This window comes from Patella vulgata, chromosome 6 (genome assembly GCF_932274485.2).
Source record: "Patella vulgata chromosome 6, xgPatVulg1.2, whole genome shotgun sequence".
NCBI lineage: Eukaryota > Metazoa > Mollusca > Gastropoda > Patellidae > Patella > Patella vulgata.
The window spans coordinates 17,121,760-17,265,938 of NC_065884.2; the positions used below are offsets into that span (position 1 = coordinate 17,121,760).

The 144,179-nt window shown below is 37.1% G+C and overlaps 3 protein-coding genes and 1 long non-coding RNA gene across 6 annotated transcripts; all 4 read left to right on the forward strand.

Moving 5' to 3' along the window:
- Positions 1 to 6,691: 6,691 nt before the first annotated feature.
- LOC126823261 (uncharacterized) lies at positions 6,692 to 30,002 on the forward strand. Its single transcript, XR_007681111.1, has 6 exons — positions 6,692 to 6,786; positions 7,165 to 7,724; positions 23,674 to 23,830; positions 26,854 to 26,975; positions 27,827 to 27,968; positions 29,431 to 30,002. It is a non-coding gene; the product is annotated as an uncharacterized LOC126823261 (long non-coding RNA).
- Positions 30,003 to 35,225: 5,223 nt separating this feature from the next.
- LOC130010290 (zonadhesin-like) lies at positions 35,226 to 48,441 on the forward strand. Of its 2 annotated transcripts, none has more exons than XM_050551970.2 (8): positions 35,226 to 35,441; positions 40,546 to 40,704; positions 40,914 to 41,078; positions 42,106 to 42,267; positions 43,088 to 43,228; positions 43,614 to 43,756; positions 45,761 to 45,842; positions 46,635 to 48,441. In XM_050551970.2, the coding sequence occupies exons 1-8, from the start codon at positions 35,366 to 35,368 to the stop codon at positions 47,441 to 47,443; spliced, it is 1,737 nt and encodes a 578-aa protein (XP_050407927.1). In that variant the 5' UTR covers positions 35,226 to 35,365; the 3' UTR covers positions 47,444 to 48,441. The 2 variants fall into 2 exon arrangements, with proteins under 2 accessions (XP_050407927.1, XP_050407928.1); XM_050551971.2 differs by having other exon boundaries at positions 35,227 to 35,441; positions 46,656 to 48,441.
- A 10,744-nt stretch (positions 48,442 to 59,185) lies between these two features.
- Positions 59,186 to 72,786, forward strand: LOC126823260 (hepatitis A virus cellular receptor 1). 2 transcript variants are annotated; one of them, XM_050551969.2, is made up of 8 exons: positions 59,186 to 59,396; positions 63,082 to 63,240; positions 63,492 to 63,656; positions 65,166 to 65,321; positions 66,436 to 66,576; positions 67,000 to 67,142; positions 67,697 to 67,778; positions 69,092 to 72,786. In XM_050551969.2, exons 1-8 carry the CDS (start codon positions 59,321 to 59,323, stop codon positions 70,069 to 70,071), a joined length of 1,902 nt encoding a protein of 633 aa, XP_050407926.1. In that variant the 5' UTR covers positions 59,186 to 59,320; the 3' UTR covers positions 70,072 to 72,786. The 2 variants fall into 2 exon arrangements, with proteins under 2 accessions (XP_050407926.1, XP_050407929.1); XM_050551972.2 differs by lacking the exons at positions 59,186 to 59,396; positions 63,082 to 63,240; positions 63,492 to 63,656; ... (1 more) ...; positions 66,436 to 66,576; positions 67,000 to 67,142 and adding an exon at positions 67,373 to 67,427.
- A 14,052-nt stretch (positions 72,787 to 86,838) lies between these two features.
- LOC126824223 (mucin-6) lies at positions 86,839 to 104,555 on the forward strand. Its single transcript, XM_050553405.1, has 10 exons — positions 86,839 to 86,979; positions 92,941 to 93,111; positions 93,449 to 93,616; positions 95,279 to 95,434; positions 96,231 to 96,362; positions 97,722 to 97,864; positions 99,881 to 99,962; positions 101,236 to 101,760; positions 101,940 to 102,464; positions 102,644 to 104,555. Exons 1-10 carry the CDS (start codon positions 86,898 to 86,900, stop codon positions 104,071 to 104,073), a joined length of 3,414 nt encoding a protein of 1,137 aa, XP_050409362.1. The 5' UTR covers positions 86,839 to 86,897; the 3' UTR covers positions 104,074 to 104,555.
- Positions 104,556 to 144,179: the final 39,624 nt, after the last annotated feature.

Here is a 144,179-nt window from a genome sequence, read left to right on the forward strand (position 1 = left end):
CATTCATCATTGCGGGACTTGAAATTAAGTCGCCTTTTCTCCTGTTGTTGTCTAATGCCTCGAAAGGCATCGGAGGAGAAATTGGATGATGAATTAAATGAAAAAGTACTGGCCAGAGAATTAGCAATATCAGGAAATGTTGTTAAGGTGGTATTATCAACATTTAAATGATTAACTGATAATGCACTACTTTTACCTTTAATCCTACGAATCCTATCCCATACCGACTTTGATGTGGTACGGGAATTAATCCTTGAGACGTAACCTTGCCATGAAGATTTCTTTGCTTGACGTATGGTTCTACGAGCCTTCGCCCGGACCATCTGGTATGCCGCAATATTCTCCATGGAAGGATGGTTCTTTAATCGCCTCAGGATGCGATCACGCTCTTTAAGAGCGGATTTGCAGTCATCGTTGTACCATGGTTTATTGAAACGTTTTGGTGTAGTCGTGGTTTTTGGAATCGCCTGCTCAGCCATGGGCTCATCTGCATCTTCTAACTCCTTTGTATCAAAAGAGAAGAGACACAAAGATTCGAAAAGAGCCCAATCGGCCTTATGCAACTTCCACCTCTGAGGTCTTTCGACCGGAGAGGGACCATTATTATCAATCAAGATAGGAAAGTGGTCACTACCACATAGATCTTCATTTACCCTCCATGAAAAATCCTGAAACAGGACCGGAGAGCAAATGGTGAGATCTAGGGAAGAAAAAGAAGCTGTGGCAGGATGTAGATAAGTAGGCGAGTCATCATTTAATAAACACAAATTATTAATGTTAATGAAGTCCGCTATTTGTTTACCTCTGTTGTTATCATCTGGACTACCCCAGAGCGAATGATGACCATTGAAATCCCCCGTAATAATAAACGGGAGAGGAAGCTGTGCAACAAGGTCATCAAGAACTCTGGGATTAAGATGTAAACTGGGTGGAAGATATACAGAGCAGAGTGTTAGAGGAATATGCAAAGTCACCCTAACTGCAACTGCCTGTAAAGGCGAGTTGAGGGTGACTTGACTCTGAGGAATATCTCCATTAAGAATAATAGAAACACCCCCATGAGCCCTACCATCACCAACTGAGTGATGATGGTAACCAACAAAATGTCTAAAAGACAAAGTGTCAGAATTCTTTAAGAAGGTTTCCTGTAAACAAATAGCTAAAGGATTGTATTTTTGGATTAATAATTGAACTTCATTAAAATTTGGTTTTAAACCACGACAATTCCATTGAATAATGGAATTTACCATTGTCAGGGAAATTTAAGTTTTGGCGGCTTACTGAGTGGGTCCACATGGACATCCACTACAGTAATGTCGTCCATCAGATCATCCCCATATTTATTGAAGAGAGTGATAGGGTTTTTTGAACCCTTTGAATCTTTCTCTCGAAATTTTGATAAATTTTTATGTCTTTTAGAATGCACTATATTCTCCTTTGCGGATGGTATACTCTTAAACTGCACCCCTGACCCAGTGGAACTGGAATCAGCAGTGTCAGCTTTAGAGTAGTGCAAGGGAGAAGCCCCCTTGCCATTTTGTGTGGGAGTATTGGGAATAATCTCAATATCTCTAGATGGAGGCAAGGAGGATACAACCTCATCAGGTAGAGGGGTAGTGCTTTGAGTCGAGCTCTCAGTGGCGCTCGAAACCCCTTTTATATGATCTGATGTAATAGTCAAAGTCTTAGGTTTTTTCTGCTTATAAGGCCAGGTTATATCTGTTTGAACAGATATGGTTTTAGAAGAGACTTTAACTGCACTTGCAAAAGACTTCCCTTCAGATGGAATGGGAAAAAGTGCAGTCAAATCTACCTGTTTTCGAGCATCAAAGTATGGTATTTTCCGCTCTGACATAACCTGTTGGATTCTCTTCTCTTTCTGCCATATTGGACATTCACGGGAATAAGCAAAGTGCTTTCCCTTACAATTTACACAACAAAACTCAGCCTGGCAGGTAGCGCTATCATGGCCTTCATGGCCACAACGAGCGCAGGTGTCTTTACCTCTGCAGACAGTTTTGCTGTGTCCAAACTTTTGGCACTTGTAGCAACGAAGAGGGTTGGATATGTAGGAATCCACAGGTATGTTTAAATAACCTGCCTTGAGAGTCTTTGGTATGTCGGGACGATTGAATGTGAGGATGTAGGTGCTTGTTGGAATCACCTTATCTCCTCGACGAACACTAATTCTTTTGACGTGTTGTACACCTTGAGAAGAAAGGTATTCTACCATTTCTTCCTCACTGCTGCCTTCAAGGTCCCGGCAACGTATTACACCTCTACTAGAATTTAAAGACCTATGGGGAGACACCTTAATAGGAATGTCTGCCAAAGACGATGATTTAAGGAGCATGGTAGCATGCTGTTCTTTGGCACATTCTATTAAGAGTGTCCCGTTCTTTAGTTTTTTAATAGCCTTGGGCTCACCGGCCAAGCCAGCTTTTGTCTTTCAATTGTTGGGGTTGGGGGGATTGGGGAATCCATGAAGTAATTTTTTTATGATTCACCCCTCGTCGTCCCCCAGGTTACTTCCCTGCCTACCAGGGGGAGGACTAGCGCGGATAACCTGCGCATGGCCTCAGGGCTCGACGAGGGGTATACTCAAGCCAGAAAGTAAAAAACTTTTCTAACCTGATTGACCCAAGCCGCCGCTCTGTACAATGTACTAGGACACAAAGGTAGTCATTGCTGAGTGAATAAACAACAGAGCATTAAACTGGGAAAGGGTACATCCTACAGAGCTAAAACGACCAAAGCCGATTGATCAGAGTGGGCCACTCTGACCTCCCGTCTAGGTGAACCATGGGCCAAAGTAATGTGTTGCAGAGAAAGGGCTCGCAAGCCAAATCCCCACTCAATTACCAGGATTCCACTCTCCACCGACACGGGTCGCAACGCACGGCAAACACGTTGCCCCATTACAGGGATCCTTTTAGTCGCCTTTTACGACACGCAGGACATACGAAGGGTATATTCTTATCACCCCCTACACCCCAGGGGGGAGCAGTGGGAGGAAACCGGGCTTAAGATAAACAGGTCATTGACACCACCTATAAGCAATGGATCAAATATTTTACTTAAGCTTCTATTTAACCCCATTGAATATAAACCGGGGAATTATCTACCGTGGATATCTGTGTTTTGTTTTCTTACTTATATGTTAAATGATCAATTTGATTAAATTTTAACGTGGAATGAATCATGAAACATTAGCCCGTAACAAGAAAATGATGACCAGCGTCTATAAAGGACAGCTGGGGGGACTAGTATAACAAATTTCATGCATTTTGTTATACTAGTCCCCAAGCTGTGTTTTAATAACTTTATTTAAATTCCGCAGTAGACGTCGATTAAAGGAATAACCTCCAAAATATGAATTTTAAAGAAATTAACTGGCCATTCTGCACACAGAGAACTATCTACTTTGAGAATAGATCTCTGCCCTGAATGACTGCCATAGTCACAGAATATTATTCTATTTTATAACGAGGTTTTAATCCGTTTTACATCTTTCATACATACAAAATCGTTGATTTAGGAATTAAAATGTCGGTCAACAATACTTCGTGTCTGTTGTCAAACGAAGCTAATTGTAGACAGACAGTATGATTAACTAGTTGTTGACTTTACAAGACTTTGTATTCCCCTTTTTTCCAGTTTTAACTGTGATTCCAGAAACCGGTACGTCGTTAAATCGAAAGACAAGCTTTGAACTTTGTGTAGCCTTTTAATACGTTTTCTCCTTGCAAATAATACAATAAACTATTTGTCCTTTTATTGAATTGTATTATACCCAAAGTAAGTTAACTCTCATCGTCATTGAAAATATTTCCAGAAAGCAAACATGGACTGTCAGCACACGTCTGCGTTCTGAATACACAACTGATAAATTTCTTTCTGTAATATTTCACTTTTTCGGATTGCCTAACTCATAAATACGTTATAAAAGACGTTTGCGACAGAATTTTCACTTTTTGTCATTTTTCATGACATTATTCTTTGAAAGCATTTCTGGAAGCTAACCGCGAAGCCGGCTCGTGTTGATTGATTGAGAAATCTTGAATAATACACAAATTGAGTTACATTAGTCGAAATGGTTCTTTCTGCCCATTACTGGATGAAAATCAATTAGCGAGATGAAAGTGTCAGAAAAATTTCACATGTTTATATATGTTTATTGATTGATTTATCAATGAAGCCAGCCTACCGTGTCTATATATAATTATCTACTTTGACATACTGTCATTCAAAACCATCTTTATCAGATTGGACAAGAAATGGGTGCCTAATGACATCTTCTTCATATTAAAGTCAATAGTTTGACCAGATAATTTCGATTTAGCATAGCTTGTTTAAGTCACTTGTCATGTTAACTGTAAATCTCCCATCACTGGTTGTTAAAATCAAATCATTATTCGTGTATTTTTACAATATATCCTGTTGTCAGCTTTGGTAAATAATATTGTATACACGTGTATTAGTGAAACATTCCTCGATATGATTCGATTATTTTATAAGAGCCAAGCTTTTAATTGCGGATTATGACATGCGATCTATACTTAACACATACTTAATTATATCGATTTTCTCTTCACGTAGAACGTATACACTTGTAATCTAATAAAAATCAAAGAGCGATCAATCTGATAATATTCAAATTCTATATTAATCTGAAAATGAATAATGCTCATAGATCCGTTATCAAAGAGAATTTTAATTAAAATGTATCCTGTATTGGCTAGATATAAAAAGTGGGGACGGATTAAATGGGGACTGACTGGGGTTGCAAATAAGTTTTAAAAAATTGGGCACCATCAAAGAAATATGTCATTTATTATGTTGTGCCAAATAAATCTGTCAATCATGTGACTGTGACGGGTAGAAACCAGAATATGCCCTCTTTCACTGTTGATGCAATGGTATCAGTAACATATTCAGCCATAGGCCCCACGCAAGCTTAATCTGGCTACAGGATAACTCTCTCTCTCTCTCTCTCTCCCTCTCTCTCTCTCTAGAACACCCGATACCGAGTCTTGGTAGCTGTTAGTAGTGATTGCCCTACAGTTACCTTCTACGTTACAAATGTTAAACAAAAACCTATATAAGTTGTATCCAGTCTTTTAGAAAGAGTAAGCATACCATGTGATTTTACAAAACACCTGTCACTATTTGAAGTAACCGCAGCGTTAAGCAGATTAACAGATTTAGTGAAACCATACTTGAGAAGTAGTATAAGGTGTTCTAGAAATAGTGAGCATACCCTGCTTCGTGTACAATACCCCCCCCCCACACACACACACACTATTCAGAACCTACCGAAATTCAATTCTGCATATCTATATTTTCGTTATACGTAATGACAGGTGTTGTGTATGAGACAAGGTAGGCTTACCATTTCCACAACACATGGTACCCATTCTCCAGCATTTAGAACGTTCGCATAGCTAGTATCGCATGCCACAGAGTATGCTTACATCATGCCAATTTTCGTATGTCTTAGATGTTCGCATCTATATAGCTAGTAATATCTGTTGAAATGTTTTTGTATTGCTCATTTATCCCATATGTTCGCATAGGTAGCAATATCAGTTGAAATGTTTTTGTATTGCTCATTTATCCCACTCATATGTTAGCATAGCTAGTAATGTTTGTTGAAACGTGTTTGTATTGTTCATTAATCCCATATGTTAGCATAGCTAGTAATGTCTGTTGAAACGTTTTGTATTGCTCATTTATCCCATATGTTCGCATAGCTAGTAATGTTTTTTGAAACGTGTTTGTATTGTTCATTAATCCCATATGTTAGCATAGCTAGTAATGTCTGTTGAAACGTTTTGTATTGCTCATTTATCCCATATGTTCGCATAGCTAGTAATGTCTATTGAAACGTTTTTGTGTTGCTCTTGTATCCCATATGTTCGCATAGCTAGTAATATTTGTTGAAACGTTTTTGTTCGGCTCATATATTTCATGTTATGTTCTCATAGCTAGTAATGTATGACATAGAGTATGCTTTCATCATATTAGTTCTCGTATATCCAAGATGTTCGTATAGCTAGTAAATGTTTGTTGAGATGTTTTTGCATTGCTCTCAGACGACTAGAGTTTCGAAAGATGAAAATATCGAAATTAATACGTTTGACCAGAAACACCCCGCCAATTTATACAGTCTATCACGGCGTTTGTTATGGGAAATGGTATCGCGGGCTGCAAAACCTCAATCACCAAATCCAGTCCCTGTGCAGAAATGCGCATTGTAGCCTGTTGTCTATATAGAAGCTGGTTGTAATTGTTAAGATCTCTGGTCGTGTTATGAGAGAAGTTATTGGCCCTTTGGGTATACTATCAATAACAACCGTTATAATATGACCAAATTTATCTATAGCATCACGGTGCAGTTTAAATGTTACTCCCAATATTTATAGACACACAGATGCTGTAAATTCAATCATATCATAAAACCTCGAGGCTTTCAAGTACAACAACTTATTTATATGGTTATCGATATATATGATATAAATATATATAGTCTATGCTATATGTGCGTGCTAATTAAGAACAAATGTATAAAGCTGGGATTATATCAGAAATATTTTATAGATTTGCGAATCATATCCACCTCAAATAATCTTCTTACATTAATGACAAATTATTGACAATTTACAGACGTTTTCAGCTATGGCGTGAACTTCTAAAATACATGCTGATTGGCATTCGGTGTTCTAGAAAGATCGAGCTCTCTGCCTCGTGTACCACTAAATGATAATGTAGTCGGGTTTACTCAAAGTATGAATTTTGGTTTGTGAAGTTTCACCTGGAATTGTCATGGTTATGTATATGTAGATTTAAAAGTATAGTGATGTAGACTTTATATGGCGTTTTTATTTCGATATGGGAAATATTGCCCTTACTCTTTGTTTCAATCAATCTCATTTGATTCTACGGAAGTTTATCTAGAGTTTCTGTGGTTTATAAGAGCATGCAAGTGTAAGCATACATAAGCCAGTCGAACAAGTACCTCGCTGTAGAAGGTACCAATTAGTACCACAAGTCGGATGTCCAGATTCCAATAAGTATAATTAATATTGGCTGCCAGACAAATAAAATTATTTGGATTCCTTTAAAGATAAAATAAATCTATATCTTATTTTATTCTTTTTGCAGGAAGCCCATGGAAGATGTAAGATCGAATTGAACACCGATAAGGAACGACTATTTGTTAGTGAAGTGGTGTTACAGTATTTAAACAACGCCGAGTTCTTCACTTGTTATCGTCTGCTTTCTGTGTACAGACGAACCTTTATGGCAGCGGAACACCACACAGATTGGTGACGTCAGGAGTATCCAATTGCTCAATTTGATGATGTAACCAGAAACTGTGACAATTGATGATCCGGTGTCTATCATTCTAGAAAAAGTCAAATAACACAGCGATATAAATGTAGTCGCGCCGTCACGCTAACGATTTCTAAAACAAATTGAAAAACCAAATAAGGGAAAAAAGAGACCAATCTGGAATTTTGTGAGTAGTTAAGAGATTCCAGAAGATCGAAGGAAAAGCGTCATTGATTTTTAGATAATGTTTTAATGGACAGGTGTAGTTAATAACTTTGATAGAACCAGACAAAAACAACAAGAAACACATTAAACATCATGTTTTAACTCAGATGATCACAATAGGAGAACAATGCTGATAATGGAATGGTTAGTTATTCTTTTTGGAGGTACGTACCATATTATAGAATGAATTGCAGTTGCCAATTCCTTTGCAGATTTTTTAATATTATAATAATTATTATCATTATTATTATTGTTATTATTATTATTTATAACGTATTTATTTATTATTTATTTATTATTTTAAGAGACAGATACATTCATAATAATGGGGGAAAATTATAAACAAAAAATACAAAATGATTGAATTTTATGTCATGAACGATCTGCTTCGATTCTTAATGATAATCATTGTGGTCCTTTTGTGGCAGATCAGGTCATGTCATAACTGAGGACAGGTTCTCTGTAAAAATTATATTGATATGAAAATACATATTTTATATGATATTTTATATCAAATTTCAGGAGTAACACAGGTAGAAACACCTGTTCGCTATTTCGTCTTTCGGGGTGATCAAGTCACGAATCTTAGTTAGGCCCTTATAAATTAGGAATTTTATTAAACATTCATGTCTTGTTAAAATAAAGGCCTGTTTGTATAGAAATATAAAATGCTAAAGTCAGCACATAAAACCCTTTTAAATGTTTGGCCCTTTCATAGCTTCATATGGTCGACAGTTGGTGTGTGGGGCGACACGGCCACGCATTTTAGGCCGGTTTGTCTTTTAAACAGAAAAGGAAATGATTCACTGTCAATTCGAATTAAATGTTCTTTTTTGAAAAAAAAGGCCTTTAATGTCCTACTGTTCTGCTCCGGCTGGGTTAACGAAGATGGGTCATTTTTTAAAGTCAGAACGAAATTCTAATTAAATTTGGGGTACATGGGTCGTTAATAAAACGATTGTCAAATCACGGATAATTAGAAGCTTTTGTCAAAATCAGTTTCTTTAACATTATGGCGTCTGAGTGATCTATTTGTGTCCAATTCCGAAAAAAAAATTGCATGGTTGGAAAAGTTGATAATTGAAAGACATAAAAATGGATGAAATGGTAGATTAATTTCAGTATTGCTTCAATACAATCATCGATTCGAGTAGTGTAGAAAAGTAATGAAAGAAAAATATCGATATGTAAAGAAGTAAATGGAGGAGTAGACTTACTGTGAAGCATAAAAGGATTATACCTCTAACAGATTTCCTTAAATAAAAGGCCCGGAAGACCGAGTCATTCAGTTCAAACAAGTAACAAGCGCGAAACATCTTTAGTAGTCGTTGAGTTAACGTCAGGAACAAGAGTGGATTGTTTTGATATAAAAGAGATAGATTTGTGTATGTGGCGACTACAAGGATCCAATCTAACGGTACTATATTATCTTGACCTTCAGTATCAATATTTACACGTCATTATTCTTTATTCGTATAGACCGTGAAAGTAGTGCAACATTAGTTCCATGAAAAATTAACACCCGTGTACGTTCGAGTTAAAACTTTTATAAATGGCTATAATTACCAACTTTATTTTTATGGATTTTTGTCAGTGTTCATCTTATGCTATCGAGCACAAAATAACAGTTTTGCCAAAGTAAACCAACGGAATAATTTCAACAGTTTAGCTTATGTGAACATTAAATGCAATGAAGCAGTTTTATAAATGTCTGGGTTTGGGACCTTTATTGAGATTCCGCAATCTTTGTACATTAGCAGGAGCCACCAACTTGTCCGTCCTTCCATGTTTAGGTGGTACGCAGACCGAAGGCTTCCCACAAAAGTATAAAAAGTTTCAGATCTAGCTAGAAGAACCCAGAAGAAACGAAATAAAATGGGCTAATGAAGACGGGCATACACCGTACTTTCAAAGGTTCTTTCACGTGCACGCCAATATGTACACAGGACCCCGGAAACCCAGAAGAAGAACATCGGAAATATCGATAGAACGTAATAGCCTAGGTCATCCTTGTGTCAATGCCCACGTTAGACGATCTTCCATTTTTAAATAATGGCGAGCTAATCTGACTTATTCACATTTACACCGTGTCTGTTCCCATGGGGACACCGATTTAAGAGATAGTTCAAATAGAAAAAATACTATAGACCAAAGTTCAACTAATTACCTTCCAAAATGCATGTGTTTAAATTTACATTATTTTGTAACCGTAAACCACGTTCTACTGCAGATGAACAAGATAATGGCCATTTCTATTCATGTGTTGTCTTTAAGACTATTGATTTGTAAAATGGCAGGGAAACCTAATTATTATACACAAATAACTTACACAGTCTTTAATTTTTGAAATCAAGATCAAACACGTAATCTAAGACCAGAAAGTATACTTAAAGAAGGATACATCATGGTAATAAATGGGTACTGGCGATCAGAATGGCTGGAAAACACGAACCAATGCCATATATTTTCGCAGCACTGGCCAAGTACTGAAGATATACTAGCGGCAAGAGTATTGGTTTCCAATTGAATTCATTCGCCAATATGATATGATCAACACTGACAGACTTCATTTGAGAAAATAAGGTTATTTTTGTATTTATAAATCGAGCGAAGAAAATAACTAATATTATTGATGAATAACACAGACCGGTGCAATTGCAATTAAAGTGAAAGAAGGAGAGGGTGATATTGGTTGAGATATTGTATCGGAATATCGACACACATTGATATCATAAGGCGAAAACAGCTTGCTATTATAATATCAATGCTAAATCTAATTAAGCACTAGTAATTCAGGAAATAATCAGCGAAATAAGTTATTATTCATAATTGCATTTAAGGTGCATGCATAAAGAAAGTTATTAATAATTGTTCTCTGAAATATGAATGGTACATTGTTAATTCCATAGGGCATAATTCAATACTGAATTGTGTTATGCAATTACTCGCTCCAGTTGTGTATTACGAATTGTTTCATGTTGCTTTTGAAATGTCAGTTGCGATTATATCTTCAAATTCATGATTTTATGAAATTTAGAAATGAATTATTGATATATCAAGAAATCGGTAATAGTTTGTTTCGACGTCGATATAAATATATTTATTGATAGAAAGGTCATTTTGTATGGGAAACGGAACTCGTCGTAAAATGATTTCTAGAATTTATTATTTCTTTTCCCGACAGGGTTGTGCGGTTTCCTTGATTTACTAACCTCATAACAAGAAAAAGTGTTTTTGAATCATACCAGAATTGCTAGAAGGACGTGAGAAGAATTTTCTCAATCGCTCTAAACCATGTTTTACAGGCTGAAGAAAGGTTGACACGAACTGACTTTAATCACGATACTTTCCGATATCCTTCTTTACAATTTCATTTAGAAGACCAAGTGCTTCTTTAAAGAGAGGAAAAAAACGCGAATGATTCCCAATCAGTCATTTTGGTTGTTTTTAAGCGAACATGACAAGAAACTAATACCAGGTCTTGTTCGGGGGCTTTGTGTCTATTTGTGGCTATAGTTCTCACTGATTTCCAATTTTATTTATGATTCAATAGCGGATATAAGAAGAACTGTAAAAGGGTATCGAATCAGTCATAATGATTTCACAGGGTCGTAATCAATTTTGTCATTTTTGTTTCATAACATGTTTAAAGTCGGGCTTTACACTCGGCTTTGATCGTAATACAGTTAGTCTTAATCATATTCGCTTATTCAATCAACTTGGCACATTGCAGTCCAATATGTTGTATTAATCGAATGGTTGCTTTGAGGCAATCGCACAGATAGTGCGTCTTATTGAATGTGCACACATCCTTCAACTGGAGGCGACAGCGTCTTATACAAGAAATGATAGCATTTGAAGAAAAAGGAAATGCGGCGCCGATAAATACCGTGTAGCTTCCTAGTTAAGTTCTTCGTGGACTCTGATATTATCTTAGTTAATCTTTTAAAAGGCATTCTTCATTTTGGCATTCTGAATTTTATCTTGCATTTGTTTAATTGTACGTACAGAACGTATTTAACCGAATAGGCTTAGATCTCAGATATGTTGTCTAAATTTAAACCTTTTATACCCGCAACTGTAGTCATTGCCGATTTATCAAAGAATGATAAATATTTATTTTACGGTGTACAAAACATGCTGTCACTGAAGTAATCATATCAGATCTATAACCGTGGTATTTTGATTCCCAGGATGAGTGTCGAATCGGTGTGCCCTTGAATATCACCCCTTTCCAATCAACGCAACTGTAATACCCCTCTATTCCTCTGGCGCATGGGGGTTGGATGGCCGAATGGTTAGCACGTGCGCGATGTATCATAAGGCATGTCATTGAGTCAACTGTCGGGGTTTTGAATCCTCGGTTGTACGTGACAAGGAGTAGGGTTGCCTGTCCAACCTCGTGGGTTTTCTCCGGTTCCTCCGGTTTCTTACCACTGCTAAAGACCCCTACGCGCAAGCGAATTATTGAAATAAAATTAAACCATATGTTAGTCACGAAATGACCTACTCTGTGTCGAGTGGACGTTAAACCCCATTTCTCTCTCTCTCTCTCTCCCCTGGCGCATGTTTGGCTTCATTGGCCTGGTTGGTGCAGAAAAGTGAAACGTCTTGAGACTGGGCGCAAGTTCCTCTATTATTTTATGGTTATCAATACACGGTTAGGTCTAAATATTAGGGCCACCGGTAGATTTCTTAAAGGTCACAAGATGTAAACAGGGCTAGCACTAAGCCTAAGGTTCAACCAACACACCCCATGCCTAGGTTGGCAAACGTCCAGTTCTCTTACCCGCAGCCGCCTTCTTTCTATGAAATGCAAACTATTGTAATCTTTTGAGAACGAAAACACCGCTTCCAAATTAACGCGCTGTTTTGATAACAGAAGGCAGAGATAATTTCCATATTGATGGATTTAAAACAGTTTATATTATCATGAAACAAGTCTAGTCGTCTACACCAAATATATACCACTAATCTTTCAAATAGACATCTATCTATCTACGTCCAAGTCAGTTCAAATCAATGACGGATTGCAAATAGACTATATCGGAAATCACGGCCTCTCTAGTATCACCCAAATCTTAACTTCTAATCTTTCCTTCTGGCTAAAAGACCATTGCGTTGTAATTGCTAAAAGTCTCATTTTGAAATTGAGTGCATTAATGACGTTAAATATATGACTAACGACAGTGTTTATGAAGTGAATCACCCTGTATCTGTATTATGTATAATGATATTCTCCCTGCTTTAGTCAGTATTATTTATTTTATTCGGCCATTTGTAATAAGGAAGCCACGGGGGTTCAGTGAGTAAGACGTTGGCCCGCTAACCTGGAAGTCCCGTGTTCGATCCCTGTGTTGACCGAGAAAGTGCATCGGGATTTCTCACCGCGGTTCCCCCATGTCAGTGTTGCAGCAGGTCGGACCTAGCTAGGGAAAACGTATATCCGTTCGGATGATACGAAAAACCGAGGTCCCGTGTACACATTGGCATGCCCGTAAAAGAAACCTTGGCAGTTGGCATTCGATATAAGAGTAGGCCGTTGTGTCGCTGTCCGGGCAAAATGTCCCTCGTAGCATTTCATATATAGTTATGTTTAGTTAATATTCTTATGATGAACTCTCGATAATAAAGACCCCCCCCCCCCCACACACACACACACACACCCAACCCGCATCATCACCAGCCTTAAAAAGATCAACATTAAAATAAACCCACTGGCATTGTTTCTGTTGGTATTTGGTGTTCTAGAAAGCGTGAGTTTGACAGTTAAACGCAAATGAAAAGCGTGTACTTGACTTCAAAATAAACCCACTGACACTGTTTCTGTTGGTATTTGGTGTTCTAGAAAGCGTGAGTTTGGCAGTTAAACGCAAATGAAAGCTTGGACTTGACTTCAGAAGCTACAGCTGGCCGCCAACCGCCAAACACCTATGTAAAGTATTGTCAGAATCAAATTATCGATGATATATGAAGAATCGACTTAGATGCAGTGTTATTTTGTAGAATTGTGTCATATAAAATAAATCCATGCGCCCAAGTGACCAAGATTGTATATTATTGGGTTACTATATTGTCCTCTTGGCATTCTATTACCAGATCTGTCAAGTTTTATTTAGCGCTGTTATCGCAATCTAATCATTTTTCCAGTTGTTTCCCGAAATGTACAGATTACTTGAAATCTTTAATACTTCCACAATCACAAAAATAGGTCTGGTTTTAGGGGAAATTACTATTCGAAACTTTAGAATATTAAATGACTTTCCAATTGACATTCGACAGATGTCAAATTATTGAAATGTTGAAGTCAAAGCATGATCAATTCGTTGCTGGTTAATCTGGTCAATATTATGATAGAACCATTCATCAAGTCGTATAATATATTGCCTAATCATGTTAGTAGATTTATGACTGCCCTTTTAGAAAACAAGACAAATACACATTACTTCTATCATAATACTGTCAAACTTCTCGATATTTCTTAACTTTGAATTTGACAAATAACATACATGGGCAACTTGGAGAAAATTGAAACTTCCTTCGGTGGTTTTTATAACATAGCTAATTCAATTATTTTAACTTTTCTCCTGTATCCATCTTCTCACCTCGTGCAGGGGTAAATAAAAGGTCAAACAATATCTCATAATTCACGGGAAGAGAAATATGAAATTTAGATACATGTATGTTTCTGTTATTGATTCCTTACATGATAAAAATAATTCCTCCAGACAATTACACACATACACATAATACTACTTTCCTTTCTAGATAGGTTAAGGTGCTTGTAATATTACTGTCATTTCTACGCAAAGGTTAAGGAGTTTCCAGAAATAGGAACTTGCCCCTTTCCTGTGTTCAAATCTTGGAGACGTATATAGAGAGGGGAAGCGGTCGTAATGCTGTAACCTAATGAATATACGTTATGTAATAATGATATGTGTCTACAGTTTAACGACTAAAGCGGTGGTGTCCTACCATTTTACATTCACGCACCCCATGGGACATTTTATAACTTTCCGAGGACCTCAACATCTGCATGTACTCTGTTCAGTCAGATGTCTCATAGGACTTAGTGTGCTTGTCGCTACTTATCTCTTAATTATTTTATAAAACGGATAATCTTAATAGCCATTCAGATACATAAAAACGCGGAACATTTTTAAAATGATCGCCATTTCTATTAATAGGGCTATGATATCAGTTGGGGTCTATCACTGAGTCAAGTAGGTCTCTCTCTCTCTCTCTCTCTCTCCATTTAGGTCTAAATATTAAGGCCATCTGCAGATTCGTCATGGTTACGAGATGTAAACAGGGATAGCCCTAACCCTAGCCCTAACCCACAATCTCGTCAACATTTCCGTGCCCTAACCCTATTTTCATCTCACAACCTTGACGAATTCTGCAGGTGGCCTTAACATTTACACCTGACCTGGAATACCCCCCCCCCTCACTCCTCAGCATTGTACATGTGACCATAGTCAAAATAACCATATATTATTAGTCTCAAAATTGTATTGTGTTAATGAGACGCTAAATTCCTTCCCTTTCTGTAATTGTATTAACATTTCTGTATTTTGTATAATGTATGAAACATACACTCTATTTTTTAAAGTATAGATCGATTTTACCAACAGAATTTCAAACGCGTCAATACTCCAAAACAATGACAGGGTTTAATTATATTACTCTTGGTGCGAGAATAGCTAATTTTATACATTTATAATGCATGTTTGGACTGTTATTGATTTACATGCTAGAAATAATACCCAACAATTACTGTTATACAGTCATAGATATCTACTCCATCCTAGGTTTCGAGGGATCACGTCGCTAAGTGGGTAACACGCTGGCTCGCTAGCCTGGAGGTCGGGTGTTCGATCCCTGCATTGACCGAGAAATTCATCCAGATTTTCCGGTGTGGTTTCCCCTTGCCAGTGATGTAGGACGGAGGGCCTGACAAGGACAGCTTTCTAGTCGTTCGGCGAAAAACCGAGGTCCCGTGTACATATTGGCGTGTACGTAAAAGATCCCTTGGCAGTTGGAATTCGATATAAGAGTAGGCCGTAATGCCACTGCCCGGGCAAAATTTCCCTCACAGCACACTGTATGGCGTATGCCCGTCTTCATTAGCCCAGTTTAGGAGCAGAACAGTAGAACGTTAAACCTGATTTCATTTCATTTCATTTCCTAGGTTTCCAGATATACCTTAACGAAAGGAGACCAACACATTTTTTTTTCTGTTGAAGACAATATGAAATTGAGATATGCACATGTGACACTATCCTGTGTCTTGGCAACAAATAAGGATATTAGAGGTGACATCATCGTCTATGACTTTCTTCGACTTTACGTTGTGGGATCAATTATTTCAATCACCCATTAACTGACTCTGGAACACCGTTTATGTTTTACTAAGTTTATATAATTAAACAAATACAACAAACTACAAAGTTAAATCCAGGAAAACTACAACATCTATTTTAAAAACTTCAGGCGTTATTAACATATCTACGGTCTGAGTTTAGCATCCTTTACAACGGGTTAAATACTACATTGTCTCTATCCCAGCCTCTCAGCCGAGAATGCCATGGTGTTCCCCTCTCGGGCCGCTCTATGATATCTGAGTAAATCAAACCAGCTCTCCCCTATATCTAAAATACAATGCGTCATCTATTAGGGCGGGACAATTACCATTTTTGGGTAAGTGTTTCGTATGGGCACCGTTTTACGTCAACACTATTCTAGTTAATTGTACTAATCCGTGCACGAGATGACTGGACTATAGTACCCTACTTCCAGCAATGGATACTGACATAACTGTCGGTGAGTTAGTCTAAGATAGTAGTAGAATAATGCTAGCTACTTCAATAAGGTCACTGTTTCTAACGCTACATAATTTCAGATCCTGTTAAGAATTGTTCTGTTTCTTGCGCTGTAAATTTTGGTGATCCGTTAAGTTCACACTCCTTTTATTTCCTCTTTAGAACCATATCTGCTTATATGTGCGTTAAGATAAAATACATTATTACTTCCCGTAACCGACCAGTGTACTGACTCAATTAGACCAATATTAATTACATTACCTTTAATTTATAACATTTATTTTAATATTAATTGGATACGGTTATAATTTAATCCTATTCATACCCTTATGCTTATGTAAAATTAAAAAATTTTCCTCGTTGTGAATACACCTGTATTAATCCTCAATTCTAGTTACTTTTAACTGAATAAACAATTAACAGTGGGACTTAATCTACCCCTTTAATAGAAATTAGCAGTATTAATTAGTACTTATCACCTACAGTAATGAATAAATTAAAAACTCATTACTTTTCTAACGTTCTTGATCCCTGCATTGGCCGAGAAAGTTCATCCAGATTTTCCGGCGTGGTTCTCCCTTGTCAGTGATGCAGGACGGTGGGGCTGACAAGGAAAGCTGTCTAGTCGTTCGGATGGGACGAAAAACCGAGGTCCCGTGTACACATTGGCGTGCACGTAAAAGATCCCTTGGCAGTTGGAATTCGATATAAAAGTAGGCCGTTGTGCCGCTGTCAGGGCAAAATTTCCCTCATAGCACACTGTATGGCGTATGCCCGTCTTCATTAGCCCAGGTTAGGAGCAGAAAAGTAGGACGTTAAACTCCATTTCATTTCATTTCATTTCATTTCTAACGTTCTTTACCCGTTAAAATTACCTGTTAACAGAACAGTTTCATCTCATTAACAAATCATCTGCAAGTAATTGCCCTACCCGTATCTGGTTATTGTTTAAGACATTCCACCTGCACTATAAACACCGCCATTTACCATTGTGTATATACACTAAAATTGGTATATATTTTTCAACGTGTAGAAATTATAGAGCACTATCGTCTCTTTTAGGCCTGCTGCATAAATCAACTTTTTGACAGGTACACGTCCCTTTATATAGATAACCAAGTAAACATCTTAAATGTTTTTGATTTCTGAATTTATTTATTCTCTAAAATCAACCAAAATGGCATCTTGAAATAAATGTGATCAATATTTATCTCAAGACCAAATTGATCGCTACTCATGGCTCTAATAGCCAATATAACACAACCATAAGTTATTATATTCCCTACTTTCAACACACATATGACAATTTATTAATAAGTTCCTGACGTTTTCGTTGTCATTAAGTATGGTTTTACATATACACTACGCATGGCATTTCCGCGAATTCAAAATTTATTCAACAGCTAACGGCACATTTTACCATGGTATGTTTTCCCACTTTTAACTCATACTTTGAACTTATTCTCCGTTATACATTTTGTTTTTACAAAGCAACACGAAAATCTGGAAACCGGCACATTGCTTATATTGCAGGACCCCGTGTTTCCTTTAAAATAAAACAACACGAAAATCTGAAAACCGGTACTTTGCTTATATTGCAGGACCCCGTGTTTCCTTTAAAACAAAATAACACGAAAATCTGGAAACCGGTACTTTGCTTATATTGCAGGACCCCATGTTTCCCTTAAAACAAAATAACACGAAAACCTGGAAACCGGTACTTTGCTTATATTGCAGGACCCCGTCTTTCCTATAAAACCTTCATTATAACCTTATTCCGACCCACCCGCTATCCCGCGAATTTAAAAAGGTAAATCATTTCTATATTAAACAGAAAACCTATCTTATAACTAAAATAAGCCTTATAGTATTACACATACTGGTGCTGGCAAAATCTAAAAGACTAATTTGAGACTAACATAAGGGTAATTTTATTTGTCGTTACGTGTGCAATGTTCAAGGGACTATCCCGGATTGAACAGAGTCTCAAAAATAAAAGTCTGAGTACGTATGATATTTAAGTGCCAAAATATAGAGGAATGGTGTATTTACCTTGTCTCAAAGTTTCAGCTCAAAATTTTAAGTCGTTTGGGCGTGAACGTCAAAACTGCTTATCCGGACACGTAACCCTTTTAAGATTTCGGGTCAATTTTTTTGTTTGGTGACCTGATAATTGATTCCCGTTCCTTTAGAGGTCTATACAATGAATGGCCCATGTGCTGCATTTGATAACGAAAGGTAAATTTCACCTACACATAATTTTTATAAAATTAAAGCCTGGGCTTATCCAGACACCGCATAATACAGCTTGGGACACCGGTCTCCATTTCCAGATGAAGACTGACAGGTTTAAATTGTTTGAAAATATATCAGATTTATTGAGCTAGTTGCTCGGCCCTACGGTAGAGGGTTTTAAGGGGTTTTAACACAAAATTAAGCAGTTTTATTCTCCAAAATATTATTGGGATTGGCCCTTTAAGAACAACGATGCTAGAGGCTGCTCTGTACACACGGGTGGATCCCATATTTCACTCTGTAAACGGCAAAGACACTGTCCTTTACTGGCTCACCAGTCATGTTGATACTAAAGGGAACGATCAAGCAGACTTAGCTGCCAAGTCTGCTTTAGATCTTCTCATTTTACAATTTCTTTTATCTTATACAGATTTTAAATCCTCCATTATTCATTTTATATACGAGCGCTGACTATGGTCTTGGGATCTTGCAGACACAAATAAACTTCATCACATCAAGTCTCTCTTGGGCGACTAACCAACTTCCTCTTGGTCCTGCAGAAGGGGTGGCGTTGTTTTGTGTGTGTCTCTCGCATTGGTCATACTTTCCTAACTCGTATTTTAATTTTTAAGCGATTTCCTCAAGGGGAATGTAAGCGCGTCCATGTTTCCTTAACAGTTAAGCACATTTTGAATGAGTGCAAGTATCTTATAAGATTAATTTATTACTGTTGTCCGTCATTACATCACATGTTTGCCCAACCGGGTTTATATAGCAAAGTGTTAAACTTTTTAAAAGAGACAGGTTTTTATTTTAAATTTTTTATTTGTAAATATATAACATTTTCAATCGTTTCTTTTGGATATTTGCATGATTTCTTTTTACACTTCAAAACTGTGATATTTGTATTAAATTTAGAAGTATAATGAGTATGTTTTGTGATGCCATTTAGCCTGTGTCATATATTTCACTATATGTTTGGCGCAATACAGCCCAGTTGGTGCTGACGTGCCATCAAACGACATTTCTTTCATTCATTCATACACTAAAGACTAAACACTATTCCTATGATTTGATTACAACGGTGTCATATTCGCCATTTGGGTTTAATTGTGTAGCGTCTCCCCAACCTCGTGGGTTTTGTTCGGGTCCTCCGGTTTCCTCCCACTGCTAAAGACCACTGCACGCAAGAGCGTTATTGAAATAAAATTGAACCATATGTTAGTCCCGAAATGACCTAGTTTGTGTCGAGTGGACGTTAAACTCTCTCTCTCTCTCTCTCTCTCTAGCTCTCTCTCTCTCTCTCGCTTCAGATTGTTCGGTACAATTTCGTTAATTTATATACTGATGATGTCAAAACTTAGTAACCGGCAATTTAGCCAAGAAAGGGTTTTTCGTAACGATTCTATACGTCGTAGAACATAATACTAACCCCAGACAATTACATACACATCTAGTGCTATCCTTTATAGAAAGGCTAAGCCCATTCCATTCTAATGGTTTCAAATATACACAAAAAGGATGGCACCGCTTAAATTTGGGTTTAGCAATTTGGTAGGGAAATTGGACTAACTTTTAATCAAGTCGCCATTTAGCTTCTCTAATCATTCCGTTTAATTGATTTTGCACATATGGTCCATTAAGTCTCAGAAATTGTCAATGGTTTTCCAGCTTAGAAACGACTGTTCTTTTCCAAGCAATTATAAGCTTTAATGTAATCGAATTCAATAGTCTCTCCGCTGAAGGGAAAATGAACTAGAGGATAATTACGCGAGTCCGTCTCCTATACAGCCAAACAAGTGGTGAACCGTCTTATATAGGCAGGCTAATATAAATCTCTGTCAAATTACTGTCATCGTGTATACATTGTCTTTCTGAATAACAGTGTGAATCCAAACACATAGTCGCTAAGATGGCAAACTAATTTATTGGCAAGAAATACGTCTATAACGGTAAATGGCGAAGATTAATTTCATTATTGCTTTGTAGGGTTGGCCTTTATGATATGATTATATGAGTTATAATAGTATTGGCCTTGTCGGTGTGTTGTACTAATAAATCGTAAGCCGTAGTCAGTATGGAGAAATATTAGGGGGATTAGAATGTCCTTGTCAATGTTAATAGCGAATAATTCTCCACACATGTTCGTAGTCATGCTCTTAAGTAGAATGTATGCTCTATAAGTCATCATAGTCACCATAAATTACATATTAATTAATAAAGACTCAATAAGCTAAGCTAGATGATTGACAAAGGACCGTGACACATCACATCCACGACCACGTTGGCAGTCTAATTCACCCCCCCCTCCTCTCTCTGAAAATCCATATTGCGATTTATCCGAAATACATGTTTATTTGCGAAGTATAGTCTTATATTTATTTGATGTATCATACTATACAAACATCGTGTCTATAAATATATTATGCCAATAATCTTAAAACTTACCGGGGAAAATATTGTAGCTACTTATAAGAGGAACTAAATACAAGAAATTGTTCGTCCAAGTAAACAAATGTCATAATTATTATGAAACGGAAAAAAGTCTACTTGACAAACTAGAAATTCCGTTTTGGCAATAGGTTTCAAAGATTTAGTTCCTCCTCTAAACTAGAGGAACTAAATGCAAGAAATTGTTCGTCCAAGTAAACAAATGTCATAATTATTATGAAACGGAAAAAAGTCTACTTGACAAACTAGCAATTCCGTCTTGGCAATAGGTTTCAAAGATTTAGTTCCTCCTCTACAGTCGAGATCCTAAATGAGACTATACGGTCTGATTATAATACACATCAATATTTCGTTTCGTTTTTTTTATACCAAATTTTGAACTGTAAAAAAACGAACCGAAATAGGGTCTGCTTTTTTTAAAATCAGAATGAAGACAATATGTTTATTGCTTAAAGTAATATAAAATCACAAGATATTTTAAGACAGGTTCATTTCCGGTTAATGATTACAGTGGCGTGCAAAGACTGGGCCAGTTCGCGAATAATACATGTCAATTCTATTTCAATAATTTGCAAAGGTTTGTTTTAGCAATGGCATCCGATCCAAAAGTGAAAATTCTTTTTTAAATAGTTTTCTTTGCAGTTTGTTTGAAATGGTTGTTTACAGTAAGTTTGAAAAAGTTGTTTACAATTTGTACTTCTTTAATTTATTGTGGATAAAGTATAAAGTTGGTGTCCATAATTTATTTTTCCTGCCCTTTAGAAAATGATAATGGTAAGTTTTATTGGTCGAATAAATAACATAGGCATAAATGACCGAAGGGACATATTATTAATAGAATGTCAAATACGGTAAATACAACGATTTTAATTTAAATTCTCTTGTGCTTTTAATGTTCTGAAGATAATTTTCACACTTCAAAGGTAAATATAGTAATCGGTTTATAAAAACCATCTGTACCACATGAAATGGGGAAATTGTATGTTGTTGTGTAAATAACATTCTGTTTATTTAAGTTTCAGATATGAATACAGCTATTTAAAATCTTGATAATGAACATCCAAACAACAAACGATAGAAATTATAAATTTATGTAATTGCCAGTTTCGCTATTAAAGATTATTAAAGGCCCATATGACATTTTGACAAATAACTTCATTTGGTATCCGAGAACCATTATTTACAATAGAATCAAATGGGGCCCTTTAATTTTAGTTTTACGAACGGCCTTATTTACCACAATGTTTATTATCCTTATACGAGAGTATATTTATAAAATTTGTTCGGTCAGATTTTACAGATTTAATTATTGACAGAGCCGAAAATTATGAGCTCAAGTTTATATCGAGTCACGTGCACATCGAGCCGCTATGTATTGAATCATCAATTTAAAGATTAAAAATTATTATCATTCGAAATCAATTTGTTTTCGACCATTAATAAATGAAATGTAATGAAATGGGGTTTAACGTCCTACTGTTCTGATCCAAACTGGGCTAATGAAGACGGGCATACGCCATACAGTGTGCCGTGAGGGACATTTTGCCAGGACAGCAGCGCTACGGCCTACTCATATTATCGAATTCCAACTGTCATGGTTTTATTTACGTGCAATGTGTACAGGGGACCCCGGTCCTGCATCACTGACAAAGAGAAACCACGCCTACTTTAAAAGATGCAGTTTTGAAATGCTTTGTTATTTATGTTATTTCGAAAATAACCCGATTGATTACTAACTATTGAACTTGAATAGGTTTACGCTGGTTTTATTTTTTAAAGGTTTTAGGCGATCTCCTTCATACTATTTAACAAGAGTAATAAAAGTACAATATCGTGTCTTTCATAATCCCCCTTTTCGTCTTTTTAGAATTGTTTGATTTGGAATAAACTCAGTTTGAACGTCTACAGGGACATTCAATTCCGTTCAAAAGTTGATTTAATTTCGTTATCTCGTTGTAGCGAATTCATGTAATTTGTAGACGATGTAATGCTTGCTTAACTAAGCATAATAAAAATAACTATTTCATGTCCAAGATTCCTGGTTTAACAAGATTAATACCAGTGTAAAGTTAATACAATAGATAAGACGAGGGTTTATGTAGCCAGCGATTCGATTTCCCATCAATGAACAGCCTAGAAACAGATGTGTAATGCCATAGTTTATTGATTCCAACCTTCTCTACGTTAACAAAACGTAATAGGGTCGACACAAAAAACTCAAATTATTGGTTGTAACACAGACGTCAGATAGTTACCATGTCTATTTATATCTTATTTAAGGCATTAAACGGATTTCAATTATCCCAACTCCTTCTTGTAAGTTTTATAACGGGGGATGATGAGAGACGGTCGCAAATCCAAATTCCATTTTTGTTCAAGATTCAGTGAACATGCATTATTCGTGTGAGGAAATCAGACGGTCTCGCATTGTAGGTTATGCCAAGACCGAAGCACAAAACCTTTAATGGCTTTTTAAACGAATCTGTCAATTCAAACGTCTGTTAGGTTTTTTTTTCGTTTTTTTTATATAATGAATACATTTTTTTGCTAAATATATTCGTTTCGTTTCGGTTATTTTATTGATGTAATTTTTATTACATTTCAGTGAATCTTCTGCAATTAGTGCGAAGCTTTTGTCTACAAAATTCGTCTTCCACTTGTTACGTGTCGTTTGCGGAATTACGGAAACACGTGACCAGTATCCAGGTAACGGATTTATTGGTGCCAGATAAAAATAACACGAATCACAAAGTGGTGTGTAGGTAGGTATATACAGCAGTAGTATACTCTTCAAAAAAAAAAGTAGGGGATATTCAGAAACAATACAAAACTGCGGAAATACACTGCTGTTTTTATTAGAGATTACCAGTGTATGTTAATAACGGGCCAATTGCCTACACATGAACATAAACAGTTCATATGGGCGTCTTATATGACGGCCCCATTTCATTCGCAAAGAGATACACTGTCAAAGGTGAAAATGGACGTTTTTGATTTTTGTCTTAATTATAATGAGTAATTGCTTCACCAATCCTCAGACATTCAGCAGTTCGTCGTGGCATGCTCCTAATCAACGGCCAATTCTTGCAGTGTTGTCGGTTGACGTTGACGTCGACCAACACGTCTCCCGATCAACTTAAACGTAACACACTAAAGCAAAGATACGCTAAACAGTAAATTTTGTGCAAGAATCGATAGGAAAGCAAACATGAATAGGATAGACCAGCAAGCGGGAATTTTCATCAACCCTTCCTTGAAGTGTCAAATTTGACAAAGAACCCCTCCCACGTGTATGGCGCTATTGCGTGTCGCACATGCAGCTCAGTGTTTCTGTTGGGGCGATAAGTTCTTCATCTGTGAACATACTCTTAAAGCATGTCAAGTGCCCATGGCTATTTATCATATCACAACCTGCATTTCCTTTGGCGTTCGTCACTTCCGATTCAGGAAACCTGTATTACTCAGCCATCGTAGCAATGATCTCTGTGTTAAAATTATATTTGTAACGTGTTTAACCAGCTCTATCACATATTTGATAATGACTGGCGCCAATATTGTCCTTTAATACAACAGATTGCTGTTCTGATTGATAGGCGATTATACTACTTTATAAGATATTTCCTTTCATGTTAAAACCTAATACATAAGCCGAGTTGATTAGGATTAAGTACAGGAACTTGGTGTGTGGTAACACATTTTGATCTGTCAGTCGTATCCTGGTGCCACCATTTCTGTTGTCAGCGTCGCTGATGATAAAATGTAGAAGTCAACCATATCAGAGACATTGATAAGTAGGGATTAATCTAACTACTAATCCAAAGTGCATACTATTATAAATCGAATTACAAACAGTGTCAAATAGCCCAATTGTAGCGAGAGAGAGAAAGAGAGGGAAACGGGGTTTAAAGTCCACTCGATACAAACTAGGTCATTTCGGGACTAATATATGGTTCAAATTTATTTCAATGATTCGCTTGCGCGTAGGGGTCTTTAGCAGTGGGTGGAGGCCGCAGGACCCGGAGAAAACACAAGAGGTTGGATAATCGACCCTACTACTTGTCACATACAACCGGGGAATCGAAACCACGCCAGTTGACTCAATGACACCCCACGCCTCCTCAATTGTAGCGAACAATACATAAAATTGAAAAAACATTCCATCAAGATATCGCCTGTCTTGCCTCATACACTTAAAAATATCTGAAAATGCAGGCATAAAATAGAAATGTCAGACAAAATAAAACATTTTCCACAGTCATATAAAATACTGATTCTTGTAAAGTGAAATGGGGTTTAACGTCCTCCCTTCCTGCACCGACTGGGCTAATGAAGACGGGCATACGCCATGCAGTGTGCGATGAGGGATTTTTTCCCAGACAGTGGCGCTGTGACCTACTCTTATTTTAAACTCTCAATGTGTACACGACCTCGATTTTTTTACCTATCTGAACGACTAGACATTGTTCCTTGTCAGTTCCTCCGTCCTGGTTACCGAGCCACCGCGACTCACAGGTAACTTACAAAAGTCGAAATTACATGCACCAGTTATCCGTTTCTCATTAACAATTCCACTGTCTGGGGTTCTTTTACGTGCAACGCTGTAATCGAACACAGGACCTCCAGACTAGTGATTCAACGTCTTACTCACCGAACCACCGTGGGTCCCCGCAGTGATAAAATTGTAAGAAGAATGTCTGAACTGAGAATTAAGATGTATGTTCTTGATGACATCCTTTATATTATTCTGTCTCAGTATAAAATCGAAAAACCTAGGCAGTGTAATCCTCTTAATATAGATATTTAATTAATATTTAGGCTTACGTTGGTCATTTGGTTATATATTGTGTTTGGTGAAAGTATGTTCATGTAACTTCCGGTGACCATGTTGAGGGATTAAATCTGTTGGGGTGCAGATATGTCTTAAATTCTTCAGTGTTCATCTGTCCGGGATCTTACCGAGATAATAACCAAAGACTGGAACTATCATTGAAACTATTTATTACCGGAAAACATTAAACAGCACGCCCATAAAATCTAGAAGGATCGATATTTATAAAAAAAATAGTATCTAAGGAATTAACAATATACACCAACGTTACTAATAACAATTAAAAAGGGAAGATTAGAATATAACAGACATTACAATAATAAATAAATCAGATAATAATTAAACTCATTAATGTGTCAGCTGTCAACTGTCTGTCATTAGATTATCAACTTAACGTCTAATTAATAATGAAGAATTAATAGAAACATAAGAATAATGTAGCTAATACGATGTTTTTGCCAGAAGAGTTAGACACACCTTGGACCATCGGCTTCTGATTTTTTTTTTTTTTTTTTTTTTTTTTCAATGCAAAAAAAAAATAATGATAATGGTCTAAATCCGAGGGACAAAATTTATCTATGCTTGGGTCGTGGGAAAGCTACCCATTCGCTAATATGGTTATAGACCCATAACCACTCAGAACCATTCCCATATAATAATACGATTCCCCATAATTCACTTTAATGCACAGCCCACTATAACAATACCGACAATTCGATTAGTCAAAAAAGATCACGTGTTCCGAACCTCAACTTAAAAGAAAATGTGTCAGATGTAGAACATCATGTAACAAATGGGAATTAACATATAAATTGAACCATGTTGATAGTAACCCTGCGTATTGCTGTCAGTTGCCCCCCCCCCCCCCCCCCCCCCGCTCTCAATACCTGTATCATACATTGCTTCAATACGAACATTATGTGTAGTATATTACTATGTTTACATTATATGTTTCAGATTGTATGAAGAATATAGATCTTGTAAATATACGGGTTTAACCGACTGTTACAACGAAAAACAAAACGAAATGAATATAATAGATGAGGTTTTTGATCCAATCTGCAGCAAAGAATTTCATGGTAAGACTTTTTAATTTAGATTTTTACTTATTATTGGGGGTCCAAAACAGCACGGGGACTCGCAATATGGCATAAAAAGAGCAGTTTCGCAACCGTTTTTGCGAAACCAAATACATTGCCTGACCTGGATAAACAATATCCATAAAGGAACCGGTGCATCAATATATAACTCAGGGGTCTTGAGTTTAAAAAATGAGTTTAAAATGAAAATGAAATGAAATGAAATGAGGTTTAACGTCCTACTGTTCTGCTCCTAAACTGGGCTAATGAAAACGGGAATACGCCATACAGTGTGCTATGAGGGAAATTTTGCCCGGACAGCGGCACTATGGCCTACTCTTACATCGAATTCCAACTGTCAAGTGATCTTTTACGTGCACGCCAATTTGAACACGGGACCTCGGTTTTTCTTCCCATCCGAACGACTAGACAGCCGCCCTTGTCAGGCCCTCCGTCCTGTATCACTGACAAGGGGAAACCACGCCTGAAAATCTGGATGTACTTTCTCGACCAATGCAGGGATCTCGAACACCCGACCTCCAGACTAGCGAGCCAGCGTCTTACCAACTTAGCCACCGTGGCCCCCTCGTTCATTAAGGCGCCTCATGCAGATGGCGGCGATAGCATAGAGTACCTTACGTCGCCGACTGATTTAATAAAAGAAATCATTGTGTTTTAAATATTGGATATCAGAAGCCCATATTTTCACGGCAAGATAACAACATCAATATTTATCTTTAAATCGTGGATACTATACTTTACGCCCTTTAAGGTAGTTAGCTAAGAAGATCTCACATTATTTAATCATTTAATCACTGTTCTTATCAAATATCAAACCATTTTTATATTAGATTTTGTAACAGAAAGTCATTGCATCCACCGATTAAGACGCCATTTTAAAGTTTGCCATCGTAAAAAACACTGGAAAGATAAGAAATCACCATCAATAAGAAGTTTACATTCATCTCACCATTTAGAAAATCGACACTGCAAGTAAGTATTTTTAGATTTGATCTGTTTCTTCATTTAAAGGAGATATCAGATGGTATATTTTACATAATATATACTTAACAAAAAAAAGATACGTAAGTTTATGTTGAAATCAGCTAATACCCATATTAAGGGCGCCGAGTAGTCTAATATAGTACACTAACTTCTCAGCGCCAATCTTATTTTAATAAGACTCTCCATACTTGTTTCATGTGAAATAAACCAGAGGACTCATAACAGTACCACCGTTTGTTGTGAGGTCGTACACAATGGTCAGGTGATCCGCAGTAAACAATTGTGGCTGCCTCCAGCAACAGTTTCACACTGGACGACATATCGCAATCAAGTCACGTGACCAGAAGGAATTCTCTCCCTCTACCATCTTTTAGGACTTGAACATCGCTGAATTTCTTTTTTTAATGGTCGAATATATAAATTGAGTAGTGCACTGAAGTAAATATTTACTTTTTACATTCGAATTGTTGTATTTTAAAACTTGTTGTGGACGTATTCAAAGAATTTACCCCAATTACAAAGTCTTGTTTGAAGTTAAATAATGAACACAAATTTTAAAATACTTAGAGGTTTTTTTTTAACGTTTTGGTGTTGAAATGTCGCTTGTAAACTTTCGATGTACGGTCGGGATTTCGAATTTCTACTGGAAACGCTTCCTTTACACGCATGGAAATGTACATACAGGACCTCGGTTTTTCTTCCCATCCGAACGACTACAGACTGTTCCTTGCCAGCCCCTCCACTGTGCACCACTGAAAATGGAGAACCACGCTTTAAAATTCCGGAGAACTTTATCTACCAACACCGGGATCGAACCCCACGTTTTACCCACTGTGCCATCATGACTCCCTATAAATGAACAAACCCAGTGAAATAAACCTTCGATGATATTAAAACTGGTGAATCAGCATAACTAATGGCAGTAAAAGATAAACATCAACGATTCTACATTTGGAATCAATAATTGCATGACATCATTCTTTTTATACTAAATCAATATGGAGAGTTAAGATGTAAACGGTTTGAGAATTTAAAAGTAGGCCCGTTGGGTTATGTTTCTGATATACAAAAAAAAATACATAAACATGTTTCTTTAATTCATTTTTAATTTAACTGGAGATATACTGCTTTTATTAATTAAATAGTTTTCTTGTTTTGTTGGGTGATTTCTTTTTTTGAATACTCATTTGTGTTATTCACAAACGTTTGTACAAACACATCCAATGCTTTCATTATTTTATATTTATTGGTTACTCATTCAAAATGTAAATCTAGTAGTTCAAATGTCATTAACGGTTAAATAAGTCGTTCTATATCCATCAAAATTAAAAGTAAACGGTAGAAAACAAGCAAACGCTTCCCTCAACTCTTAAAGCCTATCTGTACATGACCGTGGGTATTTTTATTGTTTGATGTCAGTGATAATCACAGTTCTCTAATTCTCTTTCAGCATAACCAAGGACTATATAATGTGTCTGTATAGTGTTACAGCTTTGGGCTGTTCAATAGACGTAGCTGAGAATTATTTCTCTATATTAAATCAAAGCCTTTCAACTGCCTTCAAATATCGGGGACAATTATGCATACTAAACCATCCATTAACAGCAGTTTCGACTACGTCAGCATCAAGATTGATGATGTCACACCCACTATTGACGACACCATCATCTGTGTATAGTAATTTAGGAAGTGGGACAACACCAATGACCGTTTCTAATAATATGTACAAAGTTTTGTATGCTTTTGTATTTTTGTGTTTATTACGTATTTATATAGAAAAATAAACTGTTTTGTGATTAGATTTAGACAGATAATGTGATTAAACTATTTTGGTAAAAAGAGTTGATGAACGTTCTTTTTTATAAATTTCACAAGGTTTTGTTAACACTGTCAGTTTGGTGTGTGAACCAGGGTGTCACAGCGAGGGACTAAGATTAGAAACACGTTTAGATTTATCCAGCTAAGTGTATATTTCAGGAGTAAATATGTAAATATGATATGTCTTAATTATCTATTGGACCACGTGAAAGACAGATTTCTCATTTATATATTCAGAATGATATAACTCATCAGGTGAAATTCTGTTTAACACCAATAAATGATCTCGGTCTTTTAATGCAGCGGAGTTTGCGCATTGGCTGCGGTGGAATATGTATCTAGTAGTGATGGTATATTGTTATGTTATTCAATGAATAGTAGCCCACCTAGTATGGAACCTTGTGAAACACCACGGTAAAATATATTGAATTCCATGTTTGAATACAATGGAAATCCGATGTCTCAAAATTGAGGTATAATTCAATAATATCAGTTATCATATTCATCATATCTTTAAAATGTCAGATCAAATCAAGAACTATTACGTTTTTCTTGTAGAATTTGTATGTCTACTGGATGATTTGATTACAAAAAGTTAATTAATTATTAATATAATAATACTAAATTTAACACCCCACTTTCATATGGAGAGAAAAAAAACGATAATTGTCAAAATTGGCAAAATTAACCAGGTCGAAGATAATTGAAGTGAAATCGCAAAAAGTAATTATTTATTTGTGAATAGTGAATGGACAGGGTGGAGCAATTTACCATGCTAGCTTCTCTTCCAATATAACTTATCAACTGTTCATTTTTTTACAATTTAAGCAACTGCCGTATTCCCGAAGCAATGGTGAAGAGCATTATCGGTTATTGTTTTCATTGGATTATTCAGTTCATTTGCCGATTTATAAAAGTAAACGGCACATCCACAGGTGTTTTGACTTCATATTTATATCACTAAAACGGACATGGCGGTGGTCTGGCTAGCTCGTACGTCTTTAGATCATAAGGTCTGTCACTGGGGGTGACATGGTTTCGATTCCACATTTATACAAGGGGTATGGTCCGTTGGGTATGCCAGGGTCCTCCAGTATCCTCCCACTGTATTACATATTTTTACACTATTTGCGTTCAAGGAGTGGCCATCTTGTTGGGGAGTTTTTACGAAATTCGAACTCAACAATCACCAGGGTGTAATGATGATATATTGAAAACATTTTTTTTAAATCGGATAAAAAATGTCACCTCTAGAGAGCCACAAGCTAAAATCACGATTTTTTAAAGCAATCAGCGGCCATCATCCAGCGCGATAAAGCGTGTGCATCGAAAAGAACCGAGATCTTTAGGATATAAACACATGTTTTAAGTTTCGTTAAAATCGGATAAAATTGTGAACTTTAGAGGGTCCACAACCTTGATATTACATACTTTAACCCTATTTGCGTACAGGGAGCGGCCATATTGTCTGGCAGTTTCGGTCCGATTTTCCCAAAATTTGAACTCGAATGGCATTGTGGTGTAGGTTTAGCGGTGATATATTCGAACGGTCTTTTCAACTGGAAAAAGATTGTGAACTCTAGAGGGCCCACAAGCTAAAAACACCATTTTTCGTACAAATCAGGGGTCTTAATCCAAGAAGATACGACCTTGTATGCGCGAATATCGAAAGGAATCGGGATCACTGGGTTTATAAACATACATTTTAAGTTTCATCAAAATGAGATAACAATCGGGACCTCTAGAGTGGCCAAAAGCTAAAAACGTGATTTTCCTACAATCAGGGGTCATAATCCAGTAAGTTACACTCCGATATTCGCAAATATCGACAGGAATCGAGATTTTTGGGATATAAACCTATATTTCAAGTTTCGTCAAAAGCGGATAAAAATTGTGACCTGTAGAATGTCCACAAACAAAATGTGAACGAACACATAGACACACGGACACATGGACGGAAGGGAGGAAAGGGGCGATGACAATATACGCCCACATGAAAATATGGGCGTATAAAAATGGATAACATTAAACCAACCAATGATCAGATTATACAGCAATGTTTTCTAAAACGTGAAAATATGCACTGCTATATTTTTCACATTAAAACTTTTTCAGTGTACACGTTCAACTTGACACAACACTAAAGTTGGTAAATTAAAATGTTTTAGATTAAATATTTTATTGAATTCAACGTAGCGTGTATATCAACATCTAATAAATTATAGACGCACGCAATTATCAATAACGTAAAAGGAAATCTACACTTTAGTCACCAAACTTAAGGTTTCCGCTTATTTCTAAATCATTGATAATACGGTTAGAATTTGAACTGTGAAGTGCCCATCTTCTTATAAACATCAAAACTAGACCAAGCCTTCAAACAATTAATTCATGACTTATGATAACGCATTGACAGCTAAGAGAAAGATTTATAAATATTTTTATTTGAAATCGACATGACATATGAAATGAAATGGGGTTTAACATCCTACTGGTCTGCTCCGACTGACATGACATATGAATATTTTATAAGAATATCTATGTAAATATGAAGAACCGTGTTATATGCACTGTACTAAATTTGAACTGAAATTTGAACTGACTAATGATAAGACTATTATGTCCGAACTACCAGGAAGAACGTGTGAGTAATGTTTAGGCTGTGGTTTTAGAGAAATTAAATTAAATGGAGTATAACTTCGTCCTACAGTGTGCTATGGGGGAAATTTTGCCCAGACTGTGGCACTATGTCCCACGCTTTATTCCAATTGTCAAGGGTTCTTTTACGTACACGCCAGTGTGTACATAGAAGCTCAGGTGTCGGTCCTGCACCACTGACAATGGGAACCCAAGCCCTTCTGGTTAGCCAGCCCGTATCTTACTCACGGAGCCGCCACGGCTCCTTCTAAGATAACAACCACAAACTCAATGGTTGACGCTTTGTAACTGATTTGTTTAATTGCGATGGCTGGCTGAAATGTTCTCAGTCTGAAAAGGATAGATCAATTGAGTTGAAACAAACTTTCGCAATCTACAATCATTGAATGCATCATAGACATAAGAACTGCAACTGTAGTGTTGGTGTTTTCTTCGTACCAGACCACCTTGTGTACCTACCTATTGAAATCCCTGAAATGGATAAAACTGCCTACATTCAAGAAAACATTACCCGGTTGCATGACATGGTGATGGCTGATCGACGATTGACCGCTCGACATATTGCCAGAGTTGTAGGCATCTCTCATGAGAGGCTTGGGCACATTATCGCAAACGAGTTAGGAACGACAAAAGTTTCTGCTAGGTAGGTGCCAAAACGCTTGACTGCGGATCAGAAACGTGTCAGATTCCTGACATCCCATGACAATCTGCGCCGTTTTGAAGCAGATCCTGATTATTTTTTGGCCAGATTTGTAACCATGGATGAGACTCGTTTCAAAAATGAAAAAGAAACTAGTCGGTCTTCATTTTATTAGTAATGACGACGTCATGTCAGATGTGAACGACTTTTTTTAAGATGGCTGAAGACAATTCCTTCCTGACCGGCATCCGGACCTTGCAACATCGTTGGCAAAAGTGTGTGCACCTCGAAGGGGACTATGTAGAAAAATAAATATAAACCATCGACTTTGGACAGGTCTTTCATTAAGAGGCTTAAAACTTTTCAGCCAGCCCTCGTATTTGATAATTTGATTCTATAATTTGAGTGGCAATTACATTACATCATAGTTTTTGTATCACCTGTTAAAAATATTATTCTAACTAATCCATCGATGCAGAAAGGTAAGACGTAAATATTCTAAATAAGCTGTAAATCTGTATTAAATACGACTGCATTTAAAGATAGTGAGCGGGTAAGGTTCCAGGAATTTTTGACGAATGGGGGTTTGCCAGGTTTCTATTCAGGAAATGTGACAGTTGACAATGCATGATGCCACCATCGTCTCAAAATTACGTAGGCATACATACACACTGAGCTTTTTAAAGAGAGAAATTTTGATAATTACAATATCGGAGCAATTAAAACCCGCTTATAAAATTCTAAAAAAAAAATCGACCCTTTGCGCTAGGTTTAATTAAGACATCTTGTATACCTAGTAAGCTTAACAGAGAGGTTAACCTAAATAGGAAAATTATAATTTTCATCACACGGTATTTCTGATATTGTTATTTTTATATGAAGATTTGTTATTAAGAAACATGCTGAACTGTCACTGGTCGGTATTTTCTATTTGAACCGTTATACTCACCAGAAAATATTAGATTTAATCACGGAATCCAGTACAGCTGTAAGAACAGGTACCATTTTGAAAAGTAATCATGTTCAAAACTAACATATATATTTCATAACGAAACTTGATTAATTTACATGGTCATTGGTTTAAAGAAAAGTTTGAATATATTCAACCGAGATTTTAGCGATTGAATTTTTGGCCCAGACTCGATCATCCCTACTAAAGTCGTACGATAAAAGAGATAGTCTCGATTATCCCTTCAGTATTAAATTATGAATGGAAGTCGAACAGCAAATCGGAACCTAATCCAATAAACATCGCAGGCTAACGATGACATCGAGAGTTAATTATGGTCTAGATAAGTTAATTAATGTCTAATTAATAGTTTAGGTAACATTTCAAGCCTAAAGGCAGATTTAGCTCTTGCATAATGCATGTTTAACGAAATGAGATCGAAATGAAGTGTCATGTCCTCCTTTTATGCACCAACAAGGCACCACTCAGCTTGCTATGTGGGAGACTTTCAAGGGTTATTTCACTATTATACGGGTGGACTTCTGTTTTTCGTCCGTGTACCCATTGGTGTGCACGTAAAAGAATCCTGGATATTTTGAATTCGTAATAAGAGTATGTCTTAGCGGCGCTGTCCGGACTAAATTTCCCTCATAGTACACTATATGGCGTATGATCGTCTTGTTTAACTCAGTCGGTGCAGGAAAGTAGGACACAGTATACCCAATTTCATTTAATTTCTGTTAATATCATTTCAATAATCGGTATACCAGTATTAATATACCAATTTCATTTAATTTCTGTTAATATCATTTCAATAAACGGTATACCAGTATAAATAACTTCAGTTAATTATATTGATTCTCCTATCGAACTAGTCTTAAATTTACACACGCAACAAAATGCCAGATAGACCCAAAGTAAAACAAATCGCACATGCTTTGATCACCATTGTAATGTTTCGATAAGACATTTCAATAAGTTATAAAAGTTTCAACAAGCATTGATTTGGGTTTGTATTGCAATAAGTTAATCATTTATAAAAGTTTTAACAAACAATGATTCAGGATGGTATCAGATTCTGCTGAATTTTAAAACACAGACTATATAAAATCAGCCACGGACCGCCCCTTGACAAGCGGACATCCGGGGTGTTATTTTCGAGTCTAGTTTTCGCCAAACCTTCTAGGATAATACTCGCCTAATGTGAGTATAGACGGAGTCCATCGGTGGTGCGGATGAGACAAAAAGAGATTTTATGTGCAGGATAGTAAATTTCTAAAGGATTATATACATTTCAAGATTAGGGGATAATCCTTCAATATGAGATTAAATGGATATAGTGCAGTACTGAATGTATTGCTCTTTTTCTTATTTCAACAAGCGGTTGGTGCCAAAAGTAAGTATAAAACCCTTTTCTGTTTTCTAGTTAGTTTTATGTGCAGTCTTTACTGCCGAGCGAAGCGATCGCCCACGGTTTAAAGTCAATAATTTGCCTTATTACATTTACACTTCGCGTCTTCTTTGAATTCCCTTTCCCACGGGTTTTGTTAACGTGCACGCCAATGTATAGGCTTTACATGTGATCTCGGGTTTTCGTTCCTTTTGAACCATTGGACGCTTTATCCACACTGTTCTCTCATGTCAGTGTTCATTAGCAGGTCGGGTGCAGAAAAGTAGGACGTTATACCCCATTTCATTAAATTTCAACAAGATCTGATGATAAATGAAGTAGTAGAGTGTTCACAAGATTTGGACGTATAAAAGAAAACCAGGTACACCCTTATTATTTCTGAATCATTGGTCAGTCATGAAAATGGTTGGTTCAGAATTGAATATAAGATGTTTAGTCATTCGGATGGGACAAAAAGAACGGGGTTCCGTTTTAGCGCCGCTGTCCGGGCAAAATTGCCTTCATAGCATACTGTATGGTGTATTCCCGCCTTCGTAGAACATAGTCGGTGCTAAAAAAAAGGGGGGGGGGGCGTTAAACCCCATTTCATTGAATAGAAGATATACATGTACGTCCCATATTGACGTCGAGTGTTCGATCCCTGCATTGGCCGAGAAAGTTCATCCCGATTTTCCGGCGTGGTTTCCCCTTGTCAGTGATGCAGGACGGAGGGCCTGACAATGACAGCTGTCTAGTCGTTCGGATGGGACGAAAAACCGAGGTCCCGTGTACACATTGGCGTGCACGTAAAAGATCCCTTGGCAGTTGGAATTCGATATAAGAGTAGGCCGTAGCGCCGCTGCCCGGGCAAAATTTCCCTCATAGCACACTGTATGGCGTATGCCCGTCTTCATTAGCCCAGGTTAGGAGCAGAACAGTAGGACGTTAAACCCCAATTCATTTCATTTCACGTCCCATATTGAGATAAGATTTCACCCCTCTGGTTACATAGAGAGAGACAGAGAGACACAGAGAGAGAGAGAGAGAGAGAGAGGGGGGGGGTGTAACGTCCACTCGATACAAACTAGGTCATTTCGGGATTAACATATGGTTCAATTTTATTTCAACCAATCACTTGCACTCCTTGTCACGTACACGCGGGGAAACAAATCCGCGACACCTTTCCTGGTTACACCAATAATGAACTCTCTTAACCAGGACTTTTAAGTTAAATCTATGTCATTGCTCGGCCTATAATTGTCTTCCTTTTATCGTTTTGAACAGTCCGATGCTCGCAATGTATACGTCACCCAGTGGCGGCGCCAGGGGGGGGGGGGAGGGCAAGGGGGGGGGGGCATGTTGTAGAGCATTTCCGACAGTCTATTTTTCAAAATTTTCTTGTCGAGGTCCCCAATGGACTCGCTACTTTGGCGCTCACAAGGGGAATTCGTTGAGGTTCGCAAGTCCGTTCGTTTGACATTTTGTTCTCTAGTCGGATAAACTAGTGATCAGGCGACGGACGGTATCTGTTCAGATCTATTTATCTCGACGATCGGTGCCTGGGAATACTGAAAGACAGCATTTCCGGCAGTCTATTTTTCAAAATTTTCTGTGGGAAGACCCCCTACTTTGACGCTCGTGAGTGGTCTTCGTCTGATTCGCAAGTCCGTTCGTTTGACACTTTACCTCATCGATCAGTGCCTGAAATACTGCCAGGCTGCATTTCCAGCAACCTGTTTTTCAAAATTTTCTGGGGGAGGCCCCCTACCCCTGGTTGAAGCTCGTGCCTTTGCCCCCTTAACCTTGGACTTTGCCCCAGCTTTACCCATCCAATCACCGACGGCTGGCGCCGCCACTGACGTCACCCCTTCACACCTGAAGATAAAATTGGTTAAGCGATCATTAAATGGGAGATAACTCATCCCTATGGTAACATCAATATTAGACTACCTCAACAGACTATAAAATTAAATCCATGCAATTTCTCGTCCTATAAAATTTTCTTCCATTTTCACACGAACAGTATGACATAGTCACCACGCTTACCAAACAGATTTACTTCCCTTTATCGTATTACATCACGGGAAACTCGAGACGGGGCGTGACAAAGGCCCGGTGTCGTTGCACTACCATTTCTGGTTTCGTATATTTTGCACACTGAAAACTATCTACTTTGAGAATAAATCTCTGCCCTGAATGATCGCCATAAACAAAACTCAAGTTGGGTCGGTTCTGTTTAATTACTCCTAACAGTATAAAATGGTCTTATTTTTAAGATGTTACATGCGTTAATAAAGCACTCGTATATAAAAACAAACACATTAGTTTAAAAATTCTACAAATCCGGAAATCATTAAGAATAATATTAATACCATATGCCGCGATGGTATAGCTCACTGACATGATAGGATTTTGATGTTTTCTTAATGGTCCATGGCGTGGACGTCAGATTTTCAACTGAATATTCCAAAATGATAATTCGTCCGATTCAATCTAAAGAAAGGGATTTTTTTCATTAGTAGTGGCTTGTAATTAGCAATTAAATTTGGGTTTCTTTTACTCATACAAAACCAGACAATCGCATAATTGTGCGCAAGGGGTAATATGAATCGCAATCAAATGAAATGGGGTTTAACGTCCTATGTTTCTACACCGACTGGACTAATGAAAACCGGCATAAGCCATACAATGTACTATGAGGAAAATTTTGCCCATTCTCCCTGATACCATCCTCGGTTCCCCAGTGGTTTCATTCCGTTCTACTCCACTAACCCCTGGGTTAATCTATGGGGGAAACACGTTTTCAAGTTATCCGCCCTTTTTGGTTTTGCTATTTTTATCGACCAATCTCATAAATCATTAATTGAAAAGGAAGTTGACAAAGGGAAGTAACTCTCAACGGACAAGGATAGGAGTCCAAATTATTTACAAATTATATACTGAGCGCCATGGAAAACGCATCACTTAGTTTTTCGTATAACAAAATGATCCTGTAAACATATCTTATTTATTTTGCTTCTTATTGTGAACAATATTCAAATGGGAACACATGAATAACAACACATTTGTACACTTATGGATGTTTAATCTGTAATCAAGGGTAAAAAGACAGAGGGGTCAAAACCAAAAGTACGACACAGATGTCAGTAGCGCGTGTGGCCTCCACGGGCTCTTACGCACGCTGTGTAGCGACGTCGCATGGAATTTAATTTGAAAGAAGGCCTGGGGCAAATTGTTCCATTCTTGGACAAGAGCAGCTTCTAAAGCAGCAATGGTGTGCATCTGTGGTCTCCGATACAGACTGCGTCCAATCTCATCCCGGACATTTTCTATCGGTGCCATGTCCGGAGACATTGATGTTGTTAGCAGCCAGGTAGTCCATACTAAAACGGACGGATAGCTCCAACATAAGGTCGTCGTGCACGGAGTCCTACTTCTCTTAGACGACGTCTTACAGTGTTGGCACTTACTGGTCCTTGTCTTCAAACGACTGCTGCACCTGTTCGATTCGCTGGGCGGAATCTGTCACGCAGATGAGTGACCCGGATGTAGCGGTCTTGAGCCTGTGTTGCAACGCGTTGTGGACCAGAACGTTGACGGTCACTTGTTGATCCAGTAACTCGAACACGTTCCACCAACTTTACAATAGTGGACTGATGACAATTGAAGTGTCTGGCAATAGCACGTGTAGACATGCCAGCCCTGGACATTCCCATGGCTTCATTACGTTGATTTTCAGTAAGTCTCGGCATCTCGAGCTCGATTCCTTCACACGTCCAACAACAAATTAAGACAGATTGGCGTTTCACAGTTCATGTACTGCACATTAAGTTGAAAACATGCTTTTAAGGGGCTCACACACAATGCTGCACGTGAATATTGGATTTTTCATGCGCATCTCGTGCATTTTGTTTTTGCACACGGGCCGATATTTTTTGCGTTTGGGAGCATTGTGTGAAACAATAGTTCATAGTATTGCATAATATTATACATACAAAACCACCTAGTAATAAAATATTTGGGAAAAAAAAGTGATGCGTTTTCCATGGCGCTCAGTATGAAGATCTTGCGTTTATGTAGGTTCAAGAATTTTATTGAGAATCCTGATATCGTTGACAAGATATTGTGAATCAAATTGCCAAGTATAAGTTCAATAATAATATACATAACAGAATGAAATATTTCAGACAAAGAACGAATAGTAATAATAATAAGAAAAGTCAAACAGATGTTATACATATTTGAAATCAGCGAAACATACTACAGATTTTGATAATACAATTTAATATAAATGAATTAGAAATATATACATAACTTACATAAATCATTCAGTATCTGGACATGAATATGGTTATCTACCCTTATAAAACCGAAGGCGAAACGACAGGTTTGTAAACTGTTTTTTTGATTGGTTCGTAGACTACAGCTACAATCAAGGCCAGGGCAGATAATTTGAAATCGTGGAAACCCTATGGATTAACCCAGGGTATAGTTGAGTAGAACGGAATGTGTACACTGGGGATACCGAGGATGCCCTGATACGTACAAGTTGGTAATTGAAACCTCGCCGCTTGACTCAATGACAGATCTTATGATCTTACTTGCACACGCGTTAGACCATTCACCCCCCCCCCACTCACACACCCACACACACACGCCCACGCACACACACACACACACACCCATACCCATATACCAACCAAAAAAAAAAAAAACTTATTTGGAGAGGATTCTTAATTAGAAACGTGTTAATAGACATTTGTTGGCAAACTATGTATAACTATACATAATTTTATGGACCGCTTTCCGTGTATGCGTTTGCGCAAACAAAAAAGTAGGTATAATGCAAATGTAATGGGCCCGTATTTGCTGAGGTTTTTTTTCCCGCGTGAAGTATGCGCATGAGGTTATTTACGTTTCGGCGTATAAACATTGGTTAATCAACTGCTCTTGTCCTCACTTAGGACGTCATTTTCATGGGATTCCCTAAAATTTTCAGTGATTTTTCTGTTCACATAGATATAAAATCGCGCGCGAAAACGCAGCTATTTTTCCGCTGGTGGAAACGCGTACATGCAAATCGAGACTAAAGATCATTGTTTATTTTTAGATTGTGTTCAACATAGTATAGCAAATGGTCAATCTAAACTACGGCGTGGAGGCAAGATAGTGTATTACACATGTAAAACAAAGTTTACAAGAATTGGTAAGAAGTTTGCAGTTTGTTTGTCTCAAGGAGATTGGAGTCAACCACCACCCATATGTATAGGTAAGATACTCGAGTGAGAGAGAGAGAGGGGGGGCAGCGACCCTACTCTTTGTCACGTACAAGCAGATTATCGAAACCACATCACTTGACTCGATGGTGGGCTTTATAATCTATAAATCCGAGAAAACATGCATTTTGGGAAGATATGATTTTAGAATTGTTAATATTCTTTTTTAATTGTATCAACTCTTTCTTTGTCTTTTCCACAGCTAAAGGTTGTCCTAATGTAACGCCTACCAATGGTCTTCAGATAACAGGTGAACACAACGGCGCCATGTTAAAATTTACCTGTCTACCGGGAATGAAACGTAAAGGACCAGAATCAATTTATTGTAATGGACAAACGTGGAATGTAGAACCACCCACTTGTGTCGGTAAATACAACTTTAGCATTTTTACTATTCTCACCCTGAATGACAGTAGGATTAAGCAATAGTGTTACGGCTAAAGGGCTCTCGTCAACTTGTAGGGGTTGTACATGTTACATTTACCAAAAGAAATACGATGTACAACACGAAAAGGTTCATGTCCATCTTTATTCGATGGCTACAACCGCGTGCAACAAAACAAGAGACTTGACAATCTTGACTAACATTCTTACTGTACTCACCCCAAATGGAATTATAGGATCAAACAATAGTAAGTTGCGGGACCAAGCTGAGGGGTACCGACGTATTAGCTTCAGTAGCTAGACATGGTAAAACCAACTTCGGTGTGACGGTTCGTGTCGGTGCCGATTTCCCTTCATACATTTGTACTCCTAGCCAAGGACCCCCCCCCCCCACACACACACACACACACACCCCACCTCCCCCACTATCTAAATAAATAAAGTCTCTGTGCCGATTTCCCTTAATACCGTATTGTTGTCTGTACTCCTAGCCAAGGGAAAAACCCACAATCTTAATCAATAAAAAAAACACAAGTGTTGGTGTAAAATGTCATTTATACAAAATGACGATATGAAAACATAAGAATGTAAAACATATCCAAATTTTAATTACAATTTCCCCAACTATTTCCAGGATCTCTAGTTTTTTGAATGAGTTATTTATTTTAGTTAGAGCAAACGACCATAGCCATTGTCATGACAATTTTGCAAATATAGTGTCAAGCCTACATAAAATATAAAACACTTTAGTGGACACATTAATAACAAGTTAGATTCCGTCTGGAAGAACACCGTGGTTTCTGGCAAGCTCCGTCAAGTTGCGGTCATGAACGATTGATTCTGATCACGAACGGTTGATTCCAGAGACGAAACAACAAGATAAATCAGCTCTTTTAAAATTAGATCTATATGAAACCAGGGTCCCTTACAGAAACGTAATACCGGGTTAACTCTACTACGGTTTCAACTTCATCCATTTATTGATATACATATATATATATATGCTTTAGTTTCAGTGGGTATAAGACTAGAATGTGATTTTGAAGATGAAGAGTTATGCGGATGGGGTCAATCGGACGATGATCATTTTGAATGGACCTGGCTTTCAGGTGCTACATCAACTGAGAATACTGGACCTTTACATGATCATACCTTTGGAAACAATTCAACAGGTAAGTCATTTGATGTTACCTTGAACTACACGGTATATATGATATTGGGATATGGTATAATGCCCTGTTTTCAATTATCTATATTCATATCCAGGGTTGCGCATTGTAGTGAATTATCGGAAAGTAAATGTGGGAATGCTTTTATAGTCATAACTAAGCGGAATGAGCGGAATTGTTCCATACAGAACTGACTGGGTTAATGGATACGTGCAACCGCCATACAATGTGCTATGAGAGAATGTTCTGCCGGGAGTGCGGCGCTACGACTTACTTATATTTCAAATTCCAACTGCCAAGGGTTCTTTTACGTGCACGCAAATTTGTACACGGAACCTCATCCCATCTATTAATAGGTTAAGAATTAAATGGGCGACACGTGAAGATACATTTATAAAAATCTGAACAAAAGAAAGTACAGATTTGATCACGGTGTTGACCAAGAAAGTTCCCCGGGATTTTTCGGCCTAGTTTACCCTTGTTAGTAGTGAAGGCCTGACAAAGACCATCGGAATTAAAACCTGTTGGCGTACTTTGTCAGCTGGAATATTCGAATAGGTAAGTCTTCACTATACCAGTTGGTGCAGAAAGTAAGACGTTATACCCCATTTTATTTCTTAATAGTAAAAACACCAGTGGATGTTCCGTCTACTTTGATTAGCCGGAAACCGAACTAAATAATCCAAAAACTAATAATTTTCATGACACACGACATAGCAGTACTCCGTCCCGTCGTCACAATCCCGGTTTGTACACAAAAGTAGGACGTTAAACCTTGAACCATTTCATTTAATCAGGTTGGTATCTCTCGATTGTATTCCAGGTCATTATCTGTTTATTGAGTCATCAGCACCAAGAAAACCTTTGGATAAAGCTATACTAAATTCACCTCTCTATCAGGCACAATACAGCAATAGCTGCTTTGAATTTTGGTATCATATGCACGGCCCAGATGATGAAAATGGTAGGTCGTCAATTATATTTTACTTAAACAGGCAAACAATATTAAACAGATCAGAGCATTATTTTTCACTATGTGCAATTCTTTGGGAGATTTTTTTGGAGAAAAATTGATCCCCAGCTGTTGCTCACCTCGTTGTCCATACTATTCTACTTGGCAACGACGCCCTTTGAAAAAAACAACTTAGGGCTCAACCAATTCTAGTATGATCCGCATGCTCTTTTCTTGGTCAATTGCGCTTCGATTGACGGATTTCGAATTCCAAGATGTTGGCATACTCAATTCCTGGTCAATAGTTTTAATGGTATCCGATCGCTGCCAGGGAAGGTATTTTCATTAATGTCATTGTACCCTTTCCTTTTTACAAAATACTTTATGATTATTTTAGCTGTTGGAAGTTTGGAAGTTTTTGTTAAACCAGAAAGTAGATTACTAGACGATATAGATCCGGAATTTTATATGGCTGGTAATCAAGGTCCGGAATGGAAGCGAGGTTCAATAACAATAGAGCAACAAACAGAAGTATTCCAGGTATGAAGAGCGCATGAGGCAGGAGTTGTAGGCCCAGCATGTTAAAGGATAGCTTTACCTTCTGAAGGGCAGTGATTGGTTCTTTTTGTTAATAATCAATAAATCTCATTGGCCAGGGGTGGCGACACCCTACTGCTTAGGGGGTGTATCTTTGATTTCTTGATTAGTAGCTTCTGTGTACGCTTCAGTTGCATGGTCGACGGAAGCAAATCTTGATTGTGAGCTGGGGGAGGGAGGGGGCTACCATCTTAGGTCTTTAGGCGAGGGCGAGGGCGGCCTAGGTCCTGGAAGCTCTCGAGGTCTCGATCGTCGGAGACGCTTTCTGGGAGATTTCTGGCCAATAAAATTGCTCAGTAATGAAATCAAATTTTATTTCTTTTGTTTACTTACCATGAAAACACAATCGATGTTGATCTAATCCTGTGATGTTCAACTTGACAAATATATGCATAATAATACCAAGGTTGCGGTCACCCTAGAGGTTACAATTTTTATCCGATTTTGATGAAACTTACAATGTATGTTTATAACCGAAAGATCGTTTCTTGGATTATTGCCCCTGATTGTGCGAACAATCATATTTTAGCTTGTGGACCCTGTAGAAGTAACAGCTTTTATCTGATTGTAAAAACCGTTCAAAGTTACACCATAATTACGTTTGAGTTCAAATTTCGTGACAATCGGACCGAAATTGGCGGCTCCCCTTTAAAGCATTAATACACAGGTTAGACCTATATATTAAGGCCACCTGCAGATCTCGTTATGGTCACGAGATGTAAACAAGGCTAGCATCGACCGAAACCCAATCACGTGCCCTAACCCTGTTTATATCTCGTGACCTTGACAAAATCTGCCGATGGCCTTAATATTTAAATCTAACCGTAATACCCAGGTTGTGGACCATCCAGAGGTTCGAATTTTTTTTATCCAATTTTGATCAAACCAAAGATCTGGTTTCCTTTTGATATTGGCGCGTATTGGACCGTGCCTTTCTTGATTTATATGACCCCCTGATTGTACGAAATATCACGTTTTAAGCTTATGGGCCCTCTAGGGGTCACAATTTTTATCTTATTTTCAAAACTATTCAAATATATCACCGTTACACCATAATTTTCTGAGATCCGGACCGAGACTTCCCGTCAAATAGCCGCTCCCCTTTACGCAAATAGTATAATAAAATCATGTAATGCCCAGGTTGTGAACCATCTAGAGACCACAATTTTATCCGATTTAGATGAAACTTAAAACGAGTATCAATAGTTCTTGGATAAGTTCAATTTCCGTGCGCACAGGCCCCTGTCTATACACAAACTGTGAAATATGAATGATGTTTGTGGACATTTCACGATGAAACTTAAACTATGTGTTAAAGATCAAAGGTACTTGAATGTTTTGATTTTACCTCTTCCCCATCCATATCTTGCAGAATGTGGACGTATCTTGCCTGGCAACCGCTTCTTTTAACTGGTCATAACTGATCGATAGCAGTGAGTTATTTATTGGATAAGGGACACAAGGAAATAGTATAATTAAAACTTTATCTCATCGTTTTTCTAATTACCTAATCCGTCATAGATACAACGGACGAGAGATGGACTTGAAAGAAAGATCAACTGTTTACTTATCTAATCGTGCCCTGGCAACCGTGAGTCTCTTAACCCAGAGATCAGTATAGAGCATAGCGGTGTTTTCTGCTTCTGAAACTCTACGCGTCCTAAAAGTTTCACTTCTATGTTAAAATCGGGCCTCTTTGTTTTTAATCGAATGGATAGTTACTTGCGTGCATTAACCTGGAAAAAAAGCGTAATTTCGGCCACGTTATTAATGCATTGGGGACTGGCTTCCCCCCACCACTCCACCGGGCCTGAGTTGAACTGATAACACTTTATATTTGATCACGTAGTTTTACAGTTACTTCCATGTTCTATGTTTTTTGCATTCACATGCCTTCCGCTATGTTTATTAATGCTTTGATTAACTGGTGATAATTTGTTATTCCAGATCATTATAATCGCAACCCGTAAAGAAGCGTTTGTCAGTGATATCGGCCTTGATGATGTCAGAATGTACAACTGCTCAGAAGGTAGATTACTTTATTAAATTAATTAGAGCTGTCCCCATGATCATCATCATCTCGCAACGAATAACAAAATCAATCATTTACATTAGTAAAAAGTAATTTCAGTAACAAAGGTGATTTCAAAATATATGTTTGAATGTATAATCATTCATTTACGTTGTTACTATAATTAACAGTAAAAGATAATATCAGTTGATCTCAAATTACGTTACATACCACTATTCTGTTGTGATTGGTTGTGACTTGCATTGTTTTAACAGCTAAATCCACAACTAAGAATCATTGCAATCCTTTATAATGTAGATAATCAATGGAATATGTTACCAGTTCTGTACATATTATTACGTTTATTGCTATAGTATTAATATCTTCCTTCAATATTATTGTCCGGTATAACTCAAAACATGTCGATATAAAGGGAAGTTACTCTTGATAGTGATATCGTCACATGGCAAGACATTATTCTACCGGATGGTGACTTATATTGGGACTAATTACGAAGAATTGCGGTGATTCTTGGCGATATCATCACACGGCAAGTCGGTGTTCCTATGAATGGTGAGTGGTAGTGGGAGCGCTTTTAGAAAAATTGTGATGCTTCTTAGCGATAACCGCCACACGGTATGTCGGTGTTCTAATGCAGGGGGAGCGCTATTAGGATTGTGATGCTTCTCAGTTGTTTATACTTTGAACGATTAGAAATCTAACAATTGACACTAATCTGATACAAAATATTTGTGTCACCACAGACGGAACTTGTAACATTTTTAAAAATCGTGTATATATATTTTACAGACGACAATGCATTAATTTCAGAAGCAGTACCAACAACGTCAAAAATAATCACACCACAAAAAACAAGCATTCTGACGTCAACTATTAAGCAATCTACTACAACGACTGAAGTAACAAAATCATCAACAACGACACCAAAGACAAAACGAACTACAACATTACCCACAACAACTACTGCATTACCCACAACTACTGCATTACCCACAACAACTACTGCATTACTCACAACAACTACTGCATTATCCACAACTACTGCATTACTCACAACAACTACTGCATTGCCAACAACAACTACTGGATTACCCACAACAACTACCACTTTGCCTACGATGACTACTACAATGCCTACTGCAACTACTACTATAACACCGAAACAGAAAACTAGAAAGCGAACTACCACTGCAAAAACTTCAACAAAGCAACCAGAAACACCAATGACGCCCGACAGTCAAACAACAGTACCATCGACACCTTCCACTAACAACATTTCCAAATCAACTTTAGTGTCAGATGGCCTTTCAAATTCACCCACAACATTAAAACCAGCAAAAGAAAAATCGACATTTACAAACAATTCGTTCACAGGAAATTCACAAACAGGTGGTGAAAATAACATTTCATCAACAAGTAATAGGTCGTTTAACATTCCACGTGGGTCTCCTATAAAAGAGAAAACTAAAGATAGTTTGATGCCTTTTATAATAGGAATATCATGTGGTGTAGTTTTAGGACTGGTAGTTATTGGTGTAGCAATCTATTTATGGGCAAAACGACAGCAAAATAAAACAAATAAAACAACAGTGGAATAGGAGGAAGAAATGGCACCATGCAATGACCCGTGTTGAAGAGGGATATTACAATCCTAGCTAAAATGTGATAAGCATCTTCACGTTTCGAGTTGCTTTAGAATCAAGGTGCAAGTACAAAATCTAAAGGCTGAAAGTAAAGCTTTCCGGTGGAAAGTATTAATACATCCGTTCAGCTTTTAAATTGTATTAAAAAAAACTACCCATGCGTATATTTCACAACGTAGACTTTTGTCTTCTGTAAAAAGATTAACATCGAAATGGTGGGAATACAAACAATCGGTGCTTATATTCCATATTGAAATTAGCCTTATAATGCAAAGATATCTAGTTTACTTGTTGATTTCAAATAGGGGGCTTGTGATATTTTGCTTCATAGGTGTGTTGTTGAAGATCGCTTTATCTAGTCGGAAATAATGTGTTCATTCCTACCAAAGGAAGGCCCCTGTAAAACTGGTCGGAAATCGTAACCTTGCACGTTCATCCCTGTTGATTTAGAAACTTGTTTAGTCAATGAAACGCTTGACGATTTAGTGATATTGTCCTCTGAAAATTTGGGAACATGATACAGGACAAGTGGATTGATCATTACCTCTTGATATTTAAAATCGTCCCAACTCGGTGGTAATGGAAGTCGGCTTGCAAATTCCAAGAACATTTCAATAGTAAACGTTTTTGTACAGTTTATTAGACCATGGATTGATATTGTGACGAAATTATCGTTGTTAAGTTCAAGCTTTCCAGGGGTCATATGAATTCATAGAAGATTTATTCTTTAAATGGCATTTAGTAATTGGAACAACACACTATTTATGGATAACAATTACTATGGTTTATTTCACTGCGACGTTTCAACAACACATTTCTTATTTTATGTAATTATCACATATTATTTATCAGTATAATGTAATGAGACAGATTTATTTATACAAATACTTTTGTACATAACAAGTAATTGATTAAATGTTTATGTATATTTCATTAAAACTGAAACGTTTAAACCTGTCTGTTGTATGTTTGGTTAGGGCCCACGAAAGGCAGGATACCATGTAGGGTATTTTACTCAACTTTTCTACGGGTTCGTAGATTTTCCCGCTGTAATTAATAGATTACAATTTCGTTTCGTTCATTTTCTGCGATTTTTACATGACGCTGTAATCTAACATAATATGATCACCACGATGGGGGTCGACAGTATCTAAGTGGGTTAGACGCTGGTTCGCTAGCCTGGAGTTCGGGTGTTCATTCCCGGCATCGGGGCAACAGAAAACCTCAAAGCACACTGTATGGCGTATGCCTGTTTTCATGAGCTAAATGTGCAGTTATTTCCCTTTATATATCAAGCCTTCGAGCTGTTTGATTGATAGTTCAGTTCAATATATTAATACTCTTCTGTTTTAATCTTTGGATTAGCAGGACGTGTCCACGTTTGCCCATACGAGGTGCCACTGCCACACCCCAATGGATGCAAGCTACTGTAGAATTGAAGAAATGTATCCCTTTATGATTCAACCGCCATGTCCCAATAGAGCTGGAGCAACCTTATTGGAACACATTTAAACAAGCACCACCCATGCAATACACCTACCGCGGCAGCCTAAGGCCCTGTGATCTATATAAACTATCATTTCGGGTCTAACACATGGTTCAATTTGATTTCAAAAATTCGCTTGCGCGTTGGGGTATTTAGCAGTGGGAGGACCCGGAGAAAAACCACGATGTTGGACAGGCGACCCTACCCCTTGTCACGTACAAACGGGGAATCGAAACCACGCTAGCTGACCCAATGACAGACCTTATGATACAGCGCACACACACTAACCATTCGGTCATCCACCCCCCTCCCTAATATACTAGCAACTGCGTAATATATCGCTTATGGGAAACACGGTGTTTCGGTGAATATGATCCTCTTTTCAGCGGTGCAAGGTGTGGGCTCAAGTCGTTCGGATGGGACAAATAACGAGTTCTGTGTACACCAGGCGTAAGCGTATGTCCGTATGGATTAGCCTGGTTCTGGAGAGAGAGAGAGAGAGAGAGAGATATGGGGTATAACGTCCACTCGACGCAAACTAGGTCATTTCGGGACTAACATATGGTTTAATTTTATTTCAATAATTCGCTTGCGCGTAGGGGTCTTTAGCAGTGGGGGGAAACCGGAGGACCCGGGGACAACCCACGAGGTTGGACAGGCGACCCTACTCCTTGTCACGTTGAACCGGGGATTCGAAACCACGCCAGTTGACTCAATGACAGGTCTTATGATACAGCACGCACGTGCTAACTAATCGGCCATCCACCCCCACCCCCCTGGTTCTGGAGGGTTCTAGAAAAAGCTGGAAGGTTTTGGAAGGTTGTGAAAAATTTTAGCATGTTCCAGAAAGTTCTAAAATTTCCTAAAACTGTATAAGGCAGATCAGACCAGTCAGAAGGCAGAACTTTCTTATCTCTTCGTACAGAAGTAAACGTTCGCGGTAAGTTTCTTATTGACTCCCGCATTGTCTCTATCGTCATTTTGGCGTATATGAAATGAAATGAAATGAAATGGAGTTTAACGTCCTACTGTTCTGCTCCTAACCTGGGCTAATGAAGACGGGCATACGCCATACAGTGTGCTATGAGGGAAATTTTGCCCGGACAGCGGCACTACGGCCTACTCTTATATCGAATTCCAACTGTCAAGGGATCTTTTACGTGCACGCCAATGTGTACACGGGACCTCGGTTTTTCGTCCCATCCGAACGACTAGACAGCTTTCCTTGTCAGCCCCTCCGTCCTGCATCACTGACAAGGGAGAACCACGCCGGAAAATCTGGATGAACTTTCTCGGCCAATGCAGGGATCGAACATTTTGGCGTATATACATACAAATTGAGCTTTATAAACAGAGAAATTCAACACCTCGTTTGACGTCAATTTTTATTAAGAATTAATACAATGACATTGTGATTCAATTTCATTACATGGATGCAAAGCATTAATTGTGATATCACATACAGTGCCGGATTAACCTTGTGGGGGGCCTGGGACATACCAACTGTGCGGGGGCCTAGGGTGTTTTCCTCCAGGAATTTTTTTTTTAAATTAGGATTAATTTCAGTGCATCTGAGACCAATTTTTTAACTGAGCATAGGTCAAATCAAGACATAAAATCCCAAACAAAAGATAAGGAGAAAAAAGACGTAAAATTTAGGCAGGAAACATGTTCAGATTATACATTTGTCTGAACTACGTACTATACTATGATTACGTTAATTTCCCGGGACTGGTTGGGCCCCAGCAATCACATCGCGGGATGGGGTCCCCGGAACTGATTAGGACCTATTGATTGGTAGAACCTCAAAGTTATGTTATTTAGTTCATTTTAGGGCCTAACCGATCTCTGGGCCCCCGAAAATCTGTTGGTACCTACCAGTCCCGGGGCCCCCAATATCCCTTACTGCCCAGGGCCCCAATCCTCGCACCCTAAGCCAAGGTACTGGTTGGCTCCGTCCGGGATAAAATATAAGTATGACCCAGAATTGGGAGGGGGGCCTAAATGTGGGGGGCCCGGGACATTTGTCCCACTTTGCCACCCCCACCCCCCACCCCCTAGATCCGGTACTGATCACATAATGTTTATATCATTATCTCGTGCTTTGAGTGCCCATCCTGTCCCACATCTGACGATAAAGGATAAAGCACACGGCCGAGAAACCTTTCTCATAAAAAGTGTTGATTTACACAAAAAAATATGTAGCTGAGCTACATGTAATTGACCTCCCACCCCACCCCACCCCCTCTGGATCCACCCGTTCCACGTGGTCTGTGTTCTCCATTTATTGCCACTTCGTGGTGTTGCACTAATGTACTGTTTTGAGAGAAATTATCTGCCTGTATTACACCGTGTTGTTTTGAGAGAAACTATATCTCTGTTGTAATCCAAGTTTAGGATTATTGTTGTGGATTATTTCTACGTCGGATTATACCGATTGAAGGATTGTTCATCCTCTTAGATTTCGATCATCAAGATGTTGTGTAATTCTGTCAACTTTGGAATTAGTACGGCAACACTGAGAAGAAAGTATTATCAATATATATTGTCATTTGGAAGAATGATATGTAATTTTTATTTGAACAAAATGTTTTCCCCTCGCTCTGACTTGCTAGTTATTATTAATTACATATAAAGATTACATGCATTAGATGTTTGTCTTCTTTTATTATACTGGCTGTACTCAACCTGTTATGTTACAAGAAATATGCAATGATTTTACTATCGAGTTTCCAGTATATTGCATAAAATCTCATTAACCGTCAGCATATCCTTCGGGGATCTTCATAAATTAGTGATTCTCAACCGGTGTTTCGCGGCACACCCGCGAGATCTTTCTAAGCGTGCCGCGAAATTTTGAACGGCACACTAAAAAATGTAAAAAAAAACGTGATGTCAATTTAATATTCACTGGTGTTTACTGATAAGTTCATAGCTGTGATTTTCTTCATTAAGTTTAAGTCATTCTATGTGTCTATGACTAGTTTCTGCCTACGGTTGTATTCCGTCTGACTTACCATGTTTTTATTTTGCAAAATTAAAATATTTTCATATATATTTAGCCAGGTGTGCCGCTATTTTTGCATGTGTACATGTGTTACTGTTCATAAATAAAAAGCCAATCGCGTCTCATGACAATGGTTTTAATTTGAATATCAAAACTTGAGATTTTGAGAACTGCAACCAAGTAGTTGTTCTTTTTTATATTTCTTTTCCCGAAGGAATAGGCCACGCAATTGTCATTTTCGTCCCCGAAGATGAAAAGTTAAAGTTCGTGTGACCTTTATATATATAAATTTAGAGGTATTTATCAAGTTTCAAAACTAAAATACAATTTTAATATTCCTTCCCGAAGAACAAAAGTTCGTGTGACCTTTTGATATAAAACGTTAGGAGAATTTATCAAATTTTATATAGTGTCTATCTGTTCTTAAAGCGAGAATTTCATATTTTCTAAGAAAGTCAAAACATAATTATTTCTATGTCTTTTGTTCAATAGGTTGTCAACTCACTATTATACGATCACAGGTATCATTATCACAATTCTAAAATCATTCACACCGGAAATAATAACACAATTACCTCCTTTGTTTTTCTATTGCCCCCATGGAATAGCTATCTTCAAACGTTTGAATTTGAAATTGAAAATGATATTATTTTTGACAATTTCTCAACTAGCAATCGGGAATTATAGGATTAATAGGATTATTCTTTAACACGGTAGGACTGTTTATAGATACCATCTATTTTAAGGCTTTATTTAAATACATTTTAAAAATATAACTTAAAAATATGAAATTCTCGCTTTAATCTCTTTGTTAGAAATATAAGGCGTTCCACCCATTGGTGGGAAATATTGCTACGTCAATGACACCAATCCGACTATATAGCACAAACATATTATATGGTGGTGATAACTTGGTGGGAGTGGACGTTAAACTCCAGGAACGAACGAACGTAATTTGAAAAGAATGTGGGGAGGGGGCTGAGGTTCATCTTCTCAGCCACTGGAAGTACATAATAGCCTATATGTGTAGGATAAAGCACGATACTGAGGTTATGCTGGGGAAAGAAAGACTGAAGAAAATAACCCGAGGGTTTTTTTCTGAAGTCTTTCTTCCCCAGCACAACCGAAGTGGAGAACTTTATCTTGCTAAACCGTCTATGTTTACATATACGCAAAATGAGAATATCCCAGAATTCCAATAAGAAAAACCTTAGGTCATCTTTTCTTATGGAAAAAAAAACTTACCCTGGAAGAATTACCTGTTACAGGTTTAAAGAAAAACTTTCAGAAGAATAACCCTAAATTCCCCTGTATATATCCAAAGCCGCCTCCGACTTTCAGACCTCAAGTTATTCCAGGCATAGAATATCCCAAAGATCAAAGAGATTTGCCGTTACAGGTTTATAACCAAGGAGAATGAAATGATCTATGAGTGGGGTGCGGGAAAGATGATTCAATCTACTTTCGTTTTCTCATAATGGCAAGTATTTTTTGACTGCGTTGTAAGATACTCAGTCCGTCATGTCACTAGAAAGGTCCATACAATGTTTTACCTCCTTACGATCGTGTTATTGTTTCTTTCGTTCATCACTTAAACTCTTTATTCCTTTTAAATACCGTTAGACCAGTTACTATAATAATGTCCGATCGAAGAAGATGTATGTTCTTGATGACATCCTTAATATTATTCTATCTCAGTATAAAATCGAAAAACTTAGGCAGCGCAATCCTCTTAATATAGATATTTAATTAATATTAAGCCTTACGTTAGTCATTTGGTTATATATTGTGTTTCTTGAAAGTATGTTCATGTAACTTCCGGTGGGCATGTTGAGGAATTAAATCTGTTGGAATGCAGATATGTCTTAAATTCTTCATATTATAATTTCGAACCGTTTACTTTTTCCTATGTTTATGCTACACAGTAATCTAACCAGCTTTACATCATTACGATGGTTTTGCCTGTATACTGTAACTGCTTTGGGTCTGATTTCAAAAGATTACTTAAATATTGATATAATAATATTAAATTTAAGAGCTCATTTTCATTCGAAGAGAAATAATTTCGATAATTATCAAAATTGGCAAAATTCACCAGGTCGAAAATAATTTAAGTGAAAACACAAAAAGTAATTATTTGTGAATAGAGAATAGGCGGGGCGGAGCATTTTACCAGACTAACATGTATTGCGGTGTTCCGCCTACTTCTCTTCCAATATCAATTGTCAGTGATCCATTTGTATTTTTGTCTGCGATATCACCTCGGTGGAAGCGGACGTAAAATACAACTTACTAACAACAACATTTGTATTTTTACAATTCAACCAACTTTATTCAGTTCGTTTGTCAATTGGTCGATTCATAAAAATAAAGGGCACATCCACAGATGTTTTTACTTCACACTTCTATCACTAAAATGGACAAGCCCGACAGCTCGTGCGTCTTTAATTAGATCAATGCGCTGTCACGTCCACATTATTTTGTACAAGGGGTATGGTCAGGCGATACGTTTCAAGTCAGTAGCTTGAAGCGTATATATGGTATTAGTGTCAGTGGCCTGTGGCACGAAGTAACAGTATATTGTCGCATACATAATATATTATGTCAACGCTTGGGCGATATAATATATTATGTCAACGCTTGGAACTAGGATGGAGGTGACTAGGCATGAACTTGCAACGATAGATTTAATTGGCGCTTTGATAATCAATGAATGCTTGTTTTTTTCTTTTCTGTTTTTTCTCTCTTTTCTGTGTCCTAACCCTAACCCTAACCCTAATCCGAAAGAAAAGTGCCCTTTTTTGAAATTCTGACATCACAGGTGCCCTTTTTCTGATAAGGATGCCCTCTTTTATTTACAGGGACACTTTCTATGGCTCTGATGACGCGTACATTCCACTGAGTCTACAGGTCTAATATGCTAACACGCTTGGAGCGTCAACACAATATATTATGTCGCCCAAGCGTTGACATAATATATTATGTATGCGACAATATACTGTTACTTCGTGCCACAAGCCACTGACACTAATACCATATATACGCTTCAAGCTACTGACTTGAAACGTGCAGGGTGGTATGGTTGCCTGTCTGACCTCTTGGGTATTCCCGGGTCCTCCGGTTCTTCTCCCACTGTTAAAGATATCAGCGTGCAAGCGAATTCTTGAAATACAGTTGCACGTTGTTAGCCCTAAATAACCTAGAGCATGGTTGTGAAAGACATTTTCTGGCGGTGACTTATTTTTTTTTTAAATCCATGTACGGTAACAAAATAGTTTGAAAATGGATACTACAATACGCCAATTAAATACATTTTGTTGTCCAATACGTTACAAAAAATGGATAATATTAAGCCAACCAATGTTCAGATTATACAGCAATGTTTTCTAAAACGTGAAAACATGTACTGCTATTTTTTCACATTAAAACTTTTTCAGTGTACACGTTCAACTTGACACAACACTAAAGTTGGTAAATTAAAATGTTTTAGATTAAATGTTTTATTGAATTCAACGTAGCGTGTATATCAACATCTAATATATTATAGACCCACGCAATTATCAATAAAAGTGAAAGGAAATCTACACTTTAGTCACCAATCTTAAGGTTTCCGCTTATTTCTAAATCATTGATAATACGGTCAGAATTTGAACTTTGAAGGGCCTATCTTCCTAAAAACTTCAAAAATAGACCAAGCTTTCAATCTTAGATCACAATTAATTCATGATAACGCATAGACAGTTTGGGGAAAAATATATAAACATTAGAATACATTTTTATTCGAAATCGACATGGCATATGAAATGAAATGAAGTGTGTTTTATCGTCCTACTATTCTGTTCTGACTGACATGGCATATGAATATTTTATAAGAATATTTATGTAAATGTGAAAAAGTGTGTTGTATGCAGAGAAATGTAATGAAACGGGGTTTAACGTCCTACTGTTCTGCTTCGACTGGGCTAATGAAGACGGTCAATACGGCATGCAGTGTGCTATGGGGATATTTTACGTGCACGCCAGTGTATACATGGAACCTTGATTTTTCATCCCATTCGAACGACTAACAGCTGTCTTTGCCAGGCCCTCCGTCATGCAACACTGACATGGGGAAACCACGTCGGAAATAGCCGAAGTCGAAATTTTATTCCCAGCGTGCACGTAGCAAAAAGAAGTAGGCTCTCCTGTCCAGCTTCGTGGAATTTCTCCTGGTCCCCTGGGTTCCCCCATTAACCCAAGACGCCTATATTATATATTAGTCCCGAAATGACCTAGTTTATGTCGAGTAGAAGTTAATTATTTAATTTGGCTTCTCGGACGTGTTTTTGTCGGTAAAGGAAATAAAAATTTACAAGTGTATGTCTACTTATATTTGATAAGATCGTGTAATTGTTCTTTACCTTTACCCCTTTCTAGGAATGATAGCATTATAAACAATACCACACGCTTTAGATCATAAGGCCCACCATTGAGTCGAGCGGCGTGGTTTCGATTCCCTGCGACAAAGAGTAGGGTTGTCTGTCCACGCGAATTCTTGAAATAAAATTGCTCTCTCGCGTCAGACCACAACAGCCCCAATTTTCTGTAGGAACCGGGCCAATATCTCCGTCGTGTAATCATAGATTATTTGAAATGAACATGACTTAAACTATCTTGTGATTTTATATTACTTTAAGCAAAAATATATTGTCTCCAATCTGTTTAAAACTGATCCTGTTTCGGTTCGTTTTTTCATAGTTCAAAATTTCGTATAAAACAAACGAAACGAAATATAGATGTGCATTTTAATCAGATTCCATCTTCTCGCTATAGTTTGAATATATTTATTTTAGTTTTATTATCAAGGGCTATGTATGTAGGATCTCGGTTGTAGAGGAAGTATATATTTGAAAACCTTTTGCCAAGACGGAATTTCTTGTTTGTCAAGTATTTTTCAAAATTTTGAAATAACTCAAGTGTTTGTAGACTTTTTCCGTTTTATAATAATGATGGTATTTGTGGTATTTATGGAATGAAGATGTTTACTACTACTAAATAATTTCTTCTATTTAATTTCTACTTAACCACTTAAATATAAACAATATTTCCCCCGTTACAGTTTTAACTGTACATCAATAAATATGTATTAATATCTATGACTATGCTTCTCAAATATGTTTGCATATTGTAAGAACACTACGACTTTCGAGGGTAAATCATCGATTTTATGGAAATCTGTAACAGAAATTAAAAAGAGAGAGAGAGAGAGATTATATTTCCATAATTCGGTTGTGTCCAAGGATCTTTAGCATTGGGAGGAAACCCATGAGTTTAAACATGCCACTTGCCTCGATGACAGACCTTCTGATCTAAAGCACATGTGTTAAACCAGTCGGTAGCCCCCCCCCCCCCCGGGATTTGAACTAAGAATATTTTACAAGCGTATTATACGCAGAGAAAACTACAGTTAACCTGTTTTTAAACTGACATTGTTCAGGAAGGTCGTGTGAGTCAGAAAGGAATTTGAAATTTGGTTGATATTTGGTAACTCTTTGCTGATGTACAAAGTCGACATACGATGCTGTCGCACATGCGCACAGATTAACTTCCGAGGCGACAAGTCGCCGCACGACAAGTCGAAATAATTGTATTTCGTCGACTTGTCGACTTGTCGCCTTGTCGGGTTGTGAATAAGTCGAAGGCGACAAGTCGACAAGTCGACAAAATCAACCCGCCGACACGACAAAATAACCCGACGATCGTCGCCTTCATTTTGTCGTGTCGGCGGGTTGAATTCGTCGAATTGGGTGCCCCCCCCCCCCCAACACCCCCTCCCCCAATGGGAGGGTGACCCTCCCACACTCTCCCTATATAATTTCATTTGCGGAATCCCCCCCCCCCCCAATATATATTTCACGGCTATGACTCCGCCAGGAAAGATTAAATATAATCACGGAACCCAGTTTGAATAACCACATTTATACAATACTAACATATTCAATAACCACATTTATACAATACTAACATATTCAATAACCACATATTTTATACAATACTAACATATTCAATATAAACATTTATACAATCCTGACATATTCAATATAAACATTTATACATAACTAATATAATATTTAATAACCACATGCATACAAAACTAACATATTCAATATAAACATTTATACATAACTAATATAATATTTAATAACCATATGCATACAAATCTAACATATTTAATAACCACATGCATACAAAACAAACATATTCAATAACCACATGCATACAAAATTAAGATTTTCAATAATGAAATGAAATTGAAATGGAGTTTTAAACACCAAGAAAGCGCAACGCTGTGTGCTACGAGGGAAAATTTGCTCGGACAGGGGCGTTTCCGTTTATTCTTCATTCTTCAAGGGTTCTTTTATGACTTTGGTAATTTGAGACCAGTCTGGTTAATCACTGGGATTGAACTACAAAGGAAAATTAAAATACATACCATTCAATATAATGTTTAAAATTTTAGCCACTCTGTTAATGATAGGAGTCGTGGTGGTTCGGTGAGTAAGAGACTCGCTAACCACAGGGGATCTCGGGTTTGCTCCCGGTGTACACAGAGAAAGTTCCTCGGGAGTTTCCAGAGTGGTTTCCCCTTGTTCGTGGTGCAGCGCAGACAGTCTGGCAAGGGTAGTGTCTAGTCGTTCGGGTGGGACGAAAGACATGCACGTAAAAGAATCCTTGATACTTGGAACTCGAAATAAGAGTAGGTCTGAGCTCCGCCGTCTAGGCAAAATGTCCCCCGTGCTCGTCTTGTTTAACCCAGTCGGTGCAGGGAAGTAGAACAACATTCCCCAGCTTATTTCATCTCTGTTAATATTATTCTAAAATAAAAGGTATTCCCACACTAATAACTGGAGTTAATTGTTTTTGACTCTCGTATAAAACTGTTGGTAAATTTACATGTAATAAAATGCCAGATAGACCCAAAGTAAAACAAATCACTTTGATTATCACATGATTTGATCCACATTGTTACGTTAGGTTATGTGTTTCGATAAGACATTTCAATAAGTTAATCATTTATAAAAGTTTTAACAAACATTGATTCCGGTTGGTATCAGATTCTACTGAGTTTAATACACAGGCGATATAAAAATCAGTCACAGGTCGAGCTTTGGCAACCGGACATCCGGGGTGTTATTTTCGAGTCGAGTGGTCGCCAAACCTTCTACGATAATACTCGCCTGACGTGATTATAGACGGAGTCCATCGGTGATGCGGATGAGACAAAAAGGGATTTTATGTGAAGGATAGTAAATTTCTAAAGGATTATATACATTCCAAGATTAGGGGATAATCCTTCAATATGAGATTAAATGGATATAGTGCAGTACTGAATGTATTGCTCTTTTTCTTATTTCAACAAGCGGTTGGTGCTAAAAGTAAGTATAACACTTTTTTTTTATAATATTCTAGTTAGTTTTGTGTGCAGTGTTGGTTGCTGAGCGGAGCGATCACCCAAGGCTAAAAAATCTGAGTGGTGCCAAAGTCAATAATTTGTTACATTACATTTTCACCTCGCTTCTCACAGAATCCTTAATATATTGTCTCTGGTTGTCTTTCATCCACAACTTTACCGTCTAAGGCGATTAGGGTGACAGACAGCTAAAGCAGATTAGCCGACTAGTGAAAACCGAACGTCGCTATAAAGGCAGCTGGGCGCGGTAAGAGTTATTGAGGCGTTTCCTCTGAAAATATTTTAGGTTTCTTGGCGATTTTATTACAAGAGTTGCTTAAAATTGGATTCATTGCAAAATTAAAGGATGGGGGAGGGGAGGCTGAAGACAGTGGAAAGAACATATTTATTTCGTACTTTTGACCGAATGTATTTGCCTCACGTATTGGTTTAAAGGCTCAATACAACTCTTGTTGTAACTGAATAATATGTCCCAATCTTTATTCTGGTCAACAAATTGTACTATTTTACAATATTTCAATTAATTGATGATACAAATTTCATCTTAACACACCTAATTTAAAAAATTGGAAAAATTCAACTAAATGATTTGAAAAGCCTGACGTAAAGCTTTTCAAATGTGACTTGAATTTAAAAATATTTTTGAACCCTTTGGACAAGTAAAATAGGATTTAATGGATAATTTACACAACAGGTATAGGACACTAACACATCTAGTACTTAGAATAAGGCTATTTTTTATTTTCTGGGGCTGTCAAGCCAGCAAGAGTGTTATTGTCCCTTTAAAAGAAGACGTGGTAGAGGAGTAAGAGGAGATAACTCAATCCTCTGTTTACATCATTAATGAACTCTCTCAACAAAGACGCATAATACTGTATAAGAGCTAAATATGCCCGTTTCAGGTCTTTATGTTGGCTTGAAAAGTTATATAAGACATTTATTCTTATGACAATCCTATGGTGGAGATTTAAACGGGTTAAAATACGGTTACCATTTAATGGTTTAATTTAAAAATGGCGAAGCGACGCAAAGTCTTGCATAACAGGGAAGAGACAATTTCAGCGGCTTGCAATTTGCAATTTACTCATACAACAATATAACAGCATAATTAATTGAGGCCACCGCTGCGCAAGATGTAACAAATATAGTTGAGTAAAAAAAATGAAATGCAATCAAATGAAAAGAAATTGGGTTTAACGTCCTACTTTTCTAAACCGACGGAGCTAATAAAGACGGGCATACACCACACAATTTGCTATGAGGGAACGTTTGTCCGGACAGCGGCGATACGGCCTACTCTTTTTCGAATTCCAATTTTCAAGCTTTCTTTTACGTGCACGCCATTATGTACTTGTGCGAACTTAGTTTAAACACTGCAGTAGGAAAACGTTAATCCTTTGATTGTTTATGAATTTAAAGGAGCTAGATCGCTATTCTTTGGTACTTAGAAATGGACACAAATGGATCGCAACACATATAATAATGTATTAATTTACATACAATCGTTTCTATTTTTACTGTAATTTCTAATCAGTTATGTTCGGCGAAATAGGCGGAAATTTCCCGATTGAATGGCAGTCTTTGGCGTCTGGTTATGCCAGTCTACACCGGTAGTATTCCCCGGTGTGGTTGTGGGGTATATTTAGCCTCGTTCATCGAGTCGCTTCATTACAAATTCCTGTGCCAATTTTAAAATCTACATTTTGCCTTAAATATTGGATATCAGAAGCCCATCTTTTCACGGTAAGAAACAACATCAATGTTAATTTAAATTGATTAATAAGTCGTGTTTGCAATGTCCAAGACTGTGGGTGATACCGAGTTAGCGACTTGCGTCCTTTAATGATGTAGAAGACAGCACATTTTATCCCACTGTTGTCCTTTAAAGTAACGATGCGTCATTTGCATTTTTCGCTGAAATATCAAATTTCCAACAGCTTGAATACATAAACAGAATGCCTACGCTAGATAACCCTCCAGACTGCATTCAATAGAATCTTTTTTTTTAAAAAAAAAAGCCTATCTTCTCTGTTCGCCCAAAACAAAATGGCAGCGGGCTTATTACGCAGCTAGCAGAAAAAGATAAAATTTTAAAGTCAACTTAACTTTGTCAGTACTGAACGGAATTGAACAATTTTTGGACCGATACCCCAATATTGTAGTTTGCACGTGATTCTTATTGCTTAAAAATGACGCATCGAAACTTTAACTATCTCATTGATAAACGAGTTCACCAATCAACTTAATGTCCATGTAAATTTTAATAGCCCATTTTCAGGGGGCAATTTGATTCATTATATTAATTCCGGTTTGTCGAGTACTTCCGGTCACACCCGGGTTTTGCGATACTAGTAAATCTGCCTATCAATGATTATCTAGTGTCATCAATGAGATTGTTTTAATGTGCGCAGAAAGATATGCGGGGTTTAACATGTCATGAATTTACTCTTTTTTAATATTGAAACTAGACCACCCCTTTTAAGATCCTAAAATGACTTGACATTTCGTTTAATTCTGCTTTTTGTCAATTTAAAGACCGAACGTTCCACGCCATTTCACTTTGAATATTATAATACAGCATTATGCTGACGAATATGGACGAATAGTGCACGAACAACTGATTTACTTAAAAACTCCATCCCTTTAAAGGCTTTATATTTCAAATTCTGCTTTTGTAAATTGAAGGACAGAAATGCCCACTCCACTCTAGTACTGCGTAATCTTAATAAAGACTAATTAGCCAACAATACTAGTGTACTACCAACTTTTTAAAAATAAACCCCGGAAACTCTTACTACGCATTACATTATGTAATTACACTAACTTCACTTAGATGAGAATGGTTTTCTCTTATAAACAAATATATAGGGAGAAATGGGGCTTAACGTCTACTCGATACAAACTAGGTCATTTCGGGACTAACATATGGTTCAATTTTATTTCAATAATTCGCTTGTGCGTAGGGGTCTTTTGCAGTGGGAGGAAACCGGAGCACCCGGAAAAAAACTACGAGGTTGGACCGTCGACCCTTCTCTTTGTCAATGACAGACCTTATGACCTAAAGCGCACGCGTTAGATTATTTGGCCCATCATCACCCTACCCCACCACCCGTAAACAAATAGAAGAAAACTTGTTTTGAGAAGACTCCTAATGACAAAATGAAATGAAATGAAATGGGGTTTAGCGTCCTATTGTTCTGCTCGGAACTGGACTACGCCATACAGTGTGCTATGAGGGAAATTTTGCCCGGACAGCGGCGCTACGGCCTACTCTTATATCGAATTCCAACTGCCAAGGGATCTTTTACGTGCATGCCAATGTGTTCACGGGACCTCGGTTTTTCGTCCCATCCGAACGACTAGACAGCCGTACTTGTCAGGCCCTCCGTCCTGCATCACTGACAATGGGGAACCACGCTCCTAATATGACAAACGTGCTAATGGATAACCTTATTGGTGCCAAATGATAACTATAAATAATTCTCCCGTTTTCCATGTGTGCGTTTCGGCCGGCGAAAAAAGTAGGTATAATGCAAATGTAATGGGAATGTTTCCATGAGCGACTTTCTGTACATATATAAATACATAAAATCACTCGCGGAAACGCATCTTTTATCCACTAGCGGAACTAAGTATCTTTATATTTTTAGATTGTGATCGACCTAGAATAGCAAATGGTCGGGCTAAAGTACGGGCTAGAGGCAAGATGGTGTATTACAGATGTAGAAAAAAGTTTACAAGAGTTGGTGCCAAGTTTGCCGTTTGTTTATCTCAAGGAGTTTGGAGTCAACCACCACCCATATGTATAGGTAAGATACTCATGAGAGAGAGAGAGAGAGAGAGAGAGGGGCAAGCGACACTACTCTATTTCACATTATCAGTCCTACAAGCAGATAATCGAAACCACATCACTTGACTCAATGGTGGGCTTTATAAACTGGTACTGTAGATTGTTTTACTATGTTATAAATCAGACAAACCATTGATTTTGGGAAGATATGATTTTAGAATTATTAATATTTTTTTAATTGTATCAACTCTTTCTTTGTATTTTGAACAGGTAAAGGTTGTCCTAATGTAACGCCTACCGACGGTCTTCAGATAATAGGTGAATACAACGGCGCCATGTTGAAATTTACCTGTCCAGCGGGAATGAAACGTAAAGGACCAGAATCAATTTATTGTAATGGACAAACGTGGAATGTACAACCACCCACTTGTGTCGGTAAATACAACTTTAGCATTTTTACTATATACCGGGATTCAAGCACCCCGAATGGCAGTAGGTTCAAACCACGGCTAAAGGGCTCTCAACATGGCCCATTCTTCCGTAACTTGTAGGGCTGGTACAGGTTACATGTAAAAGAAGAAATACGATGTAAAACTTTACGGTTCATTTTCATATCCATCCAGGCCCGTAACTAGATATACATTGTCCGTCAATATTACAGCACCCCTGAGAACACTTCCAGCCCACTTGTTGCTCTGAGCTAGTTACGGCCCTGTATCCATCTTTATTCAGTGCCTGGAGCCACGAGTAACAACAGAAGAGACATGACAATCTTGACTAACATGGGAGGTTACTACAACAATAGACTATGGTCATCAGACCAATAAATATTCCTACCGCTCTAGTATTTAAAAGGGAGAGAGAGAGAGAGAAATGGGGTTTAACGTCCACTCGACACAAAGTAGGTCATTTCGGGACTAACATATGGTTTAATTTTATTTCAATAATTCGCTTGCGCGTAGGGGCCTTTAGCAGTGGGAGGTTGGACAGGCGACCCTACTCCTTGTCACGTACAACCGGGAATTCGAAACCACGCCAGTTGACTCAATGACAGACTTTATGATACAGTGCGCGCGTGCTAACCATTCAACCATCCAACCCCCCGTATTTAAAAGGGGAGCGAACCATAACAATAAATGTAAACCAGAACTAAACTATACAAGGCGTGTCGGCTTGACATCGCTACAATAGTAAATTGCGGAGATAGCAGAAGGTTATCTTAGCAGTAGCTTCAGTAGCTCGACATGGTAAAGATAAACTTAAGTCTAGCGGTTTGACTAGGCACTGTTTTCGCTTGCTACCGTATTGTAGGGGGTTTTTTTGTTAGAAAAGGCATGGTAATTTTGCAAATATAATGGTACGCCTACATAATGTACTGAAAAATAACAAGTCAGACTCAGTCAGGAACAACCCCGTGGTTTCTAGAGAGCTTCGGCAAGCTGCGGTCATGAACGGGTGATTCTGATCATGATTGATTCTGTTCATGAACGGTTGAACATGATAAGTCAGGTTTTTTTTAAAATTAGATCTATATGAAAACTGATAAATAACTGATGTACAAGGAACCGCGCTAAAACGGATACCGTGTCAAACCGGGACACGGGGTAAAATGTTCTTTAAAATTGTCAGTTGAAATGAAATTGGAAATAGATGAAACGATAATTCCGGTACCTAAAATATTCTTTCTGAATGTGGGATGGAATTACTGAAAACTACATTTGCCTTTTATAACGCATAGTCATTACATCACTCATAACCATTGGCATAAGTGTCCAAAATATAAGCGCAATCTTGATTTAGATAAGATTGGATTGACGCTGTTTTTAACTTTTCATTCAATGATTCGAAAGCTTCATACTACTTTTCATATGTTGCATGTCTGCTGAATACTGGAGATTTTGTCGTATACATATATATATATATATATATATGCTTTAATTTCAGTGGGTATAAGTTTAGAATGTGATTTTGAAGATGAAGAGTTATGCGGATGGGGTCAATCGGATGATGATCATTTTGAATGGACCTGGCTTTCAGGTGCTACACCAACTGTGAACACTGGACCTTCACATGATCATACTTTTGGTAACAATTCAAAAGGTAAACTGCCATGGTAATATTTTAATGTTACCTTGAACTTCACGGTATATATGATATTGGGATATGGGATAATGACTTGTTTCAAATTATCTATATTCATATCCAATGTTGCGCATTGTAGTGAATTATGATAAAGCGAATTTTAATGTTACCTTGAAATTCACGGTATATATGATATTTGGATCTGGTATAATGCCTTGTTTTTAATTATCTATATTTATATTCAGGGTTGCGTATTGTGACGGATTATCGGAAAGCGAATGTGGGAATGCTTTAGGGGTTGTAACAAAATATAATGCGGAATACCAGAGTCTGAAATTTACGGACCGTTTCGGGACGTTGTTGGCGTTACAGAAAATAGAAGCAGGACTATAAGACTAAATGCATATAAAATGAAATGGGGTTTATTACTATCCTGCACCAGCTGGGCTAATGAAGACAGCCATACACCATACGGTGTGCTAAGAAAGAAATTTTGCCTTGACACCGGCGTTACGGCCTACTAATATTTCAAATTCCCACTGTCAAGGTTTCTTTTACATGCAAGCCAACGTATACACGGGACCTCGGTTTTTCGTCCCATCCGAACGACTAAGAATGTTAAAAAAGAAGACAAACAAAGGGTAAAAATTAAATAGGCGAGACGTGAAGATATATTTAAGATACATCTGAACAAAACAAAGTACAGATTTGATCCCGATGATGACCAAGAAAGTTCCCCGGGATTTTCCGACCTGGTTTCCCCTTTTTCACTTTACATTGTACTAGTGTTCCTCTTGTTGGTGATGCAGGCCTGGCAGGGACCACTGCATTGCATGTCAACTGGAATTCGATAAAAGAATACATGAGTCTTCATTAGACCAGTTGGTCCAGAAAAGTAAGACTTTATTCCCATTTTATTTCTTAATAGAAGTATGAAGTAAAAAACACCAGTGGAAGTGTCTTCTACTTTGATTAGCCGGAAAACGAAAACTGATAATGTTTAAGCTACACGACATGGCGTACTTCCTCTTATCGTCACAAGCCTAGTTTGTACACAAAAGTAGGACGTTAAACCCCAAACATTTTCATTGGTATTTTGTAGATGTAGCAATATCTCTCAATTGTATTCCAGGTCATTATCTGTTTATTGAGTCATCAGCACCAAGAAAACCTTTTGATAAAGCCATACTAAATTCACCTCTCTATCAGGCAAAATACAGTAATAGCTGCTTTGAATTTTGGTATCATATGCAAGGCCCAGATGATGAAAATGGTAAGTATCTTACTTAAACAGGCAAACAATATTTAACAGATCATAGTGTGCCTGTGAACATTTTCTAATTGGTCCTTTTCGCTATGTGCATTTCTTTGGGGAATTTTTGGAAAAAGAACTGGTCCCCAACGCCTACTCATTTTGTTGTTCTTGGGGGCGACGTTCTTTAAAAACAATCATATGGCTCAGCCAATTCATGTATGATCGAGATGCAACTCGACATGCTTGTTCCTTGGTCAATTGCGCTTCGATTGGCATACTTTGAATTCCAAGAAGGTGGCATACTCAAGACCTGGTCCATAGTACTTGGGTTTTTAATTTAAGCTTTAATGCCCCGATCGCTGCCAGGGAAGATGTTTTCATGAATGTCTAGGTAACTGTAAATTTGTATCCTTATGGTACAATACTTTATGATTATTTTAGCTGTTGGAAGTTTGGAAGTTTTTGTTAAACCAGAAAGTAAAATACTAGATGATATAGATCCGGAATTTTATATGGATGGTAATCAAGGTCCGGAATGGAAGCGGGGTTCAATAACAATAGAGCAACAAACAGAAGTATTCCAGGTATGAAGAGCGCATGAGGCAGGAGTTGTACGCCCAGCATGTTAAAGGATAGCTTTACGTTCTGAAGGGCAGTGATTGGTTCTTTTTGTTAATAATCAATAAATCTCATTGTAGAGTGGCTGACGGGCGGACGAACAGGGGTAGATCTTTGATTTCTTAAATAGTAGCTTCTGTGCACTCTTCAGTTACATGGCCAAAGGAAGCAATTCTTGATTGGGAGGGGAGGGGGCTACTATCCTACGTCTTTAGGTCAACAAAATAGAGCAACAAACAGAAGTATTCCAGGTATGAACAGCGCATGAGACAGCATGTTACAGGATAGCTTTACGTTCTGAAGGGTAGTGATTGGGGTTTTTGGTTAATAATCAATAATCCAGCTTTGTAGAGTTGCTGACCCACGGATAAACAGGGGTGGCGACAACACACTGCTTAGGGTGGATCTTTATATGTGAACACGTAACTTTACAGTTACTTCCATGTTCTATGAAAACACACAATGCCTTCCGCTATGTTTATTAATGCTTTGATTAACTGGTGATAATTTAATATTTCAGATCATTATAATCGCAACCCGTAAAGAAGCGTTTGTCAGTGATATCGGCCTTGATGATGTCAGAATGTACAACTGCTCAGAAGGTAGATTACTTTATTAAATTAATTAGAGCTGTCCCCATGATCATCATCATCTCGCAACGAATAACAAAATCAATCATTTACATTAGTAAAAAGTAATTTCAGTAACAAAGGTGATTTCAAAATATATTTTTGAATGTATAATCATTCATTTACGTTGTTACTATAATTAACAGTAAAAGATAATATCAGTTGATCTCAAATTACGTTACATACCACTATTCTGTTGTCATTGGTTGTGACTTGCATTGTTTTAACAGCTAAATCCACAACTAAGAAGCATTGCAATCCTTTATAATGTAGATTATCAATGGAATATATTATCAGTTTTGTACATATTATTATGTTTATTGCCATAGTATTGATATCTTCCTTCGATATTATTGTCTGGTATAACTCAAAACATGTAGATATAAAGGGAAGTTACTCTTGATATCGTCACAATGCAAGTTATTATTCTAGTGGATTGTGATTGATATTGGGACTAATTTCGAAAGATTGCAGTGCTTCTTGCAGGGGCGGATCCAGAAGGGGGATTTGGGGGGTCCCCTCACCTGCTCAGCCACATAAATTTTTTAGTAAAACAACCTTTTTTATGAGAAAAGTGTCATAATTGTGCTTTATCCTTTATCGTCAGATGGTGCAACAGGATGGGCACTCAAAGTGCGAGATAATGATATAGACATATGCGAAATCACAATTAATGCTTTGCATCAATAAAACTGAATCACAATGTCATCGTATTAATTCATAATAAAAATTGACATCAAACAGGGTGTTGTATTTCTCTGTTTAAAAAGCTCAATGTGTATGTATTTCTCAAAAGATTTAAAGCCGAGGGGGGTGGGGAGATACATTGTCTCGGGAATCTGGGAAACACCCTCCTGCAAAAATTCCTGGATCTGCCCCTGTTTTGGCGATATCATCACAAGGTGACAGCAAAACTCTTACATGTTTTAAATCTCAATTAAAAACTTGCTTGTTGAAACAATCTTATGTTGACTAAATTTTTGAACAGGCATGTATATAGTCCTATTGCTCTTAAAAGCGCTTTGGGCATGCTTATGGATGGGTTTGGCGCTAAAGAAATGGACATTTATTATTATTATTATATTATTAAGGCAAGTCGGTGTTCTAATGAATGATGGGTATTATTGGGAGCGCGAATGTCATGCTTTTTAGCTGTTTTTATTTTAAACGATTATTTTAAACGATTAGATATCTTATATTTGACACTAATTTTGTACGAAACATTTTTGTCACCATAGACGGACCCTGTGACATTTATTTGCAATTTGTTTATGTATATTTTACAGATGACAATGAATTTTTAACAACTGATGAAGTAACTTCAGAAGCAGTACCAACAACTATTACTACAACCACGTCAAAAATAATCACCCAAAAAACAAGCATTCGTACGCCCACTTTTAAACAATCTACCGCAACGACTACTGTAACAAAACCAAAAACAACACAGCCGAAGACTAAACCCACTAAAGCAACATTGCCCACAACAACTACTGCATTACCCAAAACTACCACTACTGTATTACCCACCACAACTACCACTTTGCCTACGACGGTTACTACAATGCCTACTACTACTACATTGCCTACTACCACTACTTCTACTACTACTACTACATTGCCTACAACGACTACAACAATAACCACAAAAACAACCCGTAGAAGCACTACCACGCCGAAACCGAAAACAAGAAAGCGAACTACCACTCAAGGTAAAACAACCAAAACCAGATCAACAACTGCGAAAACTTCAACAAAGCAACCAGAAACACCAATGACGTCCGACAGTCAAACAACAGTACCATCGACACTTTCCACTAACACAATTTCCAAATCAACCTTAATGTCAAACGGCCTTTCAAATACACCCACAACATTAAAGCTGGCGATGTATACAACAACAACTATATCAACTGCAAAAGACAAACCGACATTTACAAACAATTCGTTCACAGGAAATTCACAAGATTTGCCAGAAACGGGTTCAGGAAACATTGAAGGTGTTGTTGGTGGTGATAATAACATGTCATCAACAAGTAATAGGTCGCTTAACATTCCACCTGGGTCTCCTATAAAAGAGAAAACTAAAGATGGTTTGATGCCTCTTATAATAGGAATATCATGTGGTGTAGTTTTAGGACTTGTAGTTATTGGTGTAGCAGTCTATTTATGGGCAAAACGACAGCAAAATAAAACAACAGAGGAATCGGAGGAAGAAATGGCACCAATTGCCTGTGCTGAAGGGGGATATTACAACCCTAGCTAAAATGTTATATCCGTCTTCACATTTCGGGTTACTTTAGAACAGTGGTGCAAGTTCAAAATCTAAAGGCTGAAAGTAAACCTCCTCGCTGAAGGTATTGATACAACCGCTGAGCTTTCAAAGTGTATGTTCAAAAAGTTGAGTTAAAATTTAAGCTGAAACTTCCTGTGCTTGTGATGATAATCAACTACGCAATCGTATATTTCACAACGAAGAATCTTGTCTTCCGTTTAAAGATTAACATTGTGATAGTGGGAATACAAACAATCGGTGCTTATATTTCATATTGAAATTAGCATTACAATGCCAATATATTTATTTTACTAGTGGATATTACATGTTTTGCTTCATAGATGTGTTCTTATGGCGCTTGTGTAACCTGTAACTAGCCCTTAATTGATAGAACAGTAGTTCGGCATCTAAGAGTGCTGTACTAAATCGGAAATATTGTGTTTACTACTTAAAGAATTGCCGAAGGAAACACATTTTGGCTGGCTACACTTCCAGCCCCCCCCCCCCTATCAAAATGAATGTCAATCCGATATGTTTACATGCAATTAAAGACTAATTTTTGTGATAAAAATCTTATGCCCATAACTAATTTATAACATTAGCATTTACGCCCATGATTGACCCACATGAACTCACCCTGTCATTGCACTCATCACAAATATCTAATGATTAACCAATCATATTAACTGGATTATCACATAATTCACTTATTATATATTATCTATTGTTTACACAGGTGACAACATAATATCGTTTATCACAGTTTGCATAAGTATAGATTTCATTTAATTCATTCAATATGCTAAAATGTTTTTTGATGTTAGAATCAGTTCACATACTTTGTTACGCCTATGTATATAAATGTAGATTTTTTAAATTCAAATGCACATTATTTATAATCATGGTGGGGTTGTTTATACGCTCCCACTGGTGTGCGCATATAATGTCGTCACGTGTGTCTGCCGGTTGTTGGCCCGCCGATCCTTCCTCCTAAATTTCGTTTTTTGTAAAGTCTTTCGGCCAATGCATACATTTCTTTTTCATTTTGACATGATTTAACTGCACAGTTACATCGCGAGTGTTCAAATTCGATTTATGTTAATTTGAAAGCAACTATGTTGAGCCATCTATGAGATATAAACGTTATTATAACTCTCAAGTTAAAATCATACAATATTTTACTCTTAGTAGTCTGTCATAGTTAAAAGGATAAGCCATTGCCTTTTAAAGATACCGTCCCGCGTACATACTAAAAACATATTCAAACTAATTAATCGATCAAAATTTTGCTTCGAATTCTTCTCAAAACATTGTATTGGTGATAGAATACCCTTTCTATAAAAAAATATATTAAAAGACGCCATGTTTGGCTTGGCTGACGAGGTACCTAGCAACGGGTGCGAAGCCGTATGAGAATTCATTGCACATACAAGACGATGTTGTCTTTAATTGCTGTCCATTTATCATAAATATCGAAGCTTACTTAATTCTCGGATTTTCCACTGCCCACATCTTTTACCGTGGTTTTTATCTCAGAAACTGTTGTACGTTTAAGCTTAACATCAAGTTGATCAACATATCAATCTTTGACGTCACTCGAGCGGGCATCCCTAATCGTCGGGTTGCCGGTTAGGGAAACCCTGTATGCACCACATGGGTGTTTTTCAGGTAATCCAGTACTTTTCTATTAAGATTGGATGTTTCTACTTTCCATATATATACCAAAATTGCCATACTTTTCTTGGAAATAACCACCAGATAAATACTTTTGTGGGAAAGTATCTTTAAACATCTGTTTGGTAGCGTCCTTGACATTGTGTTTATTAGGTCCCCCGTCCTCATTAGCCTAGTCGGTGCAGAACAGTGGGAGGTTAAACCCCATTTCAGTTTGTTAGGTCGTAAGGAAAATGCTAGATATCGAATTGGCTTCTCGTTTAGAATCTTCAAAATTGTTTGACACTTGGTGGATTATATAGGAAGACCATTGTAAAGCTGATCGGAATTCACAACCTCACGCGCACATATGAAATGCTTTAAGATTTAGTGGTATTGTCCTCTGAAAACTTATGAACACGATACAGGACAAGTGGATTGACCATTAACTCTTTATATTTAAAATCGTCCCAAGTCGTGTATACTCATAGGCAGGACGCCGGAACGGTGGGGCTATGGGTACAAATGTCTCCCTGTCAATAACAGAACGGTGCAATTGCGCCGCTGGCCCTACAGTTTTACCAGTTGTCGTTTAAAATGTATTTCAGCACTATATCAGGGCCGAGATGGTTCAGGCGATCACTTATTTAGATGGAACCTAGAACAATATAGTTATATAGCACTATATCAGTTACATTCCGATTTGATGAGGTTTACAAGTAAACCGGTCATAAGACGTTAGTATTCGTCGTTTTCTGCAAAAGCAAGACGGGAGAGAACACACACGCCCCTCCCATTACCCCATGTCCGGCGGACGTTGCTATTTAGACCGTGGATTTATATTATAACTGCTTAAAGTTGAAACTTTTAAGGATGCTTCACATTTATAGAAGATTTTAAAGAAAACACATTTCTTATTTTATGTAATTAGCACATATTATTTATCAGTATATGTAATGGAACAGATTTATTCATACAGTTTCTTTTTGTATATGACTGGTAATCGATTTTTAAAAATGTTATGTATATTTCATTAAAACTGAAATGTTTAAACCGGACTTGTATATTTTTGGTATGGGTCCACAAAACGCGGGGCATCATGTACAGTACTCTAATTAATAGATTGTTATTTCATTTCCGGGAGCCACGGTGGCTAAGTGAGTAAAAATCTGGCTCGTTAGTCTGGACTTCGCGGGTTCGCCCCCGGTGTTGGCCGAGAAAGTTCATCGAGTGTTTCCGGCATGGTTTTCCCTTGTCAGTGATGCATGACGGAGGGCCTGACAACGACAACTATCTAGCCGTTGGGATGGGACAAAAAAGGAAGTCCCGTGTACACATTGACGTGCACGTAAAAGACCCCCTGACATGGAATTCTATATAAGAGTAGGCCGTAGCGCCGCATTCCAGGCAATATTTCCCTCGTAGCATACTGCATGGCGGTGCGGTCGTGCGGGATTCGATTCCTCGAAAGTTCCCCGGGATTTTCCAGCATGGTTTCCCCCATACTCGTCGTTTGATTATACCTAATCCCACTTAACACTGCTGTAAAGGAAGCAAATTTCTGTTCCAAATTATGACTGGTCAACAACCAGTAGCTAACTGCGTAACAATATCATTACGCTTTAAACAGAGCTCCAAAATTGGACCAAATATGTTTACATAACGTTACGTCATGACTCACGATTTTATTATGCCCAATTAAGCAGTGCATAGCAGACTATTGCGTGACAAACCAGGCTACCAAAATGAATACAATATAAACAATACTGTTAGGAGACGAACAATACTTTCACCGTTTTTAATACCTTAAATCACTGTCCAAAGTTTTAGGGAAGACCCCAGATTAAACGAAGGGCTGTCATGTTGCTGTACTTGGGGTAGATTTGATTGAAAGGGAAGAATAGATACACTCCCTCAAAAGCTCAAGTATCAGAGTCTAGTAATCCAGATTATTTATAACTACTAAATCATTTCCACATTCGCTTTCCCATAATTCACCACAATATGCAACCCTGTATATACATGTAAATTATTTTTAAGCAAGATAATCACGTGATCTGGAATGGAACACAAAAAATAATCAGCTGTTATGTTATAAAACATGAAACAAACCGTTATTATATAAATGTAGGCTAATCAGATTGTAGATTTCCTAGATAATCCATTTATGTTGCATGGACGTCCTCAATTTATGATATATCCCCCCCCCCCAAATACTGTGTCATTGTGGGTAAAAATATTGAATAGACGTCCTCAATTTATGACATATCCCTCCCCCCCACCTTCCCACATCCCCAAATACTTGATAACTGTGTCTTTGTGGGTAAAAATATTGAATAGAGAACGACATTGAACTGTGGGCCCGGTGTGGTTCTCCCTTGTCAGTGATGCAGGACGGAGGGGCTGACAAGGAAAGCTGTCTAGTCGTTCGGATGGGACGAAAATCCGAGGTCCCGTGTACACATTGGCGTGCACGTAAAAGATCCCTTGGCAGTTGGAATTCGATATAAGAGTAGGCCGTAGTACCGCTGTCCGGGCAAAATTTCCCTCATAGCACACTGTATGGCGTATGCCCGTCTTCATTAGCCCAGGTTAGGAGCAGAGCAGTAGGACGTTCAACTCCACTTCATTTCATTTCATTTGAACTGTGGGCATTAATTCCTTATCATAGAGCAGCTTAATCTGCAGTTATTTCCCTTTATGTAAGCCTCCAAGCGGGTTTGATAGTTTAGTTCCACCAATATACTCGTCTGTAACATCCACTCGACACAAACTAGGTCATTTCGGGAGTAACATAATATGGTTCAATTTTATTTCAATAAAATTATTTCAATAATTCGCTTGCGGGTAGGGATCTTTAGCAGTTCAAAATTTCGTATAAAAAAACGTATAGATGTGCATTTTAATCAGATTCCATCTTCTCGCTATAGTTTGAATATATTTATTTTAGTTTTATTATCAATGGCTATGTATGTAGGATCTCGGCTGTAGAGGAAGTATATATTTGAAAACCTTTTGCCAAGACGGAATTTGTTGTTTATCAAGTATTTTTCAAAATTTTGAAATAAGTTAATTGCATGTAGACTTTTTTCCGTTTTATAATAATGATGGTTTTTGTGATATTACTACTTGTTTACCCGGACATAAATATTTTTTTTCTATGTAGTTCCTCTTATATAATTAAGTAGATATATAACCACTTTTAAATATAAACAATCTATTCCCCGTTTACAGTTTTAACTGTATTATTAAAATATATTTGGTACTGTATGATACATGTACATCAATAAAAATATGTATTTTAATAGAACTGTTATGGCTGATGATTTCTATTTCAGCCGTTATAGTATAGTATAACTTATACTCACAAGAAAATATATATATCACGTAATCCAGAACAGCTGTAAGAACAAGAACCTTTCAACAGGTTTTAATGACAAAACGAACATTTTAATAACCGCTTTTAAACAGCATAACATATTAAATAACCACATTTATACAAAACTAATATATTCAATGACCACATTCATACAATACTAGCATATTCAATATAAACATTTATTTTATGATCAGTAGTGGAATACCACGTTTTATCAGTGAAATAAAAGTGTTATTCCACTGGCTAGCAGTAGTCCAAGTTGTTTTTACCTAAAATGATTGTAAAATCATAAAATAAATAGAACATTTGTCGTTTTGTCGTGAATAACATATTTTATTTCATCTCTAAGCAAGAAAACGTTTATATTTTCACGAATGCGTAGCATTCGTGAAAATATAAGTTTTCTTGCTTTTCGATGAAATAAAATATGTTATTCACTATTTATCCTCTATTTATATAATACTAACATAATCAATAACCACATTTATACAATTGACGTATATAACGACTTTAATATAAAAAATAACACATTCCATAGCCACATGATTTCCACAAAACTAACATATTCAATAACCATATTTATATAAAAATAACACATTCAATAAGGAAATTTCATAAACTTTCATGGTCATGGTCATTTTTAATATCCAGATTTTGACAAAATTAAGACAGTCATAACGAAATAAAATTCAAATGGAGTTTAACGTCCTATCTTTATGCACCAACATGGCGCCAGGCAGTGTGCTTTGAAGAATTTATTTTTCTCAGACAGGGGCGTTTCCATCTATTCTTTGAAGGATTCTTTACAACTGATGAGACATATTTTACATTTCTAGCACCACTGGCAAGGGGAAACACAAGGCTGGAGAACCCTTGGGAGTACTGGGATCGAATGCAGGACCTCTGGGTTACTGATATGGCTTCCGTATTACGTAACGAAACTTCATTAACTACAAAGGGAAATTACAATACATAATATTCAATGTAAGGTTTAAAATTTTAGCAACTCTGTTAAATCTGTTAAAAAATGGGGAGCTGGCTCGCTAACTAGGAGGTCTCGTTGTTGGCAAAGAAAGTTTCTCGGAGGTTTTGGGAGTGGTTTCCCCCTTGTCAGTGATGCAGGGCGGAGGGGCGGGCAAGGACAGTGCTAATTCTTCGGATGTGACGAAATATCGAGGCACCGTGTACCCAATTTGTGCAGAAAAGTAGGACGTTAACACACCCTCTCGTAGAACACTGCTCGAAATGTAAGATAATCCCAATTCAAAACAAACCACTTTATCATATGCTTTGATCACCATTGTTATGTTATGTTATAAGTTTCGATAAGACATTTCAATAAGTTAATCTTTTATAAAAGTTTTAACAAGCAATGATTCGGTGTTTGTATTTCAATAAGTTAATCATTTATAAAAGTTTGTACAAGCATTGATTCGGGATGGTATCAGATTCTGTTGAGCTTAATACGCATGCGTTATAAGAATCAGCCACAGGTCGCTTTTTAGCAGCCGGACATCCGGGGTGTTATTTTCGAGTCGAGTGGCTGGCAAAACTTCTAGGATAATACTCGCCCGACGTGAGTATAGACGAAGTCCATCGGTGGTGGGATAATCCTTCAATATGAGATTAAATGGATATAGTGTTGTACTGAATGTATTGCTTATTTTCTTATTTCAACAGGCGGTTGGAGGCCAAAGTAAGTATAACACCTTTTTCTAAATTGTCTTACGCGGTGTTTGTTGACGAGTGGAGCCATCACCTGGGATTCAATAAGTGGCGACAGAGTCAATAATTTGCACTATTATATTTACACCTCGCTTGTCTAAGAGCCCCTTTCACGCATGTGTTTAACGCGTGCCTGCCCCACGATAGTAGAGGGTGTGCGGCCGGTGCGCCGCCCTTGGGCCCATAAGAATCTACGGTGCTCATGGCTGTAAATGATATGACTACTGTCTAATACTATACACAGAGAAAAAAATTAAGCACCCCTTGATATTTTCACATCGCCGAAAGGCAAAAACATGTTAGGTCCGCAATGACGCTAAACTACTCTGAAATTCAAATGTCATCTGATAGAACTACCATCTGGCAAGACAGAAACGCATGGAGCTGCAAATAAAAAAGGGCATTGGCATTGATATTGTCACATAAAAATGTTATAGTATCAAACTCAGTAATTGTGTATCCATAAAATTGTACCTTGTGTTAATATGCCAATCAAAGACTAGTGTACATGTTCAGTAAGAACAATCAGTACCTGGTGGACCCGCCACGTACCCGGATGACACACTCCACCCTACGTCTCATGACTCCAGACAGGTTTCGGATCTGTTCTCGGGTCAGCAACATCCACTCACCGTACAGAGTTGCCTCCAGGGGTTCCGTGCCTGGGTTCGGTGCCCTATAATGTCCCACACATGCTCCAGAGGGTTTAGATCTGGGCTTAATGCTGGCCAGGGTAGAGTTGTCACTGCGTTGGCCCTCATGTAATCCACTACGGCACTTGATCGGTGAGGCCTGGCGCTGTCATCCATGTACTGAGGTCGTGTAGCAAGTGGGTGGTGATCGAAATGAGAGACAACGACTGGCTGTAGGACGTCCCTGGTGTATTGAGCTCCCGTTAAATTGCCCCTGATGGTGACCAAATCCAGCTTGCAGTCATGAGACAGGCATCCCCACACCATAACAGAGTCACCACCATAAGCAACAGTTGGCAGAATGTTCCTAGGAGTATAAGCTGTGTTCTTCTGTCTTCAAACACGCGTACGTCCATCAGTAACATGAAGCAAGGAGCGACTGACCAATGAATTTTCCTCCAAGTCCTCAGATTCCAGTGTCGTCTGGCCAAACACCATGCCAAACGTGCACGTTTATGGTGGTCTCTCAAAAAGGGACGTTTAATTACTCTTCTTGTTTTCAGTCCTGCCGCTTTGGGGCGATTTCCGACTGTTCTGGTGCTGATGGGTCGATTGGGTAACCACGGTCTTTTCAGCTGAGGACTTGTAAGGAAAGGATCTCGGCGTGTATGTCGTATCAGTTACGTGTCTTTTCGGAGTGTAGTGACACAGGGTCATACCAATAATCTGATTCCTGATTTCCATTGACAATCGTCTCCGTGCCATGTTCAATAATTATGCTTGAATGGCCGTTTCAGGCAACGTTAAATACTCATAAATACAGTTGGATCATACTGCTTTTTGTGATCCTCGAGGGTAGCATGTTGAACTTGCATGCCGCAATTGTACCTGTTTAACTATTTGAAATAATCCCAGGGAGAAATCATCACAAATATTAGGGGGTGCTTAACTTTTTTTCTTTGTGTATATGTCACTTACTCTTACGACAGTATGACAAAATGGTCCGCATACCTTTTAAAAAGATTTATGATTGCCCAGAAGTGGGGGAGGGGGGCAAAAAGGTCTCGCCCCAGCACATTTTGTTTTCCTCTTAGGGACCCTGTCCGTCTGCACAATCATTTGAAAGTTCTACCGCCTAAGCCTATAAGGGTCATGGTCGTCTAGACAGCTAAATCAGACTGATGTATATGAAGACAGCCATTTTGAATTTTACAGCGGTCACGTAAGCAGGTCAAATGTTTTTCCGCACAAGGAAAATGGCCTCGAATGCTGCCCGTCAGTCGTACATTTCAACGTAACTCTGTTACCCCCCCCCCCCCCTCAAAATCATCAATATTCACCAACACCTGGTAGAAAATGTACATTCAAACTTTTTTCTTCGACTAAACAACAAAACGTCAACGACGTTCGTGATGCAAAAGGTGAAGGGAGGGAAATATTATTAATGACGTTTGCACTATATGATGGAATTATTAGTGTTCTGTGTACAATTAACAGACTGGTTTTCCTTTAACGCGTTAATCAATGTACAAAAACAACTCTCACCATGAAGTGACATAAGGTTTATTGTTCCTATTGTCACATGTGCTATGGCTAGGGAGCATAATTTTGCCTGGACAGCCGCGTCTCCGCCTACTCTTGTTCGAATTACAACTGTCAACGATTCTTTTACGTGTATGTGGACCTCAATGTGTACACAGGACTTTTGTTTCCTGTCGGGCCAGGAACATTACCTGTGAGAAATGTCTTTATGTCGGTTTCGTCTGGCACTGGGGAGGAAACTGGAGGACTGAAATGAAATAAAATGGGGTTTAACGTCCTACTGTTTTGCTACGAACTGGGCTAATTAAGATGTGCATACGCCATACAGTGTGCTATGAGTGAAATTTTGCCCGGACCGCGGCACTACGGCTTACTCTTATATCGAATTCCAACTGCCAAGGGATCTTTTACGTGCACGTCAATGTATACACTGGACCTCGGTTTTTCGTCTCATCCGAATGACTAGACAGCTGTCCTTGTCAGGCCCTCCGTCCTGCATCTGGAGGACCGGTGAGGGATGTCTTTATGATGGTTTTGTCAGGCAAGTGAGGAATTGTTGCCGGCTAAATTATGCCTGTGGCTGTGATGAATGGTTTTCGGAATGATTCGGGTTCAAGCATTCGTCAACAAGGGGTCGTGTAAGTCCGTGATTTCATTTTCCGTTTCCATTCACCCAAACGAACTTTGGCTACTCAATGTGATCAAAAAGAGCCAGTGACGGTGTGCACAGGGATAGGCATATTAGCCAAATATCAAAATGGGAGAATTCATTAAAGTGTAAAACCTCTCCAGTATTTTAATGGTACTCCATACAGTAGGTAGGGTTTGGGTGGTTCGAGCTATCTTCTATAGTTTCGCATCTCCATTCATTCACATACAGCGTTTTCCGGTTGCTTTGGCGGGCTTATTCCTACCCTGGAGGAAACCATCTCTACCCTCACCCTGCATCACCCCCAAACTCCCTCTGATTAGAATACACTGTTAATCATTGCCTGTGAGTACTGATTGTGGAGGAGCATGATGGTTTATAGATATAAAGGTAAGTTACTCTTGATAGTGATATCGTCCTTAAGCAAATTGTGACTAATTACGAACGATTGTGATGCTTCTTAGCCATATCGTCACATTAGTCCAGACATTTTAACTCAATTTCGCATCATTCCGGGAAGTTGTTGCAATAGCAATGCCAACCACAGTTTATGGTCGATCTACTCGTATATTATCACCAAAACAAACGCCCCTGTCCAAAATCTATGCCCAAATGGGTCAATTTGGCCAAAATCCGAAATGACCGCCTATTTTGGCTGGAGAATGTCAATTTTTTTTACCCAATTATCATAATATGCTCGAGTTTGGTATCGAAATATAGCCTTTTTGGATAGATGAATCCATTTCCATACACATTTTGGTGATTAGTTATACCTCAGAGTCGATAATTTCTCAGCTTCGGCGCCTTATACCCGTTATTTTGGGAATGATGATGGGCTTTTCATTATCAAATGGTTCACTGCATATCTGACAAACAGGCGATGCTGTATCCATCTGTGTATCCATCTGTGTGAAATAAATTCGTCACGTACCTCAATAGGTATGACCATCTTCCTTAGTGACCCGAGAGTGGCCCCAGTGAGCAGTGAGCTGACAAACATTCCAAATGAAATTTAGTTGATACTGGGTGAATGTCATTGTATTAGGTCTAAGGTAGGAGTATTATTAATCTCCAATCCCTATTCGGATATCTAACTCCCTAAATTGGAGTTCCTATATTGACACCGGGAAATTACGTAATCACTATATAATATGTACTAAAATGAATTCAGCTACCTCGAAAACGTATATTTTGACACAAAACGTGATCCTTGTATAGAATTAGAATGACCTCCATAAACCGTGGTCGGAATTTCTATTGCAGCAATTGTCCACACTTATGCTATCTTGCCTGGAGCGGATGAAAACGGATGGAGCCACCCCCGAAAGTTTGCTCGTTGCTCGTCCGCTGTGTCCTTTTTGCATACGTTTTGTGTCCATCGGCCAGTGGGACCGGGCCTTAACATTTAACATTTATTTACAAATCGTTTATGTATATTTTACAGATGAAAATGAATTTTTCACAACTGATGAAGTAACTTCAGAAGAAGTATCACCAACTATTACTACACCCACTTCAAAAATAATCACCCAAAAAACAACTACAATGCCTACCACGACTACTGCTATGCCTACTACTACTGTCACTACTACTACTACTACTACTACACTGCCCACGGCTGCAGCAGTAACGACCACAGCCAAATCAACAACTGCAAAATATAAGCAAGTAGAAACAACAATGAAACCTGACAATCCAACAACAAATCCATCGAAACCTTCCTCTAACAAAGATTCCAAACCAACCTTGATGCCAACTGCCCCTTCAAATACATCAACAAACCATACTTTGCAAGTCACTTCACCCGGGTCTCCTATAAAAGAGAAAACTAAAGATAGTTTGATGCCTCTTAAAATAGGTATATCATGTGGTGTAGTTTTAGGACTTGTAGTTATTGGTGTAGCAGTCTATTTATGGGCAAAACGACAGCAAAATAAAAGAGAAGAATCGAAGCATGAAATGGCACCAGTTGCCTGTGCTGAAGGGTAATATTACAACCGTAGCTAAAATGTTATATCCGTCTTCACGTTTCGTATTACTTTAGAACGGTGGTGCAAGTTCAAAATCTAAAGGCTGAAAGTAAACCCCCTCGTTAGAAAGTATTGATACAACCGCTGAGTTTTCAAAGTGTATGTTCAAAAAGTTGAGTTAAAATTTAAGCTGAAGCTTCCTGTGCTTGTGATGATGATCAACTACGCATTTGTATATTTCGCTACGAAGAATTTGTCTTCCGTTTAAAGACTATCATTGTAATGGGAATGCAAACAATCGGTGCTTATATTTCATAATGCAAACATTTATTTGACTTATGGATTTCAAATACATGTATAGTGCTTGCGATATTTTTGCATCATAGACTTTTTCAATCAATTTCGGTAGGATTCTTGAAGAAGAAGGCTGTATTAAGTGGTGTTTAAATGGTAACCGGTCATAAAACGTCAGTATTTGTCGTTTCTACAATAGCAGGGAGACCCCCCCCCCCCTGCCGCCTTTCGCACGTTCCTATTTCAAGAGTAAATGTGTTTTACCGCACCCTCACCCCCCCCCCCTCCGCCCTTCGCACGTTTATGTGTTTTACAGTATATTTGACCGTGGATTGATATTGTGACGAAATTATAGTTAAGTTCAAGCTTACCAGTGGTCATATGAATTTTCAAGAAACAACACATTTCTTATTTTATGTCATTAGCACATATTATTTATCAGTAAAATGTAATGAGACAGATACATTTATACAAATACTTTTGTACATAACAAGTAATCGATTAAATGTTTATGTATATTTCATTAAAACTGAAACGTTTAAACCTGTCTGTTGTATGTTTGGTTAGGGCCCACGAAAGGCAGGATACCATGTAGGGTATTTTACCCAACTTTTCTACGGGTTCGTAGGTTTCATCACTTTAATTTCTATAATTTTTAAAATGAGATTGTAATCAGTGTTAGTGCACTGGCTCGCTAACTAGGAAGTTCGGGGTTGGTCGAGAAAGCTCCTCTTCATGCAGGGTGGAGGGCCCAGTAAGGACAGTTTCCAGTCGTTCAGAGGTCCTAGTAAGGACAGTTTCCAGTCGTTCAGAGGTACCATACAGCCTATGTGGGGCCCCAGGGCAAAAGGTCCAGTGACGCCCCCCCCCCCCCCATGCATACTGTAACTGCTTTGTTCAGTGCCTGTGCTCCGTTGATTTTTAATGATTAAAGAAATTTTAATATACAGTTTATTATACTTTACTTTATCTAAATAACTTTTAAAATATCAACTGATACATTCGTATGTTTAATTCTCCTTCAACTCTCCATTTGATTGAAAAACCCAATAATATATCTTGGAAAAATCATAATTCTACCCTCTCTATTTGCTGAGGCCAGTCCATAAATATTCAAAGGGTCCGCCTTTGAAAATTTTTGGTATGCATTTAGATAATTTGCCGCACCCCAAGACCGTTTCAGTGGCTAATCCCTTACATTAACCAGAACGCGGGTAATATAACAACTCTTCCAGATCCTAGTGTAGTAAACGAAATTTTGAACCATAAAAACGAAACGGAATAGGATCTGTGTTTTAATCAAGTTGTCGAGAGGTTCACGTGACCTGTAATGGAATAAAATATGTCAGCTGTTGCAGAGTATAAAACATGAAACGAAACATTATTATTATCTGAATACATGCATAATCCGATTGTAGATTGAAGAGATGATCCATTTGAGTTGCATAGACGTCCTCAATTAGTAATATACACGCCCCCATTTAATATTATTTAATAACTGTGTCTTTGTGGGTAAAAACATAGAATAGATCACGACGTATAATGAATTTGACAGTGAAGACAATGGAGACAAAAACCTGTGGTCTTATTCCTTATCATAGAGCAGCTAAAGTTGCAGTTACTTCCCTTTATTTAACAAGCCTCCAAGTGCGTTGAATCACCAACTGATAGCAGTGCCGGACTGGGCCCACCTGTCCACATGTCCGTGACAGGTGGGCCTAAGCTCATTAAAAAAAGTAGGCCTAAGCCTATAAAGAAAAAAGAGAAAGTAAAAAGAAAAGAGAAAGAAAGGAGAGGGCCGAGGGGGAGGAAAGAAAAGAAAGAAGGAAAGAGAGGACAGGACACAGGACAGGAGAAAGAAAAGATAGAAAAAAAATGACTGACAAACAACACAAAAAAGAAGTGTACTACAAGGGAAGAACTAATATATTAAATAAAGAATATTACAGAGAGTACAGGTTGTCTTAGCTGCAATTTTTAGCCGAGATAATTCGTATCTACGGCTGCAATTGATACACTATTCGACTCTTTACGCAAGTAAAATTAGGTTCAGTTGCAAAATTTTCAACACATAGCATCATAGTTTGCATGGAAATAAGTGATTATGTTACAAATAGTGAAGAGTGGAACACAGAAATCTTAATTTTATCATACCGAACAGTTGTTCTGTATTTTCGAGTGATATAATATCACGTGATTCAGGTACGCCGGTCATTTTAATTGAACAAAAGTTTCGCATAGCAGTTGGGTTAAATCAAATCATATAATTATACAGTAAGGTTTTACCTTTATTTCAATGAGAATTGGTTTATTATATGTTGAGCTATGTGCAGTACAGTTTGGGGTCAGTGTAATTGGAAATTAAGGGAGTTATAGGCCAGTAAATTTTTTGTAGTAGAATGACTACAAAACGTGCGCAAAGGAAGGCCTTATAAGGCCCGGTCCCACTGCACTTACGGATGCAAAGAGGATGGAAAACAGGGAAAAAACGTGCCCTCCGTTTGAAAACGCCATGCATCCGTTGTGTACTCACTGCATACGTGTTTCATACGCTCTATCCATCGAGCATCCGTTCACTTTGATTTCATCCGCGCAAAAAGTTTTGAGCTGCACAAAACTTTTATAACGGATGAACTTTCTGCCGTGTACGATGTAAATGCGCGACATATACGAGCACCAAACGTTCCATGTCCGTAACCATCCGTTAAACGTCCACTGTATCCTCTCTGCATCCTCTGGGCATCCTCGCAACTCACATCCGCTCCAGCTGAAAGATAAGGTACATGGAACGTCTATACATCGTTAGTAGCACGGAAATAGAAAGGATGTAAGCGTATGCATCTCGTATATAAAGTTTTCAAAACGGACAAAGCGTTTGTATCTTGGATGTATCTGGTATATTGAAGGATGTCGGAGCTGTCATCCACTTCCATCCGCTTTCATCCGCTAGGCTTCCGATGAACATCCATTTAACATCCCCGCTACATACTTCCCACGTTCGTTCTTTTCCGTTCTGTTTTCGCAAATTTTCGTCAATTTTGTCCATTTCTGGAGCGGATGAAAACGGATGGAGCCACCCCCGAAAGTTTGCTCGTCCGCTGTGTCCTTTTTGCATACGTTTTGTGTCCATCGGCCACTGGGACCGGGCCTTTAGGACCGTCCACTACTGTGGCTGGAGTAAGACGTAAGACATCAGTAGTGGAACCATTTCTAAGGTTGTCTGTTCTGCTTGTCACAACATTATAAAATTATAGTTGACTAGTGCCATCAATCTAAAAAAAAACCTGAAGATTACTTTGACTATCCTTGAAGCTAAAAAAATAATTTGTTACTTCTTTAGAGAACAATTATCAGTTATTATCACAGAAGTAAACAAATGTCATCATAAGCTCGTAAGGTTCATGAGCTTATGATGATATTCGTTTACTTCTGCGAGTTCGAAGATTCTCGCTATATTCTGTGATGTGCGTCAACAGAACTGTCAAATACATGCACCGTATGTATATTGTAATTTGCATTATTTTCATCACGGAGAATAAAAGTTTTTTGTTTTTGACACTGAAGAGAATTCTCAAATTCATCTAATGATAGTGCTCTTAGGTCATTCTGTTGTATCTAATTGTATCAGGAAATCAAAAATTTGCCTTCTTCTGCTTTAGTCTGAAATGCTTGGAAAATGGGTTTGCGGTTGTCAATTTTCAAAATAGTGGGCCTTGGTTATTGACCTGACAGCAAACTGCACGCAGCGATCCATCGACGTCATACTTCGAGATTATGATCACTGCCCTAGTTGCCCGTCATTTAAAACGCTCACGTGATCATTTTGGGGCGGGACTTATCGACTGGACTATTACTTTGTGTACACAACAGAGTAAAAATAACCCGATCAAGCACGTGTTTTATGTAAACACATGTCATTGGCAAAATGTCAACTTCTGCCACTCCGGTAAAAACGATATATAATATGTGCTATATAGTGGGTAATATTGCAATACATTCTTTGCCATTGTAAACTGTCTTTAGAGTTTCAATCTGTTTGTCTTTCAAAACAGGGATAGATACTCCTATTTTGTGATTCGGCTTTGATTAGTTTGACATCGTTCATACACACAGCGGCTAAATAAACATATTTAATTTCATTCAATATGACAATAGAAGAGAAATAAATACTTCTAAAAAATAATTAAAGCATACTCAGTGTTTTCGACTAAAATCGTCGATGTAGGAATTAAAATGTCGGTTAATTAGCTAAGGGCCTGTTCTCAGTCGGAGCTAGCTGTAGACAGGCAGCCTACCTAAGTTTGGGATGAACTGATAGTTGATTTTAAACAGTATTTATTTAACATATAATTGCACACAATATACAATACATAATAAATTATATGTATTTGGAAACAAGTTCAATTTCATCAATACTCTTTTGTTTTAATCTTTCGATTGGGTGGGCGTGTCAACATTTGCCACTTTCCAGTGGGTGCAAGCTACAAACTGTAAAAACTGTCTAAATTTGCCCCTTTGACGTACACATAAAAGAACCATCGACGGATGGAACTCGAAATAAGAGAAGGCCGTAACACCTCTGTCTGGGCTAAATTTCCCTCATAGCACACCGTATGGCATAAGCCCGTTTTCATTAGCTCAGTTTAGGAGCACAACAGTAGAACGTTAAACCCCTTTTCATTTAATTTAACAATTTTTAGCTCATATATAAATGTTGATAAGTTTTGTACAATAGAGATGTTTGTATTATATGATCGCTATAGGATATATTGAACTTGTAAATGATATTATTAAACTTAATATAAACTAGTAAAATGTATATACTCAAGTGCCTTCCGGGTGGGTCATTTTCTAGTGAGATCCAAAATCTTCCGTTTGAATCATGACTAACATATATTTAGTGAAGTTAACACCCATTAATATTACATACAACACATAATAAATGAACTAGTAGCCATAAATGATAATACATCATGATGCTGTTACATGGATATAGATATGTTTTGATTCAGGCCCTTTCTTTGTATTTTGTTCAACTTCTTGTCGAATCGCTGCGTAAGTATATCTATTTATTTTTTATTTGTTTTAATCTTACATTAAGCGTTAATGCTATTCATTTACTTTTTACTTTACTGTTAAAGATACATTATGGGAGATAAGATAAAGAGATGGCAGTTCTCGCTATAATAGTTAAAAACTAGATAGTGTAAAGGTAATTTGCTGAAAATTTCAGTCAAATTGATCCACTATGAGCCGAGAAAGAAGCGGGTGAAATTTTTGCATAGTCTCGGTCATCATTACTAAAATCATTGATATAAACAGCATAGTCTCGATTATCCACTTTGTTTGATTTAATTAACAATGGCCGTTAGCGGCATATAGGAATCAGCCAACATCGAAGGCTAACCTTGACATCGAGAGTTTATTATGGTCTGGATAGATAATTAATGTCTAATTGATAATTTAGATAACATTTCAGGCCTAAAGAAAGACTTGTAATAAGCAGATTTTGCTCTTGCATAATGCATGTTTAATTAATTCAATTTTTATATTACTCAGATATCGATCAATTTAGTTTTGTTCAGGGTCGAATATGCAAATAGCCATAGTAGGCATTTGGCCCCGGACCCACAGTTTCTGGGCAGCATGCCAGCGTATAGTCCGGATACATCGACTATTTCATTATACAATTTTATAATCAAAACCATGAGGTCCTCTGTACAATAAGTATAAAGGGCCCGGAAGCATGCCAACTTTTCTATAAATTTGGGGGGCCCACCGATGAGTTTCCGGCCGGCCCTGGTTAATATATAGGCTTGCAGCCAGATTTTCTAGCGTGAAATTTCTCTCCATGGACCCCCCCCCCCCCCTACAACTACAATCTACGACCAGTATAAAATGGATGTGCATATTTTAGAATGAATTTCGATTACATCCAAGCAAAATATTCGCACAGAGCCATATTATGAAAATCGTGATAATTGTCAAACAAATGCTATAGTTACACTAACAATTCTGAAGTTGATGGAGAAAATACCTACTGACTTCGCCACTTTGGCCAAGAATAGTGTATTGGTTAAATTTTGATTTAAACAAAAATACCCAAAACAGAAAGGACATGGCTACACGGGGAATTTTGTAAATCCATTAGGACTAAGACTAGTAATGTAGTGCGAGTTATAAATAGACAATTTTTCCCTTAATTTTTTTTCTCACCTCTTCGTTCATTTTTGGGTTGACTTTTTGGTCTAGAATTGGAAAAAAGGGGGTCAAATTTGCAATTTGAAAGCAGTTTTGGGTAATACTGATGATATTACAGCGGAGGGATAGTGGGTGTTAAAGTTACAATTTCATATTTTCTAAGAAAGTCAAAACGTAATTATTTCTATGTATTTTGCTCAATAGGTTGTCAACTCACTATTATACGATCATAGGTTATCTTTCTCACACTTAAAAATCTTCACGCCGGAAATAATAACACAATTACCTCTAAATTACCTCCCTTGTTTTCCTATTCTCCACCATGGAATAGCTATCTTCAAACGTTTGAATTTGAAGTAGAAAATGATATTTTTGCCAATTTCTCAACTGGCAATAGTGAATTATAGGATTAATAGGATTTTTAACAAGGTAGGACTGTTTATAGATACTATCTTTTTTAGGGCTTTTTTAAATACATTTTAAAAATATAACTTAAAAATATGAAATTGTAACTTTAAGTGCCTTTCTGAGATTTTCACCCCAGTCAACATCAAATCCCCGTAGCAAAAACTCTGAACGGTCAATCCCCTACAAAATTATGATGAGTAGATTGCCAAATGTGGTCCCCATTGTGCCTATAAAGATTCCAACTAACGAAATGTTGAGCAAAAAGCCACAGCCTGTGATGTTACGGTCATTTAACATTGAAGTCAATGGGCAAATAATTGCTAGTCTGAGCCCATTAGGAGACAGAACACCATTAATTTCCCCATTGACTTCAATGTTAATTCTGGCCTCTTTGTCCACCTCCAACTTTTCCCCAAATTTTCGTTGGGCTGAATGCTTTTACTACAGACAGGGGAACAAATGGTCATGTCTTTGCACTAAAATCTGTATGAGGTTGACCACCAAAATTTTGAGATACCCAAACTTGAAGAAGCATACTAAAACCTTGTAACTAGTTGCCGTACATATCGCCGTACCTAACCTGATAACCCTCTTATCCTTCCGCCTCAAAATCATGAATATTTACCAAAACCTGGCAGAAAATGTTAATTCAAACCCTCTTCGTCCATTCTAGACCAAAAAATCAACAAAAATGGGCATGCAAAAGGGGAGAAAAGAGAGAGAGAGAGAATTGCTATAAATAGACGAACTACAATTCGTGATGAAATTTAATGGTGGTCTGCCTCCATTAACGGTAAAAGGAGTTATCTCTCTTTATATATGCCGAATGTCAGCAATTATTGATAACATCCAGTTTAAACAATATTTAAAATTGTTAGCATGGTGTCTATTTATAATATTATGAATAATATGTTATTTAGTATAGTACTTCCTGATTTGATATTTAAAGTTTGGGTGTAAAGTTAATGACATGAAAGACAAGGGGTAAAAGTAAAGCATAATATATTATCACGCTCAAATATATAAGTAGGCTAGACATGAATTTTTATTTCCTTTCCTTTGCTGACAAAATCATGTCTCTGAGCAGGGCCCGATAAGAAGCCAAATTAGATAATCTGACATTCGACTTGCCAGACCCTTCTACTACATCTGGGGATCACGTGGCTAAAAATTTGAACAAGCGCACTAAATACAAAATATGCACATAAAACATTACAGCTTCAGTGATGCAGGACGGAGGGTCTGACAAGGACAGCTGTCTAGTCGTTCGGATGGGACGAAAACCGAGGTCCCGTGTACACATTTGCGTGCACGTAAAAGATCCCCTGACAGTTGGAATTCGATATAAGAGTAGGCCATAGTGCCGCTGTCCGGGCAAAATTTTCCTCATAGCACACTGTTTGGCGTATGCCCGTCCCCCATTTCATTTCATTTCATTTCCACTACATCTGATTTTTTATGAGTAATTTTATCTCAAAATGAAAAAAAAAAAAATCGAAATTGCTTATTGTTGGGCCCAAACACTCAATGGCAGAATCACTCAATGACGCAGTTGCCTAACTGACGTCACTTGACTTGGGCCTACTTTCATTTTACGTTATTTTTTATTTGTTTACATGCTTTGATTTTTCATATATGGAGCCGAATAAAAAGTGCAGAAAAAGTCCTTTGTTCCGTATCACTTTATTATTAGTTTCCGACGTGGTTTCCCCTTGTCAGTGGTGCAGGAAGGAAACAGCTGTCTAGTCATTCGGATGGGACGAAAAAGGTCCCTTGGCAGGTAGAATTCTATATAGGACTAAGAATAGGCCATAGTGTCGCTACCCGGGGCAAAATTCCCCACTTACCACATAGTATGGCGTATGCCCATCCTCATATCCCAGTCGGAGCAGAAAAGTAGGACGTTAAACCCCGTTTCATTTCATTTAATTTTGTGTTACTTTATTCAATACTAGCAGGATACCCGGCTTCGATCGGGGGTCATAACTCCGAAACCGGAAGAGGTAGACTAACGCCATCTGGCCTATGTTACTCCCCGGTCCGAGCTACCCCATACCCCAAATTTCAGACTCGGGGCAGACCTAGTGTAGCCGCCAGCCCCGAACAGACAGACAGATACCCGGCTTCACTCGGGGGTCATAACTCCGAAACCGGAAGTGGTAGACTAACGCCACCTGGCCTATGTTACTCCCCGGTCCAAGCTACCCCTATACCCCAAATTTCAGACTCGGGGCAGACCTAGTGTAGCCGCCAACCCCGAACAGACAGACTTCGCTCGGGGTCATAACTCCGAAACCGGAAGTGGTAGACTTACGCCACCTGGCCTATGCTACTCCCCGGTCCGAGCTACCCCTATACCCCAAATTTCAGACTCGGGGCAGACCTAGTGTAGCCGCCAACCCCGAACAGACCGGCTTCGCTCGGGAGTCATAACTCCGAAACCGGAAGTGGTAGACTAACGCCACCTGGCCTATGTTACTCCCCGGTCCGAGCTACCCCTATACCCGAAATTTCAGACTCGGGGCAGACCTAGTGTAGCCGCCAACCCCGAACAGACAGACAGACAGACAGACAAACGACAGTCACAAATATTTAGATAATGGAATTTCATAATCCTTGCTTGGCCCTTCACCTAAAACGATTGTCCACCACTGCCATACAGTGTGCTAAAAGGGAAATTTTGTCCGGACAGCGGCCCTTCGGCCTACACTTATTGTGAATTCCAACTGTCAGGGGTCCTTTTATGTGAAAACCAATGCGTAAATGGGGCCTCGGTTTTTCGTTCCATCCGAACGACTATACATTGTCCATTTCCAGGTCGTCCGTCCTGCACCACTTACAAGGGGAACCACGCCGGGAAATCCCGATGAAATTTTCCCCAACGTCTTACTCACTGCGCCACCGCGGCTCGCGTTATATAATTTCAGTCAATTACATACATCGCTAATGAAAGTTTTTCAAAGGATTTCGCCAAATTTTGTGTATCGCGGGGCTTTGATTGATTGAATGGTCTAGAGTGGTCTAATCACAATCGGCGCATTAATGATTGTGCACTAAGAGAAGTATCTTGAAAATAAGAGGAATTGGAAAAGATATCTCCATAGGTAGAAACAACAACCGCAAATTAAAACGGAACAATTTAGGCCATGCAATATATATATTCTGAGAGAGAGAGAGAGAGAGAGAGAGAGATGTGGGGGGGGGGGGAAACGTCCACTCGACACAAACTAGGTCATTTCGGGATAATATGCTTCAAATTTTATTTCAATAATCCGCTTGCGCGTAGGGGTCTTTAGCATTGGAAGGAAACGGGAGGACCCGAAGAAAACGGTTCATTCCCATACCGCCGACTCGCCGAGTTTTAGGGGAAAAATTTTGGTCGGCGTTAAGGGGTTGAGTCCAAATTCTGGTGAGTCGGCGATATGGGAAGACCCCGAAGAAAACCCACGAGGTTGTCACGTACATGTGTATATTCTGATTCTCAAACAATCCTAAAAATCTGATCCGGGAAGGAGTTTTTTGTTTTTATGTTTGTATTTTGTCCAAGGATCACTACTGGTATAAATGACTTATAATAAACATCTCATTTAAAGTAGCTAAGTCGCTAACTCAATATCATCCAAAATCTTCGACATTGAAAACACGATTTATTTGTCGGTTTAAATCAACATTGATGTTGTGATCTTACCAGAAAAAGATGGCCTTCTGATATACAATATTTAAGACAAAATAAACATTTTACAATTGGTACACGAATCGTGTACCATAGTGCGTTTCAGCGCTATTTGTAATAAGGAACTCTAAAAACAAGTCATGTCAAACGGTGACGCTATATTCTTATTTGGAGAGCAAGCCCAATAAATAATATCGGCGTAGACTGGAATAACCAGACGCTAGAGATTGAAATTCGATTGAGAATACTAGCGTATTTCGCCGAACCTAACTGATTAAAAATTATAGTAAAAACAGAAACGATTGAATGTAAATCAATATATATATACATTCATATTACATTATTGTATGCGTTGCGACCCATTTGTGTCAATTTCTAGGTCCCAAGAATTAGCGACTTAGCTCCTTTAAAGTCAATATATTTATCTCATTATGATGTTGAATGTGTGATTATCCAGTTCCATGTATGACTGTTAAAAACATTTATCAGGTTTACATATTTGATAATTGAAACCTACACGGTATATTTCCAGATACATTCAAATTGTTTTATCGTGATACTTCCTGTAACCCGGGGAAACTAATGAGAACGTTTGTATTTCTTGTTTTTTCTTTTTTTAAAGATAAAAGCGGTCATGCGGCTCATTTTAATTGGCGCGGAAGTATATATGAGAATCAGAATATTAGGCCCAAAACAATGCTATTTAATTACTCTCTTTATTATCATTCCTATAGAACCTAATTCATGCACTACTCCATCACTGGAAAATGGAAAGGTAAAGACAAAACCGAGTGGAAGAGGAGTATTCTTCCGGTGTAATAAGGGTTTCCAAAGACGACTTGGTGCCAAGTTCGCATTTTGTTTACCTAACGGGTTGTGGAGTAAACCACCACCAAAGTGTATACGTAAGTTCATGTATATATATATATATATATTGGCATGCTAGCACTTCCGGACAAAACAAGCGGCGTGCATCCATTGCGGAAAATAAACGAACTTCGCTGAAAATTTTGAGAACCGCTTTCCATTATTAGTAAATTATTTCTCGAATGTTGCTCATCACACTTACCCAATTAGATATTAGATATGTTCGAATCCCTTCTCAGAACCTTTACACCTGAACTCCATATGGGTCCTGTCCAGAAGGAGGTGGCCCACAATGAAAGGGACAATATAACGGATAGACATTTTACACAAAGTTATCACATTGCAATTAATGCCCTTTATGTGTTGTCATTTTAGGTAAAGGCTGCCGTGCGATACATTATGACAAGGACCTTCGGGTTAAAAGAAAATACAAGGGCGCCATGTTGAAATTTACATGTGTGGCTGGAATGCAACGTAAGGGACCAGAATTTATTTATTGTAATGGTAAAAGATGGAATGATGAAAACCCACCTAAATGTGTCGGTAAATATTAAATTGTATACACATAATTAAACCATGAAAAAAATACCTGTGTTTACGGTTACTTAGCCCAAAAGAATAGGGTCGATCGGTCGGAAAATCGTTTTATCTATTTGCTTTCGTGTTGGTTGTATAATCTATTTCCTGGCATTTCTAGCTTCATTACTGAGTAAGGTTCTTGAAAATAATATCGAAATTTCAGTGTTGGAATTTACCTTGAGACAATCACGCCAAGACTGAGTTCGTTTTCAGTAAGATAAGGGGAAAGGAAAGAGGCCGTATACCTTTCTTTCAACAATTTGCTTTCGTAGAGGGTCTGTAAAAGTTGCTGGGAAATTCACGAGTTTAGGACGATAATCCCTGGGTTCCTTCTACTGTTTTTTTTACAGTTATCATTATTAACAATGATTCAAGACGATAATCGCACAGCCAAGCTGCACTATCAATATTTTTGTTTTAATTTAAACATTACTAAAGTATGTCTACAAGTGGTGATATGTAGAACCCGGAAAACTCCCTACACCCACTTTCCTTATTTTATTCAAAATAGTCCCCATTGATTTCTTGATAGGGGCACAAAACATAAAATATCTACCATGCGTTTCTCATAATTTGCATATTGTAAGAACACTACAGCTTTCAGAAATCGGTATCGGAAATTTAAAAATCTTCTAACGTGGATTTAGCTGTGAATAAATTAGCTGTTGTCCCAAAAATGCAGATGACAGTCAGGGGCTTTCAGAGGAGGTAGGATAAACACAAATAAAGTTCAATATATTTACAGCTTTGAAAAACAGGCATGGGGGGGGGGGGCAATCTCAGTTAGGTGGGGGGAGCTGAGGCTATTTTCTTTGTCACTCGAATTTTGGGAATGAATCAATCATTAACTAAAACGAGTTTTCCACAAATGTTATTGTGTGAGGTCTTAAGTATAGTATTGTTTAAAAAGTAAACCGCGAGCGATTTCATTTTACAATTATACATTTATATTTCTATGATATATGGTCTCATTCTCTGATGTTTGAGCCCGAAAAACGGAAATGCATTGCCCGAAAAATAGACGGTTGACCAGCACCCCCTCCCCCCTCCCGGGGCTCCTACGCCTATGCTTTGAAAGATGGTAAATATCTTCCGTTCAATGTGAACTCTGCTTAATCTGTTTTCAAATAGTGTATACGAAAAAAAAAGAAGACATCGAAGGACGATGATTAACGGGGTATATCTTCCACTTGAAACAAACTAGGTCATTTCGAGACTAACATATGGTTCAATTTTTTACAATAATTCGCTTGCGCGTACCGGAGGACCCAGAGAAATCCCATGAGGTTGGGCAGGCGACCCTAGTCACGTACAAGCGGGGATTCGAAACCACGCCACTTGACTATCTGACAGACCCTATGATCTAACGCGCACGCATTAAACAATTCGACCACCCAACCTCCGAATGATTTTAATGGTAAAGCGGAACGAAACATATGTATAATAAGATCGGAAATCCGAATTTTAATGATTCTAGTTCGAGTCATGGTTGCTTTGTTTTGATTAGCATGCATTGGAAAAAACCAAATTTGTTATATTTTCGAGACGAAATAACACACAGAAAAAGGAATATTTACAGGAACGCAATTCAGTTACTTACCAAATTCATGTTGTTGTTTTTTCTAGTTGATATAGATTTACAATGTAATTTTGAAGATGATAATCTGTGTGGATGGGGTCAAGCTGATAACGACCAATTTGAATGGACATGGTTTTCGGGTGGTACCCTTTCACCAAAGACTGGCCCACAGACTGACCATACATTTGGCGATAGTGATTCGGGTAAATACTTTTAATTGTCAATAATAATAGACAATATAACCCAAATAACGCATAATAGGTAATAAAAATAAGAGAAAAAGCGAGCAATGGAAATGGGATTTCACTTCTTTCTTTTCTGCATCGAGTGGGCCATGGAAGATGGGCATACACCATGTAGTGTGCTGTGTGAGGCAAATCTTGTCCGGACTGCGGCGCAAAGGCCTGGGGCCTGTTGCACGAAATTTTAACTAAGATAATATCCAAATTTTAGTAATTTGATTTGCTAATATTAGATTTATTTTAATGCTTATATAGCCAATCAGAATTGAAGTATCTACTAAAATTTGGATTTTATCTTTAGTTAAGATTTCGAGAAACAGGGATCAGGTCTTTATATATCGAACTTCAAATGTCAAATGTTTACGTGCACACTTGTGTGTACACGGGAGCTTCGCTTTTCGTCCCATCCGAACTAGACACTGTTCATTGTCAGGCCCTTCGTAAAGCACCACACCGGAAAATCCCAGGGAACTGTCTCGGCGAACAACGGTAGCTAACCCGAGACCTCGTGGTTAGCGAGCCAGCGCAATACTCCATCTCACCGAGTCACGGCGGCCCCCAGAAAACTTACAAAAAGCGAGAAGCAGATATATAAGGGCAGAAAACAAAGCATGGATCTGTTATCCTTCTGTCAGTTGCAGAATGTCTAAAGCAGTTTTCGGCATAAACTAAAAACACACAGTGATTGGAGAGGTTGGTATTTTTTTTAAATTGCAGTATTTTATTTTCAACATTAAAAACCCTTTCTTTTTTAAAGGTCATTTCCTATATATTGAAGCTTCTGGTAGAAAACTTAATGATACTGCCATATTGTTATCTCCCCTTTACCAACCACAGTACAGTTCTTTGTGTTTTGAATTTTGGTATCATATGTATGGTCCAACTAATGGTAAGTTCATCTTTCATATTGAGGCCTCGAATATAAATTTAACATATAACATCATTTTCAAATTCAATCGAAAATATTTTATTTCCCCATCACAAGTTTATTATAATTCTGGACGAGAACGAACGGTGTAAACCATTCTTCTGCTTATTTATTTGTCTATTCTAATCGTAATAATTAGTTCAGACAACATGTCAACTGCGCTTTCAATAAACAGACGCTAAGAATGTATATTGTGAGCTGTAGTCCCTGTGACTTTACACGTCAATTTTAAAGGATTACGGCTCAACATTTTTAGAGCTTTGACTCATAAGCAATCATATATCGAATAATTTTAATCAAATTGTTATGAAATTGGTGTAATGTGTTTATAATAAATACTACTGACTTCAAGTATATACTGACTTTATATAGTCATTGTATGTGCTCTTTAAGTTTTTGATCGCCATACTGCGTTTCATTCATTCACCACTGTGTATGCATGTTTTACTAGATTTGGCACATACGATCACTGATCCATCCCAAACTTAGGCTGCCTGTCTACAGCTAGCTCCGCCTGAGAACAGGCCCTAAGCTAATTACCCGACATTTTAATTCCTACATCGACGATTTTAGTCGAAAACACTGAGTATGCTTTTAGTAATTTTTAGAAGTATTTATTTCTCTTCTATTGTCATATTGAATGAAATTAAATATGTTTATTTAGCCGCTGTGTGTATGAAAGATGTCAAACTAATCAAAGCCGAATCACAAAATAGTCCTCTAATTATTCAATATGGCGGCGCCCATAAAAGGTAATTTCACAGAGGCGGTTTTGTTTGCGAAGACAAATTTAGGAGTATCTAACCTTGTTTTGAAAGATAAACAGATTGAAACTCTAAAGACAGTTTACAATGACAAAGAATTTATTGCAATATTACCCACTAGTACATATTATATATCGCTTTTACCGGATTGGCAGAAGTTTACATTTTGCTAAAGACACGTGTTTACATAAAACACGTGCGTGCTCGAGTTATTTTTACTCTGTTGTGTACACAAAGCGTTAGTCCGGCCGATAAGTCCCTCCCCAAAATGATCACGTGGGCGTTTTAAATGGCGGCTAACTGGGGCAGGGATCATAATGACGTAGATGGATCGCTGCGTGCAGTTTGTCACTGATCATGTAGAATAGAGATGTAATTGTTATATTATTATTTTAGTTGTTGAGAGTTTGGAGTTTTTTGTCTTTGTATAATTTTCTGAGTATTATATATGAGCTTAGGAATCCTTTGATTAGGCGCCCGGGAAAATCTTCTATAGTCATAGCTAAGTGTGAACGTGCATCCTTTTGAAATAATACCAGTATAATGATTATTTTAGCTGTTGGGAGTTTGGAAGTTTTTGTTCAGCCAGAAAGTAGAATACTAGACGATATAGATCCGGAATTTTATATGGCTGGTAATCAAGGTCCTGAATGGAAGCGGGGTTCAATAACAATAGAGAAACAAACAGAATTTTTTCAGGTTAAAGAATTTTATTATAGACATTTCTCTCGTATTTTAATCGTTGAACGTATTTTGTAAAGTATTAGAGACTTTTGGCAAACGTAAATTATTGGTCCGTATTGCGTATCCGTAACGATTTTGCGTGTGACGTCATCAATGCGGGTGTATTTCTCATACGTGATACGGCACACGGATACGGCAGTACGTATCGAACAGCTTTCATACGGAAAAGGTCCGTATAATATCGTCGTCTTTTTACAGTATGTTTTGTTACTTTTAGACGCTGAAATGTTGTGCCGTAGCGTTTTTATGAATGTGTATCCTAGAACACGAAGGTGTATATTTGACGTGATTTTAACTATGGCAAAGACTGGAATTTAATTATTACTTTTGATGAGCTTTTCGCGGAATTTTCATATTTTTCCTGTCTGTCTGCACACTGGTTGATCTACGTGCTAAATTTAGGGAGGTGGGACATTGCAAATCTGTAAAAGGGGTATATACTTTCTGAAATGATACATTAATGAAGATTTTTAATAAGATTCGACACTAATTTTAAAAAAAAAATTGTAAATAACTCAGCAACTGTCGAACGACTTCACTCCCTTCAGGAATTTGTAGGCTAGGTACTTGATTAGTCTAATGTTTATCTTGGTAGATAACTGCCATTATGCTGTAATAAACTACGCTCAGCTCAGCTACCCATACATACGCGGCGCGAAGTCTGCCAAAACTCTAAAACTAAATTAACGCAACGTATCACGCTATACGGATGGGAAAAACTCCACTTGCCAAAAGTCTCTAATATGAAACTCAGTGGTCCGTGTGCCATAAAATGTAATTGGAAAGTAATTGAAATGTAATTGACCATCAGTGGCAGACTGGCTAGGTTGTCAGCTTGCCCAATGGGAAGTGGGCCCCTGAGGAAGTGGGCCCCCTTAGTCGTTAGACAATATATTTGAAATATAAATTATCAAAAAATATATAAATATTAGAAAAAAATTATTAGCATGAAAATATTATAAAAGTTCTATTATATCTTCAATTCTATTACGGGGTTATAGTAATTACTATTGTCTACTGTATTCTACTGTGTACTGCCAGCTATATTTACAGTACATGTAAACTGTCATTACTAAAGAAAACAAAATCACGAAAATTTCCAATTACATCATTTTTGTTTCCACTTACATATTTTTTGAAAATTTAATTGATTCATTTTAAAAATTAAATGATAGAATTGTATTGGTGGGTTTATATTACAAACCTTTATCCAGTTTCACTGGGGACAAGAAACCCAACACATCCCCTGTAATTACAAAAACATACATTTAAAGGATGCAAGTAGCTAACTCAATATCATCCACAGTTTTCGACATTGCAAATACAACTTGGTCAATTTAAATCAACGTTGATGTTGATATATTACCGGGAAAAGATGGGCTTCTGAAATCCAATATTTAAGACAAAATAACAATTTTAAAATTGGCACCCGAATCGCGTGCCAGATTGTTTTCGAGCGTGATTTGTAATGGGACGACTTGGTGAACGAGACTAAACATATCCCACAGGAGAATATACGACCGGTATGGATTGGAATAACCAGACGCCAAAGGCTGTCATTATATTTGCACCCTTCGCATATTTCACCGGTTGTACGTGACAAGGTATAGGGTCGACTGTCCAACCTCGTGGGTTTTCTCCGGGTCCTCTGGTTTCCCCCCACTGCTAAAGACCCATACGCGCAAGCGAATTATTGAAATAAAATTAAACCATATGTTAATCCTGAAATTACCTAGTTTGTGTCTCCTTTAATGCGTGAGTACAATATCCAATCAATTAGAAACATACCCGAAACGTGCTTTTAATTAGGAGATAAAGACTGACAGTTTTCATTAGGACACAAGATGTGTTATTGTCCTATCAACAGTGTCTAATTGATCTACCAAAACGCAATAATCATCGTTAATCACGTTACAAGCATGCTACGGAACACATGTTTAAAAAAGTACAAGTTCTTACTTTATTTTCTAGATAGTAATTGTTGGAACACTAAAGGGGCATTTTCAAAGTGATATTGCTGTGGATGATTTTAAACTATACAATTGCAGTAAAGGTATTCTTCATAATAAATAAGAACTATTTTTCTTTTTTAAAAAAATCAAACGACAGTTATTTTAATGCAGTATGTTACGTTGAATATTGTAACTGATTGTATACATTTGACTTATTTTTTATTCTAAATATTTATTATAGGTTTTCATTGTGATTCGACAAAAAGTTTCAAACGTATTATAAAAATTAATGTAAATATATGTCATTGCTATGTGTCAGCGGTGATCCTGTACTAAAGAATGGCAGCGAACTAAAATGATACCCCCTCTTTGATTTTCGATCAAATATAGATTGTTGATTATGCGAAATGTCAACCTGTCTCCATTAGAAAGGTTAAGTTATGGTTATTTGAAGAACATTGTATTCTTGGTTGTCATTGCTATCGTTGTTACAATAATAAACAAAGTCTCCATTATTCATTTTTTAATTAAACTGATAATCGTGTTTAAATTTAAAATGGATAATCGAGACTTTGTTTATTATCGAAACAACGGTAGTAATGAAAATCGAGACTAAGATATTCTTCAAAAGGTGATAACCTCACTCACAATGCAGTAATTCGATTGAAACTTTCAATGCATTTCCTTTTTCATTGTCTATTTTTAAACTTTTATAGCAAGAACGGTCACTTCTTTACCTAAAGTTTACTTAATTTATCTTTAATAGAACTGTTAAATTATGAGCCGATCGGCCATAACCCCCCATTCCATTGTACAGTCCCTTGTCTGTAATGCCACTGGTACAAGCTTGGCTCAATTCTTAACAATTAATTCTATGGAACGCAATTACTGTTTTTTACTGAGCGACGTTTCTACTAGGCTGCTCTAGTCATTATCATTATATCAAGCAATAATAAAATATAAAATATAACGAGACAAAATACAAATGTTAAAAACAAAACGTGGTTAAGGTTAATGCTGGTCAACTTCATTATATCAAGCAATGATAAAATATACAATGTAACAAGACAAAATACAAATGTAAAAAACAAAACTTGGTTAATGCTGGCCAACCAGAGACACCCTTCTAATTACCTTGAAATAAACCTTGAAGTAATGTAATTATGAAAGCGATCAAAGTTGATGAGGGTAATAATAATAACAACATCCAATTTATGACATAGTCCACTTTCTGGTTTGATATAACAATGTATAGTCTAAAAGGAAATCTTGGTATATTGAAGAAAAGAAAGTTGATAAAATCCATAGTAGTAGATTTATAACATATATTACCCGTATGCGTGTATTTACAAAAGATCCTTTCTTTTGTTTTAGATGATCCGGATGATCTTGAATTGAACGGTTTTCCAGAAACGAATACTGCAGAAAGTGTTATTATACCACAAACAAAACATGGAGATACAGAGAGTGGAAATAATCCGAGTACAGAATCATATCCCGGTGTGACAGAAGACAGTGAAGCAACAACAGCGCTGCCTACCATGACTGTAGATCCTTTCTCAACGGTAGCTGTATCTTCAGCAATCCCCCAGCAAGCGGTTAACTCAATCCGAACGTCAAGTGACGCCACAATAGTTCTTGCTTCACATATTGTATCCGTAAGAACTCAAGACATCAAACTATCGACACAATATGAACGAACTGGTGATCCTGCAGTTAGTGAAGAATCCGCACCTTATCTGTCATTACTAATATCTGGTACAACCGGGGATCCAGCATCGTCAATAGAAAATGATTGGTATGTGAGAGAAACTCTTCGCCCTACTATGACCAGACATCCATTGCCGAGAGGCTTCTCAACTTCTGAACATCTTCAAAGTCAGCAATACAGTCATACAAGTAATGACTTAACTTTATCTCCAGCAATTACATTCTTTGCTTCACCATCTTTATCCACCATAACACAAAGCTTCACAGCATATTGAAGAAAAGAAAGTTAATAAAATCCATAGTAGTAGATTTATAACATATATTACCCGTATGCGTGTATTTACAAAAGATCCTTTCTTTTGTTTTAGATGATCCGGATGATCTTGAATTGAACGGTTTTCCAGAAACGAATACTGCAGAAAGTGTAATTATACCACAAACAAAACATGGAGATACAGAGAGTGGTATTAATCCGAGTACAGAATCATATCCCGGTGTGACAGAAGACAGTGAAGCAACAACAGCGCTGCCTACCATGACTGTAGATCCTTTCTCAACGGTAACTGTATCTTCAGCAATCCCCCAGCAAGCGGTTAACTCAATCCGAACGTCAAGTGACGCCACAATAGTTCTTGCTTCACAAATTGTATCCGTGAGAACTCAAGACATCAAACTATCGACACAATATGAACGAACTGGTGATCCTGCAGTTAGTGAAGAATCCGCACCTTATCTGTCATTACTAATATCTGGTACAACCGTCGATTCAGCATCGTCAATAGAAAATGATTGGAATGTGAGAGAAACTCTTCGCCCTACTATGACCAGACATCCATTGCCGAGAGGCTTCTCAACTTCTGAACATCTTCAAAGTCAGCAATACAGTCATACAAGTAATGTCTTAACTTTATCTCCAGCAATCACATTCTTTGCTTCGCCATCTTTATCCACCATAACACAAAGCATCACAGCATATTGAAGAAAAGAAAGTTAATAAAATCCATAGTAGTAGATTTATAACATATATTACCCGTATGCGTGTATTTACAAAAGATCCTTTCTTTTGTTTTAGATGATCCGGATGATCTTGAATTGAACGGTTTTCCAGAAACGAATACTGCAGAAAGTGTTATTATACCACAAACAAAACATGGAGATACAGAGAGTGGAAATAATCCGAGTACAGAATCATATCCCGGTGTGACAGAAGACAGTGAAGCAACAACAGCGCTGCCTACCATGACTGTAGATCCTTTCTCAACGGTAGCTGTATCTTCAGCAAACCCCCAGCAAGCGGTTAACTCAATCCGAACGTCAAGTGACGCCACAATAGTTCTTGCTTCACAAATTGTATCCGTAAGAACTCAAGACATCAAACTATCGACACAATATGAACGAACTGGTGATCCTGCAGTTAGTGAAGAATCCGCACCTTATCTGTCATTACTAATATCTGGTACAACCGGGGATCCAGCATCGTCAATAGAAAATGATTGGTATGTGAGAGAAACTCTTCGCCCTACTATGACCAGACATCCATTGCCGAGAGGCTTCTCAACTTCTGAACATCTTCAAAGTCAGCAATACAGTCATACAAGTAATGTCTTAACTTTATCTCCAGCAATCACATTCTTTGCTTCACCATCTTTATCCACCATAACACAAAGCATCACAGCACGAACACAATATCAACGAACTGACGATCCCGCAACGATTGAAGAAGAATCTTTGCCGTTGCTAAGAATTACCACAACTAACTTTCTAACACCATCAATAGAAAACAAAGTGATTGTGTCAGAAACATTCCAGCCAACGTGGTCAATGGAAACATTCAATACCATAGAGACTTCTTTTCAGTTCTTTGAAAATGCGCATATGATACAGACAGTGCGATCAGTAGGGGGCGACCTTGCAACAGATCCACCGGATGGTCCAACGGGAATAGATTTTAAAGCAACGCCATTGAGCACCGGCACTGCATCAGTTATTTTTCACATTCCATCCTCCATTTACGCAAATAGTATACACCAAACGGTTCAAGCAAACAATTCCGAAACCGATATCGAACCATCTGAAACAATCATGCCGACTAATGTACTCACAACTAATTTACAACCCAAACATAGCACACATGGCTTTTCAAGTAAACTGGCTATATCATCATCTCTACCAGAAAGACCACACCAAGCAACCAGCTACTCATACCTACCAATAAATAATTCAAATGGGGAAGGTAGTGATTTACACGAATTTGAATATGGTCCAAGTCCTACAATTGACCATTTAAATACCGAACTAGTTAACAAATCCAAGGAATTCTATAATCCAGAAATTAGAGAAACTATTTCAATAGTAACAATGTCAATACATTTTATTATAATTATCTCGTGTTGTATAGTGCTTGGGCTTATTTTCATTGCTATAGCAGCTTATATATGGGCAAAAAGAGAAGAAGAAGGTGCCCTAAGTTACCGTTGTGCTAATAACGAACTGCAGTCATAGCTGATATGTCGTCTTTTCGTTTTTTGTTTTTCAATGAAGTGCTTGCTCGTATGTTTTCCATCTTTTGGAACTTAAACAACTGATAATATTACCACGACTAAATGTTGTTATGCTATGGATTATGGATGTTATGTTGACCCCCCCCCCCCCATTCAAGACCTATATTTGCATTTACCATTTCTTATGTGTATCGTTCATTGAACGATATGCAGATGTGCTGATGTGCCCTGTCGCTCATGCACAACCCGAACGCAAACTTTATATGGCCACCACCCCACTGTTAATTTTCTTATCTTTTTTCAATGTTGTCAATACTTTATATAAAAAAAGAGACACACCTCGGATAAATTACCAGTGCCTATGTGATTGATTTTCATGACTCTCTTCAGATTAAAGATTTTTAAAGTAATATAATGGTGTAGGTTGTTGGGTTTGTAATTAAGAGAGTTCTATTACTTAAATTAGTTGCAGACGGGGGTGTTCGATGGCAAATCGACGAACAGATCAAATCTAATGTTGCTGTAATTACATGTTCAAATGCCAACAGCACAAGGTTGACTTGTCGTAGTTGTAGCATGCTCCTGGATTGTAGATGTGACAAACGTTCCATTTCGACCGTAAAATAACATTTTCCGTACTTAAATTTGGAAATTAAAGTTTTGACTGTATATCAAACCCAACATGTGTGTTGGGATCTTGATCGGGCACTACATGTCAAGAATGGGGTTGGCTCGTTCGGCGATCACTTGTCAAATATCGCTTCCGAAGCCTGCATATATGCTGTCAACATATTGACATTGTTTTTTTGCTGTCGGCATCCCCATGTTAAGGAGGGGGGGGGGCTGATAAGCATATCTATAACCTGTTATATGTCCTTCTTCATGATTGTGGGGAAGCCGTGGTGACCCAGTGGGTGAGGCGTTGGCTCATTAACCTTGTAGGTCCGAAAACCCAAGACCCCTAGCCCACATTGTCGTGCATATAGAAGAACTATTGGCATTTGGAATTCGATATAAGAGTAGGCCGTAGAGCAGCTGTCCGGGGCAAATTTCCCTCGGTGAGAAAAATAGGACGTTATCCCATTTCATTTACTGCGTATACTCTCCCCAGTGCTGATGTTTCGGGATTCAAATTTAAAATTACAAAGGACGATCGAATAGAAAATGTTGGCTGGATTATTTGTGAAACACTGGTATCATAAAATGATGCGCTACATCGATATTCAGCGCTCTGCGACCTTGTTGTTCCCGGGTTATTCCCCCTTTGCCGAATACCTTTTCATAGAATTCTTTGAAATTTGATATGGCGCATTGGGGTTAAGCCCAATTCAGTATTCCACGACTTACGGTTGGAAGAGGTTTTCCATAAATATTGTAAATACTTTTGAAGCATTGATGAAGCATTGTAACGTTTCGGGTGCTCCAACTTAACCGTAATAACTTTTTTTCTCAAATTAATGTATCATTGCCTTGAAACTAGAATGAGCAAGACGATTGCAAGCGGTTCTCCTTGGATGATTTCGAAACAACAGCAAATTGATCATAACATTAAAAACGAAGAGTTGCTTCAATCCATTAATATCCAAAGATGCAAGGGCGTGTTCAGGAGTTTGAGCAGACGAGGCCCAATCTGTGAAATCTAGGAATTATCCGAGACTTTTATAAAATCAGTAGCCCTGGGACAAGATTTCTGCTCATTTAGATACATATGTATGTGGATCGGATTAGAGCACAATGAGACCAGAACGGCGACAGTGCTTCGCGCATTTGTTAGACGTTATTTGATGAATGTATTTGATGATTTTTTCTGTCTCCCTAAAAAAATGATAGAGATAGATCGATAGATTGATAGATAGATTTTATTACATAAAACTCCCTTTTCGGGCAGCATGTAAATTATACATTACAGTCAGTACCATAAATACATTATAAAAGTGGATGAAAATACATAAAAAAAAATGGATGCAGATATATAAAAAGTGGATGAAAATTACATAAAATTGGATGAAATGTACATTATATACATTGAGGGAATATGTACAAAATATAAACCAAAGTTTTGAATGCATGTCATAGTCGCTTGAACTAAACGTGAAGAGGTCTTTGAATTGTAGGTTATTGTGTTGTTTTTTTTATAGAAGTGGGTGCCACATCCCTTATTTTGAAAGCATGTTGCACAAAGTTGCACACTGTTTTTGCCTACATGAAGATATTTGGGGAATATGTTAATGCAATCTTGTGCAAGTTGTTATCTGAACTCTCCATATTGTCATTATATACCCAACTTCGGGGGGGGGGGGGTCGGATGGCCGAATGGTTAGCACGTGCTCGCTGTATCATACGACCTGTCATTGAGTCAACTGGCGTGGTTGCGAATCCCTGGTTGTACGTGACAAGGAGTAGGGTCGCCTGTCCGACCTCGTGGGTTTTCTCCGGGTCCTCCGGTTTCCTCCCACTGCTAAAGACCCCGGCGCGCAAGCGAATTATTGAAATAAAATTAAACCATATGTTAGTCCCGAAATGACCTAATTTGTGTCGTGTGGACTTTAAACCCCATTTCTCCCTCTCCCTCTCCCAACTTCGAGTAATTAAGACGCACGGAGGAAAGTTATCAGAGATGAGTTAGATTACGACCTTCTAGAATACAATATACTACTAGATTTCTATCAAGCCAAGTGGTTATAAGTGTGGGAGGTGTCAGGGTGGGGTTAAAGTGGGTGGGGCTGATGGACTGCATAAAGGGTCCTCTAATATTATAAGGGGTCCCCAAATTAGTTCTAGCAAAATTTGGTACCATAGATAAATAATTATGCCATGTATGTTGTGCCAAATAAATCTATCTACCTTCCTGACATAAAAGTTGCTTTTGTGTGAGTGGGATGGACAATCAGAATGTGCCCTCTTTTCACTTTTGATGCAAGGGCCCCCAGTGACATATTCAGCCAGGGGCCCTGTGGAACTAGCTTAATCCGTCCCTGGGCAGTTGTTTTCCTGTATTTTTCCACAGATAACTTGCTGGGGTCTACAGTTGAATTAAAAATCTTATACATGTTTGTTAATTGAATCGGTTTTTCAAAGTAGGCCCTATAGGTGCCTTTTTGTTGTTGGACGTTTTGTGTTTTTCTTCTTTTGTTATAATGAATCGTGGGGTTGTGAACGATTATAACTGCTTAGATTACTGTAGTCTCGCCTTAAATAAATCAATAATTAGGTTAGCGAGACGTTTTGTTTTCATTGATCTCTCAACTGCAAGACACTTAGACAAATAAGAAATGGGCAGATAACTCGTTCTGGCATTGAAACAGAAAATGGTGAATTCACGGCAGTTCGGCACGATTGATGATGGATCACCACATTTAGTTGATGAGTGCAACAGATACATTAGCTACACAACAGCAGTAAACGTATTGTGATTTAAATGTAGACCCCTTCAAGGAGGTAAGTGTTTGTTCAGTTTAAGTTGTTCTTGTTTTTTTTACAACCTTGTTGTTCAAGTGTTAGCCACATGTAATCCATAGTTACAAGAACTGAATAGCATAGCAACCATGTAATTAATTTCTAATAATCTTCTCTTATTGAATAATGTTATGCCAACAGCAAAAGCAGATTTTTGATAAGCTGGTCACTCTGGATTAATGTTAATTAAGCTTGTTATAAATGTATTGATATACAGGAATTATATATGGTGTTAAAACAATAGCCAATTGATTATTAGTCCAATACCATGGTTAGATCTACTACAATAACTTTATCTAATAATATTATTGATATCATGTATGTCTGTTTACATAATACTGATAATTCTACTAGCGGTTCCTGGAATTTTGGATCAATTCAGTGCAAATTGGCACTGAGCATAAATAAAATAGCAATAATATGCCCCCTCTCCCTCAAAAGTGAGCCATTTGTGCCTCTTTGACAGATTTTTATAAAAAGAAATAATTATTACTGGTTAATGGGAGAGGTGGGGGAATGGGGCTGATGGCATTACTACAACAAGAAAGATTTTGATGATCCAGGAGGCATCGTCACTTTACAAAATGCCAAACTGATTTTTATATTATCCATAGCCATACATGTAATTAACCTGTGATAGATTTGCCATTTTGTTTGTCCTGTTCCATTTTGTCCTGGGATCTCAGGACAAAATTATAAGAGTATAACATTATAAGAGTAGGCTGTAGTTTCGCTGTCTGTAGGCCTATGGTGTTTGTCCATCTTCATTAGCCCAGTCGCTGCCAAAAGTAGGTATTTAAACTCGATTTCATCTGGTTTTCTGTGACATTATGTCTGGATCCCACTATCAAACACACCCAACAGTGCCGTGTATTTGTTCAGAAACACGCCAAGATGAAAATATTATGGAAATACGTGTATATAAATATTTCCTGTAATCTGCTGATCAGAAATGTTGATTTTTCTTTGTAGTGCACAGTAAGGTATCTTGATAACTAATGCCCAATTTCTTGTCAGTGCCATATTAATTACCAATGTCAAGGCTCCTAGATTGGACCTCTCGACATGCAACAGACACCACCACCTGTTCCTACTTACATGCTTTCCTTTGGTACTATTTATTACAATAATATTAGAAATGGAGTAACGAAGAAAATAACATAACATTAAGGAATCTAGAATATTATAATTAAAGCACAATTTCTTGTTGTACTTGATACTAAATCCATGGACATACAAATATTTCTGAAATGAAAAATAAAAGTTCAAGCCTTTTAGGCACAATTTCTTGTCCATTCTCAATTCTACATGCATGGACATACAAATGTTTATGAAATGAAAAGTAATTGTGTGCCTAGCAACATTTCAAGCCTCTAAGAGACTGACCACATTATTGACCTATAGGCCATTTAAAGTAGCTAAGTCTCTAACTCAATATCATCCAAAGTCTTACACGTTGAAAATATGAATTATTTGTCAATTCAAATCAACATTGATGTTGTGATCTTACCAGGAAAAGGCAGGCTTCTGATATCCAATATTTAAGACAAACTAAACATTTTACCATTGGTACACGATGACGAATCATCCAGAAAGAACGAGGCTAGACATATTCAACTGAAGAGCCTGGTCAATAGACTGGAATAACCAGACGCTAGAAATTGCTATAGGGTTGGGACACATGCCGTATTTTGCTGGATATAACTGATTTGAAATTAGAGTAAAAACGGAAACAATTGAATGTAAATCAGTTCATATACAATCAGATTACATTATTATATACGTTGCGACCCATTTGGTTCAATTTCTAGGTCCCAAATATTAGCGATTTAGCTCCTTTAAATTAACGTATTATTAATCTTTATGTTATTTTTATATCCGGAGAAAGAAAATCAATTTTCATGTTTTATTTATCTGGTGTGTATTGATTCTACATAGTGTATTACAATTACTTACTGATCTCAACATATTTTTTACTATGTAAATAATTAAACTACTTGATTTTTATATAAATATTGTCTTTAAGCAATGAAGGAATTCTTAACTTATATGACCATATTTTTGGCTGTTACATATGTCATGTACTATTGTTATATAGATTTCTAAATTAATTTTTTTTTTTTTTTAAAACATTGAGTAGAATAAGTATGCTAATGTAGCTGGGTGTACGTCATTCCGTGTTCTGTGAGGAAAAGTTTGCCTACTCTTGTGTCGACCTCCAATTGTCATGGGTTCTTTTACATGGCGGCAGTTTATCATCCCATCCATACATCTAGACAGCGAAAATGCACCTGACCGGAAAATCCAAAGGAACTTTCATCCTGCACCAGGAGCGAACCGGAGACCTCCAGACTAGTGAGCAAGCATCTTACTTACCGAGACACCGCGACTCCAGTTGTAACACTATCTTAGTATAACAGAGATCAGAGATTCTGCCCCTCTGCCAAGGCTGCGACTAAGTGTCCATACACTTGTCCAAGCCTCTCTTCTCCTCCCCGCTCATCTCTGTCTAACTGTCAGTGAACTCCTGCTTATATAGCGTATGATAATTAAGGAAAATGGACACAAGTGAGATCATCATATATGGTATTGTGTATTTCCCAGATTATGGTATCTGTAACTGCACATTTCTTTTGAAGTCATGAAATTCTGCTGAGTGTTATACACAGATCATGTGTAGCTTATAAAGGACATATTGAATTAATTACATGTTTAATAAGTCTGTGCCTTAACAGAAGTTTATACAGAGGTGAAACGTCAATATCATATATTATCAAAACTAGCAGAGGTCATGAAGTTCTATGCACCTAAATGATCGTTCAATTTGAAGAAAGGTATAGATCACTTTGTCACACAGTGCAATGTAAGGTTGATGACAGTCATTTGGAATACTGTCTATTACAACTATGGTTGGTCTCATGGTTTAATGTGTGCGCATGAAATCATAAGATCTGTCATTGAGTCAAGTGGCTTGGTTTCGTTTCCCTGCTTGTACGTGACAAGCTGGTTTCCTCCCACTGCTCAAGAACCCTATTGAAAAAAATTGGACAATGTGTTAGTCCCGAAATGACCTAGTTTGAGTCAAGTGAACATTAACCCCCTCTCCCTCTCTCTCAGTGACAACTATCAGTGTCGATGTACAGCTTACAGTAATGGAATGGTCATTTTGAGACTTATATAAGGGGCAAATTTTTCCAGGACATTTTCTGATTATCTGACGATAAGGTCCATTAAGCTTACAGCAAACTAGAACTAAAATGGAATCAAATAAATGGCTTATCACATGGGTTTTCTGGTGCCAGTTTAACTAAGAGATTTGGTTTTGTCTTGATATTTGATTTTGTCTTGATATTTGATTAAATTTTTGCATGTTTTGTGATGCAGGTTGTGGGCAATAAATCATCTACGTATTTACAGACAGGTTGAAACAATTCCTGAAATGCCGTAATTCAACTTAGTCTGAACATCGACTTACAACCTGCATAACTTGCTAGTTTATTGCAAATAGGCTTGCCTTGGTTGCCCACAATCTTCCTTGGGGTTTTGTCATATCTTTGTGGATATCTGTCCAAACGTGTTATATATTGTGCTTCTGAATTTGAGTCTTATGCTGGTTATGTATGGAATAGATTTAAAGGAAGCTTGTCAGAACTGTACTAATATATAGGAAATAGCCATAGGAAATGAACTTGTAGATGGATTTCTAATATGATTGGATTTTGTTTTGTGGATTTGTTTTAAAAATAGAAAGAAATCGGTCACTTGTGTAATCCATGGAATTTGGTTTCATTTCCTGTTGGACTTAAAACTGGGTAGCCTTATATAGTTTAAAGTTTCATCATCAGATAAATTGGAGAGAGATACAGTTATAAATGTATGTAGTTTTTGTGTGCCACATATACAAGCGTATATATCTGTTTCATTTTGTTTAGTATTGATTCCTCAGGATTTTATTGTTACATTCTTATTCACAACACAACTTCCCCTTGTCATATTATGAGAGCGAGAGAGAGAGAGAAGGAAATTGGGTTTAATGTCCACTCGACACATACTGGGTCATTTCAGACAAATAAATGGTTCAATTTTATTCAAATAATGTGATTGCGCATATGGGTCTTTAGCAGTGGGTGGAAACTGGAAGGCCTGGAGAAAACTCACAAAGTTTGACAGGTGACTCTACGACAGCTAGGTGACCCTCCATCTTCTGGGTTACACAATTTATAAATTAAGTAACTCTTTAATTTGTTACTGACCGAGTCCCATATAATAACAATCTATTTTTAATCACTGTGGTCTCCAGTTTACTGTGGTTGTTGATATTCTGTGCTATTCTAGGCCTAAAATGTACACATGACCAGGTCCCATAGACAATTTTTCAGGTATAATGACCCACTCGCATGGGGGCCCATGTTATGAAAGGATTAAAAGGGTTGGTATAGGCAACAAGCAATTTTTTAAATTACTGAAATTGTTGATACTAAATGAGGGGATTTCGCCACGAAAATAAATACCAGCAAATCTACATTATTGTGGTTAAACAAGTCAGTTAATAAAATCTGCGTGAAAAAAAGAAATATTGGGTGCTAAATATTCAACTCTTATTAGGCAAGAAGTATCTAGTGTTTCAAATATAGTAAGCATACTCCTGCCTTAAAGATACATTATGGGAGATTAGATAAAGAGCTTTCGTTTCTGATTATAAAATTTAAAACCTAGATAATGTAAAGGGAATTTGCTGAAAATTTCAGTCAAATTGATCCACTCTGAACCGAGAATATAGCGATTGAATTTTAGGCCTGGCGATGACACCGAAAGTTGATTATGGTCTGGATAAGTTAATTAATGTCTAAATAATAATTTAGATAACTTTTCAGGCCTAAAGAAAGACCTGCAATAGGCAAATTTAGCGCTTGCATAATGCATGTTTAAGGTAATGAACTGTAAACTAAGCGTGACAAAGCAATGATATAATGTCATTGTTTTTCCTGTTTACTCACAACGTATTTACACAACATTGATTTTTTACTCTTGTTCATCTCACTGATTCACTATTGGTTTTTAATGAATGTCTTTTCTCAATAAACCAATAAGCAGGATTTTTGGAATGAAGTAAATTCCATGGATTTTGTATTGATCATAAAGCTTTGGGCATTATACTATTTATGTATGATATTGTAGTGGGCTGCTTGAAGGAGCATATTTAGACTTAAAATCTTTCAACAAAATCTTGTTGCAATCCTTAATTGTACTGTAAGAGTGGCATTTAGTAATTGAATACATTAAAGGGCATATGGCTCTATTTTTTTATCCTTGAAATAGATAAAAATAAAAAAAAAACGAAATATAGATCTGTATTTTAATCAGATTGTGACTGTACATTATCACTGACAAAATTAAAGATGCATTATGTAAGATTTAGATAAAGGGGCTGACTTTACAAGTAACGTTGCTACGGTAAAAAAAAATTTCCACATCTTGTCAAAACACCAAACTTTAAGTTCTAAATAGATAATCAACATTTATATATTGAAAATTTCATTCAGATTACTTTATTCTGAGCCAAGTTATCACTATTTGAAGTTTTGACAAGATGTGGAAAATATTGTTTATTACCGTAGCAATGTTACTTGTTAATCAAGATTCAACCTTGCTTCTCTATTTTTAGATTAAATCAAATCTCTGCCATCCGACAGTTTAGATTACAGCTCTAAAGATGATTATAGACTTTGTCATGTTAATAAATGTCTAAATAATAATTTATATAACATTTGAAGCCAAAATAAAAACCTGTAATAGGCAGATGTAACAGAGACGAACTTCCTGACGATATTGTGCTGCCTTAGGTAATGTCAGTGGAACAGGACAGAGGGCCTAGCAAGTAAAGTGTATAGTTGTTCGGCTCATACGAAAAACCAAGGTCCAGTATACACATTGGCATGAACATACAAGAAGCCTTGACAATTCTATGTAAGAAAAAGGCAGTAGTGGCACTGTCTGGTCAAAATTTCCCTCATAGTATACTACATGGCGTTTCCCGTCTTCATTAGCCCAATCGTCGCAGAAAGGTAAGACGTTAAACCTCGTTTCATTTTATAATACAAATCTGAATGAAATTACACAAACCACTGAATGCCATTACACAATCCAGTTCTGTTAATTTCTATCAGACTAATCAAAGTAGATTAAATTCCTGATAGTCTGTTCATTACTTCTATTACAATGACTATTAATATTGATTTTAGCCAGACTAGTATTCATGTAGAATATATTAGTCTACTGCTATTGTGCAGAGTTTTATTGTTGAGTTAACACTACAAGATTTTTATTGTTGAGTTAACACTACAAGATCTTGTAGATTTGTGAGGAAAATCAAAGTGTCTGGCAATCGAAATAAAATTACTTTACAATTTTTGTTTTTGTTTCATTAAGAAATTCTGCTTTGTGCACAACTTGTTAAAGGGGAATTAGGTAAGATTAGATAAAGGGCTGACAATTCTCACTATAATAGTTAAAAAATAGATAATGAAGAGAGAATATGATGAAAATTTCAATCAAATTACTCCACTCTGATCCTAGATATTAGCAATTCAGTTTTAGGCTAGGCTCAATTCGTCATTACTACCATTGTTACGATAATAAACAAAGTCTTGATTATCCGTTTTTACGATTATTTCTTCCACCACAAATTGTATTCAAATCCACTATGAAAGATTGTGGTCTTGGTGAGTTAATAAGTGTTTAAAGACTCAATATCACTTTTATTGTAACTGAATAATATGTCCCAATCTTTATTCTGGTTAACAAATTGTACTATTGTACTATTTTACAATATTCCAATTAATTGGTGATACAAATTTCATCTAACACACCTAATTTAAAAAATTGGAAAAATTCAACTAAATGATTTGAAAAGCCTAACGTAAACCTTTTCAAATGTGACTTGGATTTAAAAATATTTTCGAACCCTCTGGACAAGTAAAATAGGATGTAATGGATAATTTACACAACAGGTAGAACACTTAAACATAGTACTTAAAATAAGGCTATTATTTATTTTCTGGAGCTGTCAAGCCAGCAAGAGTGTTATTGTCCCTTTAATTGATAATTTATATAACATTTAAGACCCAAGGAAAGACCTGCAATAGGCAGATTTAGCTCTTGCATACTGCATGTTTACCTAGCATGTTTTCTATCACCACTGAGTGAAAGTCTTATCAATCTGATTAAGATACAGGTCTATATTTCGTTTCATTTTTTTGTCCCCCACCTTTCAAAGAAAGCAGGGGACTATTAAAATGGGTCCATCAGTCTGTCCGTTCGTCCATTTGTCCATTCATCTGTCTGTCTCTCTGTCAGTCACACTTTTTGGGACAGAATCACTGTCCTTCTAATTAGGAGAGCGCTAGATTGAAGACGGTCTAGTACATATGACATCATATTTGGTGTAAGGGTTAGGGCAGCAGATATTGTCAAGGTCTTGAGATGTAAACACAGCTAGTGCTAGCCCTAAACCTTATCCTAACACTAACCCACAATCCACACCTGAACAATATTATCCAATAGTCACAGTTTTAACGTCTTAGTGCAGTGGTTCTCAACCTTTTTTTCACAACGGCACAACTTGTAACACATTAAAAAATAGGGGTACACCTGGCTAAATATATATGAAAAATATTTGAATTTTTCAAAATAAAAACATGGTAATAACCCCTGTGAAATTTCAGTGAGAGATTTGGTCAAAATATTATTGAAATTTCAGTGAGATTTTACTGAAATTTCTGTGAGATTTCACTGAAATTTCAATGAGATTTCAGTGAGATCTCAGTGAAATTTCAATAAAATATTGACTAAATTTCTCCTAATTGAGTATTCACAGATGTCTACTGATAAGTTCATAGCTGTGTTTTTCTTTATTTAGCTCGAGACTTTCTATGTGTCTATGACTAGTCTCTGTTTATGGTTGTATTCCATCTGACTTTAAAATAGTAATGAGATTTCAGTAAAATCTCACTGAAATTTCGGTAAAATCTCACTGAAATTTCAGTAAAATCTCACTGAAATTTCAGTAATATTTTGACTAAATCTGTCACTGAAATTTCATTGAGATTTCACTGAAATTTTACCAAAATCTCACTGAAATTTTACTGAAATCTCGCTGAAATTTTACTGAAATTTAACCGAAATCTCACTGAAATTTAACCGAAATCTCACTGAAATTTTACTGAAATCTCATTACTATTTCAAAGTCAGATGGAATACAACCATAGACAGAGACTAGTCATAGACACATAGAAAGTCTCGAGCTAAATAAAGAAAAACACAGCTATGAACTTATCAGTAGACATCTGTGAATACTCAATTAGGATCACATGGTTTTTCGGATTTTCTTAGTGTGCTGTTCAAAAATTTTGTGGTGCACTTAGGAAGATCTCGCAGAACACCTGTGTGCCGCAGCACACTGGTTGACAATCACTGTCTTAGTGGCATAACACCTACTTAATGACTTCTGATTGATTACTAACAAATTTAACTAACTAATAAACATGACGACTTTGATGTGTTAGTGTTGTATATTTTCATTTATAATAGTTATTCGTTGCTTAGTCAGAGATATGAACTCTACAGTGAAAGGTGTGTTAACTCGTGTTCAGTTTCAACAACAAAGACCATAAATCACTCAAGTCTTCATGACTGTTTTGTTTTATCCAGTTACTAGAGAAGTTTGGTAACATGCTTATGTCTAATGTCATGGCAACAGCACAATGCTTTGATTACTCAATACTCAGTTTATTTTAGTTTTTATGCAATGCTTTAACTTTTTTCTCTGTGCAATTTTCATATCAATCATGTTTTACTGTCCAGATAAATCTATTCAGCACTTGAGGACCCAACATTAATTGGTTTTACATGATTATTCGATATCTAAATCATTCCCCACATTAATAATATCCTTTTCCCTCCTACCACTACTTTCTGACTACTTCTAATTTACCTCATCCTCCAGTTCCATTTAAACAAATATATATCCTGAAATGAACTAATTTGTGTTGAGTGGACATTAAACCCCATTCCTGACATGCAGGACAGACTATTATATCTCATTTTAATGACTATCATATGTAACTTGTTTCTATTGACATCTAGACTATTCTACTTCTTCCTACTGGCTACGCTACTGTCTATCATCCTATTCTACCCCCTATTCTACCCCATCCAACAGGCTATCATCCTATTCTACCCTATCCACCTGTCTATCATCCTACTGTCTATCATCTCATTCTACACCATACTAAAGTCTATCATTCCATTCTACACCATCCTACAGTCTATCCCATTCTACACCATCCTACAGTCTTATCATCCCATTCTACACCATCCTACAGTCTTATCATCCCAGTCTACGCCATTCTACAGCCTTATCATCCCATTCTACACCATCCTAAGTCTTATCATCCCATTCTACACCATCCTACAGTCTATCCCATTCTACACCATCCTACAGTCTTATCATCCCATTCTACACCATGCTACTGTCTACCATCCCATTCTACCATGCTACTGTCTACCATCCCTTTGCTTCATGGGTTATTGTCCTTGATCAGTTTTAGTGATTTCTGCAAAAGAATAAAGATGTGACAGCTTTTATGGACTGCTTAATGGATATTACAAGGGGTAGACAGATTCTTGTATCTGACTCTTTTAATTTTGTGACTGAAGATCAGTTATATAAAATGAATCTTAAAGTTCACTTGTGTTGAAAGGAAATGTTTATGTTGATGCCAGACGGAATGTAATACGTCAAACCGGAAATCAACAGATTAAGACAAAATTTTCCCCGTCTCCTTGCTTTTGAATCTTTGACATGGAGCACGACTAAGTCTTCAATCTGTGTGAATGTTTAATCCTCTCATGTCAAGCTATCAGACATTGTAAGTCATCCCTGACAAACAGATAGAAGTGTTTTTATATCTTTCAAATTTACTCTAGATTATATATTAATCAATTTTTACTATCCTGTTGTTTACGGGTTTTATGTTGAAGTGAGGTTAGGATGTAATAGTGTTTTGACTGATATTTTTTTAGATAAATCACTGGCCTATTTCTATTTCATCCAGTCATAAAGTGAATGAAATCAACTGGGGTTTAATAACCTAATTTTTGACACCGATTGGGCAAATGAAGATACAGTGTGGCACGAGGGAAATTTTGTCGAGACAGCAGCCCTACTGCCTACTCTACTCTTATATCCAATTCCAACTGCCAAGGATTCTATTAAATGCACACCAACATGCACATAGGACCACAGTTTACTTGCAAGACCCTCCGTTTTGCACCAGCTTACAAGGGGAAACCATGTTAGAAAAATCCAAGGAACTTTCTCGACCAACACAATCATTAAAGGTCACCGGAAAAGTTCATAATTTTGCAAGTAATTATGTCAACATATCCTTTCCATAAGTATAACACAAACCCGAATGTCAATATTACCTGCAACAGGTAAATTTCAACATTAGTAATTTCCCCCATTCTCCGTGGGTAGTGGTAACTTTCCTTAAATAAACAATCTGTGACATCATTTTAGTCCTTGTGCTTATATTCTAGTCTATATCTACAATTAGCATCTCCCTATATTTCTATGTGCAGAAGGACTAAAATGACGTCACGGATTGCTTATTGACAGAAAGTTAAGACTACCCACGGAGAACGGCGGAAATTACTAATGTTGAAATTTACCTTTTGCAGTTAATATTGACATTCGGGTTTGGGTTATACTTATGGAAAGGATATGTTGACATAATTACTTGCATTATTTAAAAAAAAAATTGATGCTTTTCCGGTGACCTTTAAACCCCAAACCTCCTGGTTAGTGAGCCAGCTCTTTACTCACTGAACCACAACATGAAAGTAAAAATAGATTCGTATACAAGCAAATTCATTATACACTTGAATATTGAACATTTATTGACACTGTAACCCAGTACAAATTAGATGGTTTTTGGTGATTTTAAACGATTTTTAAACAAAGATTTGGTATTAAACGAATGTGAAAGAAATTAGTGCTAGATACACAAGATTAAATGATACCTGGGTTACAGTGTGAGTTGTCTACAGTGGTAACGTCTATATAGATAAAGGAAATAAAATGAAATAGAGGGTTTAACGTCCTACTTTTTTGACCAAACAATCTAATGAAGACAGGCATACAGTTTGTAGTGTGCCATGAGGGACATTCTAACTGTCATTGTCAAAACATTTATCTGCATATTTTATCATACCGGTAACAACATGCCAGTTTTTCCTTGTGATGCTCTCTGTCCTGCATCATTGATACCGAGAGGAGGGATATGGGGTTTAGCATCCACTCTATACAACCAGGTCATTTTGGGAATAACATATTGTTCAATTTTATTTCAATAAGTCACTTGCGCTTAGTGATCTTTAACAGTTGGAGGAAACCAGATGACCCAGAGAAAACCCATAAGATTGGACAAACCCTACTTCTTGTCACGTACAAGCTCGGAATCAAAGCCAGACCACTTGACTTAATGACAGACCTTAGGATCTAAAGCCCATGTGTTAGATCTAAGCTCGAACGCCATGCATTTTTTTTAAAGTACTTTAGAAGTTAATTTTTAACATAATTTACCGCTATCGGAGACAATCAATTATTATCATTAATATTAATACTGACATCAGATTTCGAATTTTATTTTCTTTCCCATCTGATTCCTAAACATCCTTAACCCACAAAAATGTTGCAATCTTAACTTAGCAACAGACTCATAATAAACATCTCATACCCATTTGGAATAACAAATGCTAAACTCTGTTAACACCAAATTACAGTGACTCAAGGATGATTGCTACAAATTAGGAAGAGAAGATCAGGATGTGTTTTCACTAAAATTGTTAAATTATTTCACTCATTGCACATTGGAAACAAATTTGATGAAAGGTTGGCACCGATATGACCCCAGTTAGAATCAGGAACTGTTTCAAGTCCTCTGAATGCCCGTAAAAATCTTTGTAATTTGCCACCTATACATTTAGATTAAATTTGGTGAGTGCCTTTTTGCTTCACTAAGAGGCGTCAGTGTTAAGAGTTTTGTCACGTTTATAAAATATCTTCAAGATATTTTTTGATTGATTAAGTTGCCAGTTTGAGACTTTTGGTGACAGGAAATATATTACAGCCGATTGTTGAGATTGTTCAGAAAAAAAATCTCCGCTTATTAAATCATTGCAGGAATGAAAAAGCAGTGAAACATCATCGAGTCGGATAAAATTTATATAAAGAATTAAAGACCAGTTTTCAGTTTAATATTTGAGGTTTGGTTCTTCTTATGACAAAATGATTGATTTTATTGAGTTATTAACATGGACGGACACAGTGAACAAACAGGGTTTATTTGACATTTAGTGTTTATGTTCTATGATGAACGTTCAAATTTTCTTGATTTTTATGTAGCAATGATTTTCTGTAATAATTTGGAATAATAGGCCATGATAGTAATGTGCTAAGCAGCACAAGACACACACACAGCTCACAATTCTAAAGTGATCATTAAAATTTTCTTGATTTTTATGCAACAATGATTTTCTGTAATAATTTGGAATAATAAGCCATGATAGAAATGTGGAAAGGAGCACAGAAGCTTCTCTTGCCTTTATCAAGCCAATTCGAAATGTCACTCAGTAATAAGCAGTCATTTTATTCCATAGAATTATAACCTGTGTGTTCGAGTTCATTTACTAAATGCCATTAAAACAATTTATCAGACACAAGACGTGTGACTAGAATGGCTTGATCGTAATGTGTGCTGAGAAGAAGACTCTGAGTTACGCCCGAGAGATTAACAAGTCTGCCCATTACTCTTCTATCCGTTAACAAGGTTGTCTGTGACTGTTTTCGTGTATGGTAGTTAGAACAAGAGTACTTTTTGGGCACTCTTGGCCACACCGAATTGATTTTTGGTTTTTCAAGAACACCTGTTAACAATTTTCTTTTTACATTTTCAAGAGGGGGTTGGATGGCCGAATGGTTAGCATGTGCGTGCTGTATCATAAGTTCTGTCTTTGAGTCAACTGGCATGGTTTTGAATCCCTGGTTGTTCGTGGCAGGGAGTAGGGTCGCCTATCTTTCCTCGTGGGCTTTCTCTGGTTCCTCCAGTTTCCTCCCACTGCTAAAAGACCCCTACATGCAAGTGAACTGTTGAAATAAAATTGAACCATGTGTTAGACCCGAAATGACCTAGTTTGTGTCGAATGGACGTTAAACCCCATCTCTCTCTCTCTCTCTCTCACTCTCACACACTTGATTGTGCTGTTCAAAATCTTTTAATTCCAAATTTTTAAGTTTTGGAATTATGAATGAATCATCCTTCAAGTGGTTATTGATCTGTCAAGACCCTGAAGAACAGAAAATCAAATTGGTTTGTCCCAATCGGGATGTGTGCTGAGAATATAATCTGGGTGAACGCCCGGGAGGCTAACAAGTCTGCTCTTTACTCTTCCATCCGTAAACAAGGTTGTCTGTGACGAGTTTTATGTATGGAAGCTGTTAGAACAAGAGCAGAAAAAGTACCTGTTAAAGTAGCTAAGTCTCTAATTCAATATCATCCCAAGTCTTCCACATTGAAAACAAAAATTATTTGTCAATTTAAATCAACATGGATGTTGTGATCTTACCGGGAAAAGCTAGACTTCTGATATCCAATATTTAAGACAAAATAAACATTTTACCATTGGTACACGAATCGTGTACCATAATGAGTCTCGGTGTCATTTGTAACAAGGGACAAGAAAGAACGAGGCTAGACATATTCCTCAAGTCATGTCAAATGGTGATGCCATATTTTATCTGGAGAGCATGCACAATAGACTGAATAACCAGACGCCCAAGATTGCCATTCGACTGAGACTTCTGGTGTATTTCGCCGAACATAACATGAAAATGATTCCCAATTACAGAATAGGTCGGTATAAATTTTACCAATGCAAGTGCACTTATTGTAAAATATCAAGGAATATGAGAAAACTGAAGGAAAGATATTGTTATTTTTACAGTGGCTAGAGATTGTGGTGTTGTCCTAATTCAACACTTAATCATTATAAAACAATTTTATCAAGACAATTCAAACATACACTAAATTTTTGATGGAGTCTGAAGCCTTATCCAATAGGTACTATTTTTCAGGAGTTAGGCTACATCCAAATTATGAGGGTTTACAATTGTTTTTTGAGAAAAAATAATATGTAATTTTCATGCAGGTATTTTATATTATATTTTCTGTCTCACATCTCATACATCAATAACGAACAATAACAAAATAATCACAAATATAAATATAGTTTTATTTTCAACATGTTCAAGTTGACTGCTATGTTTTGTCCCTTTACTGTGCAAAGAGCCATATGCATTTAAGAAAGGTTAGTGTTCAGGTAAGTTATAGCTGTTGGATAAAATTGAACAGATTCAGAAGTTGCTCCCAATTTAACATATTCCAATAATCCACTAATAAAATCAATTTTCTGTCATTCCAGAATATCATGGCTTTGACTTAACTTGTCCTTGGCTTGGTTCGTGATTGAATCAAAACAAATATTAATCTCTTGTATCAGTTTGATAAGAATCAATTGAACTTTAAAAAGCTCTACGTAATTAGTTTGTTTGGGTTTACATTTGTTTAGATTGGTTTAGATAAAATTAAATATCATTTTTATGTTCCTGTTACATAGGATGACATTTGGAAAAAGGCAAAACATAGTCTTTTTTATCAGAGATGATATTTTTGCTATAAATATTGGGATTATTATTGTCATTTACATCAATTTACTGTCATCAATGGGATTAGTTGAGTTATTTACACATTAAACAAAAACCTGTAGGGCTATAGATTACTTCCTTTGTACTTTAATTGATCAGTATTTAAAGGATTAGACAGGAGAGAATAAAATGTCTATGTCTAGAAGGTAAATAGTGGCATTTATCAATGAATATCATAAAGATAAAATAGAAACAAAAGCAGAGATCAATCTGATTAAAACACAGATCCTATTTCGTTTTGTTTTTATAGTTCAAAATTTCGTTTTACTTGTCTTTAGTACAGTAGGATCCGGAAGAGTTCTTATATTACCTGCATTCCTATTGATGTGAGGGATTAGCCAATAAAACGAGATTTTGGCGCGAGTTGCATGGAACTGTGGGTAACTCACTAGAAACATCAACGCTGATTGGTTAATCAAATATCTAACGTCACAGGGTCAAAAGCAGCTTGTATGACCTCTGAGGCGACCTGCCGTTACAACTAGTCAGATGTAGTCACTAGGGACCGGGAATCATTCAGATTTGATGAAAAAAAGGAAAGAAATAGAGCTTACCATCTAGAATCTAATACTCGTATACAGTTAATAGATTGCCATCCAGAAAGTGTTAAATGCCGTCGTCAAGATTCATCAAAAAACATCCAGTTTGTACTACCGTGTAGTTTAAGAAACACTGTTTAGTTTTGACATTAGTTGTGTAGTTTCTTAAACTAGATGGTAGCACAAACTGGGCGGTTTTTTTATGAATCTTGATGGCATTTAATACTTTCTGGATGGCAATCTATTGGATACATGTATTAGATTCTAGATGGTAAGCTCAGTTTCTTTCCTTTTTTCATCAAATCTGAATGATACCCGGTCCCTAGTGAGTAGAGGCCATCGAAAGTATAAAAAAACTAAACGAAATATGATAGATCTGTATTTTAATCAGATTGAGTCAGAGATGGACAGTGAATAACAGGGATGAATTGAGGGGGCACCTAGTCTCTGGAGGTTTGGTATTCTAGACACATTGTTTACAGACAGTTTTTCTCAGCCCCCAGTCCATCCCTGAAAAAAATACTCTACATATTGGAGTTTATCATGTGGACATATATTATCGTCGCCCCTGTCCATCTGAACGTTCACATGTCACAATTTTGACGAAACTTGAAATATAGGTTTATCTCCAAAAGATCTTGGTATCTTTCGATATTTGGTATGTTTCGGACCATAACTTCATGGATTATAGCCCCTGATTGTATGGCCACCGTCTGCTGAAGTTTCTGAGACTGTTGTAAATGCCTTTTGTATTACAGTTTGGGGAATTTTGAGATCATGTGGTTAGTTGTAATGAAGGACCCAATCGAAACTCTCAGATGAAGCTATTACAATATTTCATTGACTTAAAAACAAGATATTGTGACATTCGTATCACATTCATTATTAATTGAAATTGACCAATATTAAATTCTAATTCGTGTTTATAATATCGAAGATTATGGGTAATATTGAGTTAGAGATGTAGCTACATTAAAAAAAATTAAATAATAGTGTGACAACTTTAACCTTTGTCTCAAGAAGACATAGTGTAACCTGATTATTACCAGATTCACTCCCCACCCCCACCCCCTGCTACATGTTTAAGGCAGCGCTGTTATATATGTACTGTATATAGTTGTGCACATCGGCTGTTGAATTGCGATGGGGTCTTTCTCATCAACGAAATAAAAAAATCAGGTGTGCATTTCAAACTGACCTGAACCACACTGGTTCACTGTGTAAGGCGCTGGCTCACTTAACAAGGAGATCCCTAGTTTGATCCCGGTGTTAGCCATCTACCCGATCCTGTTGTGGAATTACACTACGAAAAGGACAGATTAACAGCCACATCATGTAAACCAGTAAAAGATCTTTATCTGAAACCAGTTGTAATGACTGACTATAAAATAAACTATTTGTTATTAGTGTCTTGTTTCTTAGTGATATCTAGCAGTCATCAGATTGATATATCAATACCCTTGTTAACCCAGTGCGCCCGCAAGCCTTGTAATAATTACTGACTTAACAGCCAGAAAAGCCCACATTACTATCAAACAGCTATCACGGCATCAGGGAACTCCTGCTGTCCATTACTTTAAGGCAACAATTAACTAGGAAATTTAGTTTAATGACAGATACTCTACAGAACTGTCAGAGATTTTTTTAATTGGTCAATCTTCTGATGAGTTTAGATATGGTTGCTGTCTGGAGATCACCACTAGTTTTTTTTATGTTTTTTTCCTCCCACATGTAGTCGTATATTGCCATAGCCCTTGTCTATACGACCATATCCCCTGTCCGTCCATACGTCAGTTCGATCGTCTTGATAGAACAATAGAGCCTACAATATTGTATGGGTTGTTGCATTGAAATGAAGAATCCTATTGATTTCCCACAATTTTTGGTAAGAAGGATAGAGAGAAATGAGGTTTAATGTTAACTAGGTCATTTTCAGACTAATTTAAGTTAAAATTTTATTTCTAATTGCCGTTCTTTAGTCGTGGAAGGAAATTTGATAAATTATTTATTATACTTTCTTCATGAGTTGTTGCTCTTGATTGATTTTTAATTTCTTGGAATGCTTGCATAATGGACTGCTCAGACTCATTTGTTGTGGGTCCTAGTATATTGGCCGCGATTTTCCATTGTGGTCTCCCCACAGTGGCTAGTTGTTCGTATTGGATGGAAAACTGAAGGTCCCGTGTACATATTGGTGTGTACATGCCTGTCTTTATTTGACCATTCAATGCAAAAAAGTAAAACATTAAACCCCATTTTATTACATTTTTAGCTTTTTAGACAGTTAATAAAGAGACACCTCAAAATTAATGACTTTTATTTTGTAATCAGCAAAGTCATAAAGATGTAGGTTAATGTTCCTGTCTCTGATTAAGAGTGGCCATAATGACATTAAAAGTTACTGTGACATAAGAATAAAAAGATTATTTGTTTAAGTTTTATTACTTGATTCATCAGTTTAAAATGATTAATTTAAGGTTTTTGGAGATAAATGTTAATTATCTTGAGACATTTGTATAAAGGTCAGTGAGTTTAAAACAGTCATAAATTGTTGAAGTAATCAAACAAGAAATGTCTTAAAGAATGTTATCTAGCAAGATTATTACGTATGTTTCAGGCATTGTTAACCCTACGGCTCCTTAGTCTGCCCTGTCACATGCACAGTTACGACGCCACCTCTAAGAACGGTGTATAATATGGAAATATATTTCCATATCTTGGATGGTTTGAGGCACTCTATTAAGGAACAGCAGTTTCAGATTGATTGTCCTTATCACTTTTCACTAATTGGCTTCAGGGAACAGGGTAGCCAAGATTTACATGCACCAGGCACTATAGGGTTAAAGGAGCTAAACCTCTTTGATTCAGGTCAAAATAAGATATTGAATTGGGTTCATCTGTGCTGTTATTTTGATTAGTGATCAGTCAAGCTCTGTAAGATTAGATTTTTGATTCGAAAAAGTAAGCCGAATTTGGTTTGTTTACTAATTGTAGTTCCAGTTTGGGTTTACCATGTTGACACAGGAAATCACAATCTGTTATCTTTTGATTAAATACTGATTGTCATCCCACCAAACAAATTAAAGAGAAAGTGTGGGATTTTATTTCCTTTCATCATTATGACTAAGTGCTATCAGAATTTGTGATCTCAGCCTCGGAGTAGATACATTTTACCTATACAATTATAACAATAATATATATATATATATGATGGTGTGAAAATATGATTTGATATTCAAAAAGCCAACATGAAACATAATCAAGGAAGCACTTAGATGATCAAAATATGAATTATATAAATACATATATTGTTTCCTGAATCTCAGGTTTCCAAAACAGAAGGACTGAATGAAATAATCAAATTGTAAAGATGCAAAACAAAATTAAACAACAAAGAACATTGAAGTAAGTACACTTCCCGCAAAATAGAAGGACTGAATGAAATAATCATAAAGGTGCAGAACACAATTAACCAACAAATAACAAATTGAAGTAAAAACACTACCCCCAAAACAGAATGAAATGAAATGAAATGAAATGGGGTTTAAAGTCCTACTGTTCTGCTCCTAACCCGGGCTAATGAAGACGGGCATATGCCATACAGTGTGCTATGAGGGAAATTTTGCCCGGACAGTGGCCCTACGGCCTACTCTTATATCGAATTCCAACTGCCAAGGGATCTTTTACGTGCACGCCAATATGTACACGGGACCTCGGTTTTTTGTACCATCCGAATGACTAGACAGCTGTCTATATCAGGCCGTCCGTCCTGCATCACTGACAAAAGGGAGCCACGCCGGAAAATCGGGATGAACTTTCTCGGCCAATGCAGGGATCGAACACCCAACCTCCAGGCTAACGAGAAAACAGAATGAAATAATCACAAAGATGCAGAACACAAATAACCAACAAAGAACAAATTGAAGTAAACAAACTTATCCAAAAAAATGGGACGGCAACTGTTAAATGCAGAGGCTCTTCTCATGAGCAATCATGGTGGTGTCAGAATTAAAAATGATTGGTTAGAAACAATTGACTTCATCTGAACACAGATGCTGTTAATATGTAATGTTCTCCATCCATCTATTGCAAAAAGTAGGTGTATCTTGCAAAGCAAATGCTTGTTTAATTTTTTTTTTTAACTTGTCAAGATAAGTGTTGGCAATAGCTCCATTTCATTTTTATACGTCCACATTCATAATGTGAACGTATTATGCCGTCGCCCCTGTCTGTGTGTGTGTGTGTGTGTATGTATGTATGTGTGTGTGTGTGTGTGTGTGTGTGTGTGTGTGTGTGTCTGTGGTTCGCCTACAGGGCGCAATTCTTCATGGATTTTCTTCAAACTTGGTATACTTATTCCTTATACCCCAAGGAAGATCCCTATTGTTTTTGGTGCATGCCCGACCCCCCGGGGCAGAGCCACGCCCATTTCTAGTATTTGTTTGTTTGTCGTCTACAGGCCACATTTCTTAACTAATAATCTTGAAACTTTGCATACACATTCTTTGTACCCTAAGGAACATCCCTATCGTTTGGGGTGCATGCCCAACCCCCAGGGGCAGAGCCACGCCCATTTTCTTTTCGTGTGTCTTTGTGTCGCCTACAGGGCGCAATTCTTACTGGATTTTCTTCAAACTTGGTATACTTATTCCTTATACCCCAAGGAAGATCCCTATTGTTTTTGGTGCATGCCCGACCCCCAGGGGCAGAGCCACGCCCATTTCTAGTATTTGTTTGTTTGTCGTCTACAGGCCACATTTCTTAACTTATAATCTTGCATACACATTCTTTGTACCCTAAGGAACATCCCTATCGTTTGGGGTACATGCCCAACCCCCAGGGGCAGAGCCACGCCCATTTCCCATTTTCTTTTCGTGTGTCTTTGTGTCGCCTACAGGGCGCAATTCTTACTGGATTTTCTTCAAACTTGGTATACTTATTCCTTATACCCCAAGGAAGATCCCTATTGTTTTTGGTGCATGCCCGACCCCCAGGGGCAGAGCCACGCCCATTCCTTATATTTATTTATTTGTTTGTCATCTACAGACCGCATTTCTTAACGTATCATCTTGAAACTATGCATACTTATTCTTTGTACCCCAAGGAACATCCCTATCGTTTGGGGTGCATGCCCGACCCCAGGGGCAGAGCCACGCCCATTTTCTTTTCTTTTTATGTCTGTGTGTCGCTTATAGGCCACAATTCTTAATCAATCGTCTTGAAAATTTTTCATATGAATTGCTTATACCCTAAGTATGATCCCTATTGTTTTTGGTGCATGCCCGACCCCCAGGGGCAGAACCACGCCCATTCCTTATATTTATTTATTTGTTTGTCATCTACAGACCGCATTTCTTAACGTATCAACTTTACATACTTATTCCTTATACCCTAAGGATGACCCCTATTGTTTTTGGTGCATGCTCGCCTCCCCGGGGCAGAGCCACGCCCAGTTTTTGTATTTGTTTGTTTGTCGTCTACAGGCCACATTTCTTAACGTATCATCTTGAAACTTTGCATACTTATTCTGTGTACCCTAAGGAACATCCCTATCGTTTTGGTTGCATGCCCAACCCCCAGGGGCAAAGCCACGCCCATTTTCTTTTTTATGTCTGTGTGTCGCCTACAGGCCACAATGTTTAATCAATCGTCTTGAAATTTTTTCATATGAATTGATACCCTAACGATGATCCATATTGGTTTTTTTACCCCTAGGGACAGAACCACGCCCATTTTCTTTTCTTTTTATGTCTGTGTGTCACCTACAGGCCACAATTCTTAATCAATCGTCTTGAAAAAATTTCATATGAATTGCTTATACCCTAACGATGATCGCATTTCTTATCGTATCACCTTGAAACCTAGCATACATATTCCTTCTATCCTAAGGAACATCCCTATTATTTGTGGTGAATACCCAACCCCCAGGGGCAGAGCTACGCCCATTTTCTTTTTTTATGTCTGTGTGTCACTTGCGGACCGCATTTCTTAATCGATCATCTTGAAAACTTTTTTATACTTATTCCTTATAGCCTAAGGCTACTTTTTATACTTATTCCTTAATCCTAAGGCCGACCTCTATTATTATTTTTGGTGCATGCTCGACCCCTTGGGACAGAGCCACGCCTAATGTTTGTGTGTCTTGTGTTTTGCCTACAGACCGCAATTCTTAACAGATCCTTTTGAAACTTTGCATACCTATTCGAAACGTCATGCTTTTGGAATAAAGACATCGATTGTTTTAAAATAAAAATTGTGTTCTGTTAATGTGAACGAAGTGTTAAACTGATAGCAGTCCTACAACCCAGTTTTATTTCACAGACCCTCAATGCAAACTGGACCATATCAAACAAAACAGGAATGTGGACGTATATTGCTGCGTTAGCGATGCTCTTGTTAAAAACATGTACTTTATTTTATGAACAGTTTAATAATACAGTGACCATTGTGAGGGTGGTGCTACAGTTTCTAGGATCCTCTTTTGTTAAACCTTTAGTAAGCATGGCACAACAAATTTATTCCATTAGATACAGTCTGATGTATTAATCAATAAAAAAAATCTAATAATTAACTAAATAGCTAAAACCTTTTAGGAGTTTGTTATTCTACTAATTTTTTTTATCCGTACTCTTTGAAGCGAACTGTCAACCAATACTAGGATAGAGAAAATTGTATATTTTTCTAAAACACCTTTTATCTGTTTTGTTCATTTACTTATTAAAACCATATTGATCGTGGGAGGAATACGGAAATGTAAAAGAACAATAAATGAACCCTTTTGTGTTTACCTTTAAAGATGGCATTTTAAAGAAGCTAATTAGTATTACTTATTCATAGTTGATGTTGGATAATGAACACGGTCTACCATATTATTTGACTAATTTGATCGTTATCAAGTAAACACAAGTGCGTTAGAGGGCGGGTTTTTTCAGTGACAGCGTAAAGAAATCTCATTAAGATGTAGGAGATTATTAACATAGCAAGGTTCTGCTCTATCATCTAGCACAGTGTCATGTGGTTAGATTGTGTAGTTTTCTTTCTCAAAGATCATTTGCTAACGGAATAGGATAATTAAAGACTCTTTTTTTTTTTAAAAAGAGCTGTGTGTTATCTTGTTAAAGGTAAGAGATTAGAAATAAAGAACTTTGTTTTTAAATCAATAGGTCAGTTCGAGCCATGAATAATGACTATACTTTATTGTTTAATCTATATATGAAGCTTGTACTACATATGAAAAGCTATGTTTCTTTTACGTCGGTTCAATACTGTATATTATATATAAGAGAAAGGTTGATTGTTGTTTATTTGTTTGTTTGTGGGTTTGCTATAGGAAACCAAATGGTTGCACTTAACTTCATAATAACCAGAGGTTTTTTTTTCTTAGTTTGTTTTTTTATGCCCCTTAATTAAGGGTTAGGGTTAGGGTTAGTGTTATAAGTCACTCCTGGTTTATGTACTATGAGGATGGTTTGTTTGTCCAGTAAATGATATATATCTCGAACTAAGCAATAGTTACTATATATGTCTGTATTTGAAGTCTATCATAACTAAGCAATAGTTTACAGTAGGATGTAAGATTCAGATAAATTTGATTAACTGTCCTCCAGGTATACACATGTTAAAATTTGGATTCATATTTTTTCAGGAAAAAGACTAATTTAAACCAAATGCACTTGGTTACACTATTCTAAGTCTTTTAGTTTCAAATTTTTAAAGTAGCTAAGTCTCTAACTCAATATCATCCAAAATTGAAAACACAAATTATTTATCAATTTAAATCAACATTGATGTTGTGATCTTACCAGGAAGAGATGGGCTTCTGATATCCAATATTTAAGACAAAATAAACATTTTACCATTGGTACATGAATCGTGTACCATAATGCGTTTCAGCATCATTTTTAAAACAGTGACTCCATATTCTTATCTGGAGAGCATGTGCAATAAATACTATCGGTGTAGACTGGAATAACCAGCCGCTAGAGATTGCCATTCAATTGAGACTTCTGGCGTATTTTGCCGAACATAAATGATTAGAAATTACAGTGAAAACAGAAAAGATTGAATGTAAATTATTTTATATACATTCATATTACATTATTATACGCGTTATGACCCATTTGTATCAATTTCTAGGTCCCAAATATTAGCGATTTAGCCCCTTTAAGTTTTTAAATTTTAAAGAACACTTCTTTCACATGATTCAAGTGGCTATTTATTTACCAAGACCCCAACGAACTTGGTTTGTCTTAATATGATTAAAGCATATTTTATTGATCAAAAATAATTAAAGGGATGAGAGACAACTGAATTCGCTTAAAAAGCTCTTTTCACTATTAGAGGTAAATTATATATTATGACCATTCTGTTGGGTGATTTATTGTTGTTTCAATAAAGTCTTAATTTGCCCAAACCATCTTTTTTATTATTGGGATGTGAAGGGAGGGTGTGTGTGGCAGCGCGGAGGGTGGGGGAGGGGTTATGCTGTCTGTCCGTCCAACTGTCCGTAGCTAGATGATATTAATTGAATAATATTAATTCCAAGGTTCCTGTTTCAGTCATATTGGCTGGTCATGAATGACATACCCATCATTCAATTTATGTGTCATGAGATTAGTATTTCAAGGAATTTACAATTTAAAAAAGATAAATTTACAGTATTTATGTATAAACATATATATATATATATATATATATATATATATATATATATATATATATATATATATATATAATTAGGATAAGTAACACTGTGCGACGTTCAGGGAATGTAGCTCGCCGACGTGTGTTCTCTATGTATCGGAAATGAATACAGATTCTTGAAATGGATCTTCAACACTTTATTTGTAATTTCCTATAAATCGGACCTCCAACTAGAATATAGGTTCCCTAAGCTGGTCTCTCCAGCTAATGTATCATCTGAAATACATTTGTCTTTTTATATAAATTAGTTACTATAAAAGGTGTTGACATAAACATATAAATATTAAAGGATTAAGTCTTAAGGCATTTAAAACAATAGTTAGAAGGAACTTAACAGATCAACCACTTTAGTTGGTTTAACCTCACTTTCCCCACATTTGATTGTTTTGATAAAGGATTAGGAGGTTAGCAGACCATGGGTGTAGGACTATAGTCTGTTTTAATTAATTAGTATCACTGGTGTAAACTTCTCACTCTAATTAATGTTACTGGTAAACACTTCCCACTATCAGTAAACTAAAGAAACTTGGTCCGGGCCATCCAAATATATACAAGTTCCTAGACTTGATTAAGACTGAACAGGAAGATGTAGAACTAACCATCAGACAGATAGAATCTGGGGGCAGACTTGCTCCCAAAAGAAGAAAGTACCGCCGCCTTGATGAGAGAATCGTAGAAGAGAAGAATATATTAATAACTGGTGCCAAGACCCCCCATTGAATACCTCCACTGTTATGAATTTTGTTGGACAGTGAATTGTCATGTTTATCAAACTGTTTATAAATATTTATACTATAAAAATGTATTTATTTATTTATTTATTTACTATGTTGAAGTGTTACAAACTTGTTACAGACTATACTTGCAAGCCTATAATAATTTAAATTGACTGAAAGATTATTACTGTCTGTCTGTAATGACTAACCAAGCATTAATGAATATTAATATATAAATCTGAAATTAAAAACACAATTAAAAAATAATAAAGGAACCTATGACCTAATGGTCACATAATGCTAGAACTTGTCACATTCTTTGGAAAAAATATCTTGCTAATATGAGATGAGAGATAAACAAAATATGTCCGGCAAAATTTTGAAGTGAAAGGCCTGATGAGTTCATAAAACACTGTTTATTACGACCCATAGCTGCACCTTGAACTATTAAAACATTTAACTTGTACATGTATTGCATCAATCACATGAACATGTATAAGATTATTGCTTCTGGCAGAATACTTTGATTGACAATCTCATCAAGTTCCATTTTATTGAGAGTGAATATAGGTTGTTAGACCCCTATGATGTGTAAGACTGTGTTTATTGTATAGAGACTGCAGTGATATATATCATCAGTTTGCGTTAATTAAGAGTTAAACAGGTTATTTACTGGGTATATAGAGGATATTTGTCGTTTTAGAGTGAATAACATATTTTATTTCATCGAGAAGCAAGAAAACTTGCTACGCATTCGTGAAATTATAAACGTTTTCTTGCTTAGAGATGAAATAAAATATGTTATTCACGACAAAACGACAAATGTTCTATTTATTTTATGATTTTACAATCATTTTAGGTAAAAATAACATGAACTACTTTGTCCGCTTCTAGCCAGTGGAATAACACTTTTATTTCACTGATAAAATGCGGTATTCCACTACTGATCATAAAATAAAAGATTGTGTTTATATTGTATATAGACATAGACTACAATAATTGCCTCATTTAAATTTGTTCACCGCAGTACAAGTTGTTCACAAAAATTATACTTGAAGCAGAAGTTGCATTGTGAAATAAAATGAAATGAAGTTTAACATCCTAATTTTCTGCAAAGACTGGGTATATTATTTTTCAGAAATCTCTCCATTTCTTAGCTGATATAATGAAGTTTTCTCTATTTATAAAAATGACGTGCTTTAGTAGCTTGATGATATTTAACTATACTCCTTTTTCCACCGTTAAATGAATCAAAGTCTATGTAGAACTGTGCCGAGCGGTAGATGCTTGGATTCAGTCACATAGTTTGAGATTTCAGTTTTAATGATTTTTTCTCGATGTGTATTTATTCTTGTGTGCGTGTGTCTGTTCGGCTTAATGGCCACATCCACCTAGGGTGATATCGCAGACAAGACATGATTTGTTTCGAATTAGTTGTTATCAAGGGTGTGGATTTGTCATAACTTTTGTAGGGGAGAGAGAGAGATGGGGTTTAACGTCCACTCGACACAAACCAGGTCATTTCGGGACCAACACACGGTTCAATTTTATTTACATAATTCGCTTGTGCGTAGGGGTCTTTAGCAGTGGGAGGAAACCCTTTTGTTGGGGACGAACGAACCCTGGAACCTTTTATTACCAAACCAAAATAATAAATTACGAACAGTTTACCAGTGTTATTTTGATGAAAGCTGTAAATCTGTCCTGGCGATCAAAATCAGGGGGGGGGGGGACAGAGACCTAGCTATTCGTCCCCCCTTCCGATTCTAAGGGGAGGACCCGTCCCTCCCTAAATCCACGCCCATGGTTGTTATGTGTTATACAGGGAGCTATGGGGGCTAAGTGATTAAGGCACTGGCACACTAACTAGAAAGTCCCTGGTTTGATCCCGATTCTCGAGCATAGTTTCCCCTTTGACAGTAGTGCAGTACAGAGAGCCAGCCTAAGAACATGGTCTAGTCGTTTGGATGGGACAAAAACTGAGGTTCGGTGTACACTTAATAGAACCTACACCAGTTGTGATTCAGCTGTTGCCCTCCCGTCAAAAGGCAAAACCTTTGTCATGGGTGTAACTGCTTCTGCTTACAAAATCAAAAGATTGGAAGATCTAGTACAACAACAGGAAGCACATACCCTACAGTAACTACAAATTTGGTCCTAACTCAATTTTGATAAAAAAAGTGAGTTACTAGGTTTTCCCTTTTGACGGAAGTCTGTACTGGCAAAATTTCCTCTTATAGGAAACTGTATGGCATATGTCTGTCTTCATTATCCCAATTGGTGCAGAAAAGTGTGATGTTAAAAATCATTTCATTCATTCATTTATTCGAGTTGTAAGAGTTGTGGAGCCATGGTGGCTAAGTGGGTAAAACACTGGCGCGGTGATGGCTGAGAAAGTTTATCAAGATTTTCCGATTAAAGTGTACATAAAAGATCCCTTGGCAGTTGGAATTCCATATAAGAGTAGGCTGTAGCACTGTTGCCTAGGCAAAATTTCCCTCATAGCACACAGTATGGCATATGCCCGTCTTCTTTAGCCCAGACGGAGCAGAATAGGAGGACGTTAAACCCCATTTCATTTCATTTCATTTCATTTGTGAGGCGGGTTGGAGGGTCTAATGACGTAACACATGTGTGAGTGAAATCACAATTTCTGTCATTGAGTCAAGGAGTGTGGTTTTGATTCCCCGCTTGTACTGACAAGGAGTAAGCGTACAAGGAGTAGATGTTAAACCCAATCGGATTAAAACACAGATCCTATTTTGTTTCATTTTTTATAGTTCAAAATTTACGACACTAGGATCTGGAAGAGTTGTTATATTTCCGGAATTTAGGTTGAAGGGAGGAATAAGCCAATTAAACAGTCTGTTACGGCAAATTCTTGGCATGCCATGCACGGAACTGTGGGTAAACCACTAGAAACCCCAAAGCTGATTGCTTAATCAATGTCTGACGTCATAGGGTGAAAGGCCGCTCATACGACCCCTGACACAACCTTCGAGTACAACTTGTCATATCTTCATGTAGTGTAGGCCATCGAAAGTATAAAAAAACAAAATATAGATCTGTATTTTAATCAGATTGTGTTAAACCACATCCTAATTAATTTGTTTACAGAAAACTTGAATTGTTTTATTAGAAAAATAGTTACAATCATTCACATGGCAACAATTTAATTAGTTTAAATCAATATTTCCTTTTAGCTTTTTTTCCTAAAAGATTTGTTATTTTTAAAATAAAAACTGATAATTTATAAATAATTCAGAAATAATAATCCATACAAGCACGCATAGATTCATGATTTCAGTTGACAATATAAATGCTGTGCCATGTTAAATTATTAAAAACTTGCCTTCTCATTGACAGATTTTTCGGGTATGTTATTATTCATTTCTACAGAAATGATTCCATCTAATCTTTTCGTATTTGGATTATATATTGAAAGAAATGAATTCACAGATAGGAGGTTTTCTTTCCATCTAACCAATTAAATGAAAATTCTGTTTTGCAGAATTGATTCAATCTAATCTATACATGTACGTATTTGGATTGTATATTCACAGAAATGTATTAGCTAGGACCATGTTAATGCATTGGCACGATTGGCAATGGCCTGGGGACCCTACAAGCATAGGGGCCCATCTTTGCTGTACAGAATGTTTACTTAATGTTTCGAACACAGATTTGGTTAGAATACCAATACAATAAATAATTTGATGAAACATTTTATTTCATATATTTTTTACATATTATTTTCTCATAATCTCGGCGAAACACAATCAAGGAGTTAGCTTCGGGCATGAGAAAGCCTATTCATGCAACTTCTTCCGTAGCCAAACATTTTTCTGAATCAAATGGTTCTGTACTTTATCGTATCCTAGCCATAATGAATACAGGAATTTAAAAAATATCTAAACATAAAAAATCTCCTCTAACATTAAATAATTGTTTGTTCTATCTGACTGACTGAAGATCAATGCTATGAAAGCCATGTGAAAGAAGCTTTTTACATGTCATAGAAAATCCCCAGACTTTTTTGTCTCTCTTTGTACATTTGATTGCTCATTTAGTACTTCAAACATATTGAATAGTAAAGTAGAATTTTCTGTTCTGGAAAATTGAACAGAATATGATGTTGAAAGGCTGTTTGACTGGGGTTGTTACATTGATAGAAAGTTCTACAGAATGATGCTCGTTTAAACAAATCAATAGTAAGGGATTATAAACTACACTATCAGTGTGAAATTAGTTTTCACTGACTGGATTGTATATGGGATCACCTATTAGCAATGGTAAATGAATTTTGATAATTTTTTATATTTTTTTCTGTATTTTATTCTAAAAGTTTTGAGTTATTTTTCTTTTGATGTTTTATGAAACTATTTAGTATGAATGTACATTGTCATCAGCTGTGTTCATCATTCCTCAGTCCGTCTAACATTTTATCTGATATTTTTACAAGTTAAGTTTTGTTGGGATTGTTTCATTTGGTCATAGGGTTGGGTTGAGTGGGGTAATGGTTTAACACATGTGCTTTAGATCATAAGGTCTGTCATGAGTCAAGTGGTGTGGTTTTGATTCCCTGCTTGTATGCGATAAGGAGTAGGGTTCCCTGTCTAACGGTACCTTGTGAGTTTCCTCTGGGTCCTGTTTCACATAAATAACCAAAATAGATATTAACTAAAATCAAAATGAGATTTTAAATTTTATGCATTTCACGAGGATCGATTGTAACTTAAAATGCAATTTTAATAGATTTTAGTTAAAATTGCTTGCATCCGCGCAGTGCACATTTCCAGTGAGGGCACTTAGGATGTAAACATAAATTCTTTGGCACTGAAAACTGTTTCCATGTTGAACTAACGTTTACAATACCAATGGGAAGAGTTTCATACGTTGTAGCAATGTTTGCACATGGTCAGACAGTCGTAGAGAGATGAAATAAATGAGTGTATTGCATATTATTTGTTTCGAAATGTATCGGTGTGTTGGCCTAGAACTTGCTTTCATGACCTTGGCATTTGATTTACTCGCAGGTTTCAATTGAAATATGCGTATCGATAAACTAAATCGCTTGAATTTCAAAGTTGTATGGTATTTTGGATAACAGAAATTATTGAGCATTGTCACAAACATGATATTTCTGACTCAAACGACTAATCTAGATTGTAAATTATTGTCGAATTTTAAAAGTATTTAACAACTTTTAAACTAATACACCAATAGGCAATGTGCCGATGCCTAGATTTGAATGTCATCCCTTAAACCAATCCTTAATGTATATCTGTCGGCTTTTTGAGTAGAAATCTTGGAACAAGTTTTATTTTGTAGGTTTTGATGTTTGATGACAAAAAAACAATGTTGACATTAGCGTCTTAATAGCGTGGGACGCCATTATTTTGAAAGGCATCCATTTTGCGATAGTATTCCAACTTATATTTTGTTTTCAACTTATTTATAATCTTATCGATCAATTGTGATTTGGCACTGTATAAGTATTGACAGGGGTCATGACTATATTTCAGATTTTTTCCATCACTTCATGAAGATATTTTCAAGATGGCGACCATTTTTGGCAGGAAAATCGGACGATGTGCTGATTTTCATTAAGTTGTAGTGTTTGGTGTCAATATATATGTTTTCGGGACCGCAGAGTCCATTCCAGACATTTACATCCTTGTAAGATGACCACATGTTTATATACTTAGCATATTTCCAAGATCGCGGCCATTTTTGGCGGGAAAAAAAGATGTGTAGATTTTGATTTAGTAGTAGTGTTTGTGTCAATATATATATGTTTACGGGGGTGCAGAATCCATTTCTGACATATACAACCTTGTAAAATGATCACATGTTCACAAATTTAGCATATTTTCAAGATGGCGGCCATTTTAAGTGGGAAAATGAGACGATGTGCAAATTTTGATTAAGTAGTAGTGTTTGGTGTCAATATATATGTTTACGGGGAGCACAGAATCCATTTCTGACATTTACAACCTTGAAAAATGATCACATGTTCACATATTTAGCATATTTCCGATATTGCTGCAACTGGTGGCAGGAAAATTGGTCAGTGTGCTGATATCGATTAAGTAGTTGTCTTTGGTGTCAAAATATATGTTTTCAATATCCGCCATATACAACTGTATAAAATGATCGTATATTCACCAAATTAGCATATTTCCAAGATGGTGGAACGTTTTTTAAACACATTATTATTATTTATTTACTTGTTGTTATTTACAGGTTTCTAAGTCCAATTCTGCTACGTAGACTATTAGCTTGTAGCACATTCCTGAAAGCCTGTACCGTGTTGTACCCATTTGGTATATTATCCAACGATGAAAATTCCTCAACCGAGATAACCACTGAGCTGATATCGATTTTCCTGGGAAAGAAAAGCTTATTCACTCAGTCTTCTGTATGAATGCAAAGAGAGCATAACGGCAGTGTTGGGCTTGCACCAATAAACATGGGAAGAAATTGACACACATCCATCATGCTTCTGCCACGACCAACCAAGTGCTTGCTACACCCAGTGCGCTCCATTCCAGATCTTACTACCCTCATGGCCCAGCTCAAGCTACGCGCAACGTGTTCCCACGAAGATCTAGCCGCTAGCAGTCAGATTGGGATACGTTCCCACCATACTCCGTGACATGCCTGCTAAGAGTAAGACGCTTTCTCGCCACGCTTAAAACGTCCTCATTAACTTTCAAAGCAGAGAACAATCAAAAGTCAAGTAATCAAGAACAATTTTTAGTTTTCTTGACTTCCAAGCTGATTGTGGAACAAGCATGTGACCGGCTACTTTGACATCACTGCCAGCAGTAATTTCAATAGTGATGGCAGAGATGTCATAAATGACGGGTAACGTGGTCATTGAAGTGATGATATAGTTTGTTTTTCCAACACAACAGCATTCCTCTCAATGACTTCTTCCACACGCAGCTTGGGGTCAGTTGATAATATAATCAATGCCGACGAAGGTTTCTTATAGCAGGTATTACTATTTCATTTGCAGTCCTTGTTTTTTTTCTTTGTATACCGCTTTATATTTAATGTCATACATTTCTGTTCTATTTCTAATTTATTATTAATTTATGAATTCTCACATTTTTAACCACTGTTAATTTTGTATCTATAACTGACAAACTGAAAGTCTCGATGGCACCACTAAGTCTTAAAATCAGACTTGAGTCCAACTACTACAACGTAATCAACCAAGTTAATGTGCTATTTTCCTGGTTTATCGATATCAGTGGTCAACTCGGATGACGAATTTTCATTGTTGGATAATATACGTAATGGGTAAAACACACCACTGCTTCCGGGAACATGCTACAAGCTTATACATACCAGAATTGGATTCAGAAACGTTTTCAGTAATGTGTTTAGGAAACGTCCCGCCACAAATAGCAGCCATATTCTAATTATGTTAACATGTGATCATTTTACACAATTGTAAACGGCAGAAATGGAATCTGCACCCCGAAAACATATATCCTGATTACATAGACGACTACTTAATCAATATCAGCACATCATCCCATTTTGCCGCCAAAAATAGCTGCAATCTTGGAAATATGCAAAATTACACAATTGTAAACGACAGAAATGTAATATCCGCCCTGAAAACATATATCCTGTTACCATAACCGAATACTTAATCAATATCAGCACATCATACCATTTTCCCGCCAAATATTGTGGCCACCTTTGAAATATGCAAAATAGGTGAACTTGTGATCATTTTACACACTAACTGGCAGAAATAGAATCTGTGCCGTTGAAAACATATATATATATTGACACCAAAGATGACTACTTAATCAATATCAGCACACCGTCCCATTTTCCCGCCAAAAATGGCCACCATCTTTCACATATGCAAAATAGGTGAACATGTTATCATTTTACACTGTTGTAACCATTAGAAATGGAATCCGTGCCCCTGAAAACATATGTATTGACAACAAACACTACTACTTAATCAAAATCAGCACATCAATCGATTTTCCCGCCCAAAATGGTCGCCATTGTTTTTTTGTCATTAAACATCAAAATAAAGTTTATTCCACGATTTCTACCCGAAAAGCCGACATGGACCATGGACCAGACCTGTCAGCTCTACCGCATCATGCAGTAAAGTGTCGCGAAAAGGCCTTGTGAACTGCTCTACTATGCGGTAATAGATTTCTACAGCATTTTCAAACAAAGAGGTTTTTTAATTTTCTTGCCAAAACTATGGAACTAAGGGATGCTTACATGCAAAGAAGGTCGTGACTTTCGGTTATCAACATCAATTTAGGATATTGTAAGGTGTAATTTAGCTAACAGATTTGTTATCAAATTATTTTCAACCTATTTTAGAGTTAATATTTGGAACGTGTTCCAATACTCTTAAAATGTGTATCGATAAAATAAACAAATAGCGACCTGTATACAGCAGCAATGGCTGACATTTTCGTTCGCACATGTACAGCATCAAATACAATATTTCAAATGCAACACAACCTGGAACTTAAATTTCAAGATAGGAATACGTCTCGCCAATTCTGACTTACATGGAACACTCTCTCAAATAAATGTAAAAACGGATTTTCGGAATCTCGGGAGAAAAAAATCCTGTACGTTAAGAGAAGATAATCGCCATGGGAGGCATGATGTCGATATTAGTCATTACGCAAAACTATTTTTTTTACGCCCCCCTATGCCTGATGTAAAAATACTATAAAATCTGATAAGCACACCAATTATCTTGTCTGCGATATTACCTCGGTGGAAGCGGACGTAAAATACAACTAACTAACAACAACCAATTATCTTATATGAAATGATATTAACAAAAAAAACCAAAAAAAACCCCGCTCAGAATGGGGAACACAAGGATATTTTTAAAATCATGCTAAGTTAAAGTGGTAATTTTAATTATTTTTGACATTATTTCTTTCTGTAGGCTACATATTCAATTTTGATTAATTATATAAATTTTATATGGTTACCATTGCTTGTGTATATTTTATATCTATTACCCTTTTAATGCAATTTTTGTGTTGTTGGGCCTGCAGTTCAATGTATCATTTCTAAATTAATTACCCTAGGAAGTGCAAATTTATGCGTTTTTGGAAATCTACTGCCAAATCATGGTTTCTACTGCATTTTGTACACTACCCTACTGCTTTGCAGCTCTAAGGGGTTAAAGGGTCTGCCGCGGACCCTTTCAATGATACTTTGAAAATATCAAAGTGCCACACACCTTATTGAATAATGCCTATTTATCTTATAAGATTAAATTGATTTTTCCCCAACATAAAATACCCTTGGCTCCTATATAAAACTTCTCTGATTTACACTGTGTTATTAACGAAAGCCTTCAACAAGAAATAATAATAAATTTATGATATTGAAATTTAATTTCAGATAGTCTTATAGAATTTTTCAACAAACACATTTGAGATATTGATTTATCTTTTTACAAATCATCACAACTCCAATACCATATACTTTGCATGTGGCATGTCTAGTATTATAGGCCTGTAATACCAAGAAATTGGCCATTTTAAACCGTTGTAGGCCTACACAATTTTTTTTATTGATAAGAGTGCTTTTCTTTCCATGACTTTGGATATGAGGTGAGTTCAGATTTTTATACGCCCACATTTTCACGTGGACGTATATTGTCGTCGCCCCTGTCCGTCCGGACAATTTGTTTGTGGACTGTCTACAGGTCACAATTCTTGTCCGATTTTGATGAAATTTGAAATATAGGTTTATCCCCAAAAGATCTCGGATGCGGTCGATATTGGCATGTATCGGATCGAAACTTCATGGATTATGGCCACTGTTTCTACCAAAAATCACGTTTTTAGCTTGTAGACCCTATATGGAGGTCACAATTTTTATCTGATTTTGTTGAAACTTGAAATGTAAGTTTATAACCCAAAAATCTCAGTTCCTTTCGATATTCGTGCATATCGGACCGTAACTTCCTGAATTATGGCCCCTGATTGTACGAAAAATCGCGTTTTTAGCTTGTGGACCCTATAGAGGTCATAATTTTTATCCGATTTTAAAAAACGTATTTTGATATCACCGTTACACACTAAGGAAGGTTGAGTTTGAATTTCGTGAAAATCGGACCAAAATTGCTGGACAAAATGGCCGCCGCTTGTACGCGATAGTGTAAAAATATGGTATATCAAGGTTGTGGACCCTGTAGAGGTTACAATTTAATCCGATTTTGATGAAACTTGAAATGCATGTTTATAACCCAAAGATCTTGGTTCCTTTCAATATTGTCGCATATCGGATCGTAACTTCCTGAATTATGGCCCCTGATTATACGAAAAATCGCCTTTTTTAGCTCGTGGTCCCTCAGAAGGTCACAGTCATTATCTGATTTTAAAAATCGTTTGAATATATCTCCGTAACACCATAATAAAAGTTGAGTTCAAATTTCCTGAAAATCAAACCAAAACGGCCGCCGCTTGTACGCGAAAAGTGTAAAAATATGGTATATCAAGGTTGTGGGTAGATGTTACAATTTAATCCGATTTTGATGAAACTTGAAATGCATGTTTATAACCCAAAGATCTTGCTTCCTTTCGATATTTGCGATTATCGAATTGTAACTTCATGAATTATGGCCCTTGATTGTAGGAAAAATCATTTTCTTTTTAGCTTGTTCTCTATCCATCTCTCAAAAATGTGGGCGTATCCTGCCTGGCAGCCGCTGGTCTTTTAGGTTGTTAATGTCGTGATTTTAAGTTAGGAAAGGGTGACGGCTGTCCTAAGTTAAAATTGATTTTAGTTCAAATTGTCCCTAAAATAGTTTTATGATACGCCAATATTTTAAGTTAAGATACAGTTCTCTGTTTGATACCGGATCCCCTGACCCCCTTCTAGACAAGCATTTTTTTAATATCCTTGAAGCTTTTGTCAGTGTTGCTTTTTTCCATTGGCATATAATATGACAAAATTTTTCAAAATAAAGATTTTTGTTGTCCCCCGCCTTTCGAAGAAAGCAGGGGACTATTAAAATGGGTTCGTCCGTCTGTCTGTCTGTCCGTCTGTCTGTCCGTCACACTTTTTGGGACACAATAACTCTCTTCCTAATTGAGCTAGAATGTTCAAACTTGGTGTATGTGTTTATTAGGTCAATGCCTTGATGGAGTTCGAAGATGAGCATTTTCCGCTTAGGGTAAGCAGAGATAAGCAATTTGATTGGTTGATGCTTTGGGACACGATAACTCTCTTCCTAATTGGGCTAGAATGTTCAAACTTGGTGTATGTGTTGATTAGGTCAATGCCTTGATGGAGTTCGAAGATGAGCATTTTCCGCTTAGGGTAAGCAGAGATAAGCAATTTGATTGGTTGATGCTTTGGGACACGATAACTTTTAATTGAGCTAGAATGTTCAAACTTGGTGTATGTGTTTATTAGGTCAATGCCTTGTTTATTTTGATTCTATCTGATAGAGAGTGATGAAACTTAATGTATACTTAACAATCAGTTTGATTGCTGGATACTTTTGAAAAAGATAAACATGCAATTAATTAATATATGTCATCTATTTATTCCGGGATTTCAGCGGGGGACATCAGCCTCACTGTTGGCTTGTTTTTATAGCTATCAACATTAGTCACAATACAAGTTGAGTTTGTTTGAAAATTGTAACTTTTTCAGGGGGAAAATGAAAAAAAAACCCACCAAATTCCTACTTTTCATAGTAGAGATGACATAAAAAGAACAAAGTTTTTGTGACCGTGAGGTCTGTCAGATATTACAAGAGTCAGGAATGGTTCTTCAAATCTTTAATACTGGAAACTTATAATAACATTTATCTACATACACTTACAGGACC

What these genes read in the sequence shown, in the direction of transcription:
- LOC126823260 (XM_050551969.2), top strand. Translation starts at nt 59,321, where the DNA reads ATGAGATTAAATGGATATAGTGCAGTACTGAATGTATTGCTCTTTTTC. An exon ending in AGGCCCAGATGATGAAAATG is followed by an intron (nt 66,577 to 66,999) that starts GTAAGTATCTTA and finishes TGATTATTTTAG; the next exon opens with CTGTTGGAAGTTTGGAAGTT. An exon ending in AACAAACAGAAGTATTCCAG is followed by an intron (nt 67,143 to 67,696) that starts GTATGAAGAGCG and finishes TTAATATTTCAG; the next exon opens with ATCATTATAATCGCAACCCG.
- LOC130010290 (XM_050551970.2), top strand. Translation starts at nt 35,366, where the DNA reads ATGAGATTAAATGGATATAGTGCAGTACTGAATGTATTGCTCTTTTTC. An exon ending in CTTTGGAAACAATTCAACAG is followed by an intron (nt 42,268 to 43,087) that starts GTAAGTCATTTG and finishes ATTGTATTCCAG; the next exon opens with GTCATTATCTGTTTATTGAG. An exon ending in AACAAACAGAAGTATTCCAG is followed by an intron (nt 43,757 to 45,760) that starts GTATGAAGAGCG and finishes TTGTTATTCCAG; the next exon opens with ATCATTATAATCGCAACCCG.
- LOC126824223 (XM_050553405.1), top strand. Translation starts at nt 86,898, where the DNA reads ATGATGCTGTTACATGGATATAGATATGTTTTGATTCAGGCCCTTTCT. An exon ending in ACCACCACCAAAGTGTATAC is followed by an intron (nt 93,112 to 93,448) that starts GTAAGTTCATGT and finishes TTGTCATTTTAG; the next exon opens with GTAAAGGCTGCCGTGCGATA. An exon ending in TATGTATGGTCCAACTAATG is followed by an intron (nt 96,363 to 97,721) that starts GTAAGTTCATCT and finishes TGATTATTTTAG; the next exon opens with CTGTTGGGAGTTTGGAAGTT.